The 132,562-nt window shown below is 36.7% G+C and overlaps 1 protein-coding gene and 1 long non-coding RNA gene across 8 annotated transcripts; one reads left to right on the top strand and one right to left on the bottom strand.

Moving 5' to 3' along the window:
• Positions 1 to 12,324: 12,324 nt before the first annotated feature.
• TTC21B (tetratricopeptide repeat domain 21B) lies at positions 12,325 to 92,530 on the top strand. 7 transcript variants are annotated; one of them, XR_008501060.2, is made up of 31 exons: positions 12,498 to 12,815; positions 16,722 to 16,851; positions 16,942 to 17,052; positions 20,736 to 20,902; positions 23,082 to 23,204; positions 25,267 to 25,424; positions 33,646 to 33,730; positions 34,872 to 34,970; positions 36,341 to 36,533; positions 36,967 to 37,064; positions 37,383 to 37,583; positions 41,729 to 41,858; positions 46,936 to 47,093; positions 48,895 to 49,119; positions 50,953 to 51,191; positions 52,670 to 52,742; positions 53,685 to 53,795; positions 54,844 to 54,982; positions 58,534 to 58,640; positions 64,427 to 64,615; positions 66,466 to 66,576; positions 67,581 to 67,662; positions 75,373 to 75,523; positions 75,716 to 75,877; positions 77,872 to 78,067; positions 82,330 to 82,554; positions 85,550 to 85,670; positions 90,105 to 90,172; positions 91,500 to 91,553; positions 91,654 to 91,795; positions 91,986 to 92,530. XR_008501060.2 is itself a non-coding variant. In XM_054478074.2 (30 exons), exons 1-30 carry the CDS (start codon positions 12,795 to 12,797, stop codon positions 91,657 to 91,659), a joined length of 3,933 nt encoding a protein of 1,310 aa, XP_054334049.1. In that variant the 5' UTR covers positions 12,498 to 12,794; the 3' UTR covers positions 91,660 to 92,530. The 7 variants fall into 7 exon arrangements, 5 of the variants coding, with proteins under 5 accessions (XP_054334048.1, XP_054334049.1, XP_054334050.1 ...); XR_008501059.2 differs by having other exon boundaries at positions 91,500 to 91,795; XM_054478074.2 differs by having other exon boundaries at positions 91,654 to 92,530.
• LOC129031504 (uncharacterized) lies at positions 18,117 to 32,838 on the bottom strand. Its single transcript, XR_008501061.1, has 5 exons — positions 32,618 to 32,838; positions 31,883 to 31,939; positions 19,098 to 19,243; positions 18,515 to 18,552; positions 18,117 to 18,405 (listed from the first exon to the last, which is right to left on the bottom strand). It is a non-coding gene; the product is annotated as an uncharacterized LOC129031504 (long non-coding RNA).
• Positions 92,531 to 132,562: the final 40,032 nt, after the last annotated feature.

Here is a 132,562-nt window from a genome sequence, read left to right as displayed (position 1 = left end):
TGATTTAACAATACATTGTTAGAACTCAGATTACATCCCCAACTTTCATCATAGTGAGTGCCATTTAGCAAAGGAACTGTAAACAGCAAATGACTGACCATTATCTTCTGCATAATTTAAATGAATAAATTTAAAGACTTTTAAAGGGATAGATTATGACAAGTATCTTATTTTTTGCATTAGCAGCTACTATACTTCATAACACTATTCAAAAATGTAATACATTTGTACTATTTTATTTGGAAAAGAAAAGAGCCATAAATGGTATATGTTAGGATCCCAACCTCAGAGTGGTCAGATGGCTTGCCCCATACTTAAATTAAACAGCTGGTTAAGAAGCTTTCCTATGTCTACGCTATGAAGCTTTCCTGTAAATGTGTGTGAACTTTTACACAGGGCTTTTCAATTTTTGAAATATTTTCATATAATATCATTTAGTCTAAACATTGACAAAGCACATATTACAATTCCTATGTCCAATTATCCATTACACATATATAAACTAAAGCAGAGAAAAGTTAATGACTTGACTTCCAGTAATAAAATGGCTGCATAGAAGCAAGCTGGCTTTAGTCACCCTTCTCCCACAGAAAATAAAAAACAAACATACAGTGCCCAGAACTCAAATATGAAGATGAGACAGTTCCTGGAGCCACCAAGAAGTGAAAAAAAATATAGAAGGTAACAAAATCAGACTTCCACATCTCTGATGCTCCTCCCTCCATTCTGCCCAGTACTAAACAAACGGAAAAATTTTCCCCAACTCATAGTTTCTACACTAGAAAAAGCGAGACTGAGATACACAACCAGTTCTCCACCATATTGGGTTCCCAGGCAAAAGACCTGTCTGTGCCTTAACCAGTGGGAAGCATCCCAAGTGCCTGAAGGGAAAAATATCTCTGAGGACAGGTAGAGACAAAGGGGAGGCAGGACTACCATCTCAGTCCTGGAAACTCTGCTCTGTAATGCAAAGGAAACACCAAATCAAAGTAGCCGCTCAGTAGGACCACACTATAGGAGGTTTGTTCCACAGGTCTCCTGGGCACAAAGCCCTATCCAGCCTACCCATACTGCCAGGATATCCCCTTTGGTGCCTCCTCTATTTGAAAAGGGAAGCACTGAGATTGTTTAGTAGAGTCAAGGCAAACCTGGGCTTAACGTGCCAAAGGCAGCTGAAAAGGAGGCAGTAGCCTAGTGGTAAAGAACCTTTAAGCAAATATATCCAATAAAAACCCAAACAAGCCAGACAAAGAAGACTGAAATAAATAATAATCATTCAATGCAAAGACATAGATGTACATCCACAAAAAACAACAGCAAAGAGGGAACCATGATTTCCCCAAAGCAAGGAACCTAACAACATAGTGATAATGTGAGCTCTCTGACCAACAATTTAAAATAGCAGCTTGAAGAAAGCTCAATGATCTCCAAGTTAACACAGAAAAGGAGCTCAGAAATTTATCAGATAAATTAAACACAGAGATTAGAATAATTTTTAAAAAATAAAACAAATATTGAAACTATGAAATATATTTGCTGAATGTCAAAATTCATTAGAGGCTGTCAACAGCAGAATGGATCAAGCAGGGGAAAGAATCTGTAATCTGAAGACAGGCTGCGGGATAATGCAGTCAGAAGAATAAAAGAAAAGAATGAAAAGCATGAAGAACACTTACAAGATATAGAATATTACCTGAAAAAGTAAAATCTAAGAATTATTGGTGTTCAAGAGTGAATGGAGCAAGAGCAAGAAGTAGAAAGCTTATTTAAAGAAATAATAACAGATAAGTTAACAAAACTCCAAAAAGAAACATTCGGGTATAGGAAGGTCAGAGAACACCAAACAGATCTGACCCAAATAACACTACCCCAAGGAATATAATAATCAGATTCTCAAAGGTCAAGGACAAAGTGAGAATTCTAAAAGCAGCAAGAGAAAAGAAGTAAATAACTTATAAAGGATCCCCAATTCTTTTGGCAACAGATTTTTTTTCAATGGAAATCACACAGGAAAGAGTGCACCAACATTTTTAGAGTGTTGAAAGAAAAAAACTGCCATTCAAGAACACTTTAATTAGCAAATTTATCTTCAAATATGAAGGAGAGATAAAGTCTTCCACAAACAAGAGCTGAGAGAATTGACCACCACCAGACCCATTTTTAAAGAAATGCTAAAGGGAGTTCTTTAATCTGAAAGGAAAACAACAACAAAAAATTGAAGATGTACCAGTAAAATGAAGTACATAGACAAACCCAGATTACTGTAATACTGCATGGTGTGCAATTCACTGATTCCTCTAACACAAAACCCAAAAGAAAAATCTATCAAAAGCAGTAATAGCTACGGCAACTTGTTAAGAGAGAGAGATAATATAAAAATATGTAAATTGAGATGATTAAAAGTCAAAAAGTGGAGGAATAGGGTTAAAGTGTAGATTTTTTTTTCTTTCTTTCTATCCTATTCTTTTTGATAAAACATAAGTAAGGTAAGTTGTCTTCTCTTTAAAATAACTTATATCTATGTTTTTTGCAAGTCTCATGATAACCACAATACAAAAACCAATAATTCACTAAATATGAAAAGCAATGAATTAAATCATTCTACCAAAGAAAAATTACTTAACCACAAAGGAAGAAAGTAAGAAGGGAGGAAAGGAAGAAGGAGTTATGAAACAACCAGAAAACAAGCAACAAAATGTCAGTAGTCTTTACTTATTAACAGCATTCAATGTAAATGGACTCAATTCTCTAATTAAAAGGCATACAGTGGCTGAATAGATAAACAACCAAGACCCAACTATGTGCTGCCTACAGAAAAAAACACTTCACCTATAAATAAACAGCCTGAAAGTGAAGAAATGGAAAAAGATATTACATGCAATTGGAAACCAAAGAAAAAGCAGGAGTGGCTACACTTATATGAGATAAAATAGCCCACATATCAAAGACTGTAAAAGGAGACAAAAGGTCACTATATAATGATAAAGGAGTCAAGTCAGCAAGAAAATGTAACAATTATAAATATCTGTGCACCAAACACTGGAACATCCAAGTATATTCAGCAAACATTAACAGATCTTAAGGGAGAGATATATTGTAATACAATAATAGTAGGGGACTTTATCACCCCACTCTTAAAAATGAAGAGATCATTAAGAGAGAAAATCAAAAAGGAAATAACGGAGATAAACTACATACTGATAGGCCTAACTAACATTTACAGAACATTTCATCCAACTGCTACAGAATAACATTGTTTCTTTTCATTAATACATGGAACACTCACCAGAATAAACGATATCTTAAGTCACAAAACAGGTTCCAACCAATTCAAATTGTAAAAACAACCAAGCGTGATAGCTTGTGCCTGTAGTCCTAGTTACTTAGGAGGCCAAAACAGAAGAAGAGAATCGGTTGAGCCCAAGAATTCGAGGTAACAGTGAACTACGATTGCATAATTGTACTCCAGCCTGGGTGGCAGAGTGAGACCTTGTCTCCAAAATAAATAAATAAATAAAATAAAACAAAATGTAGAAATTCTATGAAGTATCTTTTCTGACCACAGTAGAATAAAAGTAGAAATCAATTAAGAGAAACCTCAGAAGCTTCAAGAAATTACACAGCATGGAAATTAAACAGCATGCTCCAGAACAAACAATGGGTAAATGTAGAAATTAAGAAGAAAATTAGAAAAGTTATTGAAATAAATGAAAATGGAAATATAACATACCAAAATCTATGGAATACAGCAAAAGCAGTTCTAACAGGGAAATTTACCACAATAAATGTCTACATCAGAAAAGGAGAGAGACTTCAAATAAACAAACTAATGATGCACCACAAGAAACAAGGAAAGCAAGAACAAATCAAACCCAAATTTAACTGACAAAAAGAAATAATAAGGACCAGAGCAGGAAAAAATACAATTCAAACTATAAAAACAATAAAGAAGAGCAACAAAATGAAAAGTCTTTTTTTAAAGATAAAAATCCAATAAACCTTTAGCTAGACTAGAAAAAAAGAGAAAAACCTAAATAAATAAAATAAAAAATGAAAAATGGAACATAACAACTGAAACCACAGAAATACAAGGAATCATTACAGACAACCTATTGGAAAATTTAAAAGAAACAGATAAATTCCAGGACACAAACAACCTAGTAAGATTAAACTATGAAGAAATACAAAACTTCAACAAACCAGTATCGAGTAATGAGATAAAAGCCATAATAAAACATCTCTCATCAAGGAAAAATCTAGGGCCTGATGGCTTCACTGCTGAATTCTACCAAACATTTAAAGAAAATGTAATACCAATTTTACTCAAACTCTTAAAAAAAATTGAGGAAGAGGGAATACTGTCGAACTCATTCTACAAGGCCAGCATTATACTGCTACCAAAAGCAGAAGGATACAACAAAAAAAGAAAAACACAGGATAATATCACTGATGAACATAGAGGCAAACATCCTCAGCAGTATACTAGTAAACTGAATTTAACCACACATTAAAAGGACCATTCACCATAATCAACTGGGATTTGCCCCAGGGATCCAAGTATGATTCAATATATGCAAATGCGATACATCCCATTAACTCGATCAAGAACAAAATACATGTGATCACTTCAACAGATGCAAAAAAAAGGCATTTGACTAAAAATAGAAAAAAATCAGCTGGGCATGGTGGCGGGCACCTGTAATCCTAGCTACTCAGGAGGCTGAGACAGGAGAATCGCTTGAACCCGGGAGGCAGAGGTTGCAGTGAGCTGAGATCGTGCCACTGCACTCCAGCCTGGGCGACAGAGTGAGACTCTGCCTCAGAAACAAACAAACAAAAAATCAACATCTCTTTATGATAAAAACCCTCAACAAATTGGGTATGGAAGGAACATTCCTCAAAATCATAAAGGCCATATATGACAAATCCACAGCTAACACTGCTCTGAAAAGGGAAAAATTGAAGGCCTTTCCTCTAAGATTTAAAATAAGACACAGATGCCTACTTTTTTTTTTTTTTTTTGAGACGGAGTCTCGCTCTGCCACCCAGGCTGGAGTGCAGTGGCACTATCTCGGCTCACTGCAAGCTCCGCCTCCCAGGTTCACGCCATTCTCCTACCTCAACCTTCCGAGTAGCTGGGACTACAGGCGCCCACTACCACGCCCGGCTAATCTTTTTGTATTTTTAGTAGAGGCGGGGTTTCACCCTGTTAGCCAGGATGGTCTCGATCTCCTGACCTCGTGATCCGCCCGCCTCAGCCTTCCAAAGCGCTGGGATTATAGGCGTGAACCACTGTGCCCAGCCAGATGCCTACTTTTACCACTTTAACATAATACTGGAACTCCTGGCTAGAGCAATTAGGCAAGATAAAGAAATAAAGGGCATCCATATTTAAAAGGAAGAGTCAAATTAGCCCTGAACACAGATGATATGATCTTATATTTAGAAAATCCTAGACTCCATCAAAAAAACTGTTAGAACTGACAAATGAATTCAATAAAGTTGCAAGATACAAAATCAATACACAAAAATCAGTAGCATTTATATATGCCAACAGCAAACAATATGAAAAGGAAATCAAGAAGCAATCACATTTACAATAGCTAAAAAAATATAAAATGCCTAGAAGTCAATTTAACCAAAGATGTGAAAGATCTTTATAATGAAAATGGTAAAACGCTGATGAATGAAACTGGAGAGGACACACAAATAAATGGAAGGATATTCCATGCTCATAGATCGGAAGAACAATATTGTTAAAATGGCAATCCTATTCAAAGCAATTTACAGATTCAATGCAATCCTTATCAAAATAAGAATGAAATTCTTCATAGAAATTGAAAAAATAATCTTAAAATTTATCTGGAACCACAAAAGACCCCTAATAGCCAAAACAATCCTGAACAAAAAGAACAAAGCTAGAGGCATCCCATTATCTCACTTCAAAATTTATGACAAAGCTATAGTACCAAAACAGCATTGTGTGGGCATAGACCATATAATGTGTACAAGATAGACACATAGACCAATGGACCAGAACAAAGAACCCAGATGTAAAGCCATGCCTTTACAGTCAATCTATTTTTGACAAAGGCTCCAAGAACACCATGGGGAAAGGATAGTCTCTTTAATAAAGGGTGCTGGGAAAACTGTGTAACCGAATGTAGAAGAATGAAACTAGGCCCTGAATTCCCACCATATACAAAAATCAAATCAAAATAAAGACTTTAAGACCTGAAACTCTGAAACTACTAGAAGTAAAAACTGAGGAAATGCTCCAAGACATTGATATGGGAAAAAATTGTATGTGTAAGACCTCAACAGCATAGGCAATCAAAGCAAAAACAGATAAATGGGATTACATCAAGCTAAATATCCTCTGGACAGCAAAGGAAACAATCATCACAGTGAAGAGACAACCCATAGAATGGGAGAAAATATTTATAAGCTCTCCATCTGAGAAGAGATTAAAAACCAGAATACATAAGGAGCTCAAACCACTCAATAGGAAAAAAATATCTGATTTAAAAATGAACATAAGATCTCAACACACTTTTCTCAAAAGACATACACATGCCTAACAGGGATATGAAAAATTGCTCATCACTAATAATCAGAGAAATGAAAATCAAAACTATAATGAGATATCATCTCACACCAGTTAAAATGGCTTTTGATCAACAAGACAGGCAATAACAGATGCTGGTGAGGATGTGGAGACAGGGGAACCCTCATACACTGTTGGTGGAAATATAAATTAGTACAGCCATTATGGATAACAGGATGGAGCTTCCTCAAGAAACTAAAAATAGAACTACCATATGATCTACCAATTCCACTAAGTATATATTCAAGAGAAAGAAAATCAGTATACTGAAAAAGATCTGCACTTCCATGTTTATTGCAACACTATTCACAAGAACCAAAATATGGACTCAACCTAAGTGCCCATCAGTGAATGAATGGATAAAGAAAATTTAGTATATATACACAATGTGATATTGTTCAGCCACAACAATGAAGTCTTGTCATTTACAGCAACATGGATGGATTTGGACGTCAGTATATTAAAGTGAAATAAGCCAAGCATAGAAAGACAAATATTGTGTGTTCTCACTGACATGTCATAGCTAAAAAATCAATCTCATGAAAATAGGGAGTAGATTGGTAGTTGCTAGAGGACATGAAGGGTATGGAAGTAGCAGGAAGAAGAGAAATTGATTAATGTGTACAAACATATAGTTGACAAAAGAAATAAGACCTAGTGTGAGACAGATCAGTAGGGTAAGTTTACAATATTCTTTTGTGCTTTTCAAAATAGTTAGAATAATTTGAATGTTTCTAGCATAAAGGACATATAATTAAAGTGATGAGATCCCAAGCACACTGATTAGATCTTTATAAAGTATGAATCTATATTATCACATGTAACTGAAATAACTATCTATTATGCATCAATAAAATACATTTTTTTTTAAGACAGAGTCTCACTCTGTTGCCCAGGCTAAAGTGCAGTGGTGTGATTTCAGCTCACTGCAACCTCCACCTCCCACGTTCAAGTGATTCTCCTGCCTCAGCCTCCGGAGCAGCTGGGATTACATGCACCTGCCACCATGCCCAGCAAATTTTGTATTTTTAGTAGAGATGGGGTTTCACCATGTTGGCCAGGCTGGTCTCGAACTCCTGACCTCAAGTGATCTGCCCACCTCACCCTCCCAAAGTGCTGAGATTACAGGCATGAGTCACTGTGTCCAGCCTAAAGTAATTTCTTTTAAAAAAGTTAATGACTTACTCAAAGTTGCAAAGTTATTGAGGGACAGAATTCTAACAACTCAGCGATTCTGATTTCAGTTAACCTAACTGTTCCATGATGTTGCCTCTAAGACTGAATTATGTGCTAGTTAGTTTGGATTTCATACATTTTTAACTTCTATATATCATTTCAATTTTCTAGTAATAATGTTAAAAGAACACTTTGAGACAAATTTAGCAGAGTTTATTTGAGCAAAAAAATGATTCATGAATTGGGCAGCACTTGGAACCAGTCAAAGTTCAGAGAGGTCTACCCAGCAACTTCTTTAGGTGGTATCTAAAGACAGAAAAAGGAAGAAACATACAGAAACAGCCTGATTGGTTATAGTTTGGTATTTGCCTTATTAGAACATGTCTGAGCAGTTTGCGGCTTGTTATTGGCTGATATGATTGGCCAAAACTTGGCTGTTTAAAAAACATACTCTTAGTTACATTTCAGTTTGTTTACGTATAGCTTATGGTGCAGTATGTATGAAGGTTTCTTTAGGCCAAATTTAAGTCAACAAGCCTTAAAAAGAAAGAAAAGGCAAACACTCTTCTTCTTATTCACAATTGTTGTGCAGGCTAGATTGGACGGTGGAAAACTATTGGTCTTAGCTTTGGGCTTCATCCTACTCTTTCATAAAATAAAATTGTTCAAGCTGCTAACATTATTTTCACCTCCCAAATTTAATGATGACATATACTTACCTCTGTTTTATTTTTAGTGTATTTACTTTTACTTCGTTTGTTACCGAAACTCCCTAGTTTTCCTAAGTGTTTTTCTTTAATTTGAATATATAAAATAATACAGCTACAAGTGGATCAGTATAAGAATTGGAGGAGGAGAAAATCAAACACAGATATGATTGAAAAAATTATCAATGCTGTTAAACTTTCTAAATACTTATGTGATCAATACTGTACTCTGGGGTACTTGGGAGTACAAGTGATTATAGGTAACAGTAATTCAGTACTTACCATACCCCTAATACTGCTCTGTACTTTAAATATTAACTTATTTAGTCTTCTTAACAATTTTCTGAGGTGTTAGTCTGATATTACAGCTGAAGTACACAGAGAAGTTAAGTAACTTTTTCCAACTGAATAGCTAGTGAATAGTAGTATTAATGAGAGGTGACAACCTGCTAGCAGCACTCACTCGCTCTTGGCTACTCCTCGGCTCGGCGTCCACTCTGGCAGTGCTTGAGGAGCCCTTCAGCCTGCCGCTGCACTGTGGGAGCCCGTCTCTGAGCTGGCTGAGGCCAGAGCCGGCTCCCTCTGCTTGCGGGGAGGTGTGGAGGGAGAGCCGCGGACGGGAACCCGGGCTGCGCTTGGCGCTGGCGTGCCAGCGCGAGTTCCAGGTGGGCGTGGGCTCCGACCAACCCACACTTGGAGCAGCTGGTCGGCACCGCCGGTCCGAGGCAATGAGGGGCTTAGCACCCGAGCCAGCAGCTGCGGAGGGTACGCCGGGTCCCCCAGCACTGCCAGCCTGCCCCTGCCGCGCTCGAATTCTCACGGGGCCTCAGCCCCCTCCCGCGCCGCAGGGCTCGGGACCTGCAGCCCGCCATGCCATGCGCGAGCCCTCCCCCCTCCCCGTGGACTCGTGCGCAGCCCGAGCCTCCTCGAAGGGCGCCGCCCCCTGCTCCACGGCGCCAGGTCCCATCCACAGCGCAAAGGCTGAGGAGTGTGGGCGCGTGGCGGGGGTCTGGCGAGCAGCTCCGCCTGGGCCCCGGCAGGCCGGGATCCACTAGGTGAAGCCAGCCGGGCTCCTGAGTCAGGTGAGGACTTGGAGAACTTCTGTGTCTAGCTAAAGGTTTGTAAATGCACCAATCAGCACTGTGTCTAGCTCAAGGTTTGTAAATGCACCAATCAGCACTCTGTGTCTTGCTCAAGGTTTGTAAACGCACCAATCAGTGCGCTGTGTCTAGCTCATCTGGTGGGGACTTGAAGAACTTTTGTGTCTAGCTAAAGGATTGTAAATATACCAATCAGCACACTGTGTCTAGCTCACGGTTTGTAAACACACCAATCAGCACCCTGTCAAAACGGACCAATCAGCTCTCTGTAAAACGGACCAATCAGTAGGATGTGGGTGGGGCCGGATAAGGGAATAAAAGCAGGCCACCTGAGCCAGCAGGGGCAACCTACTGGGGTCCTTTTCTTCTCTGTGGAAGGTTTGTTCTTTTGCTGTTTGCAATAAATCTTGCTGCTGCTCACTCTTCGGGTCTGCGTGCGTTTATGAACTATAACACTCACCGCGAGGGTCCACGGCTTTATTCTTGAAGTCAGCAAGACCAGGAACCCACCAATTCCGGACACATTAAGGTCTGAACACCAATGACATATTTCTGGAGACGAAGATGTTAACTGCTACATTATATTATCTAGTTTTATAGTGCTCATCATCTGGTAGAGAACATTAAACAAAAATGCACTATAACTATAATACAAGGACTATGCAAGTGTAGTAAGTCTTATAGAGCAGGGGTCCCCAATCTGAGGGCTGCAAAGCAGTACTACACAGCAGGATGGGGTATGCAGCAGGACGGGGTACACAGCAGGAGGTGAGCTGCGGGGCAGGAAAGGGAGCGTTACTCCAAGCTCCACCTCCTTGTCAGATCAGCGACGCATTAGATTCTCATACGAATGCAAACCCCATTATAAACTGTGCATGTGAAGGATCTAGGCTGCATGCTCCTTAGATAAGAATCTGATGATCTGAGGTGGAATAGTTTCATCCTGAAACCATCCCCCCTACCCCTGTCCATGGAAAATTTATCTTCTGTGAATTGTCTTCCACCGAACTGGTCCCTGGTGCCAAAATGACTGGGACCGCTGCTATAGAGCACTACGTGTTTAATGGAAACTATTGGTTATACAATGCCTATTATGTGTCAGGAACTTTTAATATGTCTGTAAGGCATTTAGTTTCTTTAGTAAATAAGGAAAATGAGGCTTAGGGAAATTACTTCCCCAAGTCACAAAAGTAGCTAGCATAATAGGAGCTCCACCTCAGATGCAGAAGAGGGTATTCTTGCCACTACACTGTGATATTTTTATACCCATCCAGTTATGGTGATCCTTAAAGACTTCATGAAATTTGAACTCAGAAGAAGGAGATTTTCTCAGGTGAAGAAAGAGCTCAAAACAAAGTAGGGGAAAGCATTCCCAGAAGAAGGAATATTTGTCCCACTGAGCCGGAATAAAGGCTCCTTGAAGGGGAGGAAGAAGATAAGGCTTTAAAAGACAATGAGGAGAAGGGTCATGGATATCAGACTCAAAAGTTTGTAGCTAGTAAAAGTGAGCCGATAAAAATGTTACTGCTAAGGAATACATCGATTTTTCAGGAAAGACAAGAGTTTTTCCTGGCCTGAGATCCAAAATAAATTTCTTACATGAGATCTAATCAGGGCACAGGGCACACCAAGTCACCGTGAGTGTCAAAGCAAATCTCAGAGTACTTTTAATCCAACAAACATTTATGAAACATCAGGCTTGGTGTTTTGTGCTAAATAATTCAACCTTAGAACAAAATTCAGTGAAGAGAATACGAGGCTAAGTTAATATGACTTTAAAGATCTCCAAAAAGTAGGTTGATCATCTGTTCTGTTAACCATGCTCCTGAGATATTTCCTTACAGATGAACTTTTCTCTTGTAACCAAAGGTTTACAATTCAAGATTATACACTTCATCAAGCACCCTGGTCCTGTGGTATTCTTTGCTTTATACCAAGTGTGGATTAATCTGCAGCTTTGAAAATCAGACAAACAGATATCACCAGTTGTTCATCACCACATTTAGCTGGACTATGAATATTGGAAAGAAAAAAAAGTTACTCGTGAAAATATGTGGTGAATTCCTTTAAAGAGAAACCAGTGAGAAATATTGCTTCACCTTAAAGCCTAGGGTAGTAGCTACCTTTTTTCTCAAGACTGTCCTTACATAACCTATTGGCATGGGGAAAAAGTCAATGTTTATAAACTCCTTAAGAAACTTAAAATCTGGAAAAGGCAACTACGTATCATGTCAACTAAAGATAATTAACACTAGGATCAAAATTTGGAATCCACGTGAAAGATTCTGCAAAGATCACTTAAATCTCAGACTTTATGCACTATTTTAAATATTTATTTAAGCAGAAATAGAAAATTTTAATCTATTATATTTCTATTTAATTTCCTGGACTTAAATCTGTGTGTGACTGATTGAGTTGCCTAATGGGTGCAAACATAAAAACTTGCATTGGGATTCATTTTATTCTCAGTTTAAAATCAGGAGTATCATTGAAAACAAGACACTAATTTTCTGGAAGTTTAATTTATTTGTCCCTCTTATTATCGGGGCTGGTAAAAACGGGCTAATTGAACATACATTCTAACAAAGATTGCAGCAACGCCTGAAAAGACGGGCCCAAGCGCATCGCATTTCTGTTAAGAATGTGTGATTTTTCTGCGCCACCTTGTGGCCGTAAAACAACTTGCCCACGTGAAAGTTGACCGCTTTTTCCCGCGCCGGCAGAGCCTTGCCGAGAGCCGCACTGCGGGAATCGGCCTCCAGACAAACGTGCAGAAAATGGTGTCTTCCTTTACAACTAGTAACAGCAAACAGACTTCCCCTTCTTAGTACTCCGTTTCCTTTATTCCTTAATTCCATTTCCTCGGCCCGCCTACCCACTGTCCTCAGACAGCCGTTTCCCAGTGTGACCTCCTTTTCCAGCTGCACCATCCGGCAGAGGCCCTTTTCCCAGCCCGAACCCTCCCGGGCCGCCCTCGCAGCCCTCCCTCCGGGTCCCCGCCGCGCCTGCTCCATTACAGCACGATCCCCGCCACACAGGTCCGCCCCTCCCTCCGACAGCCAATGGCGGCGCGACCCCGCCCCTCCCGCCGGGTCCCGGGGTGCTAACGCGCTCCGGGAGGCTGGGGGTGCTGAATTGTGCATCTTCCTTTAGGCTGCGGCAAGACAACTCCCCCGAGCCCCGCGGCGCTGCCTCGGGGCAGCCATGGACTCGCAGGAATTGAAGGTGAGCGAGCGGGCGGGCGGGCCGGAGGGCGTAGTTCCTTTGCGGCCTGTTGGCCGGGGGCGCGGAGGGAGCTCGGGTGGCTTCGCTAGGCCGCTGTTTCCCCGTGGTGTCCTGGCTGCTCGGGTTGCAGGGTGGGCCTGCAGCCTCTGCTCACGGCCGGTCTCCGCGGGCCCTGCTGGGGAAGCCCAGGTCTGGGCAGCCCGCCCGCGCGCTGTTTCTGAATTGCTGGTCCCCATGCTGTTGGTTGTGTTTACTTTTGTATCATGTTTACTAGGAAAGCTTGGGTTACCTATGACACTGCGCCTCCAGGTGCGATTTTTACTGTCCAGCTCCCACAGTAGACAGTAAAAAGAACCCAGAAAGATTATATGAAACCCATTAAAGACGTGAGACTTAACAGTGGAGGGGTCGTTATTTTAGGGTGATGGTCTTCTCTGTTTATCACTGACTCATCCATTCAGCAAATATTAATGACGGTCAACTTAACTGAAAGGCTGATATAAAACAGTTAAAGACATGAGGCTTGAAAATAAAATAACTTTTCGGATGTTGGTCTTCTCTATTCATTTGTTCACTGAATCACTCGTTCGGCAAGTATTTATGAAGGGTTACTGTATGTCCATTAGAAGCTGGAGATGGCAGTGAGCAAAACTGAACAGTTTCTGCCTTCTCAGATTTTACAGGCTAATTAATGCTGGGGAAAAACCCTAATTCAATTGACTCAACAAATATTTATTGAATGCCTCCTATGTGTCTAGCACTGTTCTAAGCACTGAAATAATAAAACCAAGAAAAACTCTTCCAATCTTGGAGCTTACATTTGAGTAGGAGTCAGACAACAAGTAGGTAAATGAAATGTGTATCCTGTGAGATGGTAATAAGTGGATGGAGGACAATTTGGCGGTGTGGGAGGTTAGGGAATGCTGAAATGTCTTGTTTTTCTGCCTGAAGTTTTACCTTATCCTCTGTTCTAGCTATCCCCCTATATCCTTAAATTTTTTCATTCCCTTAAATGTATTATTTGCACTGCTGCCGAAATGAACTTTTTAATAAAAACACTTTAATGTAAAAGTGGGGCTCCTCATCACTTAGACTTGAGGATCAAGTCCAAGTACTTAATATGAGGCTCTTCATCCCACCTTTGTCTCCAACCTCATCATCCAATACTCTCTGTCTTACTTAAGCCTCCAGAGCAGGGAATGGCAAATTTCTCAACAAAGGGCCAGATAGTACACATTTTAGACTTTATGGACCATATGGTCTATCACATCTAATTGGCCATTGTCGTTCAAAACAGCCATAGACAATACTTAAATGAGCATGGCTGTGTTTCAATAAAACTTTATTTATGAACACTGAAATTTGACTTTCATGTAATTTTCACGTTATGAAATATTTTTCTTTTTTTTTCTTTGACAGCTAGAAAATATAAAAGCCATTCTTAGTTCACTGGCTGTGCAGCCAGCCAGCCAGATATGGCCCACAGACTGTGGTTTGCCAAACCCTGCTCTAGAGTATGGAGTGGCTTTTAGTCATCTTCATCACCACTACCATCCCAATGTACCATGATGATTTGTTATCTATGTTGTTGCAGTTCCTCTTCCTAACTCCTATACCTTCCTCAAGAATCATGAAAAGGAAATAGGAAGAGTGTGTATGTGTGTGGAGGGAGAATGAGGGGTTTGCAATTCAAGAGTCAGCTCTGAAATCCTCCCCAATAATCTTTCCCTTGATTTTAGTCATCCATCCTCCCCTCACACCACATTCAGTTTTCAAAGCTGTCAAAATGTTACTATCCCACATTCCCAAAGGAGTTTATAAGCTCTTTTCTTACATTTACTACATTATATTTCAGTTAGTCTTCAGATTACAGTCTCATCTGAAAAATGTAAGTTTTTTGGGGGGACAGGAACCATGTCTTACTCATCTTTCTATTCATAGTACCTAGCCCAGTGCCTGGGTACTAGTAGGCAGTCAGTAAATGTTTTGGATTGAACAACCTGACCTGAACCAAGGCAGTAGCATTAGGTATGTTTAGTGGGAGGTAGACTAGAGAAATAGAAGAACCTACTGAGTGGTTAGACTTAAAGAGACTGGGCAAATAGGAAGGGAGGATTCATGAGTAGCAGGGTAGCAGGTGGAAAATGGAAATATGAATCTGGAACATAGACAAGAGATCTTGGCAGGACACATTTTTTTTTATTCCATTAACGTATGGGATGCAGAGGAACTTATTTTTTTCAGAATAGAACTCTTATACTATGATATCTTAATTAATTCTCACAGTGACCTGTACATTTGCATTACTAACAGCATTTTATAAATGAGCAGACTGAGGCATTGTAAGAAGGACCAGAGATTCTTTTTGCCTTTAAATTCGTGTCCTTTTTATGGTGCTATGCCACTGCCTTTCAGGAGGATTATAGATGCTTAGTGATAGTGTGAAGAAATCAAGTAAGATATTAAACGTGTCCTTAGTTGTGGCAAAGTAAGAGGTCATTTTGCAACTTTAGGGAATGGAGCATTGGAGGAAAACTGCGCTTCACTGAAGTGTGTTGTGGGGGTCTGGAGATGGGGTATGGAGCACATTTTTAAGAAACATGGCTAAAAAGGAGGTTAGGGAGCAGTGATCACAAGGAGGGAGGCAGAGTAAAATTACAGAGAACAGTCGCCTAACTGATCTAGAGAAGTACATGGAGTATAGCCCTCCAGAAGCAAGAGACTAAAACAGAGCTGTCGGACGGGCGTGGTGGCTTACGCCTGTAATCTCAGCACTTTGGGAGGCCCAGGCGGGCAGATCACTTGAAGTCAAGAGTTCAAGACCAGCCTGGCCAACATGGGGAGCCCCATCTCTACTTAAAAATACAAAAATTAGCCAGGTGTGGTGTGTGCCTGTAGTCCCAGCTCGGGAGGCTGAGGCAGGAGAATCGCTTAAACCTAGGAGGCAGAGATTGCAGTGAGCAGAGATTGCACCACTGCACTCCAGCCTGAGTAACAGAATCTCAAAAACAAAACAAAACAAACAAACCAGAGCTGTGTGGACACCCTTAGATTTCAATCCTGTCACTTAGTCACCTTTGTTTCTTACTGCTACTGAACAAGCTGTAGAGTCCAGGTACGGGGTGGCCCAAACTGCTTTCTGGTGAATCAGGTGTATCCTAGTGATGGCGGGAAAGTGTGGTTTCTGTCTTTGATGAAGTTAGCAACCAAGCCTTAGACATAATCCTAGGAAAAGTGGTAGACAGTACAGGCCCATTTTTATTCAGAAGTTAGTAGGCCCTGATAGTAGTTTTGTCTTGTATATGGAAATAATATAACTTTGGAAAAAGCTTAAAGACAACCATTTTCATTGAAAAATAGTTTATTTATTCTTAACTGACAATTTATTTGTCGCAGAACTCAAAGCCGAGTAAGATAACATTTGATGATATGTTGAAGAATTTAATTTGTCATTACTTTGTAATGCTGTAATAAAATACTCGATATTTTAAAAAGAAGATTTTTTTTTTTTAAGGAAACCTATGGTCTGGCAATGGAAGCCTCTTGTCTTTTTTTTTTTTAGTTCCTGTTTATTGTCTGCCTTTCTGTTTCCTAAAACGTTCAAGAAAATGTGGGCAAAGGAAACAAGGTGAAAGCAGCCTCATTTCAGTGCTGTTAACAAAAACTTAGGAAAACGGATTTAAATTATTAGAAAACATTGAATTATTTCAGTAATTTTATGATCATTCAGTTCTGAAGTCCTTAGCATTGAGTTCTAGCCATTAACAGTATTTTAAGAAACTTGGAAGAAAAAAGTCACATTGCCTAAATTTTACGTTATTCTAGATGTTAGATTATTATCTGCTTCTTAGAGTATTTCAGAGCACCAGAATTCCTTTATAACGTTTTTTCATTATTTCCATTTAGACTTTGATTAATTACTATTGTCAAGAGAGATATTTCCATCATGTGTTACTGGTTGCCAGTGAAGGAATGAAGAGGTATGGAAGTGATCCAGTCTTCAGGTTTTACCATGCCTATGGCACATTAATGGAAGGTACGTGTTAATCATTAAACATGTTCCATCCGTTTTAAATTCTTGCTTTGCACTAAGAACAGTTTTTCATATCATAATCTTGATTTTCAGGTAGAACTCAAGAAGCTCTTCGAGAATTTGAGGCTATTAAAAATAAACAAGATGTATCACTTTGTTCTCTACTTGCACTGATATATGCCCATAAAATGAGTCCTAATCCAGGTATGGTATTTAAATACAATGCTTAGGACATTTTTTCCTATTCAGTTTATTTTGATTTTTCTCAGTTACCAAGTCATTCAGTCTGATCACACTATATTATGTATTTTCTGTAGATACAATTTATACATATGTTTATCTTCCTGACAAGGGTGTAAATTCATCAGGCACAAGAAATGTGTCTTATACTACTTTCGTGTTCCTTATATCCTCTGGCAGAGGTTTCATTTGTGCATAGGGATTTTTTTAGATAAAGGGGAATGTATATTAGTAATTGTTACACAAAAAAAGGACAGCCAGAAAAACAGGTACCGTATATACATAAATTGCTCAGCAGCAGCCAAGTTTACAACTTTTGTGCAAATATACAGCCAGTGCAGTTTATTTCTGTATATTAAGCTTCTTGAGAGCCTTAAAACCCGTTATGAGAGCTAGCTCTTGGGAGATATTCAGCAAATTTTTATGCAGTAGTAGGTTGACTAGATTATGACTAGATTATAGAAGGAAATTTATACATAAACAAGCAATTAAAGTTGTGTAAACTGCCAGGCGCAGTGGCTGAAGCCAGTAATTCCAGCAACTTGGGAGGCTGAGGTGAAGGATTACTTGAGCCCAGAAGTTCGAGGCCAGCCTGGGCAACATAGTTAGACCTCCATCTCTAAAAAAACAGAAAATAAAAAAGTTATGTGAACTGTCTTAATGTATAGTTAACTTAATGGCGAAGGCAGAAGAGTATCCAAATTATATGTAATAAAGAAGTAGTGTTATATTCTTCCATATATATCCAGTAACAGCTAATAGGATTGTAAATATAGATTGTGTTTCAAAAAATTAGATAATAAACAAAGGTCACAGACTGGTTCCTTGAATATTAGACGAGACTTTTTTCTAAAGCCAAGTATGACATACCTCCTTCATACATATGCAAATCAATACAAAGTTATTTAAAACATGTAAATATGTGCTTAATTTCTTCAAGAAACTGTGCCTAATACAGTTACAAGCTACAAAAGAATTGTAGTAAGTGGTTCATGACATCAAGTTGGTAATCTAGTGGAGAAAACAAAATGTAAAAAACACAAAGATTAAATTCCAGTGTTTCTATTAAATAATACAAAATGAAACAAATGAGTTTATCATTAATTGAAGTTGGTATGCACTATTAAGCTGTAAGAGTAGGCTGAGAAGGCTTTTGAGATTTTGGAACTTAATCTGATCTTTGAAGGACTGGTAAAATTTGAATATAAAGAGTATTGGCCAGAGAGGAGAAATGGATGGGCAAATACATGGAAGTGGTTCAGGATTAGGCTCTTCTGTGGATCCCCTTTCTCTGTACTCCAGTGGGAGTGTGTTTAGCTAGAGCAGAAAATTTTCATGAGAGAGCTGTAGTTAGTATAAATAAAAGAAATTAGTACAAAATAATTTATTATTAGAATCAAGTTTTTATTTAATTGGTTATTCTTACCAGTGTTGATTCTGTTGGACACTGTGATTTGCAGGACACTGAAATGATGGAATGAGAAATACTGTTCAGAGGAACCTGAGTGCTAACTCTGCTTTGCACCAAGGATGATACTGAATGGACTTGAGCTCTAGTAGGGGCCCAGATGTCTGTAAATACCACCTAGGAAAGTCCTGGATTGTTAGTATACATTCTTCCAGGATGCTGATGTAAACCCTGCTTATAAAAAGGCTGAGATCTGGCAACAGCTTTGTGCAGACGGTGTTAGAGCTGATTGATACCTCATTAGGGACGTGATGGAAATCTGAGTAGGAAAGATTTCCTGTACAATGCCTGCTCCTGCCTGGTGGTTGTTTTGTTTGTTTGTTTGTTTGTTTTCTTATTTCTGTTTCTGTATCATGGCTGTTTAATGAACACTTCTGAAGGGGTTGTAGGGGTGGGGAGTGGGGAGAGGAGAAAAGGGTCTTCTTGCTAAGCAATCTGTAGACTTACAGAAACAGTTTTGTTTCCTTAACTCATTAGATTGTACCTTGTTAATTTCACATTTAAATTTATATCATTAGAGTTGAAAGGAAGAGTCACATACCTTTCTCCTTGGTAGCCATTCCAGAAAGAGAACTGTTGGAATCACAGGCCTCAACTTACATTTCTTCTTCCTCATTGCATGGCTGATTCTGATTCTGATTCCATCCAGGGTTTGGGTGTAATTGAATTCTGTGTCCTAAGCAGATACTAATATATGTGCATATATATATATATATATATAGAGAGAGAGAGAGAGAGAGAGAGAGAGTATAGATTTAATGTAAGTCAATAGAGTTATCTGTTTAAGGGAGCAGTCAGTATTAAACTATAACAGCAATTATGCCATCTTTTTACTGACCCATAACAGTAGCTGGCATATTTATATATTTTAGGATTGTATTTAAGAATTATTAATACTTTGAGTACCACTACTGGACCTGTTCCTAATAATTGTGGTTAGAACCATTATACATTTTTACAAGTCTTATTATTAAAAAAATATTAGCATATACAGCCTTTCTATTTTGGGAATGATGTAAACTCTATAGCTGTATTGTGCATTACAGTGATCCTTAACCATATACCTCCCCTGTTGTCCAGGCTGGAGTGCAGTGGTACAATCTAGGCTCACTGCAACCTCCTCCCAGGTTCAAGCAATTCTCCCTGCCTCAGCCTCCCAAGTAGCTGGGATTACAGGCACCCACCACCACGCCCATCTATTTTTGTTTTTTATTTTTAGATGGGGTTTCACCATGTTGGCCAGGCTGGTCTCAAACTCTTGACCTCAGGTGATCCACCCACCTCGGCCTCCCAAAGTGCTGGGATTACAGGTGTGAGCCACCATGCCTGGCCATATACAGCTTTTTTAGCAAGTTTGAAGAACTGAATTTAAAATTTTATTTAATTCTAATTAATTTACTTTTTAAACTTAAAAATGATACTTGATTCAGTTATTAGAAAACTTATTTAGGAATAACTTGAGTCTAAAAATCTGCTTTTCAGCCATAAGTTTTATGAAAACTACAAATCAAGTATTTTTAAATAAAATTTAACTTTTTTTTTTTTTGAGTCGGGGTCTTGCTCTGTCACCCAGGCTGGAGTGCAGTGGCACGATCTCTGCTCACTGCAAGCTCCGCCTCCCGGGTTCACGCCGTTCTCCTGCCTCAGCCTCCCCAGCAGCTGGGACTACAGATGCACGCTGTCATGCCCGGCTAATTTTTTTTTTTTTGTATTTTTAGTAGAGACAGGGTTTCACCATGTTAGCCAGGGTGATCTTGATCTCCTGACCTCGTGATCCGCCCGCCTTGGCCTTCCAAAGTGCTGAGATTGCAGGCGTGAGCCACCGTGCCCAGCCAAAATTAAGCATCTTAATTGTGATGTGCTGTTAGTATGAAATACCAGATTTCACAGTTAGTAAGGAAAAAGCATGCAAAATATCTCGTTAATTTTTTTTATCAATGATGCATTGAAATTATATCTTAGATATATTGGGCTATAATTTAATAATTTTGATTGTTTCTATTTCTTTGATAGTGCTACTAGAAAATTTTTAAGTTACATATATATGGCTTGCATTTTATTTCTATTAGACAGTACCGCTATAGAGAGAAATAATTTTTTTGCCTTGTTAATTATCTGACCTATTATAAATGCCTGATCCAGAATTTAATTTTTATTTAATATCATTTTCCCCTCCCAGATAGAGAAGCTATTCTGGAATCAGATGCCAGAGTGAAGGAACAACGTAAAGGAGCTGGAGAGAAAGCCTTATACCATGCAGGCTTATTTTTATGGCACATTGGTCGCCATGATAAAGCAAGGGAATACATTGACAGAATGATCAAAATGTCAGATGGTAGTAAACAGGTAGCTATTTTTCTGAGTTTAAAATAATAATATTAAAAAATGCTTATGTTATTGATATATCCAGTAGTATCTGTGGTTTAGCTCTTTATTATCATCCACTCTATTGCCACTTTGTAAATAACAACTTTATTTTAACCCATTTATGGTTATCAATATGGTTAATAGTGTACTGTAGAATAGGAATTCTCTAAGGTTAGTTTTATGCTACCGAGTCTTCAAAGATCCCTGCCTGGTTCCTTCCCTCTGTTTTTCTCTTTCTTTTTCTCTCCCTTTTTTTCCTTCCCTCCATATTTTGTTCTTTCCTTTCTCCCTCTCTCCTTATTGAACAGCTCTAGATACAAGGCACCATTGTTTGTACTGTTAATAATGCAAAGGAAAATAATACATAAACTTTGCTTTCATGAATGAATAACCCAGTAGTGGCATAGAGCACATCCCCAGCTAATATTGTGAGAAAAATTATAGATGATATGAGAGATATGTGATTAAAGTATGCAAGAAAATAATAGCTAACAGTTATTGCTTGCTTACTTTGTGCTAGGCACTGTTTTAAATTAAGGACAGATCACATGCTTAAGTGTTAAGACAATGTGAAAGAATTTTTTTGAAGGAACTAGCATTTGAACTAAAACCTGAAAGATGGATACAATTTCAACAGGCAAAGATTATGGAAAAGGGAAGTAGATACTCCCAAGGTGAGAAATAATAGATGGAAATGAGACATTTTACTTGAGGGTACACTGAGATACTCATATTTGATGGAACACAGGATACGTTGATAACGAGAAGGGAAGAAAAGCTTGGAGAGGTAACGAGACAAATTGAAGGATCTTGACTGCTAGTTAAAAATATTTGTATCTGATTTGACATGCATTGAGAGGCTATTGAAGACTTTTAATTATGGTAGTGATTTTGTTAGAGTGCAAATCCAGAAGATTAATTTGACAATGGTTTCTTGGATGAAGTGGCTTGAGAGTAAACTGAAATGCAGCGAAAAGAAAAAGATAGTACTTCCTTGCAGAAGGTTTTGAGGCACTACACTAAAATATTGTACAGTGAGTACAAAGTTCACAATTTTTAAATACCCACAGGACCCGTGAACTGATAATAAATAGTTTGGGAAGATAACAAGTTGTCACGTTTTAGGATGTCTTTGAGGCTTTAAGCCTAAAAAAATTAGAGACCAGTTAGCATAAATAGAAAATACATTGGCATAAGAAACTAATCTTAAAGGGAAGTGATCTATTTGACTTAAGACATGCTGTATTTCTGGTGCTGGCAGAACAGTAAGATGGAGATAGCAGATGAATTTCTGGAAAAAGAAAAATTTAGAAGAGGTTTTCGGCTAGAAATATAGGTTGGGAATCATCCACACAGAGACAATAGTTAAAACCATTCAAATAATGGCACTGATTTAGCACATAGCATTGGTTAAGATCCTTATTTGTATTTTCAGGTGAAATATAGGGAGGTAAATAAAGTCTTAGTTAAAGGTTTATGAATTTGTCAGTTAACCTAGTTTTTTTTAATAGAAGAGCACATTTCACAGTTTTTTATTTGAACTTAAAGAGAAAAATAACCAGTTTCATCTTGTTTTCAATCCTATATGTCTTACAGCCCATTGGCCTATTAACGTGTAAAGATAAATATCCATGAGTTCTTCAGTTTCTGATTTCTCAGGCCATCCACCTGTCATTTGAAATTCAATGGACTAATCAAAGAGGTTAAAAAGAGCATTGCCAGATTATCTGAATCTTTAAGATATGTGAAGCAAGACACCTTCTGTTGTTTCATCTTAGTTCATTTAGACTGTTTGTCCAAAAAGAGACAATAAATTCTCATCTATATATTGAATTTCATGTTTAAGTGTTATTAATCGTCAATTACTAGCAAAGTCTCAGAGAAAATAATGGTTTTAACACTAATGGAATATTTGATAAGCTTCTTAATTTTAATGTTGAGCTTAATAGTAATGTTAAAGGATGAAATTTGTAGTATAGTTCCCAAGACACTAGGCTGGCAAGGGTTCAAAAGTGATTTCACTAACAGAATTTTATTGTTCATAACATATTTGATAGAGTCCTTTTTGTTATTAATTGCCAGAAAAATGACATTAGGCTCTTTCGTTAACATTTCTTTCATTTCTAAAAAAGTAAAAATAGAATTATTCATTTTACAGGGACACGTTTTGAAAGCATGGCTTGATATTACAAGAGGAAAAGAGCCTTACATTAAAAAAGCACTGAAGTATTTTGAAGAGGGACTCCAAGATGGGAATGATGCTTTTGCTCTGCTGGGTAAGGTGAGTTGGAGTTAGGGTAAATAAATCATGTTTCAAAATGTATTCATAATATATTTGAAACCTGACAAAACCAAGTAGCTCAAAAAAGTTGATAATTTTCATGATACTGTTGGCAGCTCACAGCTGTAAGGTGGACTGGCATTTGTGTAGGACAATGAGCAATACGCTAGAGAAATGTATTCCCTGCCAAAGTTCCTGAATCCTGGATCAGCTGTAACTGTTAATTGTTGTTGTTGTTTTGGTTCACACATTCTTACCTCAGCATTTATTATGTGTCTTATGTATGTGAGGCATCCCTCTAGATATTAGAAACCCTGAGCAAGAGAAAACCTCTTGTTTTTATGGAGCTTATATCCTACTGATGGAGGCAGACAATAAACAAAATAAGTAAGTTGTATGGTATATTAGAAGGTGATAAGTATAATGGAAAATACAGCTGGAAAAGCTAGGGCATGAACTTCCAGTTTTACATGAAGTGGTCAGAGAAAGTGACATTTGAGCAAACACATTTATGGAGGTGAGGGTTAAAGCCCTGCAGGCATCTCGGGGAAAGTATTTCAAATAGAGGAGATGATGAGTTCAGGTACCCTAAGGTGTATTCAGGGCCAGCAGGGAGGCCAAAGTGGGTTGAGTAAAGAGAACAGAAGTGAAGGCCTGAGGAAGAAAGGTGGGATAGGGGTGAGGAGGAGTGGTGGGCCTGGCCTGTTCTGTAAGGCTTTTGGCTTCCACCTTCAATTAGAGAGACAGGCAGCCAATACAAAGTTTTGAACAGAGAAATAACAGGATCGGACATACATTTGGAGAAATGAGCAACTGATGGAGTCATTAGAACTTATTGATGGGTGGAAATATTTAAGTAGGACCCTTTCTTCAATCCCCACTGATGCTATCTAAATGCCTTAATTTTTTTTGTGACTCAGCAAAAAGAAATTATATGTTGGGAACAAGTCTGTTAGATAAGCAGTAATTTGGAGGGATAAAAAAGAAAGGGGAGAGGATTCGTGTCTTGACTTTTGTTAATGTCTCCACATCACTTTTCCTGTCGCTTTGTGTGGACAGTAAGCCTGTTGAACATCTTGTGTTCAGGCCCACTACTCTCAAGTTTTACCTAATAGCACTGCTGAGGAAATTGGCCATATACTTTTCTTGATCATTTTCCTTCTCTTAAAGAAAAGCTAGTTGATAAAAATTTGCCTCATCATCTCTTTTTAATGTACTAACTCTATTTATAGCTTTATTTTTTCTGACTATGAAAGTAATACATGAACGTAGTAAAACTTTTTTTTCAGAAAATATAATAACATGTGAATGAGAAAATGAACATCACCATTGGAAATAACCAGTTTAACTATTATATATAATATCTCTTCATGTCAGTAAATCTACATCTACAAATTTATATCATCATTTTTAATGATTACTTAACATTTTATTTAATTAGATATACCATAATTTTCTCCTCTAGGTACATTTGGGATTATTTTATACATAAACAATTCTGCCATAAATATCATCTATATACTTCCTTGTGGTCTTGTCCAATTATTTCCTTCAGATAATTCATAGAAGTGAAAAATGTTGAAGTAGAGGGATTTGTGTGAACTTTATTTTGCTTGTTCTTTAAAATCGTATATTCTTTAACCTGAAAATAATTTCTTAAAAAAGATGCAAAATTTCTAAAATTTCTTAAAATTTTAGATGCTACTTGAAAATTTCCTGGAGACATTTTAATTTATAAAGAGAATTTTCCTGTTTTAAATGGAAACATTATTTTATGGCATTTCCAAGAATACTTTTAAAAATTTTATTGTTTAATCATGTTTTTCAGCCATTTAAAGGTAAATTTTAAAACACAATAGCTTATATAATGTATTTGTATTATTCTGTGATGTTTTAAAATTTTGTTTTGACAAAAACTTACTGTTTTTCTCATTAAAAGTGATAACTGCTTCTCACAGAAGTCAGTAAGTATTAAACGCTCATATTCTGCCTACTCTGCATTATGAGAACTTTGATATGAAAGATCACAGTTTGAATATCACTTTTTTTCCCCTTCCATTAGGCACAATGCCTTGAGATGCGCCAGAATTATTCAGGTGCCCTGGAGACTGTGAACCAGATAATTGTGAACCTTCCAAGCTTCCTTCCCGCTTTTGTTAAGAAAATGAAATTACAACTAGCCTTGCAAGATTGGGACCAGACAGTTGAGACAGCACAAAGGTTAAGTAATAAAAGATGACACAAGTCTCTTTGGATTCGGTTATAATTTTGATAAAAAGCAAAATCTATGTGAATTTTTTTCATAAGAGTTTTTAAATTTGATTTTTTTCAAACAGTATGGAACCAAGGAAATACTTAAAATCATACTGCTTTTAAGCATTGAATTTATTGATTTACATAAATATTTGATTCCTGTTTTAAGACAGACAATCTTTTTAGGCAAACAGGCCAATATCCCTGTGCTCATGAAGCTTATATTCAAGTGAGAGGAACCGCATACTAAGCACACCAGATAAGTATATTGTGTAGTATGTTAGAAAGTATAAATGCTATGGGGAAAAGATAAATCCAGAGAGAGATGGGGAGTGTTGAGGGGTTCAGTCTTTTGGGATGGTCATGGAAGGCTGAGGCCTTTGAGCCATCTTCTAAAGAAGGTAAGGGAGTAAGCCATGTAGATATTTGAGAGAATACTTTGCAGAAAGAAGGAAAAGCAAATGCAGAGTCCCTGAGGCGGGAGCACATGTCATATGTTTGAGGAGTGGGAAGGAGTAAAAGAGGTGAGTAAGGTGTGAGGTCTGAGACAAAGGGTGGGAGTGAGCCCATGCTAGATGGTAAAGGGTCTTGTCAGCCATATAAGGATTTGGGGTTTTCTTCTGAAGCACGAGGTTACCGGAGGGTTTTGAGCAGACGAGTGCCATCATCTAAATTCTGTTTTAAAAGAATCACTCTGCCATGTGCAAAACAGACTGTGGGCGAGGAGGCAAAGGCAGAAGCAGGGAGAACCTTCTGAAAGTTGTTGCCATCATTGAGAAATGGTGGGGGCCGGCCCAGTATAGTTGTGGTGGAAGTGCTTTGAGAAGTGATTGGAATCTGGACCTGTAGCATTTTGTTTAGGAGTAAGAGAAAGAATAGTTTAAGGTGATTCCAAGGTTTTTGGCCTGAACTACCAGAATAACAACAACAGTGATGATAATGAACTGTTGTGAAGTGTTCAGAATGCCTGGCTCATAGGAAGTGCTGTTTATTCCTAGGGTAACCCTAAGAGGAAGGTACTATTAGTATTTCTGTTTTACAACTGAATGGACTAAGGTACAAAGAGGTTAAGAAGTTTCTCCAAAGCCACACAGTTACTTAGTGGTGGAGTCAGGATTCAAATCCAGATCACTCTAGTCCCAGAGTCTGTGCTCTTACCCACTACTTGTACTAGAGGATGGAGTTTGCTTCAGCTGGACAGGGTGATTATGGAAAAAGAAGGTTTCAGGGCAGGTAAGGAGTTTAGCTTTCAACATTGTAAGTTTGAAATGCCTACGAGAAGTCAAAGTAGAGATGGATGTATGGGCAGGCAGCTGGATGTCTGAATCTGGAGTTCTTGTGAGAGGTCTAGGCTATAGCTAATATTTTGGAGTCACTGACACATAGATGTGATTTAAAGCCATGAGATCAAGAGTAAATGTATTTGAGTCACAAATCAATACTTTCTAACAGATGAATTCATGTCACTTAATACTGAAATTACAGAAAAGTAAATTTCATACTGAAATTACAGAAAAGTAAATTTCATAGGTAATACAAATATACCTTTAAAATCAGAATGTCTTAATAGAACTTCTAATGCAAATAATAGGCAAGATCCTTTCAAGATACAAATGAAGTATAAACTGCATAGAAAGTCACCTTTACTTCAGTTTGGATCAAGGTATAAAGCTTGTCTTAGAATCTTCAGAATAAGTGACTTGCAAGCATGTCTAACTTTTATTCATATCTGACAAAATATTAATGGCTATCTCAGGGCCGAACATCTTGGTAACATCTTTGCTGTGATCGTCTATCATTTATTATGGAGAATTTCAGATTTATGTAAAAGCAGACAGAATAACATCATGAGGTACTCTTAACCTGTTTCCTGCCCCCAACTAACGTCACCACATGTCTAAACCCCCATTTGCTTCTTGGCTTTAATTTTCAGTTTGAAGCAAATTCAAAACTCTGCATCATTTCATTTGTAAATATCACAAGATGCGTTGAAAAAATAGGATAATTCTTTTCCCTCTATAACATAATGACAATATCATTATCACATATAAAAAATTAAAAGTAGTTTTTTAATATCAAATATCCAGTGTTCAAATTACCAATAGTCTCAAATATTGTGTTTTTTAAATAAATTATTTTTTAATCACGATCCAAATAAGTCTACATATTGTGATTGGTTTATATCTTTAAAGTCTCTAGGCTTTCTCCCTGTCTCTGTAAGTTCTTTCTCACTCTTTCTCTCTCCCTTCCTATCTCTCTCCTTCCCCTCTTCCCTCTCCCTCCCTCCTTCTTCCTGCCTTCTTTTCTATTTCCCTGTTTCCCTTCTGTTTTTCTTCTTGCCATTTTTTTAAGTTAAAGAAACCAGTGTTTTGTCCTGTAGCATTTTTCATGATCTAGATTTTGTTGTTTGTCTGCCATGGTATAGTACAACTTGTTGCTTTATCCTCTGTGTTTCCTGTAAGTTGGTAGTTGGATCTAGAGGTTTGGTTAAATTCACATTCAATTTTGTTGTTTTGGCAATTACTTCATGAATGGTACGTACTGTTGTCTTTCATCACAGTGACAGAATGTCTGCTTGTCTCTCTCTTTTTGTGATATCAGCAGTTATTCATGCTCAATACCTAGGTGCTTGATTCATTGGGATTATAGTAGGGTTACATTTGAATCCTGTCATTCTTTCTTTCTTTTTTTTTTTTGAGATGGAGTCTCGCTCCTTCGCCCAGGCTGGAGTGCAGTGGCGTGATCTCGGCTCACTGCAAGCTCCGCCTCCCGGGTTCGTGCCATTCTCCTGCCTCAGCCTCCAGAGTAGCTGGGACTACAGGTGCCCGCCAGCACGCCCGGCTAATTTTTTGTATTTTTTAGTAGAGATGGGGTTTCACCATGTTAGCCAGGATGGTCTCGATCTCCTGTTTCTTAGCTAGAATACCTATAAAGAAAAACTTCTCATCTCCTGGTTAGTTACTGAGTGGTGTGGTTCATATAAGAAAAGTAGGATAAGATGCTTAAGTCTTTTCCTTTATTTCCAGGTTAAAAAAAAAAATGCCAAGAATTCCTTAGCATCCTTCATTGGTAATTGATTAGTGGCTTAGGTTTGTTTGTTTTACATGCCATGGATTTAAATGAGTGCTTCTGGACATTTCAGTCATTATAATTGCACAGTCTTTTCTCTGACTATTAGGAGCTTCTTCAAGTTGTTCTTAAGTCCTTTTGACTTAAAAGTCCTAGTAGTCTTTGATAGTTACTTTGCTATTTGGTATGACAAGCTGTCCAGGCTCATTTTGTGTATTACTTCCCCAAGTAGGTATCAGTCATTTGTCCAGGGCAATCTAATCTCTTTTAGTGTGAAATGATATTTGAAGGCCACAATTTGGGCACTAGTAATTTTTTGATGTATACATATCTTTCAAGATTTTTTTCTAGGCACTGTGTGTGTGTGTTTGTGTGTGTGTGGTTTCTATATATTTTTAAAATATGTATATATTTTGAGGGTGTTTTAAAAATAAATAGACTCATAATGTACTTTTAAACTTGTTTTTCTCTTTAAGAGGGTATTTCATAGATATCATATTATACCTATTCACATAGATACACCAAACTGTATTTTAATAGACAGTATTTTTAGGGTAGTTTTAGGTTCACAGCAAAATTAAACAGAAGGTACAGAGATTTCCCATATATTCCTTGCCTCCACACATAGATAGTCTGCCCAATTATCAACATCTCCGACCAGAGTGGTACATTTGTTACAGTGGATGAAGTTACACCATAGTCGCCCAAAGTCCATCATTTATATTACAGTTCACTTTTGGTGTTGTACATTCTAGTGGTTTGGACAAATGTGTAATCACATGTATCCACCATTATAGTATCATACAGAATATTTCTACTGCCCTAAAAATTATCTTTATTGTGTATCCGCTATATATCCCTCTGTCTCCCCAACTCCTTGCAACCACTGCTCTTTTTACTGCCTTTATAGTTTTGCCTCTTCCAGAATGTCCTGTAATATGGAATAATACAATATGTAGCCTTTTCAGCTTGGCTTATTTCATTTAGTATTATGCATTTAACTTTCTTCCATGTCTTTTCATGACTTGATAGCTCATTTCTTTTTATTACTGAATAATATTTCATTGTTTCGATGTACCACAGTTTTATCCGTTGAAGGACATCTTGATTGCTCCCAAACTGTGGCATTTATGAATAAAGCTACTATAACCTTCTGCAGGTTTTTGTATGGACATCAGTTTTCAACTCCTTTGGATTAAATGCCAAGGAACATAATTCCTGAATCATATGGTAGGAGTATATTTAGTTTTGTAAGAAACTGCCAAACTGTCTTCCAAAAATGTTATACCATATTATATTCCCACCAGCAATGAATGAGAGTTTCTCTTGCTTTAAAACATCTTCATCAGCATTTGATGTTGCCAGTGTTCTGTATTTTGGCCGTTCTAATAGGTTTGTAGTGGTATCTCATTGTTATTTTAATTTTAATTTGCATTTCCCTGATGACATGACGTGGAGCATTTTTAAATATGCTTATTTGCAGTCTGTGTATCTTGCTTGGTGTGTGTCTGTTAAGGTCTTTGGCCCATCTTTTAATTGATTGATTGTTTTCTTATTGTTGGGTTTGAAGAGTTCTCTGTATATTTTGTAAAGCAATCCTTTATCAGATATATCTATATCTGATAAATATTTTCTCCCAGTTTGTGGCTTGTCATTCACAGAGCAGAAATTTTTAATTTTAATGAAGTCCAGCTTATCAACCTTTTCTTTCATGAATTATGCCTTTTGTGTTGTATCTAAAATGTCATCATCATACCATAGGCCATCAGATATTTTCTGTATTATCTTCTAGGAATTTTATAGTTTTATGTTTTACATTTAGCTCTGTGATCTATTTCAGATTAATTTTTGTGAAGAAGGTGAGGTCTGTATCTATATTCATTTTTTCCATGTGGATGTCCAGTTTTTCCAGTGCCATTTATTGAAAAGAAGGTCTTCTCCACTGCATTGTCCTTGCTCTTTTGTCAAAGATCAGTTTACTATCTATGTGGTCTATTTCTGTGATTTCTCCCCTGTTCCATTGACCTGTTTGTTCTTTCACCAATACCACACTACTCAATTGATTACTGAAGCTTTATAGTAAGTCTTGAGGTCATCTAATGTCAGACCTCTAACTTTGCTCTTTTCCTTCAATAGTATGCTACTATTCTGGGTTTTTTTGCTAATCTGTATAAATTTTAGGATGAGTTTGTCAATATCCACAAAATAACTTGCTGGGATTTTGATTGGGATTGCATTGAGTTAGTTTACAGATTAAATTGGGAAGAACTAACATCTTATATTGTCTTTGCATCCGTGACATGGAATATCTCTCCATTTATTTGGTTTTTCCTTGATTTCTTTTGTCAGAATTTAAAAATTTTCCTCATAGAGATCTTGCACGTATTTTGTTAGATTTATATGTACCTAAGTATTTTACTTTAAGGAGTGCTAATGTAAATGTTTTTGTGTTTTTAATTTCAAATACCACTTGTTCATTGCTAGTGCATAGGAAAGCAATTGATATTATATATTAACCTCATATCCTACAATCTTGCTATAATCGCTTGTTGATTCCAGGAGTTTTTTTAATTGATTCTTTTAGATTTTCTACATAGATGTTCATGTCATCTGTAAACATCTATTTATTTCTTCCTTTCCCTAATCATTTTAAAACTGAGTAGCATTCTATGAATTGAAAATGCAAATAATTTATTTAATCTCTCCGCATTGGTATGCACCTAAGCAGTTTCCTATTTTTCACTGTTCAGTACAGTGCAGTGTACACACACGCATACACACATACCTCTTTGAACACGTGTAGGACTATGTCTGCAGAGAAGTTTCCCAAAGGAGAGATTGTTGAATCCAAGATACTGTATTTGTTAGGGTAGGCTAAGCTGCTACAAAAACAGATCTAAACATATAATGATTCAGTGTAATAGAAGAATGTTTCCCCATATGTAACTGTTTTGGGTAAATATTAGAAGTGATCAGGCAGCTTTGCTCCACACTGTTTTTAATGTACCTAGACTCTTTCCATCTTGCAGTTCTGCCATCTCCTAAGACCTCATAACACCTGGCAGAAAGGGAAAGATAATGTAGAGAACTCATTCCACTTTTTATAAAAGCCCAGGCCCAGAAATGGCATACATTACTTTATTTCACGTTGACCACCTCTGAATGCAAAGATATCTAGGAATTGTTGGCTAGCCACATGCCCAAGCAAATAAGGAGAGAATGGATTTGAGGAGACAAATTGTAGTCTCTCCCTCAAGTATATAAATTTAAAATTTTGATAGGCACTGCCAAATTGCTCTCCTAGGAAATTGTACTAATTTACACTCCTACTAGTAGTCTACTGAATGTTCCCTTACCTTACCCTCACCAATTCTGGTCATTTTCAGTGTGTGTTTTTTTTTTTTTCAAGCAATCTGAAAGAGAGGTATCTTATTTTTATTTTCATTTCTTTTATTGTGTTGAGATTGAGCAATTTTTCATATGCTAAAAGCTCTTGTTTTTCATTGGTATATAACTGGTTCTAAATATGCTTTTTTTGTTTTAAGTAAGCCTATTCTCTCTTCAGTTTTTGATGGACTCTGATAATTTTTATCACAAGTTCTCCATCATGTTTTGTTTCTTTTCTTTTCTTTCTTCCTTTTTTTTTTTTTTTTTTTTTTTTTTTTGAGACAGAGTCTTGCTCTGTTGCCCAGACTGGAGTGCAATGGCGCGATCTTGGCTCCCTGCAACCTCCGCCTCCCGGGTTCAAGCGATTCTCATGCCTCAGCCTCCTGAGTATCTCGGATTACGGGCACCCACCACTACGCCCTGCTAATTTTTTGTATTTTTAGTAGAGACGGGGTTTCGCCATGTTTCTCTTTTAACAGTTTTGTTGGTTCTTTTTTTTGCTCTTGACTGTCATAATCAATTTACAAAATAATAAAAAAGAAACTGTAGAAGATTTTGTTTTGAATTGCATTAAATTTGTAGTCATTTGTGGGGAAAAAAAATTTTCTTTCCCGAAAATGACCATTATTCTATCAGGCAGCTATTGGTGTATAGCAAACAACCACAAATGTCAGGACATATAATAATAAGTATTCTTTCCTCACATTTTTGTGGGTCATCGAGGGTCTGCTGATCTCAGGCAAGACTTGGCTGGGGCCCCACTTCAGTTCAGATGCAGCTGGGTGAGTGTGGCACATCATTGCAGTTTGAACTCTTGTCACCTCCAATAGTGTTTTCCCCCGGACTCACAACAAGTAGCAGCCACTACCCAGAGGAAATTCTTCTTATACTGATAGCAGGTGCAAGAGAACAAGCAGAAATATGCAGTGCCTCTAAAATTTAGGCTGGTACGCTGCTATTCCTGCCCACATTCCATTGGCCAATATAAGAAAAATGTCCAAGTCCCTAAGTCCCTAGTCAAGAAGCAGTAGGGTACACTCTAACTTTTGTAGTTAGTTACATGGCAGAAGACACATACTCAGGGAGGGCTGAAAAACTGGAACCAGTAATTGTAATGTGTACCACATCATCCATGATAAGAGAAGTCTAGGGCGTTACCTTTTTGGTTCAGTTCTTTTTAAAAATGTCCGTGAGTGCGGTTTCATAGGAATTTTATAGCTTTTGCACGTTTCTTAAGTTTATGCTTGTTATGTTTTTCTTTTTGGTTTTTGTTCCATTTATTAATAGGATTTTTTAATGTAATATTTTCTCATTTGTTTTTATCACATAGGAATCTGTTGTTGTGAATAACATTAGTAAGTATTGTAATGTTTGACCCTGGTTTGCATTCCTGGAATTCCTGTAATAAGTCAGCCTGGTTAAGGTGAATTATTCTTTTACTATACTGTTGTATATAGTTAGCTAATACTTTATTTAGGATTGCCACAAGATTTAATGAGACTAGTATAATCTATTCATATCTTTTAAAAACATATTAAAAATTAAATTCCAGAGACTTTTACTTGTTTAAATAATAAAGTTGATAATTTTCACAAAGCAGATGACATTTTACTAATGAAAATTACTTATTTGAACAGTGGAATAGTGAGGCAAGCAAACCAACTTTTCATGCCCTCAAATAAAATAAAATATGTAAATTTATTTTGATATTAACTAAATTGTTTTCCTGCAGGTTGCTGCTCCAAGATAGCCAAAATGTGGAAGCACTGAGAATGCAGGCACTCTACTATGTGTGTAGGGAGGGGGATATAGAGAAGGTAAGTGGCATTGTATTATTAAAGTTTCCTATATTAAAAAATATATTTCATTACACATACACACACATACACACACATGTGTGCATGTGCATATACATTAAGGCCTTGAAGTTCTCTTTTAGAATATACGTCATGGTAGTTTTTAGTTGATTACTAGACTTTACCTTAACAAAGAGGTCAGCTTCTGAAATCTATTGGTAAAGCAAAAATACTATACAGTTAATATTACCCTTGAAAATCCCTTAAATCATTAATTATAGTATATATGGCTTTCTGTATGAAACTCCTGTGTAGTAATATATATGATTAATGTAACTAGATATGTAATGTAACTATTGATACTAGATATGAAAAAGTATGTATGCAAAATGTAATTTATAGTATATTTACAATTTAACTGAATTTGCAAAAATTAAATGGGCTTGGGATAAAATCCCATTGTACCTTATAATAAAGCACATCTGTTTCTGTAGTAGTGAACACGTTGACTGTAGGTTGGATCATGGAGTGCCAAACTCTAATCTGAAGGAAATAATATTAGTATAACATGTAGTAGATTTGCATTGTGTTTAGTGTGGTTAAATTGGTTAATGTGACAGTGCCTGATAGATACTTCAGTAAATACTAGGAGTATCTTAGTAGGGGTAAATCTTCAGTAAATTTTCCAGGCATTGAAATTACTTATACTAAGTACCGTAATGATTTTTCTAGTCTAGAAAATATTTTGAATATAAACCAGTCGGTATAGACAATTGAAGGGCTGATCTCGTATACTTGTAAATACATTATCATTCGTATCTCATTTGTGTCATGAATTAACTATTGAAGGCGGAGCTGGGCAAGTACAGTTAATGGAATATTATGGGTGTCTTTGCCTATCCAAAGGCAAAGTAGAGTAGAATTCCATTCAATAACAAGTATTAAAGAAACACATTCTAAAACACATTTATAATTATTGAGTTTGTTAGAATCTTAAATATGTTTTATAACATATAATCATCCATTGGATGAGGAGGAATTTTTAAAAGCAAAGGTCTTTTAAAAGACTAGTAGGGTTATGCGTTGTTAGTGTATATGTGCATGTATTATGTTGTTTTTACTTAATATATTTTAAAGTTAATAGCAGTTCCTTTTGTTTTAGGCTTCCACCAAGCTGGAAAACTTGGGAAATGCATTGGATGCCATGGAACCACAGAATGCTCAACTTTTCTATAACATTACACTCGCCTTCAGCAGAACTGTGAGAGTGCCTACCCTGTACCAGAGCTCTGTTATCTATAGTAGAGGACAAAAAATAAGTGGAAAAGGTGGAAGCAGGGAAGAGCATATGGCCTAGAGTGCAAATATATATTTAAATATATGATATACTCCTAGGAAAGGCAGTTTAGAGGAGGTGTGGTTTCCAACTATAAGAAGCCCTGATGGAGGCTTCATGGAGGAAATGCCACTTATTGATCTTTTAAGCATAGCGAAGTGCCTTCCAGACAAAGGAAATAGAAGGTGGTTTATTTTCATCAGAGCATAAGATTTATGACCAGGATTGCTCTTAGCTTTTGCTTTTTAAAACCATTTTTAAAAAGTTTTAAAGTGTATAAAAGACTGTTTTGGTGGAGGAAATGGTTGGTATCTTATTTTTTTAAAAACAACAGGAAAGAAATGTTTTTATTATAAGCTCCCAGTAAAAGAAAGGTAATCAAGAATGAAATAGAAAAATACAGTAGAATCTTGAAATCAATACAAGGAATGAGACTATTGAAAAGTTCATTAAACTAAGAAGGTTAAAATAATTAGCAAGCATAAAGTTGAAAGAACAAAAGGATATTAATTGTTAAATGACATGAATATACTGAATTTTCTTATTTAAAAACAAAGATAATCAGATTGTGTAAACTTTAGAGGAAGAAAATTCCCTGTTACAACGAAAGTTTGAATTAAGGAGGTATTTACCTTTTTTGCTTACCGTAGTGCTAGACACATTATTCCAATTAGTTTTTTACTAAGCTTATAAAATTATATAAGTTCAAACATTTGAATAAATATTTTACTCTTAAAGTTTGTCTTGAAAAATTATGTACTTATTCTAACAACACTGCTATTTCTTGAAATTTTTTTCAAGAAGATTCTAAGGCATGAGCTTTTAAAATATTCTCACTGATGGCATAGCTAGTGTTTAGGGGGAAAACAGATCCTAGTCCTAATTTTTTATTCAATAAGAAAAATACATATTATACACACACACACACATACACACGTAACCATAAAATAATGGTTTTCTTGTTTCATCTGTAAAACAGTCGTGAGACAGCTTGGAAAAGGAGTTCAAAAAAATATGTTTTTGCAGTGACATCATTAGAAGTGTACTTTTCATACTAGTTATTTTGTAAAAGCATTATATTCATTAGGATATATAAGTTCTGATAGAATATAAACTCTTTCTTGATGCATTGTCTAGATAATAGGAATGTTTTATTTTTCCTTAATTATTAATTTTTTTTCTTTTTCATCACTCCTGTAAAGTACAAATAATATATATATTTAGAAAAAATAATCCTTCAGTCTCAGTAGAAATGTTAGACTTTGAAATCTTACATCATTTTTTTTTCTTTTTAGTGTGGACGTAGTCAACTCATTCTTCAAAAAATTCAAACGTTACTTGAGAGAGCTTTCAGTTTAAACCCTCAGCAATCAGAATTTGCTACAGAACTTGGATACCAAATGATTTTACAAGGAAGAGTTAAAGAGGCACTGAAGTGGTATAAGACCGCCATGACAATTGATGAGACTAGTGTGTCTGCCCTAGTTGGTATGACAACTGTTTTCGTAAATATTTGTAATATAGATACAAGTAGCAATTGCTTTTAACTTGCCATTAGAGAAGAACACATGGATTTTGTGGTTTTCTAAACTTAAATTGTTCTCTACTACCCACACTTGAAAAAGTCATGTCTTTAAAAATAAAATTTTTAATTCACAAATAATATCTTGAGAGAATAGATTTTTATAACGTGGTTCCTATAAATTATGAATTCTTCAGTAAATGATTTTATAAGGTCCAAGGCTACCTATTTTATTTTCTTTCACTCTTTTCATTTTATTTCTCTCTGTTGTTTTTAATCTAAAACGTTAAAGTGTTGTGATGGGGGAAAACGTGTTTTATGAATGTTGTTATGTTAGCTTGAAGAGTGCATCCCTGAATTGGTGTGGACTTTGACTGTCTTTCTGCTGTTTGATTTTAGGATTTATCCAATGTCAGTTGATGGAAGGGCAATTACAGGATGCAGATCAGCAGCTAGAATTTTTAAATGAAATCCAGCTGTCCATTGGAAAATCTGCGGTACAGTATTTTATTTTATCAGATGGTAGATGCTAGCTGTTTATAAAATATGAAATTATTAATCAGTCTTATTGTTTTATAATGGCTGTAAAGCACTAGTGTACACTAATTTTAATATATAATTGCATTTATTAATTTACCTCCATTCAAAACTAAACTTTATTCTTCTGAATGATTCTAAAAGTCTATTCAAGCTAATACTTGAGTTTGAACAAATAATTGCATATCAGTAGCACATTATATGCATTTGAAATCTAAGTGGAAATAAATGGCTTTATAACTAAATGGAATAATTTATGAAAACTACTTATTTTCTAGGAATTAATCTATTTACATGCAGTTCTTGCCATGAAGAAAAATAAACGACAAGAAGAAGTTATTAATTTGTTAAATGATGTCCTGGACACTCACTTTTCACAATTAGAAGGTTTGCCTCTTGGCATACAGTATTTTGAAAAGCTCAATCCTGATTTCTTGTTAGAAATTGTTATGGAATATCTGAGCTTCTGTCCAATGCAGGTAAGTAATTATGGGACTTACTTTCAAGGATGCATTTTCCTGATGTTTTATGAAAGAACTTAAAAGTTTTCTTTGCTGCGTTAGACTGTATCGGCATCTTAAAATGGTAGTATTTGTATCTATGTTGGTTGAAATCACTTTTAATCAGACTGTTTTTAGTAATGACTGCTGTCAACTACTGAAAGTATTGGTTTGCAAATATTCATTTGTATTTCATAAAATCTTAAAATCTTCAGTTTAAAGAAATATTAAAAGTCATCTAATTCAGACACCTACTTACATTTGCTTCCAGTCTGTAACATCACTGTCAAGTGCCTATCCCATGTCTGGACACACTAAAATGAAGTTCTTGTCATATAACTAGGATTGTTAGCCTGTGTTTCCTGTGTTAAGTCAAACTCTGATTTTGGGTTAAAAAAAAGGACCATTTACTGGTCCTCCTTCTGCTCCCTAGATTGACATAGGGCAAGTCCAGTAACTTAGAACAAGGATCATTCCTCATTCATTAAACAGACCTTCAGATATTGGCAATTAGTTTTCATGTTCCTCTAAACAACTCCAGGTTTCCAGCCATTTATGTTTTAAATGAAATAGTTTTGAGGATTCTGTGTGTGAATCTGATGATATTCTTTATTTTTTCTGTGCCTCTCATTAAGTTTACTATTCCAAATGTGGATTTGACCTGCAAGAACTAGAGTAGACCTTTTCCTCCCTTATTCTGGAAGTCCATCCAACTTAAATCACATTACATTAATGACCTCTATTGAATTAACAGTTACTTAAAGACTTTCAGTCTCTTACTTGTTGTACCTTTGGACTCAAATGTAGGACTCTATGTTTATTCCTATGAAATTTTATCTTTTCAGATTCATCTCATAATTCCATGTTATCATGTTCCTGTGGATCATGATTGTCACCTCTTTTAGATGGATCTTTATTGTCATCTGTCATTTGCTTTATCTATCTCTGAGATAACTATTACTATAATGTTCTTTTCCAAGCATTAACAGTTTTGAGTAGAATTGAAGATGAAACCCTATGTTGTACTACCAGAAATTTCTTTCCAAATTGATGTGGATTTATTAGTCAGCACTCTTATTACAGATAGTAAGCAGATACAGACATTCAGCTCACATTCAGCACAGGGATATCAGAGCAGGCACTATCAAGCGTTCCATTGCTGAAAGCAAACTTCTTAGCATTCTTCCTAATCTGCAGCTTCAGTAACTGTGTTAACATGGGAAATAAGGAAAATGACCTTCCCTTAGGGAACCCATACAGCCTTTTCTATTATCATGTCCTTTTTTAGGCTTTCATTACTATGTATTTTTTAAACTTAAACCCTCATAGAATTGTACCTGGGATTGACCTCAGACTCCCCAATCATAATCCACTTTCCCTTGCTTGGAAGTTGGAATACATTTTTTTCAGTATTAATCTGGTATTCAGGATTCATTCTACAAATGTTTATAGAGTACCTAGCACTCTACTTAGAGCTGGGGAAATACCCATGTAAAACAAACTACATTCCTTTCCCCTGAGGCATGTATTCCAACAGGAGGAGACAGATAATATAATTAAGTCAATTGTATACTATGTTTAGAAAATGACAAGAGAAAATAATAGAGCATAGTGGGGTGATGGTGATTTTAGATACAGTGGTCAGGATAGGCCTTATGAAGAGGGTAAGAGCTGAACAAAGACTTGAAAATAGGATATATATATTTTTATATATATATATAAAACTACTAGGATATATATATATATATATATATACACACACACATTTATATATATATATATATATATATATACACACACACACGTGGGAGTTTATATATATACTCCATATATACATATGGGAGTTTATTAAAGAATATTAACTCACATGATCACAATGTCCCACAATAGGCTGTCTGTAAGCCAAGGAGCAAAGAAGCCAGTCCAAGTCCCAAAGCTGAAGAACTTGGAGTCCAATGTTCAAGGGCAGGAAGCATCCAGCATGGGAGAAAAATGTAGACTGGGAGGCTAAGCCTGTCTAGTCTTTTGACATTTTTCTCCCTGCTTTATATTCCAGCCATGCTGGCAGCTGATTAGACAGTGCCCACCCAAATTAAGGGTGGGTCTGCCTTTCTCAGCCTATTGACTCAAACGTTAATCTCCTTTGGCAACATCCTCACAGACACACCCAGGATCAAGACTTTGCATCCTTCAGTACAATCAAGTTGACAGTATTAACCATCACAGAACATGTGAAAATATGGTAGAGTGTTTCAGACAATGGGAGCAGCTGGTGCAGAAGCCCAAAGGGACACGAGGAGACAAATGTGGCCTGGGGCAGGGTGAGGAGGAGGAGAGTAGTCAGAGATGAGGTCATCCCACAGGAGACCAGCCCAGATAGGGCTGTAGCAGTTCTTATAACTCCTTTGGCTTTAATTCTGAATACAATGGGGTACAATGGGGAGTCACCAAAAGGCTTCCAGCATGATCCAAGTCAACATTCTAACTCAATGTTTTAATGGATTTCTCTATCAGATGTGCTGAGAATAAACTGTAGATAGAACAAGAAATAATGCATTAAGTGGTAGTTGGGTCTCTAGTTCAAATAGACATCCTGTTTTCCTTTACCAGTAAATTCTGTTTTCCTTTACCAGCATGATAGAAAGTAATCAGCATACGTGATACTGTTTTCATAGGGAAATATCAGAAAGGCAGAATTGTTTCTTTAGCTCTGTTCCTACTTCTTTGACCGTTTCATAGACATAATTTTGTTTAGAATTTTAATTGAACAAACGATATCTTAAAGATTGTCTGCATAACTATTTTTCCTATGATTGCACATTGAAATTGTTTGCAGTAAAAATGATGGTTGTTCTCAATAACTCATTCTTAGCAGGTGACAAAGAACATTATCATAACCTCACCATCATTTACACTTTCACTATTTTTACTTAGGCTGAAAAAAATAGATATTTTTAAACTATTTGCTCTGTATCTATTACTGTGCAAAGAAGCATAAAAATCTTACCTTCAAGACACATAAAAACCCTTAGGCCTATAAAAGAAGCAAAACTAAATATGAAACTACCAGTAGAACTGTATGGGTATTATACAGTGCTAAATTTTATTATATAGATTATATATGAATAATTTAAAGAAGTTGAAGTATTCTAGGCAATAATAGTCATATTCTGGTTATCTTTTTGAGCGTATATATTGTGTGTGTCAGCATAAGTAAGTTGTAGCACTTTCTTGCTGGTAATAATGGCTCATTATAGGAGTAATTTTCCGTAAGAGGGCACAGTCCAATTGAAGATATTTATGTGTCAGGGGGCGTGGGGTGGAGAGGATCATCCTTATATAAAGAAACAGCCTTAGTAAGGCAAAGCAGGAGGAATGAACATTTTATATTTAAATTCTGATATCACATTACTAAATTGTGATTGGGTGACCATTGGGTAAAGGTTGGTTGGGTAGACAGCCATTATAAGAATAAGAAACAGTGAAAAGAATAAAGCAGTGTTCTAGTATCACTTTAATTATCATACTCATTATTAATTGAAAGGAAAACTTTGAGGGTCTAAAACATGCCGGGATGAAGAGTGGGGAATGTAAAGGTATGAGACATTTAGTTTAGCATAGTGAGTGTTCTACCTTCTGTTTACCACTGGGGGAAATCTGAATTCTTTAAAAACTGGTTTACAATACTCTAGGGAATAATGAAAGTAATTCAGTTGAGCAAATCACAAGGCAGATCTAGAATTCGAACACTTACTGCCTTGACTCTGTCAGTTCTAGCAAGAAACTCTACCTCTCAGTTATCTTTCCTTTAACAGATATATTTCTCTGATAAAACTTTTGAGTAGATATACCCACTTGATATGTTATCCATTTAGTAATTGTATAATAGTTTCATAATTATTTTGCTGAGCAAGAGCCATTATTTGCATTGTCTGTTCATAGATCCCAGGGAAATAAATTAGTATTAGTTAAGTCATAATAAAGGTATTACAAAATAAGTGAAATCAAAGAAATTTTAGAAAAATGTATATAGCTTGGTTAGTTATACTAAAATTAATATGTTTATTTTTAGCTAAATATTATTTTTACACTTATAAAATGATCTGCTGATTTGTTTTGTTTAGCCTGCAAGTCCTGGGCAACCTCTTTGTCCACTTCTCAGGCGTTGTGTCTCAGTCCTGGAGACTGTAGTAAGAACTGTTCCAGGTCTTCTGCAAACTGTCTTCCTAATAGCAAAAGTGAAATATTTGTCAGGTAGAGTATACCTTGAAAACTTTTAACCTTTTTATTCTGATGTTGATAAAAACAAGCATAAATAAATTAAGCACTCTGTATATATAGAGAATAGTCACATAAAATGTACATTTTGTATATGCATAGATAAGTAATTTTAATCCAAAATAGAATTGCATCACTTACTATTTAATCCTTTAAAAATTACTATAAACTTGTGTGGCTTAAGCGAATTGCTGGGAAAATGCAATTATACCACTTTAAAAAAAAAGTCTGTCAGAAATTACTGGAGACTAGCAATAAGAATTTACAGTCATTAATGCATGGTTGTGTTCTTACTGGTATAACCAAATGCAACATTTGCCAGATTTCAGGCCCTAATGAAAAGTACTGAGTAATTCCTGTTTAGTTTCTGTGAATAGTTATGGATAGCTTAAAATAAAAACAACTCAGTTATAACCTTAGTTTTCTAAGGCACAGACAAATGCCTGACTTTACACATAAAAATAGACTATCATGGCTGGGTGCGGTGGCTCACGCCTGTAATCCCAACACACTGGGAGGCCAAAGTGAGCAGATTACTTGAGCGTGCGAGTTCAAGACCAGCCTGGGCAACATGGACAAACCTCATCTCTACAAAAAAATACAAAAATTAGCTGGGCTTGGTGGCATGTGCCTGTAGTCCCAGCTACTCAGGAGACTGAAGTGGGAGGATCACCTGAGCCCAGGGAGGTTGAGGCTGCATTGAGCCAGGATCACGCCACTGCACTCGAGCGTCAGCGATGGGAGTGAGACCCTGTCTCATTAAAAAAAAAAAAAAAAAAAAAAAACAACCAGCTGGGTGTGGTGGCTCACACCTGTAATCCCAGCACTTTGGGAGGCCCAGACTGGTGGATCACGAGGTCAGGAGATCGAGACCATCCTGCCTAACATGGTGAAACCCCGTCTCTACTAAAAACACAAAAAATTAGCCAGGCATGGTGGCAGGCGCCTATAGTCCCAGCTACTCGGGAGGCTGAGGCAGAAGAATGGCGTGAACCCGGGAGGTGGAGCTTGCAGTGAGCAGATCGTGCCACTGCACTCCAGCCTGGGTGACAGAGGGAGACTCTGTCTCGAAAAAAAAAAAAAAAAAAAAAAAGGACCATCATATTATGCTTGTCTGTATGTACCTTTGCCAACTGAATGCTATAAAAGTAAATAACGATTGTAAAACTGTTAAGAGCAGAAACCAACTTAAAGGTATTTTCATGAATAGTTATTTCCTGTAATATAATGGAGTGATGAGATTGTCTTTACTGCTTCTTTGGACCTCTGTTTTCTTTATTTTTTTTATTTTTTATTTCAATTTTTTATTTGCATTGGGTACAAATAGTTTTTGGATACATGGATGAATTGTATAGTGCTGAAGTCTCGAATTTTAGTGCACCATCACGTGAGTAGTGTACATTGTACCCAATATGAAGCTTTCTATCCCACACCCTCTTCCCATCCTCCCTCTTCTAAGTCTCCAAAGTCCACTATATCACTCTGTTTGCCTTTATACCCATAGCTTAGCTACTACTTACAAGTGAGAACATACAGTATTTGGTTTTCCATTCCTCAGTTACCTCATTTAGATTAATGGCCTCCAGTTCCATCCAGGTTGCTATAAAACACATTATTTCATTATTTTTTTACAGCTGAGTAGTGTTCTGTGGTGTACATAGACCACATTTTATTTGTCCACTCATCGGTTGATGGACACTTATGTTGGTTCCATATCTTTGCAATTATGAATTGTACTGCAAGAAACATACACATGCAGGTGACTTTTTGATATAATGACTTCTTTTCCTTTGGGTAGATATCCAGTAGTGGGATTTCTGGATTGAATGGTAAATCTACTTTTAATTCTTTGAGAAATCTTCATACTATTTTCCAAAGAGGTTGTACTAATTTACATTCTCACTAGCAATGTATAAGTGTTCCCTTTGAACACATCCATGCCAACGTCTTTTTTTTGACTTTTTAATAGTGGCTATTCTGGCTGTGGTAAGGTGGTGCCTAACTATAGTTTTAATTTACATTTCCCTGACGATCAGTGACGTTGAGCATTTTTTAAAAATGTTTATGGGCCATTTGTATATCTTCTTTAGATAAATGTCTATTCATGTCATTTGCTCACTTTTTAATGGGATTTTTTTTTTCTTGATGATTTGTTTGGATTCCTTATAGATTGTGGAAATTATGGACTTCTGTTTTAACTGTTAAAAAAATTTAGATGATGTCAGAGGGTTGTTTTACCTCTAAAATATTTCAATTGTAAGAAGTGACACTAATACTTTCTGATTGAATTGTACTATTAAGCCACATGATATTTCAGCTTTTCTCCTCATTGGAAGGGGTACCACCTACTAAATAATTAGATTGGGACTTTGATTCCTATAATTTATTAAGTATTTATATTGTGAAAATTCATATAAGTCACAATCTAGTAATAATTGTTAAAGTCTCTAGTCATGAAAATTTCTTATATTAATCCCATTTTTAAGAATAACAGCCTACATAAGAATGATACAATGGACTTTGGGGACTCAGGGGAAAGGGTGGGAGAAGAGTGAGGGAGGGTTAAAAGACTATATACATTGGGTACAGTGCTTGGGTGATGAGTGCACCAGAATTTCAGAAATCACCACTAAATAACTTATTCATGTAACCAAACACCGCCTATTCCCCAAAAACCTATTGAAATAAAAAAAAGAATAAGAAAATTTCTAGTAACCAAAAAAAAAAAAAAAAGGAAGAGCAGCCTTAAGTCATGTGAGATACTGCTAGCATGTGTCTAAATAGCAGTATTTTTGCTAAATTTCCAACTGCAATGACTTCTGACACCAACTAGTTGGAGTTGGGCCAAACATCAAAGGTTAAGGGCACAGCCCTCCATAAAACTGCCCTGACTTCAGACACCAGCCACAGATTTGGGCACTCCTAAAGCCTCCTGTGCTTTTGACTAGCTGCAAATTTGGAGGTCCCTCAGTTTCATTAATTTACTAGAATGAATCACAGAATTCAAGAAAGCACTAGACTTAAAATTACAGTTTTATTATAGCAATAGGATACTAACCCAAATCAGCAACAGGGAGAGATGCACAGGGTGAGGTCTGGTAGGGTCCCAAATGTAAAGCTTCCGTTGTCCTCTCCCCATGGAGTCAGGAGACATCACCTTCCTGACATGTTGATGTGTGACAATCAGAGTATTAGCAACCAGGGAAGCTCACCAAGGTTTGGTGTCCCTAGCTTTTATTGGGATTTCATTAAGTAGGCATGGACTAAATCATTGGCCATATGATTGAATTCAATCTCCAGTCCCCCACCAACTGATAGTGTGGCTCTAGAGCACCAACCCTCTAATCACAGGGTTGGTCTTTCTGGCACAGCCAGATATTCCAAGTCATATCTTTAGCATAAACTATCTAGGGGCACACCATGAGTCTCTTCATTAGGATAAACTATCAGGGTCCATAATGAATAACACAGAAATCCCTAACATGAGGGAAATTTGAAGAGTTAGAGTCTCCTTCCAGGAACCCAAGACAAATGTCAGCCAAATGCTTTATTACACAGAATTCTGACAAAGACAGATACACAGGACTGAAATGTCTTTCAGTTTCACTCAAGGGAAATTGGACTGCTCTTAGAATGTGATGTTGGTGTTGATCTCTGGTGACATGGTCTATTTTCCTCAACAGTAATGACCCACTTCTCATTTTTAAATATTTAGTATCCTTTGAAATATTTTAAATATTTAGTATCCTACCCTACATATCCATCTCCTCACCCTTAAAAGAAGCAAAGATTCTCATTTCTGTTACTCATACAGTACTCATTTTCTTCAGTCTCTTAGTTGCAAACCCTAATTCTCTATGCACTTTCTCCTGTTAGTACAACCTATTTCTTCAAATTATCGCCTTAATGCTTCTCCTTCCTAAAAGAATTTTCACACAAATTTATTATGCCTAACTTTTCCTTTTTTGTACCTGTGCAGTTTTGAGTGTTGGATTGTATCACAATAAATAAAGGATCTAACATTGTTAATTGTGCTTGACGGTTGATTGCTAAACTTTGATGCCATGTTTAGTAAGTTATTATGCTATCTCAGCCAGCTAGTTTTCTATTAATCCTCCGTCTCTGAGAAGAACATTTTCAGTCTCAGTGTATGTCTATTACCAGTAAGTTAAGCCTTATTTTGTTCACTGAGGCATCTGGTGAGTTTGAGGGGCATAAATGAACAGAAAATCATTTAGGCTGTCTTCTTCCCGCATTCTCCTAGCAAGTTGAATGGGGAGTTAGCCTACTTACATCTTTTTAAGGCCCATTTATGAGGTGACTAAGTGCAGATCAGTGCAGGTTACATCATGAGAAACTTCTAAGACTTAGAATCAATGCAATGTTTTCCTCTGAAGAGCCTCCTCTTACCGCATCTATCAACCCAAGGTCAATTCCTCAATTCCTGTCACTTTAATCTTGATTATTTCCTTCTATTTTAAGACTCCCAGATATGTAACTGGCATTATTTCCGTTGGTATTTAAAGGTATTTTAAATCTATAACTCCTATTTCTGAATCTCTGAAGTATATCCTTAGGCCTTTTTTGTTATTTTATGTATAGTAGTAATATAATTTTTGACCAAGAATGATTACTAGACTAATATCCTCTTTGTTAACATAAGTGACACAACAAAATTCTAGCTATTTAAATGTTTTTGTTCTACATAATTTATTTTAATGAAATTATAAATAAAACCTTTTTTTGACAAGGAAAATAAAGATCCATTTATTGGCCTCTCAGTAACGCCAGTGCTTGGCCCTCATCCTTTCCTGCTTTCCCTGGCTTGTTCGTTAGGATCAAGGGCTTGCCTGACTTGCAGGTGTATTCATTCATGTAGACTAGAAGGAAGCCAACTAGTGCAGATGGAATTAAACCGTGGCCTATGAACAGCAAACTTTAAGTTTACAAACACTAGGGCTGTCCGTAAACTAAACACTCTTCTTCCTCTTCCCTCTCAGATCTCCATTTCTTAATCACTTGAATTATAACAATGCATTGTTTTTCTTATTAGGTGATATTGAAGCAGCTTTTAATAACCTTCAGCATTGCTTAGAACACAATCCCTCTTATGCCGATGCTCATCTGCTGCTAGCTCAGGTTTACTTGTCCCAAGAAAAAGTCAAATTGTGTTCTCAGTCTCTTGAACTTTGTCTGAGCTATGATTTTAAGGTAAGTATTCCAGACTGAAGTGGATAAGACATATCACCCTCCTTGAAAGCTTACATATTCAAGTATTTTGTGTTTTAGCCTGTAGTATTTTGCTAACAGTTGCATTTTTAATGGAAAAAAAATTGAACTCACAAGCTGTAGGAGGAAAAATTGAGGCAACTCAGGTATGGGTAAAAAACTATGTGGACTTGGTGACAAAAATCCTGAGGTTAATGTCTGGTCTTTCACTTCTCTCTGAGCCTCAGTTTTCTTTTCTGTAAAACTCATTTACTGATACTCTGCTGTTACAATGAGAATTAAATGCAATAATGAAGGTATATAAAAACGATGATCCTTATGTCAAATATTTTTATGTATAAAGATAATAATTGTCTGTTTATTTATTGGACCTTAGTTTTTAATAACTTCTTTTTAGATTCATTGTGAAAGAACATCTTGTCATTTTGAAAGTAATTTTGTGGTTTGAGGATATAAAAACAGTACATTTCTATCCAAGATATTATCTGTTACATCCAGTATCCCCTCAACGTTAGGGAAAATCCTAGGTTCAGTTGCTTCCTGAACTACCTCAAGTCATGGAGGAGCTCTGAAAGCTTTTGCTTTGCTTCACAGGGTCATGAACCCTGTTAAGGGAGAACCCTTCAGTGAATTAGAGAATCCTAATTAAGATTTGCAGAAGGCCGGGTGCGGTGGCTCACGCCTGTAATCCCAGCACTTTGGGAGGCCGAGGTGGGCAGATCACAAGGTCAGGAGATCGAGACCATCCTGGCTAACATGGTGAAAACCCGTCGCTACTAAAAATACAAAAAAAGTAGTCGGGTGTGGTGGCGGGCACCTATAGTCCCAGCTACTCGGGAGGCTGAGGCAGGAGAATGGCGTGAACCTGGGAGGCAGAGCTTGCAGTGAGCCGAGATCACGCCACTGCACTCCAGCCTGGGCGACGGAGCAAGACTCCATCTCAAAAAAAAAAAAAATTTGCAGAAAATATCACCTGCTTCTTATGAGAGTGGCTTTCAAGACTAGTGGTATGTCAGAGCCTCAGTGCTGGTGCCCCACCTCTACTGAGTCAAAATCTCTGAGGAAGGAGCACAAGCGTTGAGTCTCACATGAAGCTCAGTAAGCAAATGTGTAGGCTGCCTAAGGTTGAGAACCTCAGCATCAGGAGGATTATAGACTTCCTAATCGCTAGGTGGCTGCCATGTCACCTCATTCTGGGTCCTCTCCTTCCCTTTGACTTCTTTTTCCCACCTCATTTTTATCATTCTCTTATGTTTTCTGTATATACTGTTGATAGCCAACGTAAAGATGGAAGCTTCAGAACTACATATTTAGGAGTAGTGTCAAAGGGGAAGGTCAATGTTTGATTAAAATGTCCTGAAACTTTTAATCTTCAAATTAAAAAAAATAAAGGGGAGAAACAGTGTTTCTAGAAATCTAATAACTTCGTATCAGTCATAGAAGTGCCAGATAAAGAAATTCCTTTCCTGAAAATTTAAATAATGTCTTAGAATGTATTTGCTAGCCTTAGAAACCTTGTTTGCGCTTTCTCTTCTGTCACAGTAGAAATATGTAATCAACCTCTTTGTCATCTCAAAGGATGCAGGGAGAAGCAATTTTCCTGAATCCGATTTAATGTGATACATAATCAGAGGGTTAATAAGAGGGCAGAGATAGACCTCATGCATACAATCAAAGATGGACTGTTCTCAGTGATCTCATTATTTTAATGTTTGATGGATTGTAAATTATGTGTTGATGTTGTAAGCACTCCAAGGAAATATTATTAAATATTATTCTTCAGGTGAGAGACTATCCTTTATATCATTTGATAAAAGCTCAGTCACAAAAGAAAATGGGAGAAATAGCAGATGCAATTAAAACACTGCATATGGCAATGAGTTTACCAGGAATGAAAAGAATTGGAGCTTCCACAAAGTCAAAAGACAGAAAAACTGAAGTTGATACAAGCCATCGTTTATCGATCTTTCTTGAATTGATAGACGTTCACCGCTTAAATGGAGAGCAGGTAGGTCAAGTTTTAATTTAAGGGCTCAGATGTGAACTTTCTTATTCTAACATATATATTAGTAGAAAATGAAAAGCTGCCCAGGCATGGTGGCTCACACCTGTAATCCCAGCACTTTGGGAGGCCGAGGTGGATGGATCATCTGAGGTCAGGAGTTCGAGACCAGCCTGGCCAATATGGTGAAACCTTGTCTCTACTAAAAATACAAAAAAATTAGCTGGACATGGTAGTGCGCACCTGTAATTCCAGCTGCTCAGGAGGCTGAGGCAGGAGAATCGCTTGAACCTAGGAGGCAAAAGTTGCAGTGAGCCAAGATGACGCCACTGCACTCCATTCCAGGCTGGGTGACAGAACGAGACTCCATCTCAGAAAAAAAAAAAAGAAAAAAGATGAAAAGCTAAATGTATTCCCTTGACCAAGTGGTAAACTTTAGAAAAATTTATTTTTCATTACCTTGCACTAAAAATAAACTTCCTGTAAGCTCCTGAAAGTTAAACATAATTTGCTCCTGGTTGACCTTAAGTATCAGTGTGCTCATGTTGGCTACAATGGAACATAATAACATGATGTACAACTCTCTTGGTTACCGTGAATGTAATAATATAATGCAGTTAATAATCCTATGAATCTCTAAAAAGATTTATACACATATACACAAACACACATTTATGCACACTCCAGAACTACTGAAATAAAAAGAAAGTAGCAACCTGAAATTCTAGTAGATGAAGAAACAAAATACTTGATGAATACAGCTTTGGTAAACTCATAGGAATATTATAAAGTCAGATATTTTTAAAAATAATAGTATATACAATAAGATAGAAAGCAATTCTGGGAGAATTACAACTTTGTAGAAAATGAGGAACTCAAAGTCATTTGTATCCATTGTTTTAGGTTGCAGCACTTGCTAATCACTTATTTTTCATACTTGAATGAAAATTAAGAAGGCTGTATTTCTAAATATTTGCCAAATCACAAAGAATTTCCATTTATTTATTGTATTTTTTAGTGATAAGGTCTCACTCTGTCTCCTCAGCTGGCATCCAGTGATACAATCATAGCTCACTGCAACTTCAAACTCCTGGGTCCAAGAGATTTTACCATCTCAGCCTCTCAAGTAGCTGGGCCATGCCCAGCTAGTTTTTAAAATATTTTGTAGAGGATCTCCCTATGTTATGCATGATGTTCTCAAACTACTGGGCTCAAGTGATCCACCCAGCTCAGCCTTCCAAAGTGCTGGGATTACAGGTGTGAGAGAATTTCTGTTTTACTAATTAAATTCAAGTACATTTAACAAGTAAGGCCAATTATACCCTATATAGTTGATTCTGAGGTACACTTAAATTACATTTTAACATTTCTGGAATTCTTATGATCTCTGAAGTTGAGATGACTCTTAAATGACATTTTAGATTCATCAAGGTACACATTTGGAAATGAGGTGGAATATCCACCCAAAGTGTAACAACAGTGTTCTGGTGGAGGGAATAATCTGCCACTTAATGAAGAGCCAGTGTGTACAGCTCTTCATTATTCAATTCTGGGTCCTTAGTAAGTGCTCATTAATATAGTAGCAGTGACCCTCTGTAGCAGCTGCTGTTGTCCTAGTTGTGAAAACATTTATCTAGCTAACAATATTTACAGGCTCATCTGATTTTGGTCATGGGTTTAGTTTTAAATTTTTGAGGTTTCAGAAAATTCTATCAATTTATTTCATAAATATTATAAATGTACTAGCATTTATTTATTCTGCGTTATGAGAAAATCTCCCTTTCTAGTGTTATTTGTTCACTATTTTAGAAGAATGATATTTTAATGTCATCTTTACAGCATGAGGCAGCCAAAGTTTTACAAGATGCCATCCATGAATTTTCTGGAACATCTGAAGAAGTGCGGGTTACCATTGCTAATGCAGACCTAGCTCTAGCCCAAGGAGATGTTGAGCGGGCTTTAAGCATCCTTCAAAATGTTACAGCCGAACAGCCTTATTTTATAGAGGCCAGAGAAAAAATGGCAGATATTTATCTGAAGCACAGAAAAGATAAAATGTTATATATCACTTGTTTTAGGTAAGTAATTGTCTTAACCCATTATATTTTGATACATTTAGCCACCAATATTAATTCCCCAATATTTTTTTTCTAACTTTCTTTCAACTGCTTCACAAATACTTTACAGATCATTTTCTGAATGTGGTCCTGATTCCTTCTTCCACCAACTGCAATCACTCTAACCAAGTTGTTTGCTCTCCCTAAAACATAATTATGATTCCTTCAAACTGGCTTACTGTAGTTTCTCAGCTCTCCTTATCAAATATTATTTTTAGACCCTAGATCTTCCTGTTTGAGAAGGGAAATTGTGCCCTGTATTCTAATAACTTAAGAGCATCATATAATGTAACAGTAATCTAGGGGATAGGCAGGCGTATTTATTAGTCAATATAGTAGTTGTAGGAAAAAAAAAAAGTTATTTTAGTATGTACCATGCTAACGTGTGGATTACAGATATTTCTTGGTGAAAGACCATGACCTTAAAAGTATGTCACACTGATGCCCTTATGAGTTATTGGGATACACCACACACACACACACACACACACACACACACACACACACACACACACACATTGCTCTTCCTCTTCTCCACACACACACACACACACACACACACACACACATTGCTCTTCCTCTTCTCCACACACACACACACACACACACACACTGCTCTTCCTCTTCTCCACACACACACACACACACACACACACACACAGATTGTTCTTCCTCTTCTCCGCAAATAGAAGGGTAAATGTAAGAGAAAATTAACGTTTTTAGCTCTTGAGATCATAGTAAACTGTTGATGAAGTAATTCAGTATGTAATAGTTAAAAGTACAGGTTTTGTTTCAGGAAGATCTGACACATCAGCTGCAACTCTTAACATCATCTGTAAAACTGGGATAATAATTCTCAAGAGTTTTTGGACCAGTTAGATGAAATACTGTATGTTAAAGACTTAACACCACATTATTATTTCAATAACTTTGGTAATTTGACCTTTAGTAGGTCTACATTTTCAGATCAAATGTAAGCAACAAATACTGAAATAGAAGACTTTGTATTTTTTTAAGGTAACTTATTTCAGCATATAATTTATGTCATGAGTATAAGAGCTCAAGATGCATAGGAGGACAGTAAAATTTTATTCTCCCATCATTTTTTTGGTACCTTCACTCCCGCATCATTTCAGAAGTAAACATAGCAAAATGTTTAGGTCCAAATAAGGAGAACTTAGATATTTACTATCTATCTGAACTCAGTTACCTGCATTTCAGAAAATGGAAAGATTCAGTGACAGAAATAACTGATCTAGCATAAACAATTTAGGTGTGGGTATGCATGAGGCTTTTGTAATATTACACTGTTGGATATATAGAGATACTCTGAAGGCTACTGGCCAACTAAAATAAGGGAGCTTATTTTTTATTTTATTTTATTTTTGGAAGAAGATATCTGTATTCAATATGCTAAGTAATGTTGGTCTGATTTCCAGAGAAATTGCTGAAAGAATGGCTAACGCTCGGTCTTTTCTTCTCCTTGGTGATGCATACATGAATATTCTAGAGGTAAAATTTCTGATGTTACTGAACTGCATTTTTAAAAAATTATTTGTGATGAGTACAACTTCCTATTAAAAGAAATGTTTTTTAAAATAATGTTTAATATTTGAAGATCCAGCCATCACAATAAAAGGGAGATGTTCATTTTAAAGGATAAATAAAATAAAAGGGAGATATCAATTTTAAAAAATTGATTTTTTTTTTAAAGTTGAGATCCAGTAATTCAGCACTATTGTTATTTGAAATAGAGATGAGGCCAGGCACGGTGGTTCATGCCTGTAATCCCAGCACTTTGGGAGGCCAAGGTGGGCGAATCACTTGAGGTCAAGAGTTCAAGACCAGCCTGGCCAACATGGTGAAACCCCTTCTCTACAAAAAATACAAAAAATTAGCCCTGCCTCTAGTCCCAGCTATTGGGAAGGCTGAGGCAGGAGAATTGCTTGAACCTGGGAGGTGGAGGTTGCAGTGAGCCAAGATTGTGCCACTGCACTCCAGCCTGAGTGATAGAGCAAAACTCCGTTTCAAAAAAGTAGAGTTGATACCAGAAGTATGTTAGGAGTCTTCTTCTTTATACAGAAGGATAAAGGGAGCTACAGACTAAGGTGGTGTTTTCTTCAAAGGGAACCAATCCTTCAGCCCTCTATAACTGGCAGTTTAATGACTTCTGGAAATGAAAAGTCAGGATGGTGTCTCTTAGTTCACATATTGTTATTTATATAGACAAGAGCACAATTAATATGGGTAGGATTATCCTAATAAATTATACCTACCCATACCTGCTCTTCTCATTTATCACCTTTTTGAAATTGTTAAAGTTCCTGTGCTTTAATATACACCAAGTCTTATGTAATATTCCAAATGTAGAGCTTAATTATAGAACTCTTGCCCTTTAGTGGGACCCAGTTATGCTATTTTTTATTGCTTATTTTTTGTGTCTGGCAATATTAGCCTGAAGAAGCCATAGTAGCATATGAGCAAGCATTAAACCAGAACCCGAAAGATGGAACATTGGCAAGTAAAATGGGCAAAGCACTTATCAAAACTCATAACTACTCAATGGTAAGTACTTTATTGTTTGAAATATGTCTGTTCCATCAAATTTATCACACCCTGTCCTCAAGAAGCTTCAGCAAGCACCATTTGCATCTTTAATGGTTGTAAACTCCAAATTTGTATTTATGAACTGGGATTTGTGTTAAAGGCCTTCTTAGATTTATCAGATTCTTCATTGCTTCATTTTGTGATGATTATTTGGACCCTAGACCTTGCTTCATCTTGCAGCTAGAATCCTTGCTACCAAATCAATTACCATAAAGTTGCTATTCTTACATCTCTTTCATTGTGTAACAAAACATGATAAATGTTCTTTCTGTTGCACCAATTTTTGCAAGCTATGTGTTTTGAGTTCATTTTTTTTTCCAGTAAGGGAAACAGATTTTTCTTTAACTGTTATATTCTTGCTCTATTCCTGGTAATTGTTGACCATATGTACAACAGCTAGCAAAATGTATGCCTTTGATAAGGTTCACTGGCCTCATAAAACCTGTAAAAAATATTCTTTGCCAAGTACCGTTCTTTAGCCACTTATCATAAGAAATGTTAGTTGTTGGCCAGGTGTGGTGGCTCACGCCTGTAATCCTAACACTTTGGGAGGCCAAGACGGGTGGATCACTTGAGTTCAGGAGTTTGAAACCAGCCTGGCCAACATGGTGAAACCCCATCTTTACGAAAAAATACAAAAAATTAGCTAGGCATGGTGGTGGGCTGCTGTAATCCCAGCTACTTGGGAGGCTGAGGCAGGAGAATTGCTTGAACTTGGGAGGCAGAGGTTGCAGTGAGCTGAGATTGCATGACTGCACTCCAGCCTGGGTGACGGACTCTGACTCAAAAAAAAAAAAAAAAAAAAAAAAGAAATGTTAGTTGTTTCATGTGATGATCTATTCTCTGAGAAGTGTGACATACTTAATTGACAGGCAGGTGTATGCCTACAATTCTTCCTGGTTATTTCTAGTTATACCAATGCTTTAAGTCTGTAATGTGTTAAATAGCTCTGCTTGAATGCCATTCTCATTGCCTTGTTCCCTTAAATGAAATGATTTTTGTTTAGGCAATCACTTACTATGAAGCTGCTCTGAAAACTGGACAAAAGAATTATCTTTGCTATGACCTGGCTGAGCTCTTATTAAAATTGAAATGGTATGACAAAGCAGAAAAAGTTCTTCAACATGCTCTGGCTCATGAACCTGGTATGAAAGTCTTTCTGGTTTGAAAAAAGTCTGATAAGTCTGATCCATTTTATTTTTATATTGCATAAATATGTATTTGTATTCTCAATATTTTATTTGTGGTTGGTTATATAAATACATGTGTATTTTTTCTTTTATCAGAATGCCACTCTACTAAAATGTGATATTTTAAAATCTAGTAGCAGATTTATGAAACAGATAATTGTGTTATGGAAATATAGCTTACTTTCCAAAATAATATAAAGTTATCTTTAAATTACAGCTATCTCATATTTAAACACACTAACATTTTTGTAATCTTTACTTTTTTAAAAAGTAGCATGCTTCTTTTTTAAAATTCAAGCTCTATAAAAGAATATAATGCATAAGTCATCTGTTTCTCCTATGAATTCCGTTTGCCTTGTTCTCAAATTACCTCCCTAATAGCTTGTAATTTAATATATATTCTATATATGTGTGTATATATATAAGTGTAATGTGATTTTCCTGTGCAAAACTGTTACTCTTCCTTTTCTGCAATTTTTTCCACATACGTGTCCCAGATAGTTTGATGTCAATACATCATGCATTTAATTTGCATTTCTTTGATGAGTGATAAAGTTAGGTATTATTTTGTTGATATATCTTGTTTTTTTTTAGGAAATTTTATTCATATTCTATCTACAGGCATCATAATGTTCCATAACACCAATAGATTACTTAATTTTCTTGAAATTATTGGATGTTTAGTTTGCTTTCCATTATCTTGATATTATAATCCATGTTCCAATGAATATCACTGTATCATTCCTTAGTGTATATTTGCATATATTTCCTAGAGTAGGGTGCTGAGTTGAAGATTTTGTGCATGTAAAATTTGTTTGGATACTATCAAATTACCTTCTTTCAAGTGTGTAAAAATTTACTTTTTTAAGATCTTTTTTTTTTTTTTTTTTTTGAGACAGAGTCTCACTCTGTTGCCCAGGCTGGAGTGCAATGGCACGATCTCAGCTCACTGCAAGCTCTGCCGCCCGGGCTCACACCATTCTCCTGCCTCAGCCTCCCAAGTAGCTGGGACTACAGGCGCCTGCCACCACCCCCAGCTAATTTTTTGTATTTTTAGTAGAGAACGAGTTTTCACTGTGTTAGCCAGGACAGTCTCAATCTCCTGACCTTGTGATCCGCCTGCCTCGGCCTCCCAAAGTGCTGGGATTACAGGCGTGAGCCACTGCACCGGGCCTAAGATCTTTATTTTTAAATAAAATCTAGTGATTGCCCATTGCCAGAATTTAAAGATTACAGCAGTGAATAAAAGTTGTGTCCTCTCCCACTCTCCAGAGAAAACCATATTTAACAACTTGTATATCATGATATTCAGTCTCCCTGCCCCCATCTTTGCCTCTCATATATACACAATTATTATACCTACCACTTTTTTCTATCTAAATGGCTTATAGTATGTCTATAATTCTGCAGTATACATTTTTCATTTAATAACTTCTTTCCTTGTTAGAAATATAGCTCTTCTTTATTTTTTAGCATATGTAGAGTATTCCACTGTATGTTAATATCATAATGATTTGATGAGTCTCATATTGGAATAGACATTTAGCTTGGGAAATAGTTGGAAGCAGTACTGAGATAAAATCCTTGTTTATATACATATACCTCTCTGTACTTCCTAGAATTGAATCTTACCCCATTGTTCTTTCTTAAGGCTAAAAACTTCCTGACATTATGTTGTGTTAGTCGTGAAAAATAAACATTTTAATTTACATTTCTTTGATGAGTGATAAGGTTAGGTATTATTTTGTTTATATATCTTATTTTCTTCTAGGAATTTTTAATTTATATTCTTTGTCTTTAATCCTTTACCTAATATTCATGTTGTAGATATTTCCTCCCAGGCTGTCTTTTCTTTATCGGGTTTGTTTATTGTATCTTTGATCAAGTAGAATATTTAATGATCATATATCTGCTTTTCATATCTTTTTTTGGCTTCTGAATTTCTTGTCACTCTCCAAAAGACCTTCCCTAATCCTAACATTTTGAAAGTATTTCCATATATTTTTGTCATTTATATTGTTTTCATTTTTATATTGAGAACTTTAATCCATGTACTTTATTCCACATAGAAGTTTTACTACATAGCTTCCAAAATGGATAGCCAATTTTATTTTCATGCCATTTATGGAACTGGCTCCTTTATTTTATAATAAACTCCTTCATATACATTACTCTGATTATAGGAATCTTTGTTTTATTCCATTGTGTATGTTTCTTTTCTTTTGCCAACAACATGTTTAGTGTAGCTTTAAAATACATTTGAACACATGATGAGAGAAGCCCATTGTAAGTTTTCTGATATTTTCAAAATGATCTTTTAGTTTAGCTTTAATGACATTGGCACTTAAATTCTTCTAATTATAAATGTATTTATTGTATGAAGTGTTATTAGTTCCATAAAAATATATGCATGGATTTGTCAGATCTTCTTTTGAAACACTTGAAAGGCCTAAATGTGGATATACATTTTGAAAAGTTTGTAGGGGGAGAGAGATTCAAGTATCACATGTTTTAGTTACAATGGGTATATTATATTTATGTAACATAAATGCTTTCATTTAATATTTGCTGAGCATACCCATGACATACTTAGATGCCTTCATATACGTTTCATACATTATCTCATCAGGACTCATATTAATCTTTGAGGCAAATATAATCGTGCCCATTTTAAATTTAGCAATCTGAAACTCAGTTTTATTGATATGTCCAGGACTACCCAGTTGGTAAAATGGCATGGCGTGTCATGAACTGTGCACTTGACAAATGGTGGAGGAAACATTTTTGTTAATTATCTAGGGTTCTTTTATTGTTCTTAGACACAAAACATTTGGCATTAACCAAATATTTAAATAGAACTTACCACGTACCAGAGTTTGTTTTCACTACTTTGCATATTTTAACTTATTTAGTAACTTACTAGCTTTTAAAATCTTACATCCACCCTGTGAGGTAGGTACTATCATTTTTCCTATTTTACAGATGAGAGGGAATTACAGAATGGTTAAGTACCTTGCTCAAAATTAAAGGGCTAGTAAGTGGTAAAGCCTGGATTTGAAACCAGACTGTTCAACATCAGAGTCAGTGCTCTTAACAACTGTACTTTATTGGTTATCAAATATCTATGATTTTTAAAAGAGCAGTTATCTTCTTAATTGCATATAGCAACTACTCTATCTTCTAATGACTTCAGTAAACAAATTTTTATACACTTAAGAATAAAAATGGAAATTATTGTGGTGTTAAATTGTTATCTCCTAATATATGTCTAAGAAAAGCCTCTAGTTGTTAACCAGTTCTTTAACTTTTCATCCAGCCAGTTTTTATGCTAAATCTTTTCTTTTTTTTAATTTGGCCATTCTTCAGGCAACTGACTGAGAAAATTTTAACCGTATTCACCATTTTTCAAATCATTTTTTCTAGAGACCAGTTTTTAAAATTCTGGAAAAATATAAACATTTATTTAAGATGAATAATTTTTTCCATTACATTCCATTCTTTCATAGTAAATGAACTGTCAGCTCTCTTGGAGGATGGACGTTGTCAAGTTCTTCTAGCAAAAGTTTATAGTAAAATGGAAAGACCTGGTGATGCGATCACTGCATTACAACAGGTAAACACATTTGTCTGTGAGTGTGGTCATGAGGTAGGAGATGGATGCAGAAGGAAATATGCCATGTATAAGAGGAAAGCAATCTCTTTTGGCCAAACAGCTACAGAAAATATGTCAAAATCGAAATACTTACTGAATGCTTCTGAATTATACATTTTAAATATATTATTACTACTATTATAACAATTTGGGAAGGTTGGAATTTTTTAATCCTGTTTTATAGCTGAGGAGACTTGATTGAATAACTTGTGTGAAGTCACATGAATAGTGTCATAATCAGGATTTGAACTTAGTGCTTTCTTCCTCCATTTATTTAGATCTTCTTTTTTCTCTTAATACTTTGGGTTCTCAGTGTAGAGGTTTTACACAGATTTCCTTAGGTATGTTCCCAAGTGGTTGATGTTTTTTTAATGATGACTCAGTTTCTGGTTTGCTAACAACTTCTTTATAAGTGACTTAAATTATTATCAAATATACTATCTGCATCTATCAAGATGATCATATGTCTTTCCTCCCGTTTTTCTTTTCAAATGTGGTATATTAAATTGATTTATTTTCAAATGTTAAAACACCTTATATCTCTGAAATAAATGTCACTTTGATATAATTTTTAAAAAGATGTTGCTGGAATTTAAAGATGTTTTATAATATTTTGTTTAGGATTTCTACATCTGTGTTCAACAAATGGATGCTAATTCTTTTTTTCTTTTTTTTTTTTTTTTTTTTGAGACGGAGTTTCACTCTTGTTGCCCAAGCTGGAGTGTAATCGTGTGATCTCAGCTCACTGCAACCTCTGCCTCCCAGGTTGAAGCGATTCTGTTGTCTCAGCCTCCTGAGTTGCTGGGATTACAGATGCTCACCACCATGCCCAGATAATTTTTGTATTTTTAATATTTTTAGCAGAGATGGAGTTTCACCATGTTGGTCAGGCTGGTCTCAAACTCCTGACCTCAGGTGATCCACCTGCCACGGCCTCCCAAAATGCTGGGATTACAGGCGTGAGCCACCGCACCTGGCTGCTAATTCTTTGATGTTTGGAATAATTCAGTGTTGCTGACCTTGAGACCTCTTTGAAGGAAAGTTTTTAATAGATTTCAGACTGATCATTTTCAAATTGCTTCTTATATCAATTTGGATTTTTTTAAGTAGTCAGTTTATTGATAAATTTATTAACAAAAACTTGTTTATTGTATCTTTTCTTTTGAATGTCTGCAAATGCAGTGAAAAAGTTCCCCTTTTACAAATCTGATATTAGTAATTTTTTCTTCTTTAATAATCAGTTATGCTAGGGGTTATCTTATTAATATTTTCAAAGGGTCAACTTCTGCCTTTTCTGGCTTCATTAAATGTTTTAACCTCATAATTAATTTCTTCTACACTCTTTGGGTTTGGTTTACTAATTTTTTTTTTTTTTTTTTTTTTTAGCCTCTTGAAATAGTATGTTAGGTAATGGATTTCGAGCTTTTGTTATTTTCCTATTCATTTGAAGCAGTAATTTCTCTCTCAACACTGATTTATCAGCATTCCACAAGTTTGTTATTATTTAGTGTAAAACATTTCCTCATTTTCACTTTGATTGCTTCTTTGACCAGTGGGTTATTTAAAAGTGTAACATTCAATTTTTATGGAGTTCTGATTTGCTTGTTACCTTTTTGATACTGATTTCTAGTACACTTCTGCTGTGCCAAGACATATTTTGAATGATTCAATCCTTTGCAATTTGTTGAAGCTTGCATTACATCCTACATTATAATCAATTTTGGTAAAGGTTCCACGTGGACTTGAAATAATGTGTTTCTAGCATTACTGTAACCACAATTACTTTTGCACCAACCCAATAAATACTTAGTTCAACCATATGTCAATTAGGTCAGATTTCTTGACTGTTTTCTGTACATCTTCCCTGTTCTTAGGGTTTGGTTGTTATTTGTTTGTTTGCTTGGTTTTGGTCTATTTGTATGAGAGGGGTGTTAAAGTCTTTCAGTGTGATTGTGGATTTCTTTTTTTTCCATTTAGTTCTATGTATTTTTGCTTCGTTTATTTAGAAGATACATTATTGAATGATCCAGATTTAGAATTACAATATCTTCCTGGTGAATTAAGTTATTTAAAATAATAAAATGGCCTTCCTCATTTCTAGTAATGCTTCTTGCCTTAAAATCTCCTTTGTCTTATGTTAATATAGCTAAGTCCAGTTTCCTTTTAGTACTTGCATGGTATATCTCCTGCATTCTTTTACTTTCAATTTTATGTGTCCTTATGTTTAAGATCTGTCAGCATATAATTTTTTTCTTGACAATCTTAATCTATTATAATTTTTTAAACATTTAATATAATTATGAATTATATTTGGATTTGGATTTGCCATCTTACAATTTATTTTTTTCTGAATTTTCTTGACTTATCTGAGTTAAATTATTCTTATTCCACTTTCCCCTCTGTTATTTTGTTATTTATACCTCCTTTTATTATTTTTCAGTGTTAGCTACATTACAACACACATTTCTTCTTATTCAAATTCTATTATTCTATCTTTGCCTTTTCCATTATTGTTGTCATGTATTTTAAATTAGTTTTTTGAAACTTTGTTTATAGGGAACACAATGTGATATATTTTATTTCAGTATCAGACACTGGAAGATTTTTAAAGAAATCTTCTAGGTTCTCTATCTCATTTAAGCGATTTTGCCTATCTGCCCTATCTATTATGTGTTGATTTTGCAGCTTACTTCTGAGAGGGATGATTTTACTTCCCAAGTTCCCTGGAGGCACTTTACTGTTCCCCAGATAGGATCCATAATATTGGTTTGTTTTGCAGTTGTCTAGCTTCTGGATATAAAAGTGAAATCATCACTTACCTTCTTAATACTTTATATTTTTTAAAAAAGACCTCCATTATTTTTATCTCATTCTGTTTATTCTGTGTCTGTGAGCTCCTGTGATATGTTGGAAGCAACAGGTCTGTGAGGTAAGCAAACAGTTTATGTATTACTATGCTCATTTTCCCACAGAGTATTTGTCCAAGATTATACAGCTGGTTACTAGAAGAGTTTGAAGTGGAATGCAGATGCCTCAGTCCTAACCCTTTGTGCTTTCCAGGATACTGTACTAGTCACCTTTTGACTTGATTCCTGTGTACCCAGAAGAGTTCTGCATTCTGCAAATAATTTATAGTGTTTTGGTTTTGAGATTTAACTGACAGGGGTGTGTGTATGTGTGTTTGCACGTGTGTGTGCATGCATGTGCCTGCATACCCAAGTTTCAGTAGACAGTCCCAAAATTTTTTTGTTCTAGTTGTGAATGAATTGAGCTTAGATTATTAGATTTCTGTGATATCTAAGTTTGTGATATCATTAAAATATGTAATCTTAAACAGTATTAATATCTTATCCTTAATTGTTGGTACATTTTAGCTCTTATTTTCTGAATCACATGATAGAGAATTGCACCCAGCCCTAGGTTAGTTACCAGAAGCTACAAGAAAAGTATAATCTTTGGTAATGTAGACTTTTAAAACATTATAGAAATAAATTTAGCTTAGTTCACTCCTTTATGAATATCATTAGTCCCAGTCACCATGGTCACATGAGCCCCTGTGTTGTAAAAGCAGACATGTGAAGCAACATCAAAAAACAGCATGCCATGGCTAGACAATACCAGCACCCCAAACTGTAATCAGTTTTGAGTTTATATGTTAGATCCCAGGGATTATTCATCTTTAATAAGGTTTGAAGAATTACAACATTCTTCCCAATGATGACATGCTGTATATTCTGAATGACAAAGAGACAAATCTTAAGATGCAATTCAAACAGAAACCTGTAAGTGGAGTCAAAGTTTTTGATATTTTCTGTTCGTTTATTCAGCAACCATTTATTGAGCTTAATTCTCTACGTCATGTAACTTAGGGGTTCCGTCATAGTGTTTTTGCAAAGTTGCTAAACATTTTTGGCAGTGACAGAAATGGTAAATTTAGGGAAATCTCAAGTCTTAGGAATTTTGCTTTCTAAACATTTCAGACTTTTCCAATAACTCCGCATTTCCATAGCCCTCTCTGTCATCTTTTAGCTGACTCCATCGTTATTTCTTGCTTACAGTCCTGAAGTAGCCTCCTGATTGATCCCAGTCTCATTTCCCTCTAGTCAGTTCTTCACAGTGACACCAGGGTGATGGTTCCCAAAGGCAACCTTATCCTGTCATGCCAATGCCTATAAACATGGCGTAGTAGCTTCCCATGGGCTCTACGATAAAATGTAGATTATTTAACAGGCTTACCTGTTGTATATTCTCTATATCTTTCCAGCCATTTTTTCTTCTAATTATTTTATCAAGCAGTGTATCACTCATTCTCTTTCCTTCACATGTGATTCCTAATGCCTATGAGCCATTCCATCTCTTCATCCCATCTCTTTTTCCCCAACTCACCAGGGTATAACTACTAACCATTCTTTAATTCTCACCTGACTTCCAAGACTGAGTTAGATTTTCTATTATGTACTCCCATGGCAACAGCATTTTCCACTTAACTTGTTGGAAAAGGGACAACTGTCCTCTGGGGGCAGTTTGCCAGGGGGCTCTGTCACCAATATTTGTTCCACTTTCTCTTTCATTTTCACTTTCTTTCTTACACTTGCAATCCAGAGTCCAGATGTAAAACAGTATAGGACCATAAGTGATGGGACATCTCTAACAAAATTCTTGGAGGCCGCTACCTGGAAACTTGTGTCCTTGGGATGGTACCCTTACCCCTGAGGTGCTAGGGATGGGCCCAGGGTCTTTCCCTGCTTTCTACTTTCCTAATGGCTAAGTGATGTCAGAGGAGGACATCTCGATGTGTAGAGGTACAAGAATTCATGGATGCAAGGATGCCTTCCTGCAAGACAGAGATCATCCTATCTAAACCAATTGTTTTCAGGTTTTTTACTAGGAGCACGTGCATGAGTGTGTATATATGTGTATAGCTATGTAAAAACATGAACAGATGTATGCATGTATATAATCCAAAACACACAAAGGTACATATACTGACATACTGAAACCATATTAATATAATCAAAATAAAAATTTCATGAGACAGTATTAATGTTAACCACATGCTATATACTTATATTTTTCTTTCATTTGCAAAAGAATGCTGTTATGACTCTCTAAACCTCTGGCTTGAGAAAAAAAAAGAAAACCTGTTTCAAAGCAATTGTTAGCTAACATTTTGACAAGACTCCCCAGAAGGGTGCCCTGTGTGTAGCATAATATGTTGCATGTGGTAGGCATTTACTATTTGTTAAATGAATGCATTCACTAGTGAATCATTATGTGTAGCTGGAACATAAATTTTATTTTTGAAGACCTAAAACGTGGGAGTTCTTACCATTTATTAAAGGAAGATCTCAATGTTCCAGAAACCAGATGGATGGGTGGAAAGGCTGATATTCTTCCAATATAACAAATCTACTCTACATTCTTACCCTGAGGAAGGCCCCACCTCTTTGTATTTGTTTCGTGGTTGTATTTCCTCCTTAGTGAACTTCCTATACACATGCTTGTAACAGTGGGAAAAGACTCAGTAATTCCGTAAGTGTTTTGTTGGAAAGATATATGCATGCTGGCTCATTTGCAAACAAGTGTATGCTTGAGATCTCAATAAGACATTTTCTTTGGATCAGGCTTTGTTAGATCAAGGGTTCGTAAAGTTTAAATAAATCTGTAAAATTATGCTGTGTGTGAGTTATGGAGAATTTAATTTCCTTTATTTTTTTTTATTCCCTTTTATACTGATTTTTTTCTAGGCTCGAGAATTACAAGCTCGGGTACTAAAACGTGTTCAGATGGAACAGCCAGATGCAGTTCCTGCACAGAAACATTTAGCAGCTGAAATTTGTGCAGAGATTGCAAAACATTCTGTTGCTCAGCGAGACTATGAAAAAGCAATTAAGTTTTATAGAGAGGCTCTGGTTCACTGTGAAACAGATAATAAGGTCAGTACCTTTATAAAATTTTAAGTACCTTTTATTCCAGATGTCTTCTAATTTCCTCAGATGTAAAATTTTTAGCAACTTATTTTAAAAGAAGATATAGGCAGGGTGCAGTGGCTCATGCCTATAATCCCAGCCCTTTGGGAGGCCAAGGCATGTGGATCATCTGAGGTCAGGAGTTTGAGACCAGCCTGACCAACATGGGGAAACCTTGTCTTTACTGAAAATACAAAACTTAGCCAGCGTGGTGGGGGGTGCCTCCTGTAATCCCAGCTACTTGGGAGCCTGAGGCAGGAGAATCGCTTGAACCTGGGAGGCGGAAAGGTTGCAGTGACCCAAGATTGCACCACTGCACTCCAGCCTGGGCAACAGAGCGAGACTCCATCTCAAAAAATAAAATTAAAAAATAGAAACAAGATTTAAAAAGAAATGTAACAAAAATACAAGTTAAAAGATAAATATTATTCCTCAAAAACTTTTAAAATCTTACATGAAGCCTTACATTAAGAATATTAGAGTTTAAGGCTGGATGCAGTGGCTCATGCCTGTAATCCCAGCACTTTGAGAGGCCAAGGCAGGCAGGTCACTTGACTCCAGAAGTTCAAGACCAGCCTAGGCAGCATGGGTAAACCCCAGTCTACTAAAAAATACAAAAATTAGCCAGGCATGGTGGCATGTACCTGTAGTCCCAGCTCCTCAGGGTGCTGAGGCAGAAGGATCACCTGAGCCCAGAAGGTCAAGGCTGCAGTTAACCATGATGATGCCACTGTACTGCAGCCTGGGTAACAAAGCAATACCCTGTCTCAAAAAAAAAAAAAAAAAAAGAAAAAAGAACATTACAATTATTTAAAAACTGTAATGGAACACGTAATATAAAGCAACCTGCAAATTGTTTTAATATTTATGTTTTTAATTATCAAAATAATTTAATTTTCAAATTTATTTTATCAATTAAATTAATTTAATCTATCAAAATAAATTAATTTTAAAATAATTTAAAATAATTTCTCAATCACAAATACCTGGATTTAGATAATTCAGTTCCTTTTACTAAACAGCTGTTGTATACTCTATTTCAATTGGTGTTTAGTACTAAGGATGCAAAAATAGCTAGGCTCAATCTATGACCTCATATAGCACAGTGGGAGAATAAATGTAAAGATAATTTTGGTGTAGCACACTTACATACATGACTGGTTATATGAAAACTAAAATGTTTTTACTCTGTCAAGATCTGAGAGGATTTGGAGAGATTATTAATTTTTGAAAATAATTAATAGCTAAACACTTAAGTGATCATGTACAAAAGACAACTATCCTCTAGAATTTAATGACTAGTTTGAACATTTTTATTAATATAATTTTTTCAGATAAAGGGCAGAAACAACCTTTAGCAAGGCATAACCAAACAGATACCTTTTTCAGTGGTAGCTAAAGGAGTTGGAATCCTACTTTTAAATCTGAGGCATACTTTAGAGATTATCTGCTTGAAGCTTTTTATTTTACAAATGAGAAAGCAGGTTAAGAGAGGTAGAAGGGACCTAACTTGGCCCCGTCATGGAGGACCTGGGACTAGAATCCAGTCTCCTGGTTTTAAGACCAGTGTTCTTTTCACAATGCATTATGTCTCTACTTTTGAAGTGAGTTACTACCTGTTTCTCTGTTTTTTTTCTAGTGTAAGAGAAAACAGAGATGGGTATACATACAGTTTTTTGGGTTTTTTTGTCTATTATACTTGGCATTTTTATTGCGATGACTTTTGGTCAACTAAAGTTTAATCTGTACCCACGTATTTTCCTCATTGACTTTTTATTCTATACAGTGTCTGATGAATGTAGCCTTTTGCTCTACAGATTATGTTGGAACTGGCACGATTATACCTGGCACAAGATGACCCTGATTCCTGCCTGCGGCAGTGTGCTCTACTGCTTCAGAGTGACCAGGATAATGAAGCTGCTACCATGGTCAGTCCAAGGAACTTCAGTACAATAAAAGCAGTTGTGTTTTATAAGTTTTAAATTTTACCCCATGGAACTACTACTAGATGTTGAGGCATGGCTCACGTTGGCTTTTGGAAGAAATAACATTTTTCTAACATTACTACATTTTACCAGTAAAGACCCAGAATCATTAGGATTTTATTTATAAGAAAGATAAACCTAGGTCAGGCTTTTACATGCCCTTTTGGGTCTAGTTATTTTTTATTTATGCCTAAGGGGATGCTTGGTCAGGTGGAGTTCATGTGGTAACACTATAATTTGCTAAGAACTAACTTTTAAGTACTTAGGAATGCTGGACAAATTTAAGAGTTTGGGTGGAATTTTTGGAGTTACAGGGGAAAAAAAACAACTTCATATTATCAGTCTAAGACGGTCTGTTTTGAATAGAGTTTTTTATTTTTTCTTATTTTTATGTGGGCTAAAATATTCGTTAGCTTTGCAGACAGCTACATGGATGACATTTTGTGAGGTTTATTTGAAGTTATTGTGGTTAAAAAGAAATATATGAAATCTGCATTTTTAAACACATAATAAGAAAAATATCAGTAGATCTTGCTCATTTTTAATTTTTCAAAATAGTTATGATTTAAATTTTGTTTTGTTTTTGAATCTTCTCATTATTATTTTAGTCAGGTCCAGTGAGGTATCTTTTCTACAACAGCACATAGAGTGTGCAATTCCTTTCAAATTTCTGTTTTTAAAACAATTGCTAGAAACATATTTTGTGCTAAAAAATACAATTTTGCAAGCAGAGCAATCTGTTTCACATCCTTGATTATCTTCTGTTACACTGATCTGCAAGGTATTCTGCACAAGGTGGGCTTGAATCTTAAATGCCTCCTTTTTATAAAATGCTGCCCCCTCCTCATGTTTATCATCTATATTTTTCTAGTGCTAAATCTTGATTGGAAGAATATGTTGTGTAAAATACATGGCAATATTTTTAGAACCAACTTTTATCTTTATAGATGATGGCTGATCTCATGTTCAGAAAACAAGACTATGAACAAGCAGTGTTTCATTTACAGCAGCTTTTAGAACGTAAGCCAGGTAAATACCTACTGATTGTATTTTTTGAGTGCAGTCACCCCTCCCTTTCTCCTTTTTCTTCTGTTCAGTGGTTATACCCTTGGGCAAACTCCGTCCCTAGTTGAATCAGACTGTCTGCTTATTCCACACATGGGCTTGAGTAGCTGAAATGGCTATAAGGAAATTGCAACACTGTTGACTGGTCTCACTTTAAATTATGAGCACAAACCTGGTAATCCTACTGTATTCCAAGAATGAATTCATTGATTCTAACTACTTTTCCCACTTTCTCCTGTCTCCTCAAACCTCCAACACCCTTGCCCCATTTCTTGCCCACAGTTAAAAGCCTTGCCACCTACTTCACTAAGAGAATATTTGTACCTGGAAGAGAACTTCTCCATTCTTTGTCACCAAATTTACCCACCCCTCAGCCTTTGTCCTCCCCAGGCCTATGATCCTGCCTGTGGCCAGCTTCTCACCTAAAAAAGGGCTTTACTCTTACAGTTCTCTCTCTTGAATTAGCATTTTTTTTCTAATCAGCATATAACTATGCTGTGACATCTTCCTGCTGTAAATAAATCAGTCAATAAAAATCAACTCTTAACTCTCATCCCCTCCCAATTACTGTGCCCTTCCTCAGTTCTTCTCGACAACAAATTTTCTGTGAAGGATTTTCAAACATGCTGTGTTCACTTTGTCTCATCCACTGCTGCACCCCAGGGAAGTCACTTCTGCAATGTGGTCGGTGACTCCCATACTGCCAGATCAGATTCAGTTCTCAGTTCTCTGCCGACTTGACCTGTCATCATATTTGGCACAGTTTATCCCCCTCCACAATGAAAGACTTTCTTCATTTGTCTCTGAGATCCTAAACTCACTCGGTTCTTCTTTTGCCCCATTGCCTGCTGTTTCAGTCTCCTTTGTTGGAGTTCTCTTCTCTGTATGACGTTTGAATATTAGAACACTCATAGCTTCAGTTCCTGAACCTCCTTTCTTTTTATATATTCACCCCCTAGGTGACTTTGTCCAGGTGCATGGCTTTATATCCCATGTATGTGCAGGTGTGAGGTGTGTCCTAAACATTTATTTGCAGCCCTTACTCATGTACACCTCTGCCTCTTTGCATTCCCACTCAGATGTCTAGGAGTATCTCAAGCTTAACATGTCCAAAATAGAACACCTGATCTTTCCCTCGCCTCTAAGTTTGCTCCACCCCCACCTCTCACCTCAGTGACCGGCATCACTGCTCACTGTTATGCCGGCCCAGACCTCACAGTTAACCTTTGTCTCATCTTTCTCTCATATATCACCTCCAGTCTATCAGCAAATCCTTGTTAGTGCTACATTCAAAGTATACCTAGAATGCCATCACTTTTTACCACCTCTGTTACTGCCACCCTGGTCTAAGCCATTGCCATCTTCCACATAGATTATTGCAGCATTGTCATAACTCATCTGTGTTTCCATCCCTAGCCTATGAAGAATTTAGAAATGCTTTCATTGAAAATGGCAGAGATACCCCTGAAAATTCTAGGCTAAAAATCACGGCTTTTAATTTTCTCTCTGTAAAAGAAACCTAAAAGTACACTGTGTAGGGACTGGTATGGCGGTTCCACAGTATCATCAGGAAACCAGAGCTTTCTCTCTTTTTGTTCTACGTCGTTACCCTGACTTGCCTGAGCATCACTTCATGGTTCAAGATGACCACCGCTGTGCTGGGCATTGATGTTCCAGGGCCCAGATGGGGAAGGTGGGTGCAGAGCTGGGCAAAAGGGCTTCCCAACCAGCAAATCATCATTTTATTAAAAACACAAAACAAAGAAACAAACAAACAAAACCCTTAGTAGTGTCACCTCCGTGGCTACAAAGGAAGGTGGAAAATGTTATCTTTTAGCTGAATCTAATACCCTGTAGAATAAAATCAGAATTCTGATAGTAAAGAAGAAAGGGACAACAGAAACTAGGTAGGCAAAAGCCCAAGCCAATTACAGCCTTGAGCCTTTTTGTTTGCTGTTTCTACTTCCCGGAATATGCTGCTCCCAAAGGTCTATCTGGCTGCTGCCTCATTTTCTTTTGTGCCTTTGCTCTGGTGCTGCTTCTTCCTTAGAATGCCCTTCCCTCACTGGCCTACATCAAGTACCACCACTTCTTGATCTCTGTCCCTTTATCCTGTTTTCTGTTCAGTTGAGATTTTGGGGTTTGGCTTTAGGATTTTTGGGTTTTGTATAGCCCTTGTGAAACAAAACCAAAAAACTATAAATCATAGAATGGAAGCATCAAGTGACCAGAAACGTTGCCCTTCACTGCTGTGTTTCCAGAATTTAGAAGAATATCTGGCCTAGTTAGTACTCGACAAATACTGGATGGAAAGAAGAGTGAGGGAGAAAAGGAAGAAAGGGAAGCAGGGATGGAGGGAGGAGAGGAAAGAGGAAAAGAAGAAAGAGGTGGGAACTGTTTGACTAATACATGACTGTATGTTACTACCTGTGTTACTAAAAAGAGTTTGAAATGGCAGAGGAAGTCCTAGAGCTGTGTTTCAGTTCTTCTAAACCCCACCACCTTCATCTCAGGCTGATGCCCTAGGCAGTCAGAGCTGCCTGGTTAAAGCCTCAGAGACACAGAGGTGGCAATCCTTCAAGCAGGGCAACTCAAAGAACTAGATATGCTCTGCAGGCTACCTCTAGTAATGCTTTTAATAAAAAGATGTTTGAATTTAGAGAACATCAGTTTGTACTTAGAAATAAAATATCCCCAGTGAGCACAAAAATTGAAAGGAGAAAATATGGTCTGTTTTTTACAGTAATATCAACACTTTATTATTTTTACTGTTTAACTTTTTAAATTAAATAAATTAAATTTATTTAATTTTGGGACTACCACAGGCCATTTCATTTGTTTTTTGCCCTGTCTATTCCAGAGTATACTCAGATGTTATTTAAAAGAATGCTGTGAATTACTTGACCATCTCACCTCTTCCACTCACTCTGGGTCCAAAATATGGGCTCATCTTGCCACCCACATTGCCCAAACCTACTTTTATTTTCTTCAGGCCTGTGTCGTTTTTTTCCCTGCCATTTCTACCTTGTGTTCCACAGTTTTCTCTTATTCCTCTTCTCTAAGCTACCATTTAAAAGTAATATACATGATATATTCATTCTATCTCAAGCTGTTCCCATTTCACAGTCTTTCCCTTTGAGACAATGATCTAACTTTATTTCTTTAAAAAACAGACTTCTTCCACTGTGAATATTTTTAAGTCACTGAAAGTATTATAGTTTTCTAAGATTTGAAGAATCTCACACATTACAGTTTTCTAAGATTTGAAGAAGTCTTCATGTGTCTTGTGGGTTTTGTTTCACGTAAGTTTCTGTTACTTGGGAGCAGCCTTTTTCCCAAAAAATTGGCTTAGTAGACTGGCCGCTTTGGACTGTTTGTAAACAAATATAAAAGCAATTTTTATAAATGCAATATAAGGATCTTGTACTCCAGTAACACCAAATGATATACAACCATGCTTCCAAGTCTTTGCTTGGGTTTTTTCCTTTTGCCTAAAATGAACTTTAGCTTCCTTATCCCTTTTCTCTTTCCAAACACATAATCTAAAATATATCCCTCTTGGGGGGAAATAAAAAAGTAAATCTGCATCCCACTACCACCACCTACCTTAAAAAATGTCTTATGTTATGCTGGGTAGCATGACCAACCATCCTAGATGTGCCTCGGAGCGAAGGGTTTTCCTGGATGCAGGACTTCCCATGCTAACAGAAAGTCACAAGCAAACTGGGATGAGTTGGTAACCCTAATCCTCGGTTACTTTGTCCATACATCTTTATTACTTATAGTATTTTACTAAAAATATTTATGTGCATATTTGTGTTCTTTATTACACTGTAGACTCCTCGAGTTCAGGGATCACACCATATTCCCAATATCAGACAAAATGCCACGCACATGGATGTGGCAACATAGATGTTTATTGGTTGAATGGATCAGTGAATGACTATAAAACACCAAGTCAATTAAAAATACAGCAGGAGAATCGCTTGAACCTGGGAGGTGGAGGTTGCAGTGAGCCAAGATCACGCCATTGCACTCCAGCTTCAGTGACAGAGTGAGACTCGGTCTCAAAAACAACCACAAAATTTTAAGTAAATTTTTATTGTCTATGTGATATTTTTAATCTTAAGAGTTTTTAATCTTGTGTTGTATGCTTTATTCTTACGAGTACCTTACATACTTATCCACAGATTTATTTTGTTGGAATTACTCTAAAACATATGCATCTCCATTCATTTTATGTTTACATTATTGGTTATCTTCAGTAACTCATCTTGTACTTTAGATGAAGGCTCTATTTTAGCTTATTTCAGAAATGTACCGCACAAATTTTTAACTAATTTAAGTAGTTGAAAAATTCCTCTTCTAGATCTAATTACTACTCTCATGACAGATTGCCCCTTTTCTCTCTCAGAATCTCCAGATCGCCTTGAGCTTTTCCCTTCCTTCATACTAACTAATTGGTTAACGTGTCTCCTCAGTTCTGTTTGCTTGATAGCTAGCTAACACATCCAGTCTGTCGTATCCTAACCCACTGCTCTAATGAAGACCCTTATCACCTCTCATCTGAACTAGTGCAGATTCCCAACTCATCTTCCAGCCTCTAGGTTCTGGCTGCTCCAGGTCATCATAGGACTAGCATATCAGTTCTAAAAATCAAAAGCTATCCCTTTGCTTAAAATTTAAGTTAGTGCTTCAGGATAAAGTCTAAAATCATAGTATTATTTTAATAATAATATGGCCGCAAATTATTTAGCCATTTATATTTCTTATCCTTCTTCCTCCACTTTAATAATATCAAAGTTACCAACACTCCCCACACTGTTCTCTGCTTCCCTCTTGGCGCATGCCTTCTGCTACTTGGAATGCCTTTGTCCGTCTAGTAAGGTCTTCCTCCTGTCCTTGAGGCTGCCCAAAGGTCAACTCCTATGTGAAATTTCCCAACTCCTCCAGGCAAAGTTAAGAATCCTGTGCTTTGTAATACCATACCATAGCACTGCATGCTTGCCACATCTCATCACCCTATAACTATTTTGATATCTTCCTACTATTCATCAATAAAGATGGACCAGCTAAGTTTTTTAGAAGGTAATATACATTTTAGTTTTTAATGGATTTCTTAAGTGCAGAAATTTGCCTTCTGTCAAATGTCATGGTTAACCAAAAGACAAGTGAATGTAATTTAATCTTTCACTGGTAATTATAACTTGAACTAATATGAATACATTTCAATAGTATATAAGAAATATTCAAGAAATTGCCTTCCCAATGTTGACAATACTAGCAGTATCATGCAAAAAAAATTTAATCCGAAATTTTAACCTTTAGTTCTTGCTTAATCCAATATAGTTTCCAGATGCTGTGGCTTTATTATGGGGTAGTTATTCTATTTCTTATCAAAATTTTTGGAAGTATAAATATTATTAATAACATTTGTAATTTATAAATATTTTTCATGCCTTTATTTCTGTAGCACTCCTACAGTCAATATTATAATCCTATTTTAAGAAAATAAGTATATTGGACTCAAAGAATTTGAGTAATTTGCTTAATTCACATAGCTAAAGGACAAGACCAATATTTGAATTGTCTTTTTCTGAAACCATATTCTTACTGTGCCCTATTTAGTGATGCTAAAAGGTATGATGAACAAAATCTCTGGACCCAAGATTGTGTGTCAAGGGGACAAATGATACTATCAACCTGTATTAGTTTGACATCCTGTAATTAAGTAGATACAGTGTTTCCAAAAGTTCTTTTTTCAAAGAATATTTTGTATTGTGGTGAAACATATGTAACACAAAATTCATCATCTTAACCATTTTTAGGTGTACTGTTCAGTGGCATTAAATGCATTCACATTGTTGTGTAAGTCATCACCGTTATCCATCTCCAAAACGTTTTTACCATTCCAAACTGAAGTCTGTACACCAGTTCCTCATTCCTCTTCCCGGAGTCCCCGGCAACCATCATTCTACTTTCCGTGTTGATGAATTTATTTTAGGCACCTCATGTAAGCTGTATCACATAGCGTTTGTCCTTTTGTGTCTGGCACATTTCACTTGGTATAATGTCTTCACAGTTCATCCATGTTGTAGTGTATGTCAAAATTTTCTTCTTTTTTGTGGCTGACACAATATACAATATTCGTTTATATGTACATACTACATTTTGATTATCTATTCAAACACAATGGACATGTGGGATCTTTCCACTTTTTCTGTCTATTGTGAAGGTTGCTGCTATGAACGTTGGTGTACAAATACCTGTTAGAGTCTCTGCTTTTAACTTTTTGGGTATATACTCAGGAAAGTTGCTGAATTACATGGTGTCATCTCTTTCCAAATAGCAAAATAGAGTCAAGGATAAATAGCTTTAAAACATGCTTTTTTGTTTGTGTGTTTTAATTCTGGAAATTCAACCTAAGAACATGTTCAGAATAGCTTATTTAAGGGTTTTTACAAGTCCCCTACAAATCCCTAGTCCTATGCTAACTGAAACTTGAGCACACAAACATCTAAAAGACATCACTATAAGGAAATAAATAATGTGAATCATCAGTAAGTAGGCCCTTATGCAACCATTAAAAATCATGTTTTAGAAGATTATTTAATGACAATTGGGAAATGTTTACTGTTTAATGTTCATCAAAATCAACATTAAAACCAATCAAAACCGATCAAAATCGAAGCCCCAATGTGACTCCAGTTTTGTATATATTTAAATAAACATCGATTTTGTATGAATGTAAACAAAGAAATACATATCTTTGCTTACATTTCTATATAGGTTGGTTTTCAAATATGTGAAAGAAAGCACACCAAAATGTGCTAATCTCTAGCTGGAAATATGGTGATTTTTTTTCTTTGTACTTTTTATATATATATTTCCTTATTTTCTGTAGTGTCTGTACATTATTTTTACAATCCTAAAAAAGATTTATTAAATTATTCTCAATGCTTAGTTTGTTAGTGATAAGAGAGAACTAGATAGAATTGGAAGAAGGCTTTCTAGGAACCTGCCAGGAAATTATACCTGAGATCAAATGAATGAATGAATGAATGAATGAATGAATTTTTTTTAGAAGAAGGTGAAACAGGATTAAAATATAGGGACTAATATGCTAAGGTTCTAGTGTGGTAAGCCAGCATATGGTATGTTAGCTACATGTACATATCAAAGAGAGACTGGAGAAAAATTTCTTATTGCCCACCCCATACATTATTTGTCAATTGTACTGTTCCCACGTTCTTCCTAGCAACAGTATGTAGGAGAGGGGTTCTCAGAGACCGACAGTGAACTTGCCCTGTGCAATTAAATTGGTATTCCTGAACTACACAGTTGAAAGTCTAGATTACCTAGGTAGGGGCTGTTTCTCTAAGGTTTTGTTCCCCCAAACAATAGAAAAGTTACAAGAAATGTGCATTTTTCTAGATTTGCCTATGTAGACACTGTGACCAGCCTAGCCCAAACTGTATTATTTAGTAGATCATCTAGTTGGCCATACAGCCTCTTTAGGGACTTATACCCTGAGGCATTTTTTATTTATATTTAAATATAAATATAAATATTTACTTTATATGAAGTAAATTATACTCTAATGAAGTAGAATTATAACCAGCAAAAGAAACAGTATAAAATGTTGCCCATATCTGAAGTATTATTTGTTTCTAGATAATTATATGACATTATCTCGTTTGATTGATCTCCTAAGAAGATGTGGAAAACTCGAGGATGTCCCAAGATTTTTCTCAATGGCTGAGAAACGTAACTCCAGAGCAAAATTGGAACCAGGATTTCAGTATTGTAAAGGGCTGTATCTTTGGTAAATCTATTGACAAATAAATGCTACATGATTTTTTTTCTCATTGTAAATCAAGTAGAATAAGCTTTTTTTCGTAGTAAAAAAAAATGTACATTTCAAAATAATTAAACAGTTTTATTTACCAGATTATAAACTAATATAAATTTTGTAGTCAGTGATTGAAATAAATAATTCTTTTAAACATCTAACAAGGTACACTGGAGAACCAAATGATGCCCTTCGACATTTTAATAAAGCTCGGAAAGATCGTGACTGGGGCCAAAATGCCCTTTATAATATGATAGAAATCTGTTTGAATCCAGATAATGAAACTATTGGAGGTGAAGTATTTGAAAACCTGGATGGAGACCTGGGGTGAGTAATTTGACATATTATCCTTTTTTAAAAAACACTTGTTGGGGATAATAAACAGGATACTATACGAAAGAACTAAATTTAGGATAGCAATAATGAAAGGTCAGTTGGATAAATTAAATAAATAGGCATTTCATTGCCTGTTTCAGAGAATAGTTATTTTAGCAAATTGAATAGTTATTCAATAGAATAGTTATTGCCAACGTAACTATTCTCTGAAACAGGCATGAAATGCTTTTAGGTTTCCTAAATAATAATAGACATGCTATGAAGACACTCCCCTAATTGTAGAATTTGACAACTATAGCAAAAATTATCCACAAAATAATAGTAACTACTTAACAAATGGTAGTTATTTTCCAGACCCTGTCCTCTATATTTTCCACGCACTATCTCATCTGTTTTCTACAACAGTATTGCAGAATAAGCTGAGTCAACTTGTTTAATGTGATAGTAGTGATGGAGGCAAGATTTGGACTGAGTCCTGACGGCTGTTAGTGTGGTATACTGCTAGTCAGTGGTTATTTATCAACCTGCATTAGTAGCTTGTCCTTTCTTCAGACTCAGGCAAGGCATGTGGGGAATGTATTAGGACATAAAGGGAATATAAGAGGTAGTTCCTGCCTTCAGGAGTGTTTACTTAAGAGGCAAGACAATACCTGAAACCTTTCAATCTGCAACTAAACATAAATGGATTTAAATAGATATTAAGTATTGTCAGAGTTCATTAGGAATCATAGCAGTGCATAGTATTCAGGAGAAGATGCATGAAGGAGCTGGAGAAAATTAGCGGTAGATTGCTGAGAGATTTCAACAACAGATTTTAACGCTTGGTTTACCGAGACCAGTTAGAGCAGGGAAGTGGCATGTTTATGGTTGTTTTAGGAAGGTTGAGGTAACATTACTGTTATGGAACTATAAGCTATTCAAGTGGAAATCTTCTGCAGGCGATTCAGAATACAAAACTAAAACTCAGAGAGAGAGGTCACAGCTAGGGATAGAGATTTGGGAGACATCTGCAGAGTGCATAGTTGGAGCTCCATGAATGGTCTCTTTGTGAGTGGTAGAACGAAGTTACAAAAATCTGAGAACTAAATGTTAAGCTTGCTAATATTTAAGGGGTCTGGAGGAGGAAGGAAGGTCAGAAAAGGGCAATCAGCATGGTGGAAAGAGAACTAAAGCCGTGTAGTGTTACAGAAGCCAAGGGAGAAGAACTTTGAAATGGTAGTCAACAGAGTGACATGTTTTAGGCAAGATAAGCCTAAGGCCTGAGAAGAAGACCAGTGGCTTTAGTGATTGGACTTTGAGTGTTTAATTTCCTTTTATTAATTGATTTATGTATATTTATGTGCGTGGGTTTGTGTGTATAAAATAATAAAATTGCTATTAAATATTCAAATTGCACTTGAAATTACTTTTCGACACATAATTTCTGAGAGTCTGATAGGCAGTGTAGTGAGGAGAACAGAGTAGATTTTATATGTCTGATAAACTTAGATTCAGGTCCTAGGTTTACCACTTATTAGCTGTGTGACCTTTAGAAAATTACTTTACCTGTTCGAGCCTCAGTTTTCCTGTGTGTAAAATGGATTAAACATAGAATGAAATAATACAGTATTTGTCACTTTTTTCTTTCACTTTTTGAATAGATATATGTTAATTTTATGATTCTACTTATAGTTTTATATTTGCTGGAATGCACACATTTACAACATGTAGATATTGTCCAACTTTTGTCTTCATTCTAGAGGAAATTAATGCTTGATGGTGTTTTATTGAGTCCATATTAATTTTGTTTAAAATGCATTGTAACTGTGCTTCACTTTGTATTAGGAGAGAATGAGTGACATTCTTCACAAAAGATTACTTTTAAATGAGTGACAAAAAGAGTATAAAAGAGTGCCCAGAGCTTTTGTGTACAAAAGCTGATTCTAATCTCAATGAATAGTATCATGAGTAAGAGACAGAAGTGATTTATTTTTAATTATATACAGTAATTCAACTGAGAAGCAAGAATCTGTGCAATTGGCAGTAAGAACAGCAGAAAAACTTCTTAAGGAACTAAAACCTCAGACTGTTCAGGGTCATGTACAGCTTCGCATAATGGAAAACTATTGCTTAATGGCTACCAAACAGAAATCTAATGTTGAACAAGCATTAAATACCTTCACTGAAATAGCAGCATCTGAGGTTAGTGGATTTCCTTTTTCAGCTTCATATGTTATCTTTATTTGGTAGTATAGAAACATATATTTTGATTAGTTGTTTATTTTCTGAAGATTGACTTAATTAACTTTTATTAAAAATTAGGTATATAGTTGAGCATATACAATGTCCCCTTCTTGGCAGAAGAGACAATGTTACTGTTTTGTTGTGTTGTTGATATATTTCTCTCTACTGGAATGTTAAATTCTGGAGAAACAGAATTCTTCAAAAGTACATAAGTTAATTCTCAAGGGAGCCACTTTATCCCCTGGAGAATTTCTGTGTTGTAGATGTAGCCAAGATTAACTTACTAAGTGGAAATAAACACCTGGCTGTCCTGATGTCTTACCTCTTCACTTACATGAACTTAGAATTTTTCCAGCTATATAGCTACATGAGATCAATACTGACAGCTTATAATTTAGTCATGCAAATAATGATATTCTTTAGCAATACTGAAGTAACCTCCTGCAATCTTTTCATATTTGTTATTTTCATAGTATTATTTTACAAAATCAGAGGCTTTCTTCTCTTTTCACTGTGCTCGAATCCACCTTTTTTCCTTTTTCTTTTTGAGTCAGAGTTTTGCTCTTGTCGCCCAGGCTGGAGTGCGATGGCACGATCACAGCTCACTACAACTTCCGCCTCCCAAGTTCAGGCAATTCTCTTGCCTCAGCCTCCCGAGTATCTGGGATTATAAGCGCCTGCCACCATGCCTGGCTGTTTTTTGTATTTTTAGTAGAGAAGGGGTTTTGCCATGTTGGCCAGGCTGGTCTCAAACTCCTGACTCAGGTGATCCACCTACCTCGGCCTCCTCCACCTTTTTTCTTACTCTCTAGATACTGTTTTTCCTTCCCTCACACAGCACTTTATTTCTTCAATTGCTTGATATTAAGAAAGGAATTCTAGATACCCACCCATCAGCAGTAGGTAATAGTTACTTCTAAGCATACTCATTGGATTTCATGTTTGTTCTTCCACTCAATGATGCTGTAGGCCACCGGAAACTCATTTTATGTCTCTCAGAGGACACACAGAATTTTGCTGTGATTTCTTGTGATTCAGTGGTCACAGTGGCAGCAATAAACTACCCAAAGCCCGGGACAGTGATCTCTTTCCCCTCACCTTTCAGGGCCCTGGAGGAGATTGAGATGTCAGGGGTTTGGGAGACCTGCAACTCTTGTTGTGGCTTGGGTACAAGTATCCTAGATGGCAGCTTTATTACCGCGCTTGGAATAAAACAGCAGGACAGCATGGCAGCAGCAACTCTCCAAAGCAAGGCCCTTCTGTAGACGTTGAAGTAATGTGCTCAGGGGTCATGCTCTGTTGAATTGGCTTTGTGGAGCAGATGGATGACAGCTGCTGAATGAAGGCAGAGCAGAAGTAGGGCAATCATGTACATCTAAGAGACTCTCTAGGAACATGAGGAAGCGCAGTCTCATGTCAGGTGCCATAGCTACTGAATGCTGTGATGTGCTATTCTATCTCATAACAATGAGAAAGTTTATTTTGACTAAATCCGTTATCCCTACTGTGAAGTTTAAGAGAGAAAAAAAGCCAAAAGCAGTGAATGATATTACAGTTATTTCCTAGAAAGACTATGCCTGCTTTCTGTTGATAAGACTGCATTATTTTTTTAATCATCCTTACATATGTGGTTAGTAAAATACTATCTTCAGATCTGTTTACTAACCATATTATTCAAAAGATAATGATATATGAACTGAAGTTTCATAAGCATCAAATTTTATCTCACATTTTTTTTCTTTTAGCTCCTAGGCTGCATGTATTCAATATAATGAATATTCATTAAGCAGCCAGCGAGTGCTAAGCATAGTGGGAAACACAAAGATAAATAATGTATGGTCCCTTTTTTCAAGTTTCTCATGGTCTGTGGAAGACAAGACAAGCATACTGACTATGATGACTTAATACAAAGCAAAATGTGTTACATTCCATACTAGAATTGCAAATAAAAATGCTGTAGGAGACAGTATAAGGAGAGTTGGGAGACCCTTTTGTAAAGAAGGTATGATCTAAGAAAAAATAGGATTTAAGAAACAGGTATGATTGAAGAACCAAGATAAATTGCATTTTAACAGGCAGAAATGAAGACAATGTGTTTCAGAGGAAGAGGAAAATGTGAGCAAAGTCAGGGAGGCAGAAAAACATAGGGTATGTTCACAATCCTATGTGTCATTCAGAGGGACTGAAAAAGAGGTATGTGACAGGAAATCATGGAAGAAATCCTGGAAGATACGTTAAGCCCAAGGTAAAGTGTTTCCACTTGCTTTCATTGCATCGCCTTGAACCATAAAGATGAGATGTTTATAATACAGCTGTATTGTCCACAACCCGAGTCTTGTCCTTTGCAATCTAAAGTTACTGCAATTTAGAGTTATTGAGAGACAGAGAGAGAAGCTGGCTGTAGGTCTTAGGATGTCTGCACCAGAAAAAAAAGACCTAATGCAGGGATTAGAACTCAGGTTTACTTTTAGAAACTGTTCTTCAGTTCGCTCAGGAGTGATCAAGTTGTGAAGAACCGATACGTTCTAATCAAACTCAAAGTGTAAGAGAGGTTATTTTTAATTGTGTAGTGTAGGGGGATTGTGGGACCTTTTCATAGGACCCTCCTCCTCTTAGGCTGTGCTGGGACCTGGCTGACAAATACATAGCAGGCCTCTGTTTTCTCTCCTCTCCTGACCCACCTGAGGTGGGCTGGGGTGGGGAGAGGGTGAGGCTCAGTAATTGGTAACATCCCACACTTCTTCATAATCTACAACCAATTGGTTGGATTTGACACTCAAACAATTTTGCCACCCCTTACCTAGAGGAACAAATTATATCTTGGAAGCTTATTGATAGATACAGAATTTGAGGCAAGGAAGTTTTTATATTTCTAAAAGCTGTTTTTATAAAACCCTGATGTATTGCCCTTCTCTATTCCAGAGTTATTTCTTACTTCCAAAGATCAGTTGGACACTGAACATTTTACCACTCTCCTTTTGCAGTATTCCTTATGAACTACCCAAATTTGCTATCTTATAGTATACTTTTATTATAGTAATGGTATCACCATTCCTCAGTCACAATTTCTTACCCTTTGTTTTTGTTTTTATTTTGAGACAGTGTCTCATTCTGTCTTCCATGCTGGAGTGCAGTGGCACAATCATAACTCACTGTGGCCTTGAACTCCCAGGCTCAAGAGATCCTCCCTCTTCAGCCTCCTGAGTAGCTGGGACTACAGGGGCCGGCCACCACACTCAGCTAGTTTTTCTTTTTTATTTTTAGTTGAGGCGAGGTCTCGCTATGCACTAGCCTCAGCCTCCCGAAGTGCTTCGATTACAGACGTGAGCTGCCCGCCTGGCCCCTTTATTTGCATGTTAAGCTGAGGCTTCTTTCTTTATAAATGCATCATAATCCCTCTGCTGAAATTTAAGAAGCATCCTGCCTTAATCAGGAACATACACATTATTGCTTATGAAAGTTAGTTGTCTGGATAGATCACTAATGGCCTCCATTTTATATGAGTTCTCATTAACCTATTGGTTTCACAGAGTGACATTCTCTGACTTCAAACTCTATCCAAAAGAATATCATATAGATTGTTTTAGGAAGCTGCAGACTCCAAATCTAAAGGCATATTTTAAGGCATGAGTTTATTTCATATACTTTCCACGTGGTGAATTAATTTTATGCCTTATTTTTAACGTTTCGTTATTCAAACTTTATTAGGAGAAGAGGTTTTTGGATAAAAGGAGAAGGGAGGGGAAAAAAAGCAATAGAAGTCATAATGGGTAAGGACCATCGTCTGCAGGTAAATTATTGTTACTCGTCTTTGACAGGTGAAAGAACTAAGGAGCCTAAATGTTAAATCTGAAATACAAACTGCTCAATAAGGATTTTACTGAAATAGAGTTTTATTTTTTCTGTTTCCATACAAAACTAAAACATGACTGTTTTAATCCCATTAAAGTCTCACTAATTCTTGGAATTGTGTGCATATGGCATCTGAATAGTTGTCATTATCTTCAATTATCTTGACCACACAGTGCTTGACCAAGTTTCTTCATAGTAGCTTGAGGGTACTTGATGTGTTAAATAATGACCTGTAATCACAGTTATCTGTAATGGAGCTAGAAATAGAATCCACAAACTAGTTCTTGTGTAGCATTTTCTGCTTTCTGTATGTTTTTGGGGCATTTATGTTTGTGCATCTTGTGTTCTAAAATTTTATTTTCTTATAGAAGGAGCATATCCCAGCACTCTTGGGAATGGCAACGGCTTATATGATCTTGAAACAGACTCCACGAGCCAGAAACCAGCTGAAGCGTATTGCGAAAATGAATTGGAATGCTATTGATGCTGAAGAGTTTGAGAAGAGTTGGCTGCTACTTGCTGATATTTACATTCAATCAGCAAAATATGACATGGCAGAAGAACTGTTAAAACGGTGCCTGCGTCATAATAGAGTAGGTGATTGAAGAGTAAAAAATAATTATTGACCTTTTTTGCATAAGCTTTCCATATAGATATTGTTGAGTGTTAGTCCATTTCCAAGGATTCCTGTGTGATTTTTGAAAATTATATGTTTATTCTTACACAATCAGGAAACAAGCATTAATAATAAGAAAAAAACCATTTGTCCTTTAAAGTTAAAAAAAAAAAGATTTATGCAATTTCAAGTTTCAGCTGTAGTGATGCCCTACTTAACGGAAAGTGTTTTTGGAATGTCAAACGCTTGCCTGTGATTATCCATCTCATCCCAGAACTAATGAAAATTGCAGAAGAACGTTAATTGCGGACGTCTGTCCCTCCCATTAAGAAATACTCTTGATGAATTTACTGCAGCTGCATGTCATTTTCTCATTATTAGAATCTATTATGCATAATATATTTTGTGGGAGAAAATCTTTTCAGCTTTTAATTTCATTCGTTTAATAAAAATTCCTTATATTTAGGTATAAAATTGAATATTATAAAGTCCTTAGAATTTAAGGCTTTTTACTAACATTTTGATGTTTAATTACAAAAGATGTCATTATAACAGTTCTTTAAAGTTAAGGTTTATTTTTTTGTTGACAAATAATTGCACACAACTTAGAAATGATATTTATCTTCATATATTCATATCAATTACTTCAAAATCTTAATCACAGTAAATCTGTTTTATTCTCATTGACCGAATTAGATTACAAATGGACCGTTTATTTTTTAAAGAGGAATTGTGATTATCTAGTACTATTAAGATACTTTCCTAGGAACTTAAGAACCTGAAAGATCCAAGCATTTATCAATTTATGAACTATTCTAGATGATTAGTTACATAAATTTTATGTTAAATTGGCTTTGAAAGCAGAATGCTCATTAATAGGCTTTGAAAATCTAAACTGCTGAGTAGTTTACCCTTCTATATCTAGTCTAGGATTAACCAAGATTGCATGAGAATTTCAGTGCACACAGAATTTCAGTTTGCCAGAGCGCTGATAACAATACATTGCATGGTTGAACGTGATGGCTGCTTTAAAAGCTTCATTCAGCCCTGCTGGTTGAATATGTTGATCTTGAAAGCATGGTATTTAAGAACTAAAGCTTAAGAACCTTGAATTACATAATTTAAAAAATGGAAGTCATCCATATCTGGGGCAGGAAATGTACAAGACGACACTAGACTGTCTTGCCATACCAGATGAGGAAGGAAGCTATCCATGATGATTAGAGTTTGTGTGAAAGATCTAGGGGCCAACTTGAAGACATCTCCAGTAGTCGAAGTTGGGATGCTTTAAGTATCGGTAAGAATGATAACTGCAATATATTGAAAAACATAAAATCTGTTTAAATCCATGACTTCTCAAAGATCCAAAATAGAAAAAACAAAACAAACAAAAAACCTAATTGGTAACTACTACGGTATGCTAGTGAACTGACTGCTATTTCTAAAGCTTGCAAATGAATATCCTGCCTTTTCTGTACAGAATTGGTTAACCAAATAGTCAATGAGACATTTCTCATCAAAGACATTTTCCCATAAATGAAGAAAGACTGATAGGCTATCGCCATTTTTCAACCCTGATAAATTTATCTATGGATGTAACATCACAAAAAGAGGGAGAATCAGACATTCTGTGCCTCCCAATAGAAGAACATACATCTATGGCAGGGCTAGGGTTGGGATGAGACAAGTGAAACACTTAGTAATCAAGATAAATAATAATTTAATGCAGCTGTGCTGAGCTTTATTGGAGCCTGAATCAAAAGGGAATATGTGCATTCCTATATTCATATTTTTATGTTTTTTAAAAAATGGGTAATTGGTAATGGTTTTAATGAAAATATTACTGGTGAGATTTCTTCCATTAAAGTGAGAAAAGTAAAATGATAAGAAATTAAGTTTAGGTATAAATAAAGTGTTCAATCTTAAATGTAGTGATTTTTAATATATACTTTCAGATATTTCAATATTTTTAAACTCATATTCTGGAAAAAAATTACAATTAAGAAATATACAAAAACATGCATCCATGTTTTTATGCCTCAGTCTCCAGTGTGGCTTATCATAGCACTGATGTTTGAAGTAGATTCACCTCTCTCCTCCAGAATCAAAATTGAATCCAAACCTCTAGATTTAATTACAACTTCCAGAAAATGTCAGTGACATAGGAATGTATTATATAAATACCACAAGGATGCAGTCAACTAAACCTGCATTGTGAGAAACTTGGGGTTAAATATTCTTGTTTCTCTATTGCATTTAATTTCAAGAAAAGAGACACAGAGAGACAGACAGACATACCGAAGGGAAACCTCTAGATCAAAAGAGACTAGATCAAAACATTGACCAGTTACATTGTTTGGTCCTTATTTCAGTCCTCAATCTAACAAAAACAAATTATATTGAGACAATTAAAATTTAGACAGTACTGGATATTTGGTGCTATTAAGGAGTCATTAACATTTTAGGTGTGATAAAATTGTAGTTCTGTTTAAATAACGTCTTTTTCTTTTAGAGATGCATACTAACACATTTAGACTTAGTTGATATAATATCAGGATTTTTTCTGGTAATACAGAAGGGTAGGTTTGTGACATAGAGGTGAAACAGTATTAGTCACAAAATAATTGTTGAAGATAAGGGTTCATGGAGTTCATTATGCTCTTATCTCTGTATTTGTATGTGTTTAAATTACTCATAATAGTGTACATGTGCTTGTGTAAAACACAAATGCCCTGTTGTGTATTTCTGATTCTGTAAAGAAAATCCTGATTCTGCAGATTTGTGATGGAGACTTGCCATCAGAATCATTTATTAAGTTCAGTAAAAAATTTGATTGCCTAGCCAAGGTTGAAAACCATTGTTTGATTTGTCATTTAAATGGGTTGATATGATTGACCTCTATAGTCACAAACATCCCATAAAATCTTAGTGATATCAAGTTTAATCTATTGATGACTCCCATTTTTCTTCAGTCTTGCTGCAAAGCTTATGAATATATGGGATACATTATGGAAAAAGAGCAAGCATATACAGATGCTGCCTTGAACTATGAGATGGCATGGAAATATAGCAATCGGACCAATCCGGCAGTAGGTGAGTTTGGCAATCACCTAGATTTTTCACAGAAAAATTATGTTTTATTTATTAATTTTCATTTAAATGCATTTGATTTTTTTCAAAACAAAATAAACATTGAGTCAATTTTCATTGTCAATCTTTCTGAAAGGAGAATAAATTTTATATTCATAATATATTATTAGCTACTAATAGTTCAGTTTCCTGAGTTCCAAACTTGTCCTCAGTCACTTAGTGTACATCTAGTCTAATTCTGCCCCCTTCTCTTCCTTCTAAAAGGAGGTGCTATTTTGAAATTGGGAATGCCATGGAAAAAGATGTTTCCATTGCCAAGTAAGTTAGGAAAATAGTGCATTAAATTGAATTACACAGGTGTCTTTACTTCTCAAAGCCTTTAAGAACTAATGTATATTGCGATGGATATCACAGAGGGGCCATGTTTCCCACAATTATTTGACAATGGGACATTTTTTTTTTCTCCTGAGCATCTAGGAACATCATCCAGTCCCAGAGTTTTGCAGGCTGTTAGTTTGAGTAATGCTAGTCTACAGTGTCCCTAACAGAGGTGGCATCAGAATATATGTCATGACCAACCTCTCTCCTCATACGAGGGAGCTCATCCTCATGTTTGTGTACTCTTTCTTTGTATTGGGTTGAAATATGCCTCCTTGAAACTGCCCGAGTCTGTTTTCCGGAGCAACTTACAGAATGCCTCCCTCTTACAGATCATGACCCTTTAAATTGCAATCTTCAGTCCTGTGTCCTAGGGCCTCTCTTCAAGCCAACTGCAGTTACTTGTCCATTCTTCCTAAGATTGGATTCCGAGTCTCTCATCTTCCTTGTTGCTGTCTCCTGGAAGCTCTAAAATAGTGTTTCCCAAACTGTGCTTTGGAACAGTTGGAGAGATTTTAATAATTATTATTTTTTTAAATTAAAAAGAATGGAGTGTGAAGGTGGTAGATGCCATGGCCATGTAAGTTTGGAAAGTGCTGTTTTATTTTTCCATGCCTCCTGACCTGTTGTACCATAAATGAACAACCTCTCAAATATGATTTGGCTTGTTATAAGTATAATTAAGCTATTTTTTTCTTTTGATTAGGGAATTTGTAGTTGTTAATTCAGCCTAAGATGGCATCAGTCTTTTCAGCAGCCATGTCACAGTGTGAATTCGATTTTGATTTGCAGTCAAATGAGTCACCCTCATACTAACTGCTGTTAGCTCAGGTCTTCCCTCATTTTTTAGTTTCCTGGAGTCTATTCTCATACTATACTAGACTTGTACAAAGCACAAGAACTAATGATTTTTATAGTATTTTTTATTCTAAGGTGTGATATATCTTTCAGAATAAAGTCACCTGGTAAGACGAAAAGTCCTTAAATATCCTTAAAATATTACTTTTGACACTTTATTCCACAGAAGGAATGCACATAGAAGTTAAATTATTTATATATTCCATTCCTTGGAAGACCTCAGCAAATAAAGAGATTCCAAATGACTAGTTCTTTCATTGCATCATCATTGTATTTTATAGATTATTTTATCAGTTCCTCCAACTTTGCTTTGGTAATCATTTCTTTCTAAGTCTCTCCATTAATTCCTCAATTTCATCCTTAAGATTGTCATTGCATCTAACACCCTCAACCTGTCTGGCCAAATAAACAATGCATTTCACTTTTTCAGTTGTCAGAAAACCCTTAAAATCATGCTCATGGCCAGGCACGGTGGCTCACGCCTGTAATCCCAACACTTTGGGAGGCCGAGGTGAGTGAATCACCTGAGGTCAGGAGTTCGAGACTAGCCTGGCCAGCATGGTGAAACTTCGTATCTACTAAAAATACAAAAATTAGCCGGGCATGGTGGTGGGCGCCTGTAATCCCAGCAACTTAGGAGGCTGAGGCAGGAGAATTGCTTGAACCCGAGAGGTGGAGGTTGCAGTGAGCCGAGATCACACCACTGCACTGCAGCCTGGTTGATGGAGTGAGACTCTGTCTCAAAAAAAAAAAAAAAAAAATCATGCTCATGCTCTTTCCATAGAATTCAGGGTTGAATATTGTTACTATGAGAGGCACCAGGATGAATGATGAATGGATAATATGCTTGACTGCAGTAATCATTTATAAATAAATAAATATATATACACACACATATCTACACACCCACATCATTTTGTATACCTTAAATATATACGAGGAAAAAAAGAAACACACTAGGAACAACTGAGATGAAATGAGAGAAGAAACTATTCATGTTTCCCCCTTCATACCCATTCTCAGGTTACATGACAGTCATTAGACTGTGTACGATGTTTGCATTCTCTCGCTGTCTTTCCTGATTGCATATAGTTGAGTTCTAATAAGTTTGGCAGGTGTAGTGCAGCTGCAGTGCACATTTTCTTTCCCCTTTTTAGGTGTTTATTTCCTCTGAAATTTTTGCACTAGGTCATGTATCAAGTTTCTTCCAGTGTTAAAATTCTGTGATTATAATATAGTGAATGTTTACATTAAAAAATGCTAATATTTTGTGGTATTCTAAGGTTTTAAAAACCATTTCACAAGTATTTTATATGATTTTTAAAGTTATACTAAGAGTTAGAGGGAGGAGTTGTTATTCCTGTTTTAGCGATGAGGAAACCTGAAAATGACAGCTCAAGCCAGATCCCAAAGCTAGTCAGGAAGCCACAAACCAAAACTGAAATCTTAACTAGTTCCCATGTAAGTATGTTTGGCATGACATCTTAAAAATTGCTTTTCTTTTTGAATGTCACAAACCCTTTTAGTTCGTTTCAGAATTTGTTGGTAATGACATTAAGTTTACCTCTCTGAAACTTCCTATTTTTGTCTAAAATCTGAGATGTGAGATTCTGCCATAGGCCCTGCACATGTGTGCCTCTGTGCATGTGTGTGTGTGTAGAGATATATATATACACACATATATAGACACATATATATATACACACACATATATAGACATACATATGTATATATACAGTCATGTGTCACTTAACAATGGAAATATTCTGAGATATGCATCGTTAGACAATTTCATCGTTGTGTGAACATCTTAGAGTATACTTACACAAACCTAGGTGGTAGATCCTACTACACACCTAGGCTATCTGGTATAGCCTATTGCTCCTAGGCTGCATACCTGTACAGCATGTTACTGTCATGAATGCGATAAGCAATGTGTGTATGTAAACATAGAAAAGGTACAGCAAAAATACAGTATTAAAATCTTTGGGACCACCATCATGTATGTGGTCTGTTGTTAATGAAACATCATCAATGCAGTGCCTGACTATATATAAAATAGTGTGAATTTTAGATCATTTCTATTTCTTTCTTTTTACTACCATCTGATAATGTTAGCCAGTAATTCTTTTCAAACATTTAAAATTTTAAACATTTGTTTTGGTACTTTTATTAGAGCCCAAGAGCACTATTCACATTTCTTATTTCATATTTTTAAGAGGTAGATTGAGATATTTATTATTACACATTATTTTACATTGCATTATATCTTGTTTACTGAGTGCACAGCTGCTGTTACTTTTCTTGTCTTCTTAGTTTTCTCATTTTTATAGCATGTTACAGGAGAACAACATCCATTAAGAGGAATGTCTTAAACATTCTTCTAATTGTTGATAGTAGAAGTGTGGCATTTCACTATCAGTAATTGTGATAATTCTTACCAGTCATTGATGACTAATCTGCCTTCCTCTGTGTCTCTCTCCTATGTGCTCTGTCTTCTCGCTATACTCCAAGTTCATTAACTCCATATGTGTCCTACCACTGGCCTTAATCCATGCAGTTTCCTCTGTCTGAGAGTATCCTTGATTCCCACCCTAGCCTAGTTTATGCCTCATTCTTCAGATTTCAGACATCTCTTGATACCCTCTTCTTCCCCGATTCAGGTTCTTTATGGTAACTCACTTGGCCTGGATCTTTCTTTCATAACATTTATCTCAGTTTTGAAATTATTTATTTACTCATGCAATTATTTAAAAATTTACTTTTTCTCCTAATAGAATGCAAACCTCATAACTGTAGGCATCAGTTTGCCTGTGTAAGTGCTAAATAAATCTGTACTGTATAAATGAATGGCTGTGTTGTCATTTACTGCCCTATGATGAGTTTTTACTATAACCTGAAATAAATGAGACTTTTCTAGTAAGTTATAGAAACCAGACTTGTGGGATGGCAGCTTTCTAACCGATGAATGTATTCACTGTGATCCTTTTTTCCAACTCCACTTTCTTTTCTTCTTACACTTCTTTTGTGTCACTCTGCCTTCTATTATCACACAACTTCTCTGTATAGTGTAGTTTAGTTGTTCGTTCACCAGCCTCCCTTACAAATTCTCTAGTGAGTAAACAAAGAGAGGAGGAGGCAAGGAAAAATAATAGTAGCAGTTTACTCCATCATTCTGTTTTATGGTTTTTGTCTTAACAGGATACAAACTGGCATTTAATTACTTAAAAGCAAAAAGATATGTGGATTCAATTGACATATGTCACCAGGTAAACACTTAAATTTAGATTTCTTAAAATTTTTCAGATGCACAATTTCCTACTTTTTTAAATCTCCAGATGTATGTGAATAGAAATAGAGGATACATTATTTTAGTTAAATGATTTATCGAGTATGTTTAGGGAGATTATCAGTGTTCAAAATTTAGAAAATGATGTTCACCTAAATAAAAAACATATTTTTACTTTGAGATCAAATAATAAAATGTTTATGTCAATTTAAAGACAAAGACCACTGAAAGGTACATATTAAACAATAAACCATAGAATATTTACATGTATGGAAAGGAGTAGGATTAAAGAGGTGGAGTAAAAGAGACTTTTACTTTAACAAAAAAAAAAGACAAAGACCAGTGAAACATGTTAAATAAAATTCAGTCTTTAAGTTAGAAGATATTTGAAGACAGTATAGATTCTCCAGATCATTGTTCTGATTAGAAGTTCTTGTGAATGTATCTGAGTCTGGTTATTAGAGAATTCAGATTGATCAATTAGAGATAAAAAGGAATTCTATTAGAAGTCATTCAATTACATTCTGTAATTCATCCCCTAGTAAATGATCACCTACTAAAATGACAAATATTTAAATTACAGTTTTAGAATTTGTAGTCTCTTTATATATACATTGTCCCGTTGATATTCCATATAAGACATTCTATTAAACATTGTAAGGACCTCCAAGAAAAGTTCCTTAGAAAAGAATTTTGTAATGCCCCTTATCCCACACAGCGATCTGTTAGCATCATTACAGTAAATACTTGGCCTTAGTAATTGCTGTTGATTACTGAGTCCCTGTAAAGCAGTATTTCCGCCAGGTTAGGGTTTTGTGTTAATGTAAGGCTATATATTAGGATCATTTTTGGAGTTATTAAAAAAAAACTAGCATCTCCCCACTCTTAGACTCAGTAGATCTAGAAATACGTATGTCTCAAGATCATTTCAGGTAAAGCTAATGTGTGCTGCTGTATAAAAGTCACTCTCTAAGGGTTTATCAAATATGAGTGAAAAGCCAAATTACAAAAATATTTTAAATCATTGATACATAATTGTTTTATACAACTCATCTATTAGGTAAGCAGTTATATTTGTTTTATTTTCTACATTTGATATTTACATTCTATTGTTCTCATCCAACTACCATTAATATAAAGGAGTCATCATGTTACATTTAAAATGCCACCATTAAAAAGTGTTATAGCTGTTGTAGTATTAGTACAAGGAAATCTTAACTGTAATGCTCATTTCTAGTAAATTTTGTAACTCCGTAGTTTTTGATCATTAGTTACAAGTTTTTATGGGTTCTTTATTTGTTTTGCAGGTTCTTGAAGCACATCCAACTTATCCAAAAATCAGAAAGGATATACTTGATAAGGCCCGTGCGTCTTTAAGACCTTGAAAATAATTTTAACTTAGGTGTTGGTTTAACAGGAAATGAAAGAAATCTAACTTTCAGTTCTTCCTGTTCAAAACAGGTTTGAGCTCAGTGCTTTATTAGAAGTATACCCTTTTTTCTCCAGCAGAGGTTGCTGCTGTACATCAAGAGAAGTACTATGTGAAATTGGTGTTTCCTAATGGAGTTGAATGAGAGCTGGTCTATTTGACTGTTTTGATTAGGTTACAGATTTGGTGACTGTGGTAAAGACTATAATTATTTCTATAAAGAATATTTTGTTTGTTAAAATCTAGGTAATTAAATACCCTGTATCTTTTCTAAGGAATATTGTTTATTTCAGGAAATACATTTAAAATGCATTGTTCTCTTTTAAAGTGTTTTTGTTATATTCTTTTTTTTTTTTCTTTTAAGACAGAGTCTTGATCTGCTGCCCAGGCTGGAGTGCAGGGGCACGATCTTGGTTCACTGCAACCTCCGCCTCCTGGGTTCACGTGATTCTCCTGCTTCAGCCTCCCAAGTAGCTGGGACTAAAGGCATGTGCCATCACACCCGGCTAATTTTTTGTATTTTTAGTAGAGACGGGATTTCACCATGTTAGCCAGGATGGGCTTGATCTCCTGACCTTGTGATCTACCTGCCTCGGCCTCCCAAAGTTCTGGGATTACAGGCGTGAGCCACTGCACCCAGCCTGTTTTTGTTGTATTCTATGTTGTTGCAAAGATTGGAATAAATCTCCCTGTAAATAACTCATGAAAAAGACAATATATATATATTAAATGTATATTTTAATAAAGGTTTTATAAATATATGGTTTATATTCCTCTTGGAACTCAAAAGCTGTGGTAAGTTTTACAAAATCAGGGTAAGCTCCCCCTGCATTTTGTAATGTTAATGGGTGGTGCTATAGCACAGAAAATGTAACTTTCATTAAAAAACCTTTTTTAGAAAAGGATAAAGAGTGTGTGTTTCCCTTTCCTTTCTTGAGCTCATTCTTCCTGCTTTCAAGGTCATTGTGGTCTTAAGAAAGAATCAGGACCCGAAATCTCAATTTAAATAGGTCCCTTATTAGAGATATTTAACCTTAGCCTAGAAGATTTGGTCTGCAGGTATAATTTCAGACACTGTAACATTTGATGGTAACGGGTGACCAAATACTTTTGGTCAGCAGGGAGTCACAAAGCACCCTATGTGAAGGCAACGGTTTTTACCCAGCTCTGTCTAACAGCACCCTGGCATAGAAGCTTTCACTCTCTTACACTAAATTTAACCTCATCTAAACTTAATCCTTAGCATTATTTTTAATTTCTCCTCTACATCTTTTTCAATTTTCCTTAAAATTGTAGTAAACACAGTCCTCAATTTTATTTGCATTTACAATAAACAGTATTTATAAGTCATTTGCTGCTTTTTATTAAATGTCCTGTGTTTGTTTTGAACTCCATTCTCTTGTTTCTGATCATTTCTCCCATTTTTCAAAATCCCTTTAATTTCAATTATGTTATAAAATTCCAATTATTCCTCTTTTCACTTAGCAAAACAGTTTTTTGTGGGGGTTTTTTTTGTTGTTTTTTTTCTTTTTTTTTTTTTGAGACAGAGTCTCACTCTGTAGCCCAGGCTGGAGTGCGGTGGTGCGATGTTGGCCCACTGCAACCTCTACCTCCTGGGTTCAAGCAATTCTCCTGCGTCAGCTTCCTGAGTAGCTGGGACTACAGGCACACACCACCACGCCTGGCTAATTTTTGTATCTGTAGTAGAGATGGGGTTTCACCGTGTTGGCCTGGCTGCTCTTGAACTTCTGGCCTCAAGTGATCTGGCCGCCTTGTCACCTAGCTGTTATTTATGGCATTTCATAGAATGTTTAATAATAGAATTTATAAGTCACTTCATATATGTTAAAATACTTTTATATTCCTTACATTTGATCTTCACAAACCTAAAGTGCCAGCATTATTATCCCTGTTTTACAAATCTGGAATCATGAAACACCTCTTTTTCTTTAATTGAGGTGGAGAAATATCTTTCAGCCTGAGTGGATATTTTTAAGGACAATGCTATGGACTGAATGTTTGTGTCCCCCAAACTTTATATGTTGACATCCTAATCCTTAATGTGATAGTATTGGGAAGTGAAGCTTTAGGAAATAATTAGGTAATAAGGCTGAAGCCCTTGCGAGTGGGATTAGTGCACTTATAAAGAGGATCCCAGAGAGTTCTCTAGCTATCTTTCTACCATGTGAGGACACAATAAGAAGTCAACTATTTGCAACCCAAAAGAGGGTCCTCACCAGAACCTGGTGGTGCTGGAACCATGATCTCAGACTTCCAGCCTCCAGAACTGTGAGAAACAGATTTCTTTTGTTGATAAGCCCACCAGTTTATGATATTTTATTATTGCAGCCGGAGCTGACTCAGGCAGAAATCACATTAACAGAATGCCTTTAGTAGTTCCAATGAACTTGCATCATGGGATGCTAGAATCATGGAAATTGGATAGAGAAATAGAGCATCTGTTCTCTCAGCAAGACATTTCCAAATCAGTTTTCCTATCTGTAAGAGGAGAGGAAGGTTTTGTTTTTGTTTCTTAAGCAGCCATTTATTTTGCACCTGCCATTTGTTAGATGCTATTTTAGGGACTTTCCTTACTTTATGTCTTTTAATTTTCAGTCAGCTGTTAAGAGAAATAATATTCCCACTTTTCAGATAAGAAAGATGAGACCTGGACTAAATGATTTGCCCAGCGTCACAGAGAAAAGTGTCAGAACCTGAATTCCATACTGGCCCAGTCAACTTCAAAGCCTCTGCCTTATTTATTATATTAAGATGCCTTCTATAACTAAGAGATATTGTTTCTATAATAAAAAGTGATCTTGTCTACGTCTGGCTAGCAGAAGAAACTGGTGTATCACAGAGATAGCTAAATAATGAAGAACAAGATGGACTGAGTGGAATGAACAGCTGTTACAAATGTAGAAACTATCAAAGAGCAGTCTAATTGAGGAGCAGTATAGTGTAGCAGTCAAGAGCATGGATCTGAAATCAGACCAGCCTGGATTTAAGTTTTGGCTCTACCATTACCTAGATGTTTCATCTTTCTCCAAGTTACACACTCTCAGCCTCAGTTTTCTCACCCATAAACAAGCATATAAGGATAATAACCTGCCTCGGGTTGTAAGGATTAAAGGGAACTTACATAAAACCTATAATGAATCTGACTCACTAGGCTCTTAATAAATAGTAGCTCCTCTTATAAGCAGAATAGGGCCAAGTAGTAATTGCAACTGAGAGAGAAAATGCAGTTCAAAGCAAGATGAAAAGGATGAGTAAAGTCCCCTAGAGAGCTCAGCCCTACAGGATTCGAGATTCTCATTCATTCATACCTTCCCTCCTTGCCTCCCTTCTCATTTTTCCTCTTCAACTACTTCCCTCTTTTCCTCTCTCTCTACCCACCAACCATTATGCTAGACTCCACATGCAGCATCTCATTTTATCCACCTTGAGCTTGCTTTTGTCCTACTCTCCTCAGTGTAGAATTCTCTTCCTCCTGTCCCTCCCTTCACCCCCGCTTCCTGTCTCTGAGCTTCCTTCTCCAGGTTTGCTCCTTCTTTCCATCAGGTATCACTTTATCACCACCTCCTCAAAGAGGCCGTGTTCTTGTCCAGGCCCACAATCTCAAGTAGCCATCCTGTGATTCTGTATCATATTATCCTTTTTAAACTCTGTGCAGCACTTACTACCTCTGATGTTTTTCTTCTTTAAGGATTTGATTGCCTTATGTGTGACAAGCCCAAGATCTGTGACAGTTGGAGCTCAAACTAGGCAGTCTTGATTCCAGACTGCTCTGAACTAGTATTTGAAGGAACTAATGACCATGACATGTTAAATGAAAGTTTGGAGACTTACACTCAGGATGGAAGCAGGGGGACACAACAGAAATGAAAGAATTTTCCATAGATCTGGGATCTGGACACCTGCCCCCCCTCATGGTAAGGACACAGTTGTAAGTTTAATGTACTTTTGACCTTAATTCAGCTAGTATGGTGAACTGGGTCCCAAGAGGAAATAGCTTTCTTCCCCAGAAGTCAAGAACCTAGAGCAAATCTGGACGGCTTTTATGCATGGACAGCTGAGGAAGCAGGTTGAACTTTGCACTAGAGAAGAAGTAGATAATGGAATCACTATGGAAACCAAAAGACCAATTAAGAATCTGACAGGAGCTATCCTAGTTTGTGACCAGAGATGACAAGTGAATAGCTTTAAAATAGGATCATATAACAGCGTTCATGCTGACAGATTTTTTTAGATGCAAGGTTGGCAAAGGTGTAAGGAAACCACCACATTCGGACGCTGCTCGTCGAAGTGTAGCACAGCCTTCTTGAAGGGAATAACTTTAAACAGCAAAATAATTTTAAACAGCAAAAAGCAAGTTTGAGAAGGCTGTTCTCTAAAAACAGCACAAAATAAGAGTCTCTCGTTTAACCAAGTGATCCCATGTAGAGAAATTTATCACAGGAAATATTCTGGAATTTTCTCAAAGGTTCCCAATTTTAAAAACTGTAACAGTGAATTTTTTGCTGCTTTTGGTTATCAAAACATCCAACATGAGGTTGTCAAATATATAAGATTTGACCAATAATACAGTACTAGGTAGTCATTGAAAACTATTTCAAGGGTTTATTTATGTATTTAATTTTTTTGGCTCATGCCTATAATCCCAACACTTTGGGAGGCCGAGGCGGGCGGATTGCCTGAGCCCAGGAGTTCGCGACCAGCCTGGGCAACATAGTGAAACCTTGTCTCTACTAAAATACAAAAAATTAGCTGGGCATGGTGGTGTGTGCCTGTAGTGCCAGCTACTCGGGAGGCTGAGGCAGGAGAATTGCCTGAACCTGGGAGGTAGAGGTTGCAGTGAACCAAGATCACACCACTGCACTCCAGCCTGGGCAACAGTGAGACTCTGTCTTAAAAAAAAAAAAAAAAAAAAATTTTTGAAAGATTTTAACTGTTAAAATGCTCACAAAATAAGTGAATAAAGAGGAAAATGTAACTGTTCAAATAATAATATATCCATTTGCCAAAACTATAGATGCATATAAGAATACACAAAACTAGATGAAACCCAGTTGTTAACATAGTTATGTCTGAGTGATGAAATATTTATTTACCACTGTAAAAGTTAACTGGAATTCACATATATTCTACACTAAAAAAAAAGTTTTTTGTTGTTTTTTAGAGAACAGCCTTCTCAAACTTGCTTTTTGCTGTTTAAAGTTATTTTTCTGAACACAGACGAAGAGAAAAAGCTAAACAAAAGCTGACATTTCAACTCTCAATACCACACTTTACTATTAATTGTTAGTGCAAAATGCAATCTATATTACTTCGATGGCCAGCGATAGAGATTCAGGAAGTGAAAGATAGAAAAAAAAGCCAGAAAGTAGTAGTAGGAGTGGTGACAGAAGTGGTACTAGAACGTAAGAGTTCCAGCGGGGATGTGTAAGAGCATAGTCCTGCAATTACATAAAGAATTGAGAGCAAACCCAGTCCTCTGTAATTTTAGTCCATTATTCCAGTAACAGAGTTTTAATGATGATTCTACCAAATATTAAATTAGAAGCCAGTGGAAATACCTGAAATCCTGCAGAGCCTCCACGTGTGGTCGTGCGTGCATTGTGTGCACTGCACAGAGTGACCCAGCCAAGGGCGCAGGAGATGGAGGCAGAAATCCTCCAAGTCTTAGCACTCTGCAACTGCATCTCCATGCAGGAGGACTCCCTTTTCTAATTTGAATACAACTGTCTCATAGGCTATTGGAAGCCCTGCGAATGGAAGGAGAGGAACTAGAGTCAGTATAGAAAAGTTCTTAGAAATAAGGCTGAGGGTGAAGAGTGATGTGTCCATAAGGGTGTGAGAAGTCTGTCTTTTAATATAAGAGCTACTTGGACATCTATGGAGAAAAAAAAAAAAAGCCAGTAAATATTGAAGGTACAAGAAAGAGAGGAGGGGAAAACCTGAGTAGAAAAATGGTGGCGTCCGGGGGGTGCACAGTTTTTGCAAGGGGAGTGAAGGAACAAATGGAACTGCAGAGTCACTGATATAAAGGCGGCTTCAGGAACCCTTATGCTAATTGGCTCCAGTAGTTTTATAATGAATAAAATAGTCTTTGAGCTAAGGGCAATACCACTCCTTCATATGCACAGGATCTTGGACCTCTGTTTTCTTTGGACTCTGAGGTATTTTTCACATATTTCCAGGTTCCTGGTTGTGGTTGTTGGAATTCTGCCTGCCAGATTAGAGGGGAGTTACTGTAACATGATAAATCCCAGTTATGATAAAAAATGTGCTACCCACCTTCTAATGCTCCTCTTAAGAACCAGATGTTTTCTAGAAAAATGTTTCACTCTGCAATCTGCCTTACAGTGCACATCAATGAATCTGGCACAATGCCCATAAAAGCAATCTGATCCCGTAAATGAGGGATGCAGAGTAATGAGCAGGTTCTAAATGTCTTACTTCCGAGTGGTATAACATGAGACTCGATGGCAATCCTTAAACCAGGCTGCTTTCAAATAGTATGTATGTTATATTTATCTTCCTTCAAACAAATTCTTTTGGCAATGTAAAAGAAATCCTGTTTTTTTTTTTAAGGGGGTATTTTAAGAAGGTAATTACTATTTCCATTTTCACCAAAAGCAGCCTAGTTTTATTTTTAATGGGTAAATGATGTAAGAACCTTAAAAAACCGCTTGAAACACAGAGGACAGAGCTGCAAAATGTTCAGTAGTATCCTCACTTATTTCGAGTCAGGGCAATAGGTCCTTTTTCACAGTTACAGATTAAACTTTCTTTGAAAAACACAGTAAGCTTAAGAACTTTGAGGAAAAAGAATGCACTAAAATGCTAAGGAGTTACAAAAATGCTCTTTTCATACAGTTTAAGTTTAATATGTGAAGTTGCTCTAGTAAATAAATAAAAACCCCTCCCTTACATAGTTTCCTAAAGAATTTTTTTGTCCAATTTTTCACATTGACTTAAGTTACAAATTGCAGAGGATAGATTGAGGGGGACTCTGGGTGGGCGCAAGCGCAGGATATTGAGAAATAGCAAGGGCAAAGTTAAAATGATTGAATACGTACCATGTGAAGAGTCAAGGTGAGGAAACGGGACAAACGACATGTCTAGATCCTGATGTCACTTACTTTTGTTAAACACATAAATCTACTGCCTTTTATAAAATATATGTGCTGGGTGGTTGTTTTTGTAGATTTTTTTAAATGCCCAATATTCATTATTCAAGTTTCAATAAGAATGATTTTGTTTCTACAAAAAGGAAACAATTTTTTAATTTTTTATTTGGAAAAAAATTAAATGTACAGAAAGTTGCATGAATAAGATTGCAAATACCATGTATATTAAGGTAAACATTAAACTGTTGCTAGTATTTTAAACCATTTGCTTTATCATTTGTGCTTCCTGTGTGAGTATATGAATTTTATATATACATTTACACTCACACATATGTATACACACATATATACATATGATGTTTTTTTCTGAAGATTCTGAAAGTAAGTCACAAGCATCGTACACATCCCTGTACCCCTAAGTACTTCAGTGGTCTGTATTTCCTAAAAATATGGGTACACTCCTATATAATCAAACTGTAGTTATGAACTTCAGTAAAGTTAACATGGATACCGTACTTTAATCCATATCATTTACCACCAGTTGATCCAATAAAAGTCCTTTTTTATCCTCCAGTCAAGATCCACTCTGGAATCAGGTATTGTATTTACTTGTCATGTCTCTTTATTGTTGCTTAATCTGGAGCATATCCACAGCCTTTCTGTCTTTTACAATATAGACATTTTTTGAAGAAAATGTCCCTCACCCTCTTTTTTTTGTAATAGAATGTTCTTCATTTAGGATTCGTCTGATATTTCATCATGATTCAATTTGAGCTAAACATCCCTGGCCATAATGCTATATAAGTAGTATGTCCTCAGGGTATCAAATATGGAAGCACACATATTTATCTGCCCTCACTTGTGAATTAATTTTGATTACTCCTTCAAATTTCTTCACTACATAGTTATATTTTTTCTCGCAACTAATAAGCAATCTTTGAGGAGAAACTTGTAGATCAAATATCCTGCTCCTCTTCAAAACTTTCCACTGGATTAATCATGATTCTTGCCTAGTCCCATCTTTGCTGTGAGGGTAATAAAGGCTCCACATGTACCCAGCAGTTAGTACTCAGCGTTTTACCGTAAGCAGGAGCCCCACCTTTGCTTATTTATTGTTGTTTTTGCTTTTCATTTTTATCCATTATTTAATATAGGAGAGTAGGGGACTCTGGAGCTTAAACAAACTATCACATAGCGAGGACTGAGAGTTGAGCTTTATTTTTTTTCCTCCTGGATAAAATAATTTTATCCATTGTTTAATATAGAAGGAGAGTAGGGGACTCTGGAGCTTAAACAAACTAGCACATGGCGAGGATTCAGATTTGAGCTTTTTGTTGTTGTTAAAAATATTTAACATCATACAGTCTTGTGAAATTCTATTTTTTCAATATTTCATCATTCATTAATGTCTTTAGTTATTTTGGTGCTCAAATTATTTCAGATTTGTCCAGCAGGAGCCTCTTCAGGCTGGTTCCTGTGTCCTTGTGATATGCTCTCATTGTTCATTTTTCTTTTTTTTGAGCACTTTCTTACTTTCTATCATAACAAGGTGTCTCAGGCTCAACTTCTGATTTCCCTGCCTCAACCTTGGAATCAGCCATTTCTCTGAGGAGCCCTGGTTCCTTTTATTGGGAATGGTGTTAGAGATGAAGATCCAAGTGCTAAGTCTGCTCATTGCTACTAGGGTGTAATTGCTTCTAGATCCTTTCAGAAGATGGAAAACATATGCATGCTTACGTACCTATGCATATACAGACATGTACTCATAGACACACATATACTCATAGACATACAGGTGTTTGCACGAATACTGTGCATACACACAGTCTCACATACACTGACATCTAGTTCTTATTTGTATGACCCTTTTCCAGAGTGTGGTCCTGGATCCTAACAACCTCAATCTATTTGTCCATTTCTTCAACCTTATAATCTACCTAAAATGGTTTCAGAATTGCTTCACCCAAACACTTATAACAAAAACAAGTCTACAAAATCTACAAAAACCAGTTCAGAATTTGTTTTCAGTCTCCCACCTCGCACAATGCCACCAACTTTGGTTGATTTTTAATTTATTGTTGATAAATTTAACAACCTATCCTAAAATGTTACCAGAACCATTTCCCAGTAGTATGACGTATTTCAAAAATCAAACTAGGCCAGGCACAATGGTTCACACCTGTAATCCCAGCACTTTGGGAGGACGAGGCAGGTGGATCACCTGAGGTCAGGAGTTTGAGAGCAGACTGGCCAACGTGGCAAAACCCTATCTCTACTAAAAATACAAAAATTAGCTTGGCGTGGTGGTGGACCTGTAATCCCAGCTACTCAGGAGGCTGAGGCAGGAGAATCATTGCTTGAATCCAGGAGGTGGAGGTTGCAATGAGCTGAGATCGCGCCATTGCTCTCCAGCCTGGGCAACAAGAGCAAAACTTGTCTTTAAAAAAAAAAAAAAAACGAAATTATTTATTGCTGATAAGAGTGTGTGCTCTGTTTCATGGATCAGCTTTGCAATTTCCTTCCAAATATTCATCTACTTGCAGAATAAATGCCATCCCTTCCCACGCCAACCATATTGATGATATAGTGGCAGGAAGGAGAGTAGGGGACTCTGGAGCTTAAACAAACCATCACGTGGTAAGGATTGAGAGTTGAGCTTTTTGTTAAAAATATGTTGTAGATCTACATTATTATAAACTGATTTTTCTGTTTGACCTTAAGTATTTTCAGCACTTTTACTGTGATAGGTTAACTGTCAGCCATAAACATTTCTAAAGAAATAGGAAAATTTTCTTCCTATATTATTCAAAATACAAGTTTCTGGTTTATAGCAACTAATACTATTTTTTCCCCTCAACCTGCCGTTTCCAACTGCTACCTTTTCTCATTGAGTGAATCCTAGTCTTCACTTGAAAAAGTTGGATTTATATCCTCTATTCTTTATTTTTGTATTTATATTTTATTTCTATTTTCTTGAGTCCTGCAGTCTCATAAAATCGTTTTGAATAGCAGAGCTGCAGAGCTGATGGGGAGGTCAGCTATGTTAATTCCACAGCGCCCCAGTCTTCGGTGTGAGGTTGCCTAGCAACCCATCTCTCAGGCCTCCTTTGTGGATGAGAGAAGAGAAAGCAATTCTTCTATACACTCTCAAGCCGAGATGATTTTTATAAAGTGAAAAATCTTTCGCAAAGGGTCTAACACAACCCCTGCTTCTCCTCCTCTGCCCACTGTACACTTCACATACGATGAGAAACATATTCCATCCTTTTAAGCTTTAGATCTGATACAGATATAAAGCGGAGCTAGACACTGTATGGTCAAACAGTGGAAGTGACCTGTATCTTCATGTTAAATTGAGACACATTAATTAAACCACTCATCTTCCCTTTTCTCTTCTATGAAAGCATAGTTTCCCCTCAAGTTCTAAAAGCCAGTTATGTTAAATGAAACTGCAACTGCCTGCTGAGCATCAGTTACCATAGCGACGAGAGCCAGGAGTGGTGTTTTTCTCCTTAGGCACAGGATGACTGAAATGTGTTCAACCAGGGGATTCAAGCAGCCTGCTGACTAGAAACAGGCATCTGGGAAGAGCCTGCTCGGTTGCTTTTTCTCCACACTCATTTGAAAAAATAACTAACCCCTCTGCTATTCCCTTAAAGCTGCTACCTTTTTAGAACCAAACTTCAGTGGGTGGCAGAAGTGCCCTACCTTAGGCATACAGAAGGGGGAGCAATGATGCATGCCAGTGAAACCCACACGAACAGCTGAGAGAGCATGCGAACAGTGCAGAGAAGATGCATGGCCCTTTCAGATGTCTCTGAAAATACAGAGTACCACATGTATTTTCCACATTGTGAAAATACTTAGGTACATTTTTCTGAAACATTTATAATCCTATTACCTTATTTTCCAGGCAGATGATGTTATTCACAAGAATATTGTGGTTCCAATGGATAATAGTTTATGGAGGGTTGTTGTAAGTTAAAATAAGTATAAGGAAAAATGCTTTGTGCTATTCTCATTTGCCTCTAATTATGGCTGAGAAGAGAGAGGCAGGGTAACACAATGGGCTTTGGAGTCAAACAACCTGGGTTGACCTCCTCTGCCATTTAACAGTGTGTTTTGGGGCAAGTTCCATAAGCTGTCTAGGTCTCACTTTCCTAATTTTTACAAAGAAACTAAAAAGAGTATTGTTAACAGTGTGAAGTAAGAAAATATACATGAAGCACCTGATTGAAACACTGATGACTGTTATAATCAGTTTGGCTTAACTGACCACTCAGTACTAATTGAACACCTGGTACATGCCCATGCTTGATGTGAGAAGAGTACTGAGGTCCCAGCCAAAAAGAGGGCAGCCAAGTTTGGGGACTGCAACTGCAGGTTATCTACCTTTCTGATGCTTCAGAAAGGTTTGGTATGTCATCCTCACCAATGTTCTATCCATAGTGACAGTGACATGATACTCCTTTTGGATCTATCTTCATGGCCAGTTCACAGTGAAAACTCTTACTGCTGTTTCTTAACTAAATTTTGCTTTTCTACCTGAACTGTCATTACCAGCACCCTCAGTCATCACAGTCATTAGACCGGACATCTGCCTCCATGGAGAATATGTGAATACCTCTGAATGTACTTCCTGGAGGAGCTGCCAAACTATTTCCAGTAATGACAAAACATAGCATGTATGTGAATTCCCAAAGTGGCTTCCCTGGGCATTCTTTTCTAGCAACAGTATACCTTCTGGTGACTTTCTAACAAAGCAATTACATAATTCCTGGAAAGAATGTACTTTTAAAATTTTAGATCATTGAATCTAACCCTTTCATTTTAGAGATAAAAAGGGAGCTCAGGAACATTGATTAAATTGCCCAATTCATTTTTATATATGCATTTATATATACATATGTATATATCCAAAAATAATATCATATAAATATATACATGTATCTACACACACATTCATATATAAATACACACATGTAAAGAGAAGGAATCAGTTACACAAATACATAATTTTTTTTCGGGTTGTCTAAAAGTATACTCCAAGTTCCCCCAAGCTAGAGACCATTATTATCAGTGATCGCTCTATAATTTGCAAGTAGCGGAAACCAACTTAGGATGGCCTGAGTTATATGTAACTCTTCAAGTTGGCACTGGAGCTGAGAGGTGGGAAGGAACTGGAACCAGGGACTGGAATGTGGGCAGGACTCTATGCCTTTCTTCTGATACTTTCTGCATGTTGGTGTTCACTCTACTATCCGTCCAGATATTCACTGAAGACCTATTCTATGCCAGGCACTGTGCCAGGCAGAAGGAAAGCCCTCATATTGGGCAGACCTGGTCTTCTCCAGTAGATCTTGTGAAACTTATTGGCTCTCATTCTCTCTTGCCAGCGCCATGTAAGTAGTAGCTTTTGCCTTCCACCATGATCATGAGGCCTCCCCAGCCATATGGAACTATGAGTTTGTTAAACCTCTTGTATTGGTCTATTTTCATGCTGATGATAAAAGACATATACCTGAAACTGGACAATTTACAGAAAAAAAGAAGTTTAGTGGGACTTACATTTCCACATGCCTGGGGAGGCTTCACAATCATGGTGGAAGCCAAGGAGGAGCAAGTCAAATCCTACATGGATGACAGCAGACAAAAAGAGAGAACTTGTGCAGGAAATTCCTCCTTATAATACCATCAGATATTATGATACTTATTTGCTATCACAAGAACAGCACTCAGATATTATGAGACTTATTCACTATCACAAGAATAGCACCTGCCCCCATGATTCAATTACCCCCCACTGAGTTCCTCCTACAACACATGGGAATTCAAGATGAGATTTGGGTGGGGACATACCCAAACCATATCACCTCTTTTTCTTCCCAGTCTCAGGTATGTCTTTAGCAGCAGCAGGAATACAGACTAATACAGTAAATTGGAACTAAATAGAGTGCAGTGTGCTGAAAAGATACCCGAAAACATGGAAGCAACTTTGGAACTGGGTAACAGGCAGAGGTTGGAACAGTTTGGAGAGCTGAAAAGAAACCAGAACAATGTAGGAAAGTTTGGAACTCCCTAGAGACTTGTTGAATGGCTTTGCCCAAAATGCTGATAGCAATATGGACAATAAAGTCCAGGCTAAGGTGGTCTCAAATGGAGATGAGGAACTTTTTGGGAACTGGAGCAAAGGTGACTCTTGTTATGTTTTAGCAAAGTGGCTGGCAGCATTTTGCCCCTGCCCTAGCGATCTGTGGAACTTTGAACTTGAGAGAGATGATTTAGGGAATCTGGTGGAAGAAATTTCTAAGCAGAAAAGCATTCAAGAGGTGACTTGAGTGCTGTTAAAGGCATTCAGTTTTATAAAGAAATCAGAGCATAAAAGTTAAGAAATTTGCAGCCTGACAAGGTGACAGACAAGAAAATCCCATTTTCTGAGGAGAAATTTAAGCTGGCTGCAGAAGTTTGCATAAGTAACAAGGAGCTGAATGTGAATCATTGCCAAGACAATGGGGAAAATGTCTCCAGTGAATGTCAGTAGTCTTTAAGTTAGCCCCTCCCATCACAGGCCTGGAGGCCTAGGAGGGAAAAATGGTTTCATTGGCTGGGCCCAGTGTCCCTCTGCTGTGTGCAGTCTAAGGACTTAGCACCCTCTGTCCCAGCCACTCCAGCCATGACTAAAAGGGGCCAAGGTAGAGCTCAGGCTGTGGCTTCAGAGGGTGCAAGCCCCAAGCCTTGGCAGCTTTCACGTGGTGTTGAGCCTGTGAGGGCACAGAAGTCAAGAACTGGGATTTGGGAACCTCCACCTAGATTTCAGAGGATGTATGGAAATGCCTTGATGTCCAGGAAGAAGTTTTGCTTCAGGGACAAACCTCACGGAGAACCTCTGCTAGGGTAGTGTGGAAGGCAGATGTGAGGTGGAAGCCCCCACACAGAGTCCCGACTAGGGTGCTGCCTAGTGGAGCTGTGAGAAAAGGATCTCTATCCTCCAGACCCCAGAATGGAAGATCCACTGACAGCTTGCACCGTGCACCTGGAAAAGTCACAGGCCCTCATCGCCAGCCCATGAAAGCAGCCAGAAAGGAGGCTGTACCCTGCAAAGCCACACTGGCAGAGCTGCCCAAGACCATGGGAACCCACATCTTGCATCAGCATAACCTGGATGTGAGATAAGGAGTCAAAGCAGATTATTTTGGAGCTTTAAGATTTAACTGCCCTGCTGGATTTTGGACTTGCATGGGGCCTGTAGCCCCTTGGTTTTGCCCAATTTCTCCCATTTGGAATGGCTGTATTTACCCAATGCCTGTACCTCCATTGTATCTAGCAAGCAACTAACTTACTCTCGATTTTACAGGCTCATAGGCAGAAGGGACTTGCCTTGTCTCAGGTAAGACTTTGGACTGTGACTTTTAAAAGAGTTAGTGCTGAAATGAGTTAAGAATTTGGGGGACTGTTGGGAAGGCATGATTGTTTTTGACATGTAAGGACATGAGATTTGGGAGGGGCAAGGGGCAGAGTGATATGGTTTGACTGTGTGCCCACCCAAATATCATCTTGAATTCCCACGTGTTGTGGGAGGGAGCCCGTGGGAGGTAATTGAATCATGGGGGCAGGTGTTTCCCATGCTGTTCTCATGATAATGAATACATCTCACAAGATCTGATGGTTTTATAAGGGGGAGTTTCCCTGTGCAAGCTCTGTTTGCCTGCTGCCATCCATGTAAGATGTGACTTGCTCCTCCTTAGCTTCTACTGTGATTGTGAGGCCTCCCCAGCCATGTGGAACTGTGAGTCCATGAAACCTCTTTCTCTTTATAAATTATCCAATCTTGGGTATCTTTATTAGCAGCGTGAAAATGGGCTAATACACTAGTTCTCACTTCTCACAGACGTTTCACTACTCCCATGTTGTAAGTTTGGCCACATGCAGAGAATGATGTGTAGTTTCTTAGTCCCCAACCCCCACCACCAATATGGCCAGGAAGGAGGCCACCAGGTGACACAGGTTACACAGGCCCACATCTATGGATAAGAAGGTTGCTGGGCAGACAGCCTGAAGGCTCCACTACAACGTGTTATCTGATCCTTTTGCACTTCTCCCTCCACAGTATTTAGTCCAATTTTTTTTTTAATTCACTCAAGTGCTAGCTTAGTTGAACACCTTCATTTAAAAACCCACAACTTTTAGTTAAACAATGTAGAAAATTACTGGACTTTCACTGATAAAGAAATTTGCAACATGGTAAATTATTTGTTTAAAATCATAATTCTCCCATCTGTTTTATTTCTCCAAATGTCCAAGAAACCCAAACTAGGACAGTACCAAGGGCTGTACCACCCTAACGGTACAACCACTAGGTATCACCATGACTAAACTAAGAGTTTAGTTGGTCCTGTGCTGCTGAGAGTATCAATGAGTTGACAGCTGCCCAGGCTTGCACTTTTCCAAATCACGGAAGAAGGAGCCATAAAGAGCCAGGCTTATCAAAATTGAGTATAAGCAATTCTCAAAGACCATGTTGATATACAACAAGACCCTTGACCTTTATATTCCTTCTTTATGTGCTAGGTGGCCCTTATATTTACACATTTTTAAATTATTATATAAAAAGAGCCATTAACCATTGTCCCAGCTCATGTAAAAGATGGAGAGATGCTGGGAAGGTATCAAATCAGTTTGGCTCCAGTTAGCCCCAAGGATTTTTCATTAGGCCACACTACTAAGTCGGACCTTAATCCCATTTTCTTGGGCTCACATATATCCTGGGGCATCATGAGGTAAGAATAAGTCAGTCAGGAACCAAACAAAATTCAAAGAAATGGATAGGCATCATGATATGGTTTGGCTGTGTGTCCCCACCCAAATCTCATCTCAAATTATAATCCCCACATATCAAAGGAGGGACCTGTTGGGAGGGGATTGAATCATGGGGGTGGTTTCCCCCAGGCTGTTCTTGTGATAGTGAGGGAGTTCTCACAATATCTGGTTGTTTGATAAGTGTCTGGCATTTCCCCTGCTTGCTTGCTCTCTCTCCTGCTGCCTTGTGAAGGAGGTAGCTTGCTTCCCCTTTGCCTTCCACCATGATTGTAAATTTTGAAGGCCCCCGGCCATGCAGAACTTTCAGTGAATTAAACCTCTTTTCACTATAAATTACCCAGTCTTGTGTATCTTTATAGCAATGTTATAACAGACTAATATTAATACATATCATTTCTTTAGGGAAGTCAGCAAACAAGATGCTAACTGATGGAGTGAAATCCCCAGGAGATGCAGAAGGCAAGTGCAGCTGAGGCCTCAGGGGCAGGAGATGCCCATCAGGATGAGAACTATGGCTTTCTCCAGTGATGACTCTGCTTCTATGAGGTCACTAGCAGTAGAACCATATCTTGCTGGCATACACTCAGGGTAAGAATATCATTGGCAAAGTTGTTTAAGATCCAATCCGCTTAACTATAACTACCTCCTCCTTCCCTGTTTCCTTCATCTTCCTACTCATATACACATGATACTTTCCTTTCCCTTTTTCTAGTTCATCCCCCTGGGAGAACCGCTTTCTTGCCTAGAGTGAAACCCTACTCTCTTGTTTTATGTTCAACATATTTTGTTGATGCTCCAAATTCTCTTGTTCTGGCTTCTAGCCAAGGCATTTTGTCCTTTTCCTTACAACTAGTGTAAAAAAAAAAGAAATATCCTTGAACTTTAACTTTTTTATAATAAACCTTAGTGATCCATCGATCCAAATGTCTAATCAACAAAAAGAATCTAAAAACATTAACTTTTGCTCAAATACAAGAAGAGCTTAAACTCCAGACTCTTCTAGCACAGCAAGGAAAGAGAAATAACAGTACAGCTAGTTCCATATTAAAAAAATAGGAATATTCATCTCCTTCCATAATACAAAAAATACTACTGGAGAATCAGAAAAGTAAAAATTGTGCTTGTATAAAGAGTTCCTGGATTGTGCTGGCTTCCTATATCAATCATTTCTCTCCTGCTTTCCTGTAGATGGCCCCGCCTCTCCTGGACTTCCATCTGTCATCAGGAGAACATGACCATCTGGAGTCAGTACAGATCATCAATCTTTCCACATATACAAGTTCATTTTAAATTTTTAAAAATATAATACAACTGAGAAGTCTTCATTAAATTGCTCTGGTGGTCCTACCTGTTTTCTGTTAGGGATCCATTACATCTCAGAGCCACATGGGTGATGCCATAATGCCAGGGCTGAAACACTGCTTTAGGGGTCTGTTACTTTCCTATTGCTGCTATAAAAAATTACCACAAACTATGTGGCTTCAAACATCACACATTTATTTTCTTACACTTCTGGAGGTCAGATGTCCAAAATGGGTCTTAGAGCTAAGACCAAAGGGCAACAGAGCTCCCTTCCTTCTGCAAGCTGTAGGGAAGGCTGTGTTCCTTGACTTTTCCGGCTTCTAAGGCCTGCCTGCATTCTTTGTCTCATGATCACATCACTGTGACCTCTACTTCTGTCATCATGTTTCCTTCTCTAACTTTCCTGCCTCCCTCTCTCCCTAATAAGGACCCTTGTGATTATATTTGGGCCTACATGGATAATGCAGCATATGCTCAAGATCTCTAACTTAATCACATCTTGAAATTTCCTTTTGCCATGTAAGTTAACACATTCACAGGTTTTAGGGATTAGGATGTGGACATCTTCAGTGGGGATGGGGGCATTATTCTGCTGACCACAGGGTCTGATATAATCAGAGGCCCACTTCCTAGAAATCAGAGAACCTGATTTCTAGTCCGCAAATAGGAAATTCAATTGAGAGTGTGCATAGGGATTGTTGGTATCTCTGTTTTACCTTTGACTTATTAGACTGTAGCCACAAATTCTGGCCCCAGCCTATAGAATGTTATAATGAGAAGCACTGGCTTTAAAGTCATACTAACTTGACTGGGATTTGTTTTTTGTTTGTTTGTTTGTTTGTTTTAGACAGGGTCTTGCTCTGTCACCCAGGGTGGGGTGCAGTGGCATGATCATGGCTCACTGCAGCCTCGACCTCTCTGGCTCAAGTGATCCCCACATCTCAGCCCCACAAGTAGCTGGGACTACAGGCGTGCACCCACCACACCCAGCTAATTTTTTTATTGTTTGGAGAGATAGGGTCTCACTATGTTGCCCAGGCTGGTCTTGAACTCCTGGGCTCCAACAATCCTCCCACCTCAGCCTCCCAGTGCTGGGATTACCCTCATGAGCCACTGTGCCTGGTCTCACCTGGGTTTTCATCTCATAGGAGCTCTGAGAGCTTGGGCAAGTTCCTCACCTTCTGTGAACTTCAGTTTTCACCTGTCTTCTCTGGGGAGGTCTTAGAGGAAACAGACTCAGAGACTCGCCTGCGGGATACTCTTAGGAATAATGCTGGTAAGGGAGGGAGAAAAGCAGGATTGGACTGCAACAAAGTCACAAGGAAGGCTTCAGCTGATCCCAAAGGGACTATGTTGATGGGATGGCCTCCCATGGCCTCCCTTTAAGGCAAAGGAGACAGACTTTGGTTTCCCCTGAGTCAATCTGCCAGGATTGGGACTACATAAGAAGAGTGAGACACTTGCCTTGAGGACAAAATTTAGAGGGCGTCAAAAAGCTCAGTAGCCAAGATAAATAATATTTTAATGCATTATTATTTTTTAAACCTAAATTAATGCAAAAGTCAGCCTTTATTTAAAAATTTCAGTATTTTGTTCAGGGTGCACTTTTGCATTGGTTTGTATTTTTTAAATAATGCTTTAAAATAAACTGTTTTGGGGAGCCATATTGGAGCCTCAAGCAAAGAGAAAAATCAGTCATATTGATTATATCTTTATTTAAAATTGTGATATTTTGATAATTACAGAACTTTTGCATTTTTTATTTTTAAAATATTACATTAAAATATTGTTTATTTTGATTACTGAGTTTTTGGCTCCTGCTTAAATTTAGCACTCAAGGCCAGTTTTTCACCCTGGTCCTGGCCCCGCATTGTACACAGGCTGCCCCACTCTCTCTTCAGGAGGAAATATAGTCTTAATCCAAGGCCAATGCTTGGAGAGGGGTTTAGCTATGAGCCATTAGCAGCCAATACTCCTGGCATCTGGGGAAATGAGTGCCTTGATTTTGAATAGGGGCATGGTGCCTACCATAGTATCCACTGTGATACTATGATGTCTACCTATAATGAGATTGTTTTGTCATATAGTCATTCACTCATTGGAATAGTAAGATTGTCATGAAGGACATAAAGACTTATGTGAGAGGAACTTCAAGAAGCCTGACTGGAGGCATCTGGCACTTACCTCCTCCACAGACAAGAACGAAAATAGCAAGCACATAATCAAACTTTGAATAGAGCATCTAAGAGAGAATACTGAAATTCAACAGAGAAGGAACAGGAAGCACCTGAGGCATAGAAGGAGGAGGAAGGGAGGCAGTCAGCTCAGCTGGGATCAGCTGGGAGCTCATAGAGGCTCCCTAGTTCAGGAAAAGGGTAAGCAGTAGATACCCAGCTTTCCATATTCTCACCATGGACTCCTGAGACCCTAGCCATGGGAGACCCCATCACAGGCTCTGAGAATAACATGGGGACGTGCCTGGAGATGACACAAAGGCATTGCTCTAGAGTGGGAGTTCATAATGGTCCAACACACCCACCAAGTCCTAAGCAGATTCACCATGGGGCCATTTTGAGAGCCTAGAACCCATTGGAGGTTGTATCCTGCCCTGGGGCCCAAGAGCCCCTGCACCTTCACATCCCTGGAGCCCCACTGACACCATTCTGTGTCCACCCAGAGAGCCGTAGCAGCAATAACACCAGTCAGACTCAGCAGAATGGCAGGGTCCCCAGCACTCCAGCACACACAGTGCCCTGTATGCCAGGTAAACGATGGTGCAGCACCCTAGGGAGGCTCTCCCAGGACAAAGAAAGCCAAACCACATGCTCTCTACGGCCAGAGAACCACCTACCTGAGACAGCTACCACATATAATGACGCTGCCCCCAGCAGCAGGGCTGCTGCAATCACACTCTGAGGACAGACTCTCTTATCACCAGCCACAGCCACTATTGCTGTCACCAGAAGCCAAAACACATGCAGCTGGTCATGACTCCATCTACCAAGCAGCAGGGCTGCCATCACGCATTTGCACATTTCCTGAGAACTAGTTTTCCCTGCTGCTACTACAGCTGATATACAACTGCCACTGCCATTGGGGACTAAAGCATCCCTCCTCCCACACAGCCTAAGAACTGCCTGCCTGTGGCTATAGTTACTGTCAGAAACTCTGCCTCTACCCCAACAGCAGGACTGCAGCATACTTGGACATACCCTAATGGCAGGCTTTCCCTGCCTACCACCCCTGTTGTAGCAGACTCCCAAGCTCTCTACTGGGAGCCTGAGTGTCACTCCACTCTGCCCACCATAGCCAGGGCCTGATTACATTCCTGGGGTCCCTGGAAAAAGGCCTACCTGGCCTGGCACTCCCCCAACTCCAGTGCCCTAGAACACTGTCTAGGGGCTTGCCTCACCCTGTCCACCACCACTGGCTTCTGTGCAGTCGTCCTAGGGCTGCTACCACCACAGCAGCACCCACTGCACATACTACCTAGGGAACGAGGCACTGACATACCCAGCTCATTGTAGATATAACTAACACCAATGTGTGTCACTTCAGAGCCCAAGGATTGTCTTGCCATTACTACTGCCATCACCCACATCACACATGCTATCCAGGGACCAAGGACCCACTCACCTGACTGACCCACCACTACCACTGCAGCACTTGAGCCACCTGTAGACCTAAGTATTGGCCTGTTTCAACCCACTAACACTGGTGACTGCATACGCCAACTGGGAACCCAAGGCTAGGCATGCTTGGTCTACTGCTGCCGTGACTGGAATCTGATGACTGGCCTACCTATAATCCTCATCCTCAACAAAACCTCACCATAGCCTCCACTAACAACAACAACCTAAACCACTGAGGAAATCACAAACACAACTGATGCTGTTTGCAGCTGAATAAATCATATGGAGACTACACTACTGCATGCACCCAGAATCAAAGCTACTGTCCTACCCAACCAACAGCATAGATGTATCTTCAGGAAAAATCCCTTCCCTTGTAAAAGCTAATCCAAAAAAAAAAAAAATTGGAAGAAGTGACTGTTACACTGGAGGTACAGTTATCAACATAAAAACACAAGAAACTAATCCAGGCAACATAGCAAAGCCTTGTCTGTGCTAAAAATAAAAATAAAAATAAAATGTTAGCCAGGAATGGCAGCACACTGCAGGCTATAGTCCTAAATACTTAGCAGGTTGAGGCAGGCTTGAGAGTAGGAACTTGAGTTCATAGTGAGCTATGATTGCAAACACTGCAAATAATTGAAAGAAATCAGAAAAACAATTCAGTATGTGAGTGAGAAATTCACCAGAGATAGATATAATAAAAAAGAACAAACCAGAAGTCCTGGAAAGAAAGAATTCAATGAATGAAATTTTAAAAATTCATCCAAGAGCTTCAACAATAGATCAAACAAAAGCAAAAATCTCAGAACCTGAAGACAAGTCTTTTGAAATTGCCCAGTCAGATTTTTTGAAAAGAAGAAAAGAGAATAAAAAAGAATGAACAAATCCTGTGACATAACACCATAACACAACTAAATACATGAATTTTGGGTGTTCCAGAAGGTGAAGAGACCAAATCCATAGAAAACCTATTTAACAAAATAATAGCTGAAAGCTTCCCAAGTCTAGCAAGAGATTTAGACATACAGACATGGGATGTTTATAATCCCTAAATAGATATAAGTCAAAAAAGTTATTCTCCAAGGCATAATAAGGTAAAAGTCAAAACCAAAGAGAATTATCAAAACAGCAAGAGAAAAGTGTTTAGTCACATATTAGGGAAACTCTATCAGACTAACTGGGGATTTTTAAAAATACGTATAGCAAAAACATTACAGGTCAGGAGACAATAGGATGATATATTCAAAGTGATTTAAAAAAAAAAAAACTGCCAGCCCAGAATACAATACCCATCAAAGTTGTCCTTCATAAATGAAAGAAAAATAAAATCTTTCCCAAACAAGCAGAAACTGAGGAAATTCATCACTGCTAGACCAGAGCTACAAGAAATGATCAAGGGCATTCTATACCTGGAAACAAAAGAATGATATCTACCATCATGAAAACACATGAAAGTATAAAACTCACTGGTAAAGCAAACCCACAAATAAGGAAGAGAAAGAACCCAAATGTTATCACTACAGAAAAACACCAAACCACAATGATAAACAACAAAAGAGAAAGAAAGAAAGGAAAAAAGAAAGGAAAAAGATAGAAAATAACAAGAAGATAATTAACAAAATGACAAGGATAAGTCCACACTTATTAATAATAACCTTGAATGTGAACAAATTAAATTTTCCACTTAAAATGTATAGACTAGCTAAATATAATAGATTTTTTAAAATATGACTCAACCATATGCTACCTATAAGAAACTCATTTTACCTGTAAAGACATATATAGACTAAAAGTAAAGGGATGGAAAAAGACATTCCATACAAATGGAAAACAAAAAAACAAGCAGAAGTAGCTATACTTATATCAATATCATATAAAACAGAATTTAAGTCAAAAAACAGTAAAAATAGATAAAGAAGGTCATTAAAACATAATAAAGGGATCAATTCAGCAAGAAGATTTAAAAATTCTAAATATATATCACCCAACATTGGTATCTATAAATTAAATATTATTAGACCTAAAGGCAGAGATAGACTCCAATATAATAATAGTTTTAGACTTCAACACCCCATTATCAGCATTAGACAAATGATCTAGACAGGAATCAATAAAGAAACATTGGATTTAAATCACAATTTAGACCAAATGGACCTAATCAACATCAGCAGAACATTTCATTCAACAACAGTAGATACACGTTCTTCTCATCAGCACATGAGACATTCTCCAAAAAAGACCATATGTTAGGCTACAAAACAAGTCCCAATAAATTCTTAAAAATTGAAATCATACTCAGCATCTTCTTAGACCATGGTGGAATAAAATTAGAAATCAATAACAAGAGGAACTTTGGAAACTGTACAAATATATGAAAATTAATATGCTCTCAGCAACCATTGGGTGAATGAAAAAATTAAGAAGGAAATTAAAAAAGAAATTTTTGAAACGAAAAATGGAAACACAACATACCAAAACCTGTGGGATGTAGCAAAAGCAGTGCTAAGAGGGAAGTTTATAGCAATAAATGCCTATATCAATAAAGTAAAAAAATAACAAATTAACAAACCAATAATATACCTAGGGGAACAAGAAAAGCAAGAACAAACTAAACTCAAAATTAGCAGAGGAAAAGAAATAATAAAGATAGGGGCAAAACTAAATGAAATAAAGACAAAAAAATTAAGACAAAGGATCAACAAAATGATAAGCTGATTTTTCTAAAAGATAAATAAAATGGATAAACTGCTAACCAACCTAGCCAAGAAAACAATTCGCAAATAAACACAATCAGAAATGAAAAAGGCAACATTACAACTGATACCACAAGAACACAGAATACCATCAGATACTATTATGAACACCTATACAACAAACTGAAAAACATAGAGGAAATGGATGAATTCCTGGACGTATATAACCTACCAAGAATGAATCAGGAATAAATAGAAAACCTGAGAAGACTAATAACAAATAACAAGATGGAATCCATAACAAAAAGTCTCCTGACAAAAAAAAGTCCAGAACCAGATGGCTTCACTGCCAAATTCTACCAAACTTACACAGAAGAATTAACAATAATTGTTATCAAAATATTCCAAGAAATTGAAGAGGGGGAGGGAATTCTTCCCAACTCATTTTACAAGGCCAGCATTACTCTGATACACAAACCAGACAAGGGCACAACAAAAAAAGAAAACTACATGTCACTATACAGGGTGAATATAGATGCAAAAATCTTCAACAAAATACTAGCAAACCAAATCCAGTAGCACATCAAAAATATAATACAAGTGGGATTTATCCCAGAGATGCAATGGTGGTTCAATGTATGCAAATGAAAATCAATAAATGTGACACAGCACACCACCAGAATGAAGGACAAAAACCATATGATAACCTCAATAAATGCAGAAAAAGCATTTGATAAAGTCCGACAATCCTTCATAATAAAAACTCTCAACAAACTAGGCGTACCAGAAGCATACCTGAACATAATAAAGTCCATAAATAACAGACCCTCAATTAACATCATAATAAATGGGGAAAGACTACAAGCATTTCCTCAAAGAACTGGAACAAAACAAGGATGCCCACTTCCATCACTCGTATTCAGCATAGTACTGGAAGTCTTAGCCAGAGCAATCAGGCAAAGAAAAGAAAGAAAAGGGTTCCAAATTGGAAAGGAGGAATTCAAATTGATCCTCTTTGCTGATGACATAAAACTGTTAGATATGATAAGTAAATTTAGTAAAGTTGCAAGATACAAAGTCAACACAAAAAAAAATCAGTAGCGTCTTTACATATCAGTAATGATATAGCCGAAAAAGAAATCAAGCAGGCAATCCCACTTACAATAAATCCCATTTACAATAAACTAAATCCAGGAATAAATTTAATCAAAGATGTGAATGATCTCTATAAGAAAAACTACAAAATACTGGCGAAAGAAATTAGAGAGGACACAAAACAAATGGAAAGTCACCCCATGCTCATGGATTGGAAGAATTAATATTGTTAAAATGACCATACAACCCAAATCAATTTACAGATTCAATGCAATCCCTATTAAGATATCAATGTTATTTTTCACTAGAATAGAAAAAACACATCTAAAATTGTTACAGAACAAAAAAACAGCTCTAATGGCCAAAGCAATACTGAGAAAAAAAAACAAAGCTGGACGTGTCACACTACCTGACTTCGAAATATATTACAAGGCTATAGTAATCAAAACAGCATGGTATTGGTACAAAAACAGACACAGGCCAATGGAACAAATAGAGAACCCAAGGCTAGGCATGGTAGCTCACACCTGTAATCCCAGGATTTTGGGAGGCCAAGGTGGGAGGATTGCTTGAGGCCAGGAGCTCAAAAACAGTCTGGGCAACATGGCAAGACCCCAGGTCTAAAAAAAAAAAAAAAAAAGTAGCCAGGCATGTAGTCTGCTTCTGTAATCTCGGCTACTTGGGAGGTTGAGGTAGGAGGATTGCTTGGGCCGAGGAGGTTGAGGCTGCAGTGAAACATGATTGTGCAACAGAGCAAAACTTTGTCTCAAAAACAAAAACAAACAAAAAATAGAGAACCCAGAAATAAACCCACATTTTTATAGCCAACTGATTTTCAACAAAGGCTCCAAGAACACACATTGGGGAAAAGATATCCACTCCAATACGTGGTGATGGTAAAACCGGATCTTCATATGCAGAAGAATAAAACTAGATAGCCATCTCTCATCATATAAAAATATCAATTCAAAATGGATTAAAGTCCTAAAAATAAGACCCAAAACTATAAAACTACTAGGAGAAATCACAGGGGAAACACCACAGGATATCGGCCTAGGCATAGATTTTATGGCTAAGATCTCAAAAGTGCAGGCAACAAATACATTAATAGAGATGGGACTATGTTAAACTAAAAATCTTCTGCACAGCAAAGGAGATCATCAATAGAGTGAAAAGACAATCTGTTGAATAGGAGAAAATATTTGCAAATTATTCATCTGATAGAAACTAATATCCAGAATATGCAAGGAACTCAAACAACTCAACAGCCAAAAGAAAACTAATAATCCTATTAAAATATGGGCAAAGTACATAAATAGACATTTCTCTAAAGAAGACATACAACTGGCCAACAGTTATATTTTAAAAATGCTCAGTATTTCTAGTCATCGGTGAAATGCAAAGCAAAACCACAATGAGATATCATCTTACCCCAGTTAGAAGACTATTAATAAGAATAAAAAAAAACAGATGTTGGTGAGGATGCAGAGAAAAAGGAGCTCTTATACACTGTTGATGGGAATGTAAATTAGTACAGCCACTATGAAAAATAGCATGGAGATTTCTCAAAAATCATACTATCCAGCGATCCCATTGCTGTGTATTTATCCATAAGAAAGGAAATCATCAAAGGGATACCTGCACTCACATGTTTATTGCAGCACTATTCACAAAAGCAAAGATATAGAATCAACCTGAGTGTCCGCTATTGGATGATTGGATAAAGAAAATTTGTATATATACACAATGTAATACTATTCACTTTTCATTAAGAAAGAATGAAATCTGGTCATTTGCAGCAACATGGGTGGAACTGGAGGTCACCATATTAAGTGAAATAAGCCAAGCACAGAAGAAAAATATTGCGTGTTCTCACTTGTATGTGGGAGCTAAAAAAGTGGATCTCATAGAAGTACAGAGTGAAATATTAGGTTGGTACAAAAGTAATTGCGGTTTTTGCCATTTAAAAGTAATGTTAAAAGTAATAGTTACCAATTGGCAAGAATGTGTGTGTGTGGGTGGGTAGAGGAATGGATGGGCATAAATTGGTACAAACATACAGTTAAGTCGAAGGAATAAGTTCTAATATTTTATAGCAGAGTAGGATGTCTATAGTTAGCAGCAGTGGATTGTATATATATCAAAATAACTAGAAGAGAGGGCTAGAAATGTTCTCAACACACGGAAATGACAAATACTCAAGGTGCTGGACACCCTAAATACTCTGACTTGATCATCACACATTCTATGCATGTAACAAAATACCACATGTACTGCATAAAAATGTACAAACAGTATATATTAATTACAAAAAAAATTGTGTAGCTACCAAAACTCATTATTTCAGGTGCTAGCAAATGTAGTCACAACGAAGACTAGGCTTGAACTCTTCCTTTCAGCTTCCTGACAGCCAAGTAACAGAGTGAAAGGTCAGATAATTTACTTAGACCTGAGGCTGCCATTAATATTGTCAACAAATTGCTTTGATCTACAGCTCATTAGCTTTGGTTAGAATTGCTAAGCAAATAAGCCAAAGTGAAATTTTGTTCTATCCCACGGCCTATCTACTACCTTAACCCCAGACAACCTTCTTACATGGTGATCACAACCAAGCTGGTGGATGGGCATAAATCTTTTATTGCTACCAGAAAAAAAAAAAATCAAAGTGCAAGCTCTATCAAATGTAAGTGAATGCCCATGATGTGTCTAGCATCTATACACTGTGTTCTAGAAGTGTGTTAATTTGGCTTAAAGAAAAACTATAAATTCTTTGTCTTCATTCGGAAATCAGTAATTCTCAAAAGGGAAGGTAGTTTATAACCCCTAGGAAGATCAGTGATTCTCAAAAGGTGGTACGGTTTATAACCTCTAGGGGGTCACATCAGAATCTCCTGAGGAAAATGCTGAACTATGCAATCGCTTCTCAACTTTCCCCTAGAGAGAGATTCTAACAACATTGTCTCCTATGAAAGATTTCATGGTTACTGTCATGAATCACTACTATTGATAGGAGAAAAAGTTTATATCAGGTGTATTGAGATGCAAAAGGAAAAGAATCACTGTTATAAGCTGAAATTGTTAATAGAAGTGCACATGAAACAAAACAGCAGCAAGATATTACACAATTAGCTGACATGTATAGTGACATTTTTGCCAGATTATACAGAAAAAAATATAACTGTAGTTTTTTCATGAGCCAAATTTCAGTAACAGCTATTAAATGGTATTTAAAATGCATCATTTATAGAAATGACCTTTTTCAGAAGAACTGGAAAATTTTAACTCATATATACTAGGTGAAGGAAAAAAAGGTACCTGCTTATATTTCAATAAGCCCTCTCTGCATTGAGAAAAGAACGTTGTTGACTACCTTTTGTTTCTTGGCTCGATACTAGTTCTCTAGCTTTCTTCTTTTTTTGTTTTCTCTTTTTTAAATACACAATTCTTACTAATGCAAACCTCACATTGACTCAGATGAAAGAGGCAACAGAATTTCTGGACACCGTGTACCTTTTAGATAATGTACCTCAACATTGATTCAGTTTCTTTTTCTAATTTTGCAGATCATTTAACAAGGTGTACAGCTGAAAATGGTTTGTGTAAGTGGTTTTTCATCTGTGAGCTTATTATATTTCCTTTGAAAATTGTTCTTTGTGATTTCAACATCTTCTGGGGGTAGGGTGGTGACATTTTATATATATAATATGTATTTTTTTCTCTCTCTCTCTGTATGCCTTTTAAATCCAACAGTCACTTCTCTTTCCTCGTGATAATCACTTCTTTTATGGACTGAAAGCACTTTGTGCTTTTTCCTCTGTAATCCTAGTTGATTATACAGTATCTTCATTGTTGCTCAGTGTATAAGTCTTCGAGGTTTCGGCTGCACTGTCCAAATCATGATGAGCTTCAACCATGGCCACTGACGAAACCTCAGGCATTTCAGCTGGTATTTTGAACAAATTTATTTACTGCCTTTATTATAATGTTGTCAGACAGTTGTGCATCTAGATGATCTGATGGAGTTTACACTTCAGAGGCACTGGGAATGCCAAAGATTTATTTGCTTCTCATTCATTAAGAAGAAAAAAGAAAGAAAATGTAACTAATTGAAGAGTATGGATGACAATTATCTTTTTGTGAGTATTTTCTCCTCAATCTCCTCCTAATTTAAACCAATATAATGCTTAACTGATGCCCATTCACATTTCACAGGTATTTGTTTTGTTTTTTTTAAAACAACTAACTCCTCCTATACATAAAGGGGAAGAAAATAGAAATATTTTTTAAAACCCTGGAAGAACTTTTAAGTCCTAGAATATTAAAGGAAAGTTGCAGATAAGTTAATCTCACAAGTATGTTACTAAATTGAGATAAATGACAAAAGGAATTATTATAACATGGATTCACTTCTGACCTTTAAGGTGGAAAGTGTAACAATGATATTCTTAGGTTTCATGAATTGTACATGTTTTAATTATTGTTGTATTATGCTTTAAAAGTATCTTTCCACTGGACATTCTTAAATCAAGGTAAAAATTACATTAAAATTGTAATTGCCATTATATTTCTTCTCATTTATATGTATATGTATATCAGAAAAAAAATTTATGTATGTGTATATTTCTTTTTACATTTGCCATCACTGAAAAGAAAAGCTTTTATAATATCACAGAATACATCAAGAGTAGACTATTTTATTTCTGCCACTGGTAAACTTGATTATTTGCAATAGTTTTCTTCATTGAAAATTGCCACCTATCACTTGTTGGTGATCTTTATCTGAATGTTACTATTCAGAAATATAACTAAAGCTTTGTCACTTTTTAAGGAATGAAATTCTTTTTGGGAAAACTATCTAGTACACGTAAATTTGTGATATAATGTTATTTGTGGCTTGAGAGTATAATGAAGATGTTAGATTTACACAGAAATATTTTCTCAGTATGACATCAGAGTTGACAGTACATTATTACTTAATAATATTAAAGAAATACAGGCACAAATTAGAAGATAATTTTCTCATTTTTAAAATTCTTTTCATGAAAATAACCTGTGAACCCTTGAAAAAAATAATTGTTTTAATATTGATTTAAGACATTATTGAATTATGTGTGATTATAGGAGCCCAGCATATTGCAATTCATGCTTTTTTGAGCTTTTAAGTGTTGCTATCCTTGTGTGCCCTCTGTGCTTACATGTTGAAAATTATTCATGTGACATTCAGGCTGTTCTGAGGGTCATTTGATGAAATTGTTGGTGCATCCCATGGTGCAGGGCCCAAACCCCCCAATCTTTCTTTAACAATTGCACTTCTGCAAAGAGGCACGATGGTCGATGCTGGGAGGCTCTTAAATTGAGAGAATATAGACCAAATCAGAAATAGTTTTGCCACTGAGTTTGTGTAACCAGCTTGGATAGCCAGATACATCTTCTTTTTTTTTTTATTCTTAAAAATCAGATAACAATATTTACTAGTTAAGCCTATTTTAAGGATTAAGGGAAGGGAAATGGTGATCTGCTATTTATAGAGTATCAACTATGAATAGGGCATTGTATTTCGTGTTTGAAAAGCTCTGTTTGCAGGTCACACTTTAGGTACTGTTGGTTATGTTAATAGCTCAACTTCAGAGAACTTCTAACAAAAAGGTGGTTACTGTAATTTTATTACAATTCCACTGCTAAGTGTGGAGGCATAGCCCCATTCACCAGGTTTACTCTTTGCAACTGGAGAGTAGCATTCTAATGAGAAAAGAGGCTGAGAAGTTATTCATACCTCTTCAAATGAAGAAATGTTTGTACATTCCAATGCTAAATTTTGCTGTTGCTATAACAAGAACTAAATAAGATTCAGATTTTGTCAGCCTCTGAATATTTTGGAGTTAGCCAAAGAGAAAAAAAAACACACCTTTTTTTTAACTCATTGGTAAAATTTGGGAGTTGCAAAATAAAATAGGTACTACTAAAATTCTATCTGTTGCTTTTGGTTGATCACCTTATAGAAAGAAATGAACCATGAACCCCAAATGGAACACATATATCTATTAGTGGGCAGATAAATCCAAATAAAAACCATGACAATTTATTTAAAATAATTTTGAACAGAAAGGATTCCCTACTCTGGGTACCACAAAGTTTTTAGAACTTCCCCTGGATAATTGAGGTTGGTACACATACCCTAAAGTAAGCAGCAAGTAACTTCTCTACATGGTTGTCACAAAACCCATGGACTTTTATATATAGATATACATATATAGATAGATATATGCATACATATTTTATATATATATAAAAGCATACATTTTACATATATAGATAGATATATGCGCGTGCGCACACACACACACACACACACACACACACACACACAGGAAAGGATATGACCATGGTAGGCATGAGGATGGCCAAAGGAGGGTGTAACATCTAAAAAAAATCATGTAAAAAGAAGTAAAAGAAAACAGAAAACAGAGAGAAAACATACCAAGAAGAGGCAAATTGAATTTGTAAACATGTGGAAGTTCAGGGCTATTTGCATTATGCCAAGTCCTCACATTCCAGTGACCCTTGCAGACATTACTGTTATAGCACATTAATTGTTATGGATACTTGGATATTCTATGCCAAAAGTATATAGTTGATTTCTAATCACTGCAAACAGTAATTAATTCTACTGAAAACATTTAGGTTTTTTTAAAAAGGGAAATGAACTAACAAAAAGTAGTCATCAGGTTAAGGGATGAATCACATAAAATAAACCGTAATTCTTAAAAAGTGTAGATAAATGAAGTTATTTCTTATTTAGCCTATTTTTTCTTTATCCTTCGTCTATCTTATCAAAATGGATAAAATCACTTTCAGCCAAATTATAACATTTATTGTAGGACATATTACCTCAAATTTGTAGCCAAGGGTAAATATTGTATTTAAGGTAAAGATGTGTATCTTAGGTTTTCTGTTTTGTTTTGGTTGTTTTCATTTTTTGGTTTACTTATTTATTCAATTATTAATGTATCATTTCTAACTTCCTGAAACACTGGATTGAAAATGTGTTCCGGACCCTATGTCTAAAAATGTTAAAGTTGTGTGATTATTTGGAAGAGGATTATTTTAGCTTTTCCTAGTATTTCCTTCCTTATGAAATCAGGTTGACCAGGACAAAAAAACAATTCCATTGGTGCATTCTGCCTTGCAGAGCAAGGTGTCCACAGGAACCTGTGTGTGCAGGTCACAAAGCCCTTGGTTAGTGAGTGAATGAGCAGGATTGACAGTGGAACTCAGGCTGAAGGACTCTTTTTGCTATTTATACATAGAGTAACGATCTACCACGAGAATGTTCTGCTCAAGGGCAATGATTTTGTCAAACAGATTCTCCTCCATTAAGATAAGACTAATGAACAAATTCTAACACTGGCCAAAATATTTGCCATCGTGTTTTCTCCAAGTACAAATCTAAGAAATTAATTACTTTATCTTTAGAAAAAATTTTCCTCTGCTCCCCACAGAATTTCAGACCACATTTTCCTAGTGTGGCTTCCTTTCCCAATAAAATGTTGGGTACATACTTTTGTAGATTCAAATATCCAAGGTCAGCATAAGCTCTTTAGCCAGTAACAATAGAGCTTCATTCCACAACATTTTTAGTTGTCTTTGGGGATACCTCAAGTGCTGAGAGATGAGTTAGTCACACTCTGTAGTTAATAATGTTCAATCTTTAGCTGTCTGTTCAGGTCTCTCTCTTCTTTTCCTTCATAATATTTTTTCAGTTCATTCTTGACCTCATTTCTATTTCCCCTTCCCCCACAAGCAGCCATTCTAATGAGCTTGATATATGTCATTGAATATATAAATATCTTTGAAAAATACATAAACTCATTATATGCATGCATGTTTTAATTTAGATAAGTGATATGGTGCAATAGATTTCTCTCTGCCATACTTTTTACTTACTTGACATGCTTTTTTTTTTTTGAGATGGAGTCTTGCTCTGTCGCCCAGGCTGGAGTGCAATGGCACGATCTCGGCTCACTGCAACCTCCGTCTCCCGGGTTTAAGCCATTCTCCTGCCTCAGCCTCCCGAGTAGCTGGGATTACAGGCGCTGCCACCATGCCAGGCTAATTTTTTGTGTTTTTGGTAGAGACAGGGTTTCACTATGTTGGCCAGGCTGGTCTCGAACTCCTGACCTTGTGATCCGCCCGCCTCGGCCTCCCAAAGTGCTGGGATTACAGGCATGAGCCACTGCGCCCGGCTCAACATGCTGTTTTTAAGATGATGCTATATGTACTAATTCATTGCTACTAACCATTGCATGTTATTCCGTAGTGTGCATTGAATACATTTTATTTATCTGTTCCCTAATAATAGAACTTGTTTGACACCAGCTCCTAGCTCCCACAAAATACATGGGAGACCCTATCATTGGATCTAGGGTACACCCCCAAATTTCTCCAAACATTGCTAACTGACCTCATCAGTCCTAGATTCCCACTAACCTTGTACAAAGGCTTCAAGTCTCACTGTCCCCCCAACACCAAGTATTATTGAAAATTATAATTTTTACAAACCTGATGGGCATAAAGGGATATCTCATTTAAATCTGTGTTTTTCTGGTTATTAGTGAGGGTGACCATTTTACCAAACATTGTTAACCGTTTGAAGTTCTCTTCTATTAATTGTGCTTTCAAATCTTTTCCAAATATTTAAATTTGTTTTACCTTATAGCATATTCACAGTTTTTTTAATGTAAAATGATTGGAAAAAATTAGGATGGTTACCTATCTAGCAGCATCTTTTGGCTTAGAAGATGGCATAGAAGTTGGAAATTAGATTACTCGGGAAATTTTTCACATCATGAGGACTATTAAATATTGGTTTGAATCGCAGTTTTACAACTTAATTGTTGGGTGAATTAGAGCAAGATACTTTTTCTTTGTGTGTCTCTGGCTGGCTGTGTGTGTGTGTGTGTGTGTGTAAAATGGGGGAAATAATTGTGACTTATTGTAAGGGCTTGCTATTTTCTATAAGATGACTTATATAAAGTTTGCAGTATAGCACATGGACAACTGCAGATGCTCCATAAAAATTAGTTTCTTCCTATTCTGTATGACCTATATATATATATATATGAGGAACTCAGTAAATAAAAGCTCACAGTATTGATGTCACCATCATCATCATCGTTTGGAAGTATTTAGGAAAAGCCTTACCTGAAGATGAGTATAGACCATCTGTCTTCTTAAGATCTTGTCCAGTCCTATGTATTCATAGAATTCACTCACACAAATTTGCCTTAGTGGTGATGAGTTATCAGATTTCTTATATTCCTTTGAAGCCCTGGTAAATTGCTGATGTTTGTCATTTTCTTAAAATCTTGTAATTTCTTCAGATGTTTTCTGTACTGATTTGAAAATCACCACATTAAACCCAAAAAAATCCATACAATTTAACTAAGGCCATATTCCTTCCATCTTTTCTTTCTCCTTCCCTCTTCCTTTCTTTTCTTTTCTTTCTTTCTCTTTCTTTCTTTCTTTTCTTTCTTTCTTCTTTCTCCTTTTCTTTCCCTTCTTTCTTTCTTTCTTTCTTTCTTTCTTTCTTTCTTTCTTTCTTTCTTTCTTTCTTTCTTTTCTTTTTCTTTCCTTTCTCTCTCTCTTTCTTTCTTTTTTTTTTTTTTTGAGACGGAGTCTCACTCTGTTGCCCAGGCTGGAGTGCAGTGGCGTGATCTTCGCTCACTGCAACCTCTGCCCCACAGGTTCAAGCGATTCTCCTGTCTCCATCTCCTGAGTAGCTGGGATTACAGGCGCCTGCCACCGCGCCCGGCTAATTTTTGTATTTTTAGTAGAGACAGGGTTTCACCATGTTAGCCAGGATGGTCTCTATCTCCTGACCTCATGATCCGCCAGTCTTGGCCTCCCAAAGTGCTGGGATTACAGGCATGAGCCACTGCACCCGGCTTTCTTTCTTTCTCTTTCTTTCTTTCCTTCTTTCTCCCTTTCCTTCTTTCTTTCTCTTCTTTCTTTCTTTCTCTTCTTTCTTTCCTTCCTTCTTTCTTTCTTTCTTTTTTCTTTCTTTCTCTTTCTCCTTCCTTCCTTCTTTCTCTCTTTCTTTCTTTCGACTATTTTTATAGCTTATTTAGAACCAAACATCTTGTATTACTTACCTTTGCTGTTTAATAAATTACCTCCAAAGTTATTATCTTAAAACCAAACACTTTTATTATCTCACACTTTCTGTGAGTCAGGAGACTGAGCATGGCTTAGATGAGTCCTTTACTTATTGTCTCACCAGTCTTTAAGCCAGGTATTAACTGGGCTGAATTCTCATCTGGAGGCTTAACTAAGGAGGAATCTGCTTCGAAGCTCATTCAGATTATTGGCAGAATTCACTTCCTTGCAATTGTAGGACTGAGGGCTCTGGCTTCTTGCTGGGTGTTGGCTGGAGGTTACCCTCAGCTCCTAGAGGCCACCCTCAGTGCCCAAAGACCACCTGCAGTTCCTCATCACACAGGTTTTCCTAACACGGCTGCTATTGTAACTTCATCAAGCCGGTAAGGAGAGTTTCTAGAGCAGTCTGCTAGCAAGACAGAATCTTATATAAATGTAACATAATCACAGAGTGTCACCTGATGACCTTTGCCATATTTCATTGGTTAGAAGCAAGTCTTAGGAGCTTCTGGCCACATTCAGTGGGAAGGAATTACCCAAAATGTGAACACCAGGAGGCAGAAATCTTGGAGCATTTCTGCCACATGACTCAAACACCACCATCTGCAAGTAGACAAACAAAGACAAAGACAGGAAACTGCTGAATAGTGTTATGTTCTGTCATAGTTATTTAGAAATCTTAAAATTTGTGAATTAGGTAACTCTGCAATTCTTTACATTTAGTTCTGCTTCTATCTCTTTTTCCTTAACATTCATTTGCTATTCCATTTTTCATATCAATTTCTATATGAGTCCCTCCCTCCATCTCCGCTTCCTTCCTTCTTCCTTTTTCTGCAAATGCTTATTTATCCCCCTTTATATTTGCAAACACTATTTCAAGTACTGGGGATACAATGATGAAAAAAATGCCCAGTCAGTCTTAATCTTCACAGAGCTTATAATTAACTAGGGAATCAAAATTATATAGACAATCCCAAGATATTGTCCCAAACAGGATCACAGAGAAAGCCCAAAGTGATGATCAGGCTACCCCACCTGGGAGAGAACTCAACCCATTCTAGAGGCGAAACAAGACTTCTCAGCGGATGTGACCTCAAAATTCTAGTTAAAAACGTAGTGTAGTAATGAAGTGGTAGAATGTGGAAATCTATATTCAGGACTAAACATTAATGATCTAAAGAGCAAGAAGAATTGCCTTTATTTTCACATGCTTGCTTGAAATTGTAGCTTAAACCTCAATCAATAAGTACATGTAGTTCTACTGATGCATTAGTAAAAAAATGTATAAACAAACCCAATGAAGATTATATTGTAATATCATTTAATAAAAATTATTATTAGCTATCTAAACTTGGGCAAACTCTTTACTTTTTGTATTAGGCCATTCTTGTGCTGCTATGAAGAAATATCCGAGACTGGGTAATTTATAAAATAAGGAGTTTGGCTCACAGTTCTGCAAACTGTGCAAGAAGAATAGCAGCATCTGCTTCTGGGGGTGGCCTCAGGACGCTTCCAATCACGGCAGAAAGAAAGGCCAGGTGTGGTGATGGCTCATGCCTGTAATCCCAGCCCATTGAGAGGCCAAGTGGGGGCAGATCGCTTGGCACAAAATTTAGAGATTAGCCTGGGAAACATGGCAAAATCCCATCTCTACAAAAAAATACAAAAATCATCTGGGTAAGGTGGTGCATGGCACAAAATTTAGAGACCAGCCTGGGAAACAAGGCAAAACCCCATCTCTACTAAAAAAATACAAAAATCACCTGGGCATGGTGGTGCATGCCTATGGTCTCATGTACTTGGGAGGCTAAGGTGAGAGAATTGCTTAAGCCTGGCAGCTCGAGGCTACAGTGAGCTATGATTGCACTATTGCATTCCAGCCTGAGTGACAGAGTGAGACCCTGTCTCAAAAAGAAGTCAAGGGGGAGTAGGCACATCATGAGGCAAAAGCAGAAGCAAAAGAAAGAGAGTTGAGGTGTGAGAGAGGTGCCACACACTTTTAAACTACGTGATCTCAGTGTTAACTCAGAGCTCACTTATCACCAAGGGGATGGCCCAAGCCATTCATGGGGAATCTGCCCCCATGATCCAAACACCTCCCACCATGATCCACCTCTAACACTGGGGATTACAATTCAACATGAGATTTGGGTAGGGACAAATATTCAAACTATCTCACTTCTCTATGCTTCAGGTCCCTTATCAACAAAATGGGTGGGTATTGGTCATTTCTAAGGCATTTAACTAGTTTAAAACTCCATAAATCTATGAATCTGTAGGGCGTGAGAATGGCATGTTATGCTAACAAGAATGTTGCTCTTGGAAGACACTTTAGCTGAGGTCCAAACCTAGGTATCTCCTCCAGTCAAGGTAAGGCCTCCCTCTACTAGCAAGACCTTTGTGTGAATTATCAAAAGGCCTCCTCACAGATGCATCACTGAAAGGCATCCTTCTGCAAGGCACAGGGCTTTTCAAGAGCTGTGAGGGCTGGATTTTAGGCACCCCAGATGCTCACATGCAGAGCAGAAAAAAAGTACATGATGGTTCTGAGATCAATGTTATTTCTGATCTAGTTGTGACATTTAAAATTCTGGCTTCATGAGAAATGAGAGATGTTCTGGCAGAGGTATAGACAATGATTTGTCCATGGTCACTACCAACCTTATATACATATAAATTCCTGAACACTGCAGTTTAGGAAAGGAGGTCCTCTTGGATTTTAACAATATTTTCCTTGGCACATTTTTGTAGGCAGAATTGTGTGTTTGCATTTAAAAAAATCTATTTTAGTTTTCTCTTTAGCCAGTCTTTTTTCAGGCTTTGGTATAATTATACTTAAGATGTTTTGGGCACAGCAAAATGATCAGATTTACAATGCACAGGCCACTGTCTATTGAGGTAGATTTACCATTCACCCCTTCTGGGTGAGGGCTCCTGTCACAGCCCCTCCTCTGCTGCGGAGCTGACAGACTGCGTTTATTGCTCTTCCTGGGATCCCAGACACCCATCTTCCCTTCTCCTAGGGACTTGCTTCTACCCACGGCTCAGCCTGTGACTCATCTCCCTAGAGTAGGTTGCACCACTGGCTGTCTGGTGGCTATTCAAGAGTCATTATTTATACCTGTTTAAATCCCCACTGGTCTCAAAGGCTCAGAGGAGGTGAGTCCCACCCAGCAGATGTCTTTCTTTTAGATAGAATTAACTTAGGCTTTAAATGCCCTAGAATCTAAATATCTTCTTTGCTGCCTCACTAACTGACAGATGGATGGATTGTATTTTTTTGTTCAATTTTGGCACTGTACTAGGTCGCCATGGGCTGGGCAGATCCTGAAGAGAACCAACTTGAGTCTGACAGTCCTTCCAGAACATGGCACCCACCTCCACCATATAACACAGCCAAGTACGTCCTTAAAATGAAAATATAAAATGGGAATATTATATATAAATGTACATATTGGGCAATTAAATAAAATAAACCACCTCTCCAACAAGAGAAATTTATTGAGAATGAGCTTAGAGAGATAGTCATCTTTAATCATCACTATCATCAATATCATAATTGCTAATATTTATCAATCATTTACAATCTGCCAAACATTTGCTAAGCATTTTTCTGAATTACCTAATTTAATCCTAGCTAAGTTGCTATTTTATTTTAAGGGCAGTCTCCTTTATTTTACAAACAATTTTCCAATAATTAATTAGTAAAAATATTTAAATTACTCTGTATATGGTGTTTAAAATGGGATTGATGAATATGTATTTACATGGAAAGATGCCCAGGAGACATTTTAAATTGGGAAATGAACAAATCAAAAAAGCTGTTGCAAAAGATTTTCTTTTCAACAACTTTGAACTTTCTGCAAAAAAAAGATTTTTTTTTCATTTGGAAATAGAAAGTGTATATTATACATGTGTATATCCCATTATATAAAAATGATATTTACATACAAGGAATAATTGGTTACATTGTAATATGGTTAATTCTAAAGAATGGGATGGAAAAGAAGGGAGGGGGTGGACTCTCTTCTTTCACTTTACTCACATCCCTATAATTTATTTTTAACAACAAACACTATATTGATTTTTGTAATAGAGAACTTTTTAAGGTAAAAGTAAATGAATAAAAGATGTCATAACCTCATCAAGTTCTAAGCATTTTCTTCATACTACCCAAATGAGTGTTTCATCTAAGCTCTGAAGCATCAATGTAATGGCAAGCCTATAAACATTCACAGTTTACTAAAGTTAAGTAAACCTAACAAAAGCAAAGAAGTCTGTATCTATCTATTTTTAATTGACCTAAATATAGATTGATCATAGTAGAGAATGCTGGCAGTTAGCCAATTCCTTGTAATAATTTAATGGTGATGATGATAATTATAACCAACATTTATACAGTGATTCTCAGATTTATGGATTAAAAAGCAAGCTCACTTATAGGTTTCATCCGACCCTTACAGTGACCCTTTTAAGGAGATATTTTATGCTAGTAATAAAAACAGTCCTATATTAAGCACCTGCATTCCCAGGTGCCAAGCACTGTACAAAGTGGACTACATATGCCATCCCATTTAATTCTCAAAAAGATGCTACGGATTAAACATGTGTTAGGTTCAGCAGCAAGTTAGAGAAAATAAGTAACAACAATGGCTCAAAAAAATAGAAATGCATTTCTTTCTTCTCTAAAACCCTGGACTTTGTTGGTGATTCCATGGTCAGGAGAGACCCAGGGCTCTGCTCTTGTTCTACTGTTCTCAACACAGTTTACATTTTATGGTTCAAGATGACTTCTCTAGCTCCACCCATCATGTCTGAATTCTAGCCATAAGGAATAAAATAGCATTCTCCCTCCTTTTTTAAAAGGATAATTCCTGGAAGTTACAGACACCACTTTTATTTTGACCTCCGTGTCCAGAATTTAACCACATAAACACATCTAGCTGCAAGAAAGGGCTGAAAACATGGACTTTTTTCTGGGCATCTGTGTCTAGCTAACTTTTGGTGGTTATTTACTGGTGAAGAAGGGGAGAATGGATATTGGGATATTGGGATAAAACTAGCAGTCTCAGACATAATATATTATTATTCTCATTCTACAAGTGAGAAGGTAATGAATATATCCAGCGTTACAAAGCCAGTAAGTGATAGGGTTAAGTTTGTTTGACTCTGAAGTTGATCTCTTTCCACCATAGTAGACTGTCTCTTACACTGTTAGTTGATCTATTTCTTAAGATAGTTAGAATTCAGCTAATCAGATATAAAACACTTTTTAAACAAAAGGCCAACTATCAAAATTTTGCTTTTGGCCTGGGTACCTATTTGTTACATCAGCTAGTGGGCTTACCAGAAATAAGCAGGTACCCCATACATGTGTAATTTTGGTTAATACATAGTCTAAAAATAGAATTTTCTAGAATAAATTATAATCTTCCTGTCTAATAGCTGTAAATGTGACATTCAGTAAAGAATAATAAGGAAATCTTTGGATAAAAAGGAATGACATCTCTATACCCATCAAGACTGGCTTATATCTCAATATAAGAAACTGTTTCATGTAAGATTGCATTAAATCAGGTAGGGGGTTGGAATGACACTTGTTTAATGATGATTGCAATAACAGTGTAATATAGTTACGTAATTAATTAGATGCTAAACATTATGTGTCTAAGAGTTTTATGCTGTAACAGAAGTAAAGGAGATTTGTGTGTGGCTACAACTGTGCTGTCTATTGAGGACTTGAAATGTGGCTGGTCCAAATTGCGATGTGCTCCAAGTGTAAAATACACACAGGATTTTGAAGACTTAGTATAAAAACAAGAATGTAAAGTAACTCTATAGTTTTTATGTTAATTACGTGTTGAAGTGATATTTTAGATATATTGGGTTAAATAAAACATAATATTAACTTTATTTTCACCTGTTTCTTTTTACTTTTTAAATGTAACTACTAGAAAAATTTAAATTACATATATGTAGTTTGCATGAGAAGCTCATGTGATATATGCTTTTTGAACAATGATGGTCTACACAAAGAGAAGCAAAGGAGAAGACAAGGACAGAGGGTCTTCACCATTGTTCAAGAAGAAAAAAATGTTCTCACTGTGG

This window comes from Pongo pygmaeus, chromosome 11 (assembly GCF_028885625.2).
Source record: "Pongo pygmaeus isolate AG05252 chromosome 11, NHGRI_mPonPyg2-v2.0_pri, whole genome shotgun sequence".
Classification (NCBI taxonomy): domain Eukaryota; kingdom Metazoa; phylum Chordata; class Mammalia; order Primates; family Hominidae; genus Pongo; species Pongo pygmaeus.
The sequence above is the reverse complement of the archived record's forward strand: the minus strand, read 5'-3'. Positions and strand labels throughout refer to the sequence as shown.

Bases quoted from the DNA above. Each gene is read 5' to 3' on its own strand.
- TTC21B (XM_054478073.2), top strand. From the start codon at position 12,795: ATGGACTCGCAGGAATTGAAG. The intron at 33,731-34,871 runs GTAAGTGGCATT...CTTTTGTTTTAG, and splicing joins GGGAGGGGGATATAGAGAAG to GCTTCCACCAAGCTGGAAAA. The intron at 75,878-77,871 runs GTGAGTAATTTG...AATTATATACAG, and splicing joins AACCTGGATGGAGACCTGGG to TAATTCAACTGAGAAGCAAG.